General features: G+C 48.8%; 9 protein-coding genes, 1 long non-coding RNA gene and 2 pseudogenes across 16 annotated transcripts; 3 read left to right on the top strand and 9 right to left on the bottom strand.

Annotated features, from left to right (window-relative positions):
* Nucleotides 1-1871: 1871 nt before the first annotated feature.
* NLRP4 (NLR family pyrin domain containing 4) lies at nt 1872-19101 on the bottom strand. Its single transcript, XM_024570500.2, has 9 exons — nt 18822-19101; nt 15025-16591; nt 13901-14062; nt 12364-12531; nt 10499-10663; nt 8945-9115; nt 6120-6290; nt 4844-5014; nt 1872-1962 (listed from the first exon to the last, which is right to left on the bottom strand). Exons 1-9 carry the CDS (start codon nt 19099-19101, stop codon nt 1872-1874), a joined length of 2946 nt encoding a protein of 981 aa, XP_024426268.1.
* A 15062-nt stretch (nt 19102-34163) lies between these two features.
* LOC112314061 (patr class I histocompatibility antigen, A-126 alpha chain) lies at nt 34164-39005 on the bottom strand. Its single transcript, XM_024570671.3, has 8 exons — nt 38854-39005; nt 38336-38620; nt 37851-38123; nt 36807-37082; nt 36600-36707; nt 36141-36173; nt 35983-36030; nt 34164-35820 (listed from the first exon to the last, which is right to left on the bottom strand). Exons 1-8 carry the CDS (start codon nt 38933-38935, stop codon nt 35816-35818), a joined length of 1110 nt encoding a protein of 369 aa, XP_024426439.2. The 5' UTR covers nt 38936-39005; the 3' UTR covers nt 34164-35815.
* Nucleotides 39006-44169: 5164 nt separating this feature from the next.
* Nucleotides 44170-47449, bottom strand: LOC112313882 (ret finger protein-like 4A). Its single transcript, XM_024570499.2, has 2 exons — nt 47164-47449; nt 44170-44891 (listed from the first exon to the last, which is right to left on the bottom strand). Exons 1-2 carry the CDS (start codon nt 47447-47449, stop codon nt 44170-44172), a joined length of 1008 nt encoding a protein of 335 aa, XP_024426267.2.
* A 1465-nt stretch (nt 47450-48914) lies between these two features.
* On the top strand, nt 48915-50915 carry LOC139440441 (uncharacterized). The gene is made up of 2 exons (XR_011650677.1): nt 48915-49030; nt 50365-50915. It is a non-coding gene; the product is annotated as an uncharacterized lncRNA (long non-coding RNA).
* A 7671-nt stretch (nt 50916-58586) lies between these two features.
* On the bottom strand, nt 58587-61834 carry LOC112314063 (patr class I histocompatibility antigen, A-126 alpha chain). Its single transcript, XM_053914770.1, has 8 exons — nt 61678-61834; nt 61146-61424; nt 60614-60892; nt 59777-60052; nt 59570-59677; nt 59116-59148; nt 58958-59005; nt 58587-58797 (listed from the first exon to the last, which is right to left on the bottom strand). Exons 1-8 carry the CDS (start codon nt 61739-61741, stop codon nt 58793-58795), a joined length of 1092 nt encoding a protein of 363 aa, XP_053770745.1. The 5' UTR covers nt 61742-61834; the 3' UTR covers nt 58587-58792.
* Nucleotides 61835-72280: 10446 nt separating this feature from the next.
* On the bottom strand, nt 72281-75386 carry LOC112314059 (saoe class I histocompatibility antigen, A alpha chain-like). 4 transcript variants are annotated; one of them, XM_053914851.2, is made up of 8 exons: nt 75279-75386; nt 74763-75107; nt 74228-74503; nt 73379-73654; nt 73174-73281; nt 72738-72770; nt 72581-72628; nt 72283-72420 (listed from the first exon to the last, which is right to left on the bottom strand). In XM_053914851.2, the coding sequence occupies exons 1-8, from the start codon at nt 75346-75348 to the stop codon at nt 72416-72418; spliced, it is 1161 nt and encodes a 386-aa protein (XP_053770826.1). In that variant the 5' UTR covers nt 75349-75386; the 3' UTR covers nt 72283-72415. The 4 variants fall into 4 exon arrangements, 2 of the variants coding, with proteins under 2 accessions (XP_053770826.1, XP_053770827.1); XM_053914852.2 differs by lacking the exon at nt 72738-72770; XR_011650621.1 differs by having other exon boundaries at nt 72281-72420; nt 72581-73281; nt 74763-75022; nt 75279-75344.
* Nucleotides 75387-82501: 7115 nt separating this feature from the next.
* Nucleotides 82502-83503, top strand: LOC128779753 (COP9 signalosome complex subunit 4 pseudogene; annotated as a pseudogene).
* Nucleotides 83504-89398: 5895 nt separating this feature from the next.
* Nucleotides 89399-92430, bottom strand: LOC112314064 (patr class I histocompatibility antigen, A-126 alpha chain). Of its 2 annotated transcripts, none has more exons than XM_053916076.2 (8): nt 92356-92430; nt 91839-92117; nt 91320-91598; nt 90508-90783; nt 90306-90410; nt 89844-89876; nt 89687-89734; nt 89399-89526 (listed from the first exon to the last, which is right to left on the bottom strand). In XM_053916076.2, the coding sequence occupies exons 1-8, from the start codon at nt 92417-92419 to the stop codon at nt 89522-89524; spliced, it is 1089 nt and encodes a 362-aa protein (XP_053772051.1). In that variant the 5' UTR covers nt 92420-92430; the 3' UTR covers nt 89399-89521. The 2 variants fall into 2 exon arrangements, with proteins under 2 accessions (XP_053772051.1, XP_053772050.1); XM_053916075.1 differs by having other exon boundaries at nt 91320-91553.
* A 7252-nt stretch (nt 92431-99682) lies between these two features.
* Nucleotides 99683-100684, top strand: LOC112313881 (COP9 signalosome complex subunit 4 pseudogene; annotated as a pseudogene).
* Nucleotides 100685-106592: 5908 nt separating this feature from the next.
* Nucleotides 106593-109807, bottom strand: LOC112298238 (patr class I histocompatibility antigen, A-126 alpha chain). 2 transcript variants are annotated; one of them, XM_053916073.1, is made up of 8 exons: nt 109663-109807; nt 109132-109410; nt 108584-108862; nt 107754-108029; nt 107549-107656; nt 107098-107130; nt 106940-106987; nt 106593-106780 (listed from the first exon to the last, which is right to left on the bottom strand). In XM_053916073.1, the coding sequence occupies exons 1-8, from the start codon at nt 109805-109807 to the stop codon at nt 106776-106778; spliced, it is 1173 nt and encodes a 390-aa protein (XP_053772048.1). In that variant the 3' UTR covers nt 106593-106775. The 2 variants fall into 2 exon arrangements, with proteins under 2 accessions (XP_053772048.1, XP_053772049.1); XM_053916074.1 differs by lacking the exon at nt 106940-106987.
* Nucleotides 109808-120215: 10408 nt separating this feature from the next.
* LOC112314062 (patr class I histocompatibility antigen, A-126 alpha chain) lies at nt 120216-123837 on the bottom strand. Of its 2 annotated transcripts, XM_045203406.3 has the most exons (8): nt 123691-123837; nt 123170-123454; nt 122632-122907; nt 121797-122072; nt 121592-121699; nt 121130-121162; nt 120972-121019; nt 120216-120817 (listed from the first exon to the last, which is right to left on the bottom strand). In XM_045203406.3, exons 1-8 carry the CDS (start codon nt 123752-123754, stop codon nt 120813-120815), a joined length of 1095 nt encoding a protein of 364 aa, XP_045059341.2. In that variant the 5' UTR covers nt 123755-123837; the 3' UTR covers nt 120216-120812. The 2 variants fall into 2 exon arrangements, with proteins under 2 accessions (XP_045059341.2, XP_045059342.2); XM_045203407.2 differs by lacking the exon at nt 121130-121162.
* Nucleotides 123838-129022: 5185 nt separating this feature from the next.
* Nucleotides 129023-137975, bottom strand: LOC112313880 (class I histocompatibility antigen, Gogo-B*0102 alpha chain). The gene is made up of 8 exons (XM_053915486.1): nt 137852-137975; nt 135315-135599; nt 134537-134812; nt 133718-133993; nt 133513-133620; nt 133053-133085; nt 132897-132944; nt 129023-132736 (listed from the first exon to the last, which is right to left on the bottom strand). The coding sequence occupies exons 1-8, from the start codon at nt 137910-137912 to the stop codon at nt 132732-132734; spliced, it is 1092 nt and encodes a 363-aa protein (XP_053771461.1). The 5' UTR covers nt 137913-137975; the 3' UTR covers nt 129023-132731.
* Between the last annotated feature and the right edge of the window lie 344 nt (nt 137976-138319).

The following is a 138319-nucleotide window of genomic DNA, read 5'->3' as shown; positions in this document are numbered from 1 at the left end:
CCCAGATTGTGGGCCAGGCCCCCAGTAGAGGGCACACAAGAGGCAACCACACCTTGATGTTTCTCTCCCTTTTTTTCTCCCTCCCTTCCTCTCTAAAAAAAATAAATAAAAGCTTTAAAACAAAAAGAAAATTGCATCAAGGTAGAGACTTTAAGAAAAATACAAGGTTTAGATCTGCCTTAATTGTTATGTCACTTTAGGTTACTAGTTATTAAAATGGGGTTGTTATTTCAGATAATCTAACAAACCCTGCTTTTGTGAAACCCAAATCCAAGACTGTCCCCAAATTTCTTCATTTCTTTAAAAAATGGCACAGTATTCTTTTCCTTTTTTAAATTTTTACTGAATTTATTGGGGGTGACACTGGTTAATAAAATCATACAAGTTTCAAGTGTACGATTCTATATTACATCATCCATATATTGTATTGTGTGTTCACCTGCCGATCCACAAATTCTCAATAGCTATTTTCCCACTTTCGGAATTTTTTATTCTAAAATTTTTGAATGTGTCATGGAGCACTTCAATGACATTAAAGTATTTCAAAACATTTTGAGGATAATTGAAGATGATTTCGAAGCCACTTCTTTGTCACACCAAAGTGGCTTGGTAGAATGGGGATCAACACCAGGTGCACCCCACCTGGAACAGGAATGCCCGGCATGGATGTGTGCACCTGGCTCTCTTGGGATCCACACACCTTCCCATCAACAGGGAAACTCATCTGAAGGTTTACTGTGAAGACAAATCCATCTTTAGTCCGGCTGGTGGTTTAGCCCTTTCTCCACCACTGCATGCCCAACACCTGCAGCTCTGCTTGCTGGTGTGTTGTGTGGACTTTACACATCATACACTGATGTCTCACCATGTCAGAGTTTAGCTCTGTTATCTGCATTCCTCAGGCCACTCACCTCAGAGTTTTTTTGTGAAGTTTATTGATTTTAGAGAGAAAGAGGGAGAGAAACATCGATTTGTTGTTCCATTTATTTTTATGTACTCATTGGTTGTTTCTTGTATGTGCCCTGACTGGGAATCGAATCGGCGACCCTTTGGTTCATAGGCTGGCACTCAATCCACTGACCCACACCAGCCAGAGCCATTTCTGATTTTTTTAAAATGCACTTTTAAAATACCATCATGCAAACAGCATAGAGAACAGAGTCAATGATGTAATAACTCAGTAGGATGCCAGGTGGACACTAGACCTTAAGGGGGGGGGTCCCTTCATAAATTATAGAAATGTCTCACCACTATGCTGTACACCCGAACTAATGTAATATTGCATGCCAACTGTCATTGAAAAAATAAAAATTACTTGAAAAAATAAGACTGTCATGAGGCAAAAAAAAGAGAGAGAGAGAGAGAGAGAGAGAGAGAGAGAGAGAGAGAGAGCCAGTGCTGACCCACTGATAGGATGCACAGAAAAAACAGTGACCAGGTCAGGCCTGCGTTTCCAGAGCTCTGAGCTGATGGGGAGAAGGGACCTCCATTCCTGAATCCACAGGTAAGCTCTGGGCATCATCCACCAGTAACAAGTCCTGCTTCAAGATTTTACAACATGTTTTAAGACATGAAACTTTATTGAGGGTTTAAAGTGTTCTTGGGAGACAGGAGGGGGACCTTTATCTGGAAGGTCTCTCTGTGGCTTGCCCAAACCTACCAACTAATAAAAACCACATAAACGCACCATCAATAAAACACGTCTAAATGGGGTCCTAGAAAAATCAGGGTCAGTAATGCGTCGTTCCTGGGCACAGAGTAGGTACAAGTCGGGGCTCCAACGCATGTCCCTCAAAGCTGCTCTTGTATCGGAAAGTCCAGCTTGCTTGCAGCCGATCTCCGCCCGTCTGTCCAGTGCTGGGTCTGTCCTGTCACTCATCTGTGATTTGCAAGGAGGGATTTCTCTGTTCCTCATCTGTCAGAAGTTTCTGAGTCTCCTCATCAAATTCAGCTTTCCTCAGCCTGGAAAATATAAAAGGGGCTCCATTTAATTCATAGCTGTTTTCTTTCTCTTCTCTGTACTTACTTCATCTCTCTTCCTCCTTTCTTCCCTGGGCATGCCTGGGAGGACCCGGTGTGGCCTCCAAGAGAGAAGACAGATGTTGGTGTGTGGACCCTTGGAGGTGTGTGTGTGTGTGTGTGTGTGTGTGTCTGTGTGTGTGTGTGTGACACACACACACGAGCTCTGGTTGGTAGTGCATTGGCATCTCTGGGGTATAAATGTTCCAACCAAGGCCAACATCAAGCTGCCACCTGGTGTCATCAAACATTGGGAGGAGCCATTCACACTGGGTCCTCCTGGCTGGGAGGGGACATCTGAAACGTGTTTCGGGACTGAACCAACGTCCTGTGTGATGATAAGCCCCTTCTCCATCTCAACGTGAGGTTTGGGACAGGAAGTCAGGGGAAGCTTAGGAGCAAGACTGAGCTACTTTTTTTTTTTGAACATAAAATAGTAATTGTATTTAAAAAAAAATTTTAGAGGAAGGAGCATAGAGAGAGACAGAAATATCAATTGGCTGCCTCCCTTCACTGCCCTGACTGGGAACCGAACCCCAAACCTAAATATGTGCCCTGAGCAGGGATCACACCCACGACTTTCTCATGTGCGGAACGATGTTCCAACCAACTGAGCCACCCAGGCAGGGCTAGTAGTAATTTTGTTTTTAGAAAGATAAAATAGTTTCCACTCTCTGAGTGCCTGGTCCCGGCCCTCTGCTGAGGGTTTGGCAGCTGTATCTCATTAAAATCTCCCAACAGCTTTATGAGCTGCTGTTTTGACTGTATTTGTGATGAAGACACAGAGGCCCCAAGGTCACACAGCCACTCTAATATCGTGCTGTAGACGCTGCCTCACGCGTGGTGTTCTGTTGTTGCTTTGAACTGAGCAGGAAGGCTAAGGATCATCGTGTCCTGGCTGTTCTGTGGGTACCAGTGCCCCTTGTCTCTGTTTATTGGCAGCCATCCCCAAGTCCGTTCATCTCACTGTTAAAGCAAAGCACCTGCCTGCATTCAGTTGTTTGTGTTAACCTAGTTTGCAAGAGGGTCCACGGATGGGGAGGGCACAGAGGCTATGCGAGCTCACTGATTGGTGGTGTCATTTTATCGTATTAACTAACTTACATTTTCATCATTACCATGTCAAATAACTCTCCCTGTTTGCAGGTAGGAGACAGGTCCTCAGATGGGACAAATGCCCTGCCTGAGGCCCCAGGACGAAACACAGGAAAGGTGGCGTTCCTCCTCTGACCTCCACGGTGCAGAAACTAACAGACCCCCCATGTATTCCCGTGACCTCCTGCACCAGCTGCGTCAGCCCTGGAGCCCTGTGTTCTGAAGCTTGGCGTGGGAGCGTGCCAAGCAGCTGAGGTTTCCAGATGTCGCTTTACAAGGGTGGGCTTCAAAGACATGGACCCGTATCTTCACAAGACGGAAAAGAAGGTAACTGTTTTCAGCACTGGAGTTAGACCAGTTTTAGCCCAATATTTTATAGTTCCCTTTTCCTGAAATGAGTGGTCTGTTAACCACCTGTGACTCCACTGATTTCATTCAAGGTTTAGAAATGTAGGAAAAAATGAGCCCTGGCTGGTGTGACTCAGTGAACTGAGCACCAGCCTGCAAATCAAAGGGTTGCTGGTTCTATTCTCAGTCAGGGCACATGCCTGGGTTGCAGGCCAGGTCCCCAGTAGGGGGCATGTGAGAGGCAACCACACATTAATGTTTCTCTCCCTCTGTTTCTCCCTCCCTTCCCCTCCCTCTAAAAATAAGTAAAATCTCAAAAAAAAAAAAAAAAAAGAGATGTAGGAAAAAATGAGAAAAATAATGCTGTGGATTCATGACATCGTCATCTAGTGAAATCATGCTCATCGGAGAGAAGTAGAGGAATAATCTCTGTTACTATTATACGCGTAATTATAGACTTAATTATAAAGTTCTACCATAGTTTTTGGACTGTAATGCGCACCTTTTCTCCCAAATTTGGGAGGAAAATGGAGGTGCATCTTATAGTGCGAATGTAGCTTACCTGGCTCGCCACCTGTAGGATTTCTGCTTTAAAGTGTGTTATTAAATATTTTACCACATTTTTTGCTTCAAAATTATTTTTCCTGTTTTGATCCTCTAAAACCCAGGTACTTCTTATGGTCCGAAAAATATGGTACTTACAAATATATTTGATGATATCAAATATTTATAACTATAGACTTAAATATATAAGCCTATAATTATAATACACATTTGGTGTATTATATATTACTTTTAGATAATTATTAGATTTTATTATATTTATAATTACATGTAACTATAATTATAATTATGTAACTATAATCATGTAATTATAAATATAATTCATTAAACTAAAATTTTATTTTAATATGTAATATTTTAATGTACATAAATGTATTTAATATAATTATACTTTATGTTTATAATCACACATATTTAAATATATTAAACATGATTATAATTTATGTAAATGTGTGATTGTAATTATAACACACACTATGATGATAATATGTCCTATAATTACTATAATTATAATTTATACTATATTGTATTATAGTTTGCACTATAATTATAATTTGTATTATCACAGTGCCAGTGCCAAATTATATTAGAATTTGTATTATCATAGTCCCACTGCCACCATTTATTGGGCACTCCCTGGTCACCGGTCACTGTGCCCCATAAGCGGTTTAAGTCTCACTCCTGCAACAACCCGGAGACTGGGAGCATCCTCTGCACCTGACGTGCAGTGAGCCCAGGCTGTGGAGGCTCCTCAGTGGGCCCTCCCTCCCTCCTCAGCCCCAGGACCATCCCCCACAGCAGCCCAGCTACCACTCACCCCAGCCACTGCAGCCTGCACTTGGGGTGTCTCAGGGCCTGACACAGCACTAGCACCCCTTTGTGGTCCAAGGCGTTTTCAGTCAGGGTGAGGCTTCTCAGAGTCTCGCAGTTGATGAGCACATAGGCGAGGTCCTCACAGCAGGCACTGGTCAGGCCGCACGCTCCCAGACTGCAACGGAGAGATGCCGGGTGAGAAGCGGCCCCTCCTGGGAGCAGGAGGAGGCCCGTGGTGGCATGAGAGTGGGCGCTTGGCCCAGGCCCACCCCCTCACCTCAGCGAAGAGCCTCTAACAGTCCGGGTGACATCCGCATACTGCTCTGGGGCTGATTGTACAAGTGGCCACCCTCGTCTGTTCCTCTCTGAACCCAGGCCTGTGGCAATGGGACTCTGCAGCTCACCCCACTTAGGGCCAAGGTCTGTTTGCCACCCCGTGTCTGGGCTGGCCTCACCTTCTTTTGGCGAATACGTCTCAGTGGAGGCAAAGTTTCTTATTCTCTTGAATCCCTGAGACACGGATTGCGTGCTTGTAAAAATCACAGGTTGAAGCCCTAAACCCCAGAACTCCAAAATACGGCTGCATTTTCAGATAGAGTCTCCACAGAGGCAATTAAAATGAGGTCACTAGGCTGGGCTCTAGTCCAATAGGACTGGTGTCCTTATAAGAACAGGGGAAGGGGACATAGACACCCACAGAGGGACGACCATGTGAGGACATGGGGTGGGGGGGCAGATGGCCATCTCCATACCAAGGACAGAGGCCTCAGGAGGAACCAGCCCTGCTCAGACCTGGAACTCGGGCTTTCAGCCTCCAGAACCATGGAGGATACATTTCTACTGTTTAAGCCACCCAGACGGGGCTACTTTGTCACGGCAGCTGGACTGATCTGAATGGCATGTCTGTCAACAGGGCCAGGCTAATGAGGCCAATAGGAGCCACACAGCCCAGTCCTCCCTGCCGTTCTCGATTCACAGCCAGCCAGCCAACCTCCAGACTCGGCAGTGAGGCCCACCTAGGTCAACCAACTAGTCACCGGGCCACCCCCAGATTGCTGATTGTGCCCATTGAAGGGCAGCTATGCCTGCCCCAGACCAGCAGAGCCAGCCAGCCATCCTCAGTGCTCACGAGCTGCGGACTCTCTGTTTTGCAGTAATTACATCACGTGCTGCTATGTGCCCCGATGGGGTTTTCGCTTTTCTTTCTCTTACCGCCCATCAGAGTTCTCCATCTCTGGTCACCCACACAGACATAGCCATGGCGTTGAAGAGGTACCCACCCAAGAATCTGTAAGTGACAGGTGGAATGAACCAGAGCTTTGCACAGCAGCCTCACACCATCATCTCCTATGTCGTTCCGACCAATTTGCAGATTTCTCAGGGTTGGGTTTCTGGTGAAGACCAAAGCAAGGTCCTGACAGCCCTCGGGGGTTATGAAACAGTTTACCAAACTGCAAGAGAACGACAGCGATGCCACTCTGTAGTGTTACTATCGGGTTTTTGTTGTTGTTGTTTTCGAGAGAGAGGAAGGGAGAGAAAAACATCAACCAGTTGTCTCCCATACACGCCTGGCTGGGGATCGAACCTGCAGTCTAGGCGTGTGCCCTGACCAGGGTTTGAACCCACAATCTTTTTGGTGTACAGATGATGCTCCAACCAGCTGAGCTGTCTGGCCAGGGCTTTTCTGGTTTTCTTTTGATTAGATAGTTTATCATCCTTTCGTCTCTCTGTTGATTGAGAGTTAGCAATAATTTGTTTTTTTCTAATTTTATAACAGAAGTGTTCATATCTGTATTTAACCTGCCCATATCCCAGATTAATCAACCCCTTTGCCTTCTTTCTGGATATTATGACATCAGTGTACATGTATATTACTGCTGTTGTGCTTTTAAATTTCTTTCCTTTAAGTCCTAAAAACACTGTCACAGGGTGGAGGAAAAAGTAGGTTTCCAGCTGTTCCTATGGAAAGTAATACAAGGATTAATAAGTAACAATACAGCATAAACTGTGTTTCATGTACTCACAACGGTAAACCTCCTTTTGCCCCACCCCGTATTTTTATAAGCAGCCCCTATTTTGTTTAGATTTTTTTATGGGCTTCCCACTTTCTTTGCTCTATAATCCTTTCCATCTGGAATTGCTGAACTTCTGTCTGAGGGAAGCTTTGTTAGAGTTGCCCCGAGGGATGATCTATCTGATGTTGGGAAGCTTAGTTATTTTTAAAAATTGTTCTGTCCTCATTTCTGATTATTTCTGTGGGTTGTAAACTTCCAGGTCGACCACTTCTGATGGTCCCCAGTACACTGATGATCTCGCTGAACCACCTTCTATTCCCATTGGCACCGATGGCTGATCTCTTTCTGTCCCTCCGCTACACGTTAGGCTGCTCCCTGCCCTCACCCTGTCACAGACACAAAGTCATCATCTTTGTGTTTGGTGTTCTCCATTACTTATCCTACTAGGGACAATAAGGAAGCTGGAACTGGTAGACTGGAGTCTTTCATCAGTTATACTAAACTTTTAGCCATCACTTCTTCAAACGTTTTTTCTCCCTAGAATTCCCACTAAGTGTGCCATCTTTCCTTGTGTTTTAGGTTATTTTTAAGTACGTGTGGTATGTGACCGTGAATGATTGTTTTAGGAATCAGCTGACGGCAAAGATTATGTTATCCTATTATCTACCTCCAAGGGGGACATGTACTTGTTTTTCCCCCAGTTGTCTAGTTTAATATTTTTAAATATAAATATATTTTTATATTGCCCTGGCTGGTGTGGCTCAGTGGATTGAGTGCAGGCCTGTGAACAAAAGGGTTTCCGGTTTGATTCCCAGTCAGGGCACACGCCTGGGTTGTGGGCCAGGTCCTCAGTAGGGGGCGCACGAGAGGCACCCACACATTGAAATTTCTCTCCCTCTCTTTCTCCCTCCCTTCCCCTGTGTCTAAAAATAAATAGCTAAAATCTTTAAAAAACATATTTTAATATATAAATTATATGTTACAAAAGTATATATAATACATACTTTAAATAAACATATAACTCCAGGATTTTTGGACAACCCCAAGTCGTCTGCATTTAGTGCACACAGACTGCATCTGCATCAGCTTCAGGATGTTTCTAATGTTTAAAAAATATTATCAGACACTTTTAGCATCTTGCAGTTCAAGGATTGAGCCAGATAGCCTAACCCGCCATTGTGAAATCAGAAATGCACCTGACTCTTTTCTCACCTTGTTCAGCACACTCTCCAAGCAAGGAATGCAACAGTCTAAACTCTCAGATTTCCGGAGAGATTAAGAAAAATCATTCTGCCCGATCCCACAAGTCTGTTGATTTCTCAGGGAGAGGCATTTGATGATGAGATGCTATGCCAATGGGTGACTCCAGAACACCAACACCTGCCGCAGCTTACCCAAATGTTTCTCGGTTTTATAATGTGAAATGAAGTCTTTTCGTTCTCTGCTTCCCCATTTCTCTCTTAACTGCCCTTACTCCTTCCTCAAGTATTCCTGTTTTCATCCGTGTTCATTCTCACATATATTATTAGGTCTCCTGTCCCCATGTTTAACCCTTCTACATGAAATTTCAGCTCTCCTTCTCCACCCGATGAAACTTACACACATTATAGAACACACAGCAAATATTTAATCATAAAACCATCCCTTAGCTCTGGCCATGTGGCTCAGTTGGTTGGAGCATCATCCTATGCACCAAAAAGTTGAGGGTTCAATCCCCAGTTAGTGTGTATGGGAGCCAACTGATTGATGTTTCTGTCTCACCTCTCCCCCCGCCCCCTCGTATCAATGGACATATACTTGGGTAAGGATTTTAAAAAAAACCTCCCTCATCCCCAGTAAACATTTCACTTTCTCTTTCAGCCCTTTTGTAGAGCGCAATGAAGGACCCCTTACCACATGTTAAATCTGTGACCAGAATCAAGAGACAGGTGTGTTCGCCTGAACATCTCGGCGAGAATCTGAATGAAGTCATTTAACTACTACCTTCTCAGTCAGACACTACAGCCTGCCTCGATTCCAGGTGCCTCCTCAGCAACCCCAGCCCCAGAGAAGGAGGCTTGGTCTTCTAAGTAAACCTCAAAGACACTTACCACAGAGACTTCAGGTGGCAGCCGGGCTGTGTCAAGGACTCGCACAAAAGGTTCAAGTTTTCGTGTTTCAGGATGTTTGTGCTGAAGTCTAGATGCGTCAGGGTCTTGTTACACAGAAGAACCTCAGGCAGGCTTCCCCAGCTATCTTCATTGAGGTAGCAGCAAGATAACCTGTGGGGACAAGCGTACGGGAGAAAAGGAGGGGAATGACGTGTCAGGGGGCTTTGTTTCACTCCATGTTATGGAGAATATTCCTATAGTTGTTTTTTTTTTTAATCCTCACCCAAGGCCATGTTAGGGAGAGGGGAAGGGAGGGAGAGAAATATTGATGTAAGAGAGAAACAGCAATCTGCCTCTCGTGCACAGCCTGACCCGAGATCAAGCCCACAACTCAGGCACATACCCTGACTGGGAATTGAACCCGTGATCCTTCGGTGTATGGGACAATGCTCCAACCAACTGAGCCTCACCAGCCAGGGCTTCCTATAATCTTATATACATGAAATCCTCAAGGAAGGCCATGAATTTATGCCGTATCTGAAAATACTTCCCCCCTTTTCCTTCTTATTTACATGATAGAGAGATTAGAACACAAAGCCACAAAGCTGACCAAGTAATGGAGAAGGAAGAACAGGGCACAACTAATTTACAAGGAGAAGTTAGAAAGTGTTGGTTCTAGTTTTACATCTGAGTCTGTCCTGGGCCAAGACCACTGCTTCACCATGAACTAGTTTTACATGTAACTACCTTATATGCAAAATCCATAACTTCTTCAGTTCTGTTCTTCCGTAATTTCTTTATTTTTCTTCTACAGTTGACATGCAATATTATATTAGCAGCAGGTGTACAACACAGGGATTCGACTTATATATAACTTAGGAAGAGATCCCCCCGTAAGTCTAGTCCCCTGATGCCAGATGTAGTTATTACAATATTACTGACCATATTCCCTATGCGAGACTTTACATCCCTGTGACTGTTTTGTAACTACCGATTTGTACTTCTTCTTCTTCTTCTTTTTTTAAAATCACCACCTGAGGATATTGATTTGAGAGAGAGAGGAAGGGAAGGGGGAGAGAGAGAAAGAAAGAGACCTGTGCCCTGACCAGGAATTGAACCCACGATCTTTTGGTGCATGGAACGACACTAACCAACTGAGTCACCTGGCCAGGGCACCTTGTGTTTCTTAATCCCTTCATCCCAGGCTACCAATCCCCCTCTCATCTGGTAACCACCCATTTGTTCTCTGTATCTACGAGTCTGTTTCTGTTCTGCTTATTTGTTTATTTTGTTCTTTAGATTCCACATATCAGTGAAATCATCTGGCATTTGTCTTTCTCTAACTCATTTCACTTAGCACAGTATCATGCTAGTCTGTGGTTTTCGAAAGGATGCACAGTTACTTTGGGAAACTTGTGAGCTCTAGCTAAGTATAGAGCAGAAGTTGCAAGCTAGTGAGACCGTCATCAATGGATAGATTTTGGTCAATGGGTCCAAGTTCAAACTTGCGGCCTCCATGGCTCTCCACATTGGACCTTCCCAACAGTTACTTACACCAAGGCATCCAGAGCACAGCTTGGGTGGCACAGGGCCTCACACAACAGCGACATCCCTGTGTCCAGGTAGTTGCAGGATAGGTTAAGAAGCCTCAGCTTCGAGTTCTGTAGGACACCTCTGAAGCCTTCACAGTCCTCGGGTAAGAGGCCACAATTGGCCAGCCTGTGGGAAAGAGAAAACATCCCATTCATCAGATTCTATGCCCCTGATTCACACCTCTTGCTAATCCTGTAAGAGTCAGGAAGCTCACGTTTGCTCTGCTTGAGACTCTCCCTGATCCCCATCCATCCTTCTCTAGACTTCAGGCACCTACACTCTAAGTTATTGTCTGTACACGACTTAAACTTCCCCAGTGGAAAGCCCGACATACGCTGCATGATCCACAAGGCTCCCAACTCTTCCTAAACCCACGTGTTTTGCCCACACTCACTGTGGTGATTTGCTTGACCTGTATCAGGTGTGATTCTTCAAGGTGTTCACTCATGTTTGCTGTTCCCCAAATTCCTTCTGCCCCACCTGCTCTGCCCCACTTGGGGTGTTTGTACTTCACCCTGACCAGCCAGGAAATGGACACACCTGTGTTACCAGGACTCAGGTCCAAGAACAGATCCTGTCTGTCACATCCTCTCCCGGTCCTCACCTCTAACACCATAGCCCTGCCTGACTTTGAACTTCATGTAAATGAAATCCTATGAATATATTTACTCTTAAGTTTGGCTCATTTCCACCAATGGGGGGTCTGTGAGGTTCATCCAAATTGTTGCTAGACATGGATGGACCTGGAGAGCATTTTGCTCAATGAAATAAGCCAGTCAGGGAAAGACAAGTACCATATGATCTCACTTATATGTGGAATTTAATGACCAAAATGAATTAACAAGCAAAAATAGAGACAGACTCAGAGAGAGCAGGCTGACAGCTGTGGAGAGGGGAGCTGGTGAGAGGATGGAGGAAATGAGCAAAAAACAAAAAAAAAGAAAAAACTCATGGACAAGGACACAGTGTGGTGATTGTGGCGGGGAGGGGAGTGAGGGCAGATGGAGGAGGGTGTGGGGGGGATAAATGATGATGAATGGCAACTTGACTTAGGGTGGCAAACACAAAATACCGTGTGTAGATGATATATTGTAGAACTGTGCACCTGACACCTGTATAATTTTGTTAACCAGTGTCACTCCAATACATTCAATTAAAAGAAAAAAAAAAAACCAAAACTGTTGTGCCCTGGCTGGTGTAGCTCAGGGGACTGAGTGCTGGCTTGAGAACCAAAGGGCCGCTGGTTCAATTCCCAGTCAGGGCACATGCCTGGGTTGTGGGCCAGGTCCGCAGTGGGGGGCATGCGAGAGGCAACCACACATTGATGTTTCTCTCCCTCTCTTTCCTCTTCCCGTCCCGTCTCTCTAAAAATAAATAAATAAAATCTTAAAAAAACAAATTGTTGCTATAATTGTAGATCATTTGTTCTCAGGAAGCGATTCTATAACCACAGGTCTTGCCTCTAACTTACTGCTAGCAGGTATTTCCATTTTTCAGGAAATATGACTACTCATCATGAATGTTTTAGGACCTATCCTTCAGCAAAGTTATTCATGCAACTCTGTTGGGTATACACCTCAAAGTGGCAAGATTTCAAGTTTATACAGAACGCCAGAACCTACAAAAGCTGGATAGAAGCACATTGTTTTCCAAAGTGGTTGTACTGATTTAGAAACTTTAATTCCCGTCTTCAATTCTCAGGTTCACAGGAGGTTAAGGTTGCATGTGAAGCATAGAAAAGAGGATGAAAGTAGACCATTAAAAAAAAAAAATGCACGGTCCCTTCTGAAATCAAATTAGTGAGGCGGGAGAGCTGCGAGACTTACAGTAACTTCTCTATGTTGCATGCTGAGTTGGTCAAGGCTTGACAGAGCAGCGCCACGTCATCGCGGGAGAGACTTGTGCCGCTGAGGTCCAGGTATGTCAAATCTGGGCTATGAGTGAGCACCTCGAAGAAAAGCCAGCTATCACCAGAGAAGGAAACATCATTTATCCTGCAGAAAAGAAGAAAATTTCGGGTAGGTTTCATTCAACAAAATCTGAATAGATGCATCTGTTTTTGATTTGCCCCCTGTGACCTGTAATACTATCCAGGGTGACAAACTCCCAAGTTTAAGTGAATTAACACAAAGTTTATTTTTCTCATGTAATGGTTCAGTAAAGGTGTTACTGACTTTTTTTTTTTGCGGGGGAGAGGAATGCTCCTTTAAATCATAGTTCTCTACCTTGACTGACATTGAAGTCAAGTGGGGATATTTTGATAAATTTATTTAGGGGCTTCACCTAGGCATGAAGATTAAAAAAAAATTTTTTTTTTAGAGAGAAGGGAAAGGAGGGAGAAAAAAAGGGAGAGAAACATCGATGTGGGAGAGAAATGCCCATCGGTTACATTCACCCCTAACCTGGGACCCAGCCTGCAACCCAGGCATGTGCCCTAACCAGGAACCAAACCAGTGACCTTTTGGCTCACAGGCTGACTATCCCAGGCAGACTTTTTAAAAAGGTCTTTGTGGTCCTGGCCAGGAAGCTCAGTTGGTTAGAGCATCATCCTAATAGGCCAAGGGTGTAGGTTCAATCCCCAGTCAGGGCACATAAAGAACCAACCAATGAATGTATCAATAAGTGGAACAACAAATCACTGTTTCTCTCACTCTCTCTCTATAAAAAAAAAAAAAAAAAAAAAAAAAAAAAAAAAAATCAACAAATAAAAAAATTAAAAAATAAAAATAAATAGAAGGTCCTTGCATGATTTTAACATGCAGTCAATATCAAGAAGTCCTGCCCTGGCTGGGTGGCTCAGTTGGTTGGAGCATCATCCCATGCACCAAAAGGGTGTGGGTTCAATTCCTAGTCAGGGCACATACCTAGGTTGCAGGTTTGATTCCCAGTCAGGCCACGTGCAGGAGGCAACCAACCGATGTTTCTCTCTCACATCAATGTCTCTCTCTCTCTCTCTCCAACCCTCTAAAATCAATAAAAAACATATTCTTGGGTGAGAATTAAAAAAAAAAAAAAACTACCCAAGCTACACTTGGCCACATGTTCCTTGAGGTCAGGATCATAACTCTAAGCCCCATTTATTTCTTGGGATTTAGTACAAAGCCAGACACCCAACTGGTCCTCAAATATTGGTTGACGTGATGCTCCTGAAGCATTTTAGGAAGGAGCAGGTACAGTGGCCACCAGGCAGAAGCTCTGTGATTGATCAGCTCTAAGTCCAGAACCCAGCTTTGCCCTCTGTGAGCTTTGTGGCCTTGAGCATCTCACTTTATCTTGGTGAGTATGGAAAAGGTAGGTCGCAATTCTCTACATTGCTCCTTTATCCCCACCACCAACTTGGGTCCAGAGGGACCTCCAACTTACTGAAGTTTTTGAAGGCGACACCAGGGATGTCTCAGCTGACTGCTCAGAGTTACAAAGGTCGACTCCTGGAGGTTACTGTGACACACTTGAAGCTCCCTGAGGTTTTCATTTGTAGTGAGCACAGAGCAGATGTCATACCAATACGTTAAGTGGTTACTTGATCTGTAAGGAAGGAGAACGAGAATGCTTGCCATGGGTGGACAGTCAACCCAAGTCATTCCTTACCTATAAGCATCAAGCCTGATCTTCCTGGACACAGGACATTTGACTCAGATCAGACCCATCCTTAGTCATCTTGTATTCATGGTTCTCAACAGAGGCAACATTGTCCCTTCACCCAGGGGACATTGGGCAATGTCTGGGGACACTTTTGGTTGCTACCACTTGGGGAGGGGTACTCCTGGCATCTAGTGGGTAAAAACCAGGGATGCTTCTAAACATACTAGAGTGCACAGAAGCTTTCCCCCCACCTTGCCAACAATTATCCCCCCCAAGTGTCAAAAGTGTCAGGTCAGGAGCTTTGCCTTCTCTTTGGGGAGTTTTATAGGGAAAGCCGAGGTGTCTTGAGCAGAACACCTTTGCCCAGACTGAGCCTCCACCATTTCCTCACTCGGGCAGCTTCCAAGACCTCTGCCTCAGTTTCCTCACTTGAAACATGGTATAGTAAGAGAATCTCTCTCATATGACTTTTATGAGTATTAAAGTGAGTTAAAAACATGTTAGATTTTTCAGAATGCGTTTGAAAAGGTTTAGCTGGGAGGTCAAGAAAGTCTGAGTGTGGCCCTATGGAAGTGATACAGATATCAATTTAAGTATGTATCAGCAAATATTAGAAAATAAGAAGCACATTTCATACGGATCCTCATATTCATCTTCACAGCACCTCACAAGGTGGTGGTTCACATTATTGCAATGAGGCAAGTTCAACGTAAAAAGAAGACCCCACAAACAAGGTCACATATGTCACAGGGAGTCCAACCAGGGTGGGAGCTGAGGCCTGTTGGACAGAAAAGGTGAGGTCCCAACCCCAATCCTCTATTGCAAAACTTGATTAGGGAAACCCACCTGGGAGTAGGGACACATGTCGAAAAGGCAATAGAAAAGAAATCATTGAATGGACTCACATGGAAGGTTCTGTGCCCTCTTGTACAAAGACATTTTGGGTGGAAAAACAAAGTTTCTTCAAGGCACTACAGTGTTTTAAGCAGTAGGCAACAGGCTCCAAGTCAAACTTGTCGTGCATAAAAACACACATGACTTGGCAGAGGTTCATTGCCCACTTTGCAAAACGTTCATTGTCCATCTCGAACAGGCAGTAACATAACCTCAGGAAATCTACCTGTCCCTGGACGTGTTCACTCTCACTTATGCTCTGGACGTGCTGCTGAACCTCCTGCTGTGTCTCCTGCTGGTGCAGGTGGGAGCCAAAAAATGCCTCCAGCTTCTGTTGTTCTTTTTCATTCAAAAGGCCAAACAAGAAACACCCCAGAAAAACCCAATGGGTCTTGACTTTCCTTAAATAAGTAAATACCAGTGTCTCCATACTTGCCACAGCCGGGTTAGGATGGTTGGTGTGACTCCTCACAAAATAGAACAGGGCAGCACAGAACTCCTGGATGCACAGGTGGATGAAGGTGTATGAGTTCTCAGCGTCCCCGTGCCTGTGAAGAGCCTTGGTGTCCAGCAATGCAGGGATGTCAGAATCAACTAACCCATTTCTCCTGAGATCCTCTTTACTGAATACAAATGTGTCAGTCCACATGCCCTCAACAGCCAGGGAGCATAAGCCCATCAGTCGGCCTTGGCTTTGCCTGTCTGGATGACTAGCCCCCTTGGGTGTGAACAGGTTCAAGACAAAAGAGGAATAAAGGGAGGTGGTCCGTCGGCATGTCACAGCCAGATCTTGCCCTTTTTCCATCTCCTGCTTCAGACAAGTACACACAGTCCAGCAAAGAATGGGGATTTCACACATGGAAAAGAGTTGCTCGTTGTCTTTTACAAAACTGAAGGCTTTGGAGCCTCTATTCTTGTCTTGGAATAAGCAGCAGAAATACAGCCTTCTCTCCCTCTCATGGAACCCCCCAAGTATTTTGATCTCAGGGCACTCCAACCTGTCTTCGATGCTCTGTGGGTACCCGGTTGCAGCAGCAATAAGCAGTGAGGACTCGGGAAGCATTTTCTTTCTCAGCAAGCTGCTCAGGATCACTCTGACGGGCCGCTGCTCCATCCAGTCGCTGCACAGATCCGTGTCTGGCTCGTTCAGGTCGTATCCCAGTTCTTCGATGCCATCGATGATGAACAAGAGTTTCTCTGGGTCCGATGTGATCTCCGCTACTGGGGAGAGGGAGTCGGACCAGTCTCTGCAAATCAGCTCAGCCAAGCTGGTCACTGTCATCTGCTTCACTTCCCGGCAGCAGAAGTAGAAGATGTAGGAGAACTTCTGGTAGATAGAGCCCTCTGCCCAGGACAACATCACCTTCATTAGGACCGTTGTCTTCCCGATCCCCCGGATTCCTGTAAGGACTACTGTCCTTTTCCCACTTTCCTTGGGGGCCAAAAAACACTCCAGATGTTCGCATTCCTTCTGGGTGAGTTTCTTCTCGAAATGATCATAAATCCTAGTGACAGAGTCCCTGAACCACATTTTGGTGAATTTCTCCTTGACGTGAGCACGGTATATCTTTGTGTGTCCTGAGTTGGCAAGCACAAGAAAACAAAACACAACACCCCATGTTTGAGTTAAAACACTCATGCAAACATTGGCTTTGTCCCTGCCTGCCGTGGCCCACAGGCCAAAGCTGGTTAACAGTCTGTTTTATAAATAAAATTTCATTGGGACCCATTCATGCTCTTTGCTTACACATTGTCTGCAGCTGCTTTGCCTCTACAATGGCAAAGATGAGCAGCTGTGATGGAGACATGGCTCATGAAGTCTAAACTATGAACTCCATGGCCCCCTACCGTCCGACAAACCCTGCTCTAGAGATACGCATACGGCTGTTCCTTGTTACTATACAACAAAAACTAGAGAATCACTTCTAACCATGGATAGAAGACTAGCTCAGTTATTTATGAAATATTACACAGGTAGTAAAAGTATGTAATGATTTCTATATTTAAAAAAAAAAAAAAAAAGCCCTAGCTGGTGTGGCTCAGTGGATTGAGTGCCAGCCTGTGAATCAAAGCGTTGCTGGTTCGATTCCCAGTCAGGGCATATGCCTGGGTTGCAGGCCAGGTCCCCAGTAGAGGGCACTCGGGAGGCAACCACACACTGATGTTTCTCTCCCTCTCTTTCTCCCTCCCTTCCCCTCTCTCGAAAAATAAATAAATAAAATCAAAAAAGAAAAAACCAAGACAGTTTCTCTACTGTGTACCCATTTATGTCCGTAGGAATCTAGGTAGAGATAGCGGTTTTCTGGGTATGGAGTTTATCTGAAGGACATGACACAGGGAAATTAGGTGTCATAGATATGATAGAGGGCTCCTCAACAGACGATTGGCTAAAGAAGATATGGTACCTATATACAAGGGAATACTACTCAGCCATAAAAAAGAATGAAATCTTATCATTTGTGGTACCATGGATGGACACAGGGTACTAAGCTCCATGAAGTAAGTCAGAAAAAGACAAATACCCTATAGCTTCACTTATATGTGGACTCCCTCCTCCCCCGCAAAAAAAAAAAAATCCACAAATGAACAAACAAAACAAAAACAGACTCATACAAACAAAGAACAGATGGATGGTTCCAGACAGGTGGGGGTAGAAAGGAAGAGTACAAAAGCTGAAGCAGAATCCAGTCAATAAGAGAGTGGCCACTTTGCATGGTGGAAGGTAGTTCCTGTGAGGTATATAAATGTCGAGTCACTGTATTGTACACCTGAAACAACTGTCATATTGCATGTGGCTATACTTGACTTAAAAAGTCAACATAATGTCCTAACTGTCATAGTAAAATGGTATATATTCCAATATTTTAATGCTCCCCTGGGTCTACTGTGAGAATATAATGAAGCAGCTGAGAACCTGCGTTATTTGTGAACACGATATGTGCCGATGCGGGTGGTCATCATGGTGACTCAGACATCACAGCAACTGTTGCTATTGGGGATATTATGTTGTAAAATGGCCAACAACTCTTCATAAAGTTCTGAACCAAAGACAATCTTCCCTCAAAAAAAATGGCCCTTAAGACTATATTGCTATAGGTCATTGCTTCTTTGACATGAATGTTTGTTTGTTAAATATTAAGCTATATACACATATGACAATGATTTAGAAATCTTACTAAACATCGGCATTCTCTTTGAATACATACAGTTAACACCAGTTAATCTCGCTTTAGGGAGTCATCTACAAAAGATGTTAATTGTTATCTTTGCCGAACCACCAAGTCCATAGTTCCTGTGATACAACTTCACCTTACAGCCTTGGCCAGGTGGCTCAGATGGTTGAAGTATTGTTCTGTGTGCCAAAAAGTTGTGGGTTTGATCCCCGGTTGGGGCGTGTATGAGAGGCAAGCAATTGATCTTCCTTTTCCCCCTTCCTTCCTTCCTTCCTTTCTTCCCCCCTCTCTCTCTCTCACTTCCTTCATCTCTCTCTAAAATCAGTAAAAACATATCCTCAGGTGAGGATTAAAGTAATAATAGTAATATTAATAATAAAACCTTCACCTTAGAGTTTCTGACTTGGATGCAAGGATGAATGATTGGCAGCCCAGCCATGCAATCCAGGCTAAGACGTGGTCCCCGCCCACATGGAACTACCATCTTCCACCTACAAAGATAACTCTGTCCTGCAGGGCATTCTCATCCTTCTGTGAGGATGGAGGTGGTAGATGGAGACCAGTTATCAAAACTGGGACATAATCCTCAGGATAAGAAGCCCTGTCTCCATCCCCCGATCCCAGACCTCCCTCACCAGTAATCTCCTTCTTGGCCTTTTCGCAGAGATCCTTTCTATTGATCTTCTGAAAGATGAGGAAGGTCAGGTCCCAGGCTTGTTCTTCCCCATAATGTTTGGCCAGTAGGTTTGCCAGGTCTTCCCGTGTCCCTTTCTTCACATCGGCCCAGGGCATTTGCTGGAGTCCAAGTTGCACAGGCGTTACCTTGAGGAGCTCCTTAAATTTCTTGAACTCGTCCTTTCTGAGCTCCCCCAGGTACCACATGAGGCCAAACTCAGAAAAGAAAGATGAGGCCATCGTGACCAGGATAGAGCTGATGGTCTTCAGAGAGAGAGAATGGCCAGGAACGAAGAATAAGTGAAACCTGGGTAAAATTCAGAGACAAACCACATTATTTGAAAATCAGTTGATTGAGGAAACTCAATACCTTGCTAGTTTTGAGGGGACAGCGATGAGGGCAGGAAGTTTTTTAGACCAGACTCATCTGTTCTCACCTCCTCATTGAATAAGGACATCTGAAATAAAGTTCCAGATGAATAAGAAATAATCCCCCCCAAAATTACTGCTCACCCCAACTCTGCTGATGGCTGGTGGAGCCACATAATGAAAAGTATCCCAGTGGATATAGTGTAGAATCATACTCCTGAAACCTATATAATTTTATTAACTAATATCACCCCAATAAATTCAATAGAAATAAATTTTAGCCCTGGCTGGCACGGCTTAGTGGATTGAGCACCAGACTGTGAAGCAAAGTCTCGCCAGTTCCATTCCCAGTCAGGGCAGGTGCCTGGGTCACCAACCAGGTCTGCCCCAGTAGGGGGTGCATGAGGGGTAACCACACATTCATGTTTCTCTCCCTCTCTTTCTCCCCCCCTTCCCCTCTCTCTAGAAATAAATAAAATTTTTTAAAAATTTAAAAAATTTTAATGGGGCTGACTAGTTTAGTCATTTCTTTGGGCTTGATCAAAACCGAGTGGCTTGAAACAACAGAAATGTACTGTCTTGTGGTACTAGAGGCTAGAAGGCCACAGGCAAAGGCGTCCCTGAACTCTTGAGTTCTTGCTTGCTGCTTTCCAGTTGCTGGTGGTTTGCTGGCATTTCTCGGATTGGAGCTGAATAACTCCCATCATTCCCCCGTCCCCACACAACATTTTCCTATGTCTCTGCTTTCAGGTGGCTTTCTCCTTGTAAGGACACCAGTCATCCTGAATCAGGGCAACCACCTACTCCAGCAGCACCTCATCTGACCTAATTACATCGACAACAACCTTATTTCCAAACAAGGTCACATTCTGAGGTACCGAGAGTTATAGGCCTTTCCTGTGTGTGTGCGGTTTTTAATGGGGACACATTTCAACCCATAATGAACTATAAAGACCAACTCACTGATGAGAAGAGAGATATTCTCTCTGTATACATTTATGTCATAGTCTAAATAAGTGTTAAGAAACTAAGCAAAGTTTTCGTCGATCACCCCCGAGAATTATAGTTATCAAAGAGCTTTCTGTCTGAAGTCTGACATCAAGTTTAAGGCAGACAAAGGGGTTAAACTTAATGTTCTTGGGGTGATGTCTCTGGACCTCGTCTCTGTTCTCCTGTTGGTCTCCACAGGTAGGAATCTAATTAAAAAAAAAAAATACTCATCCCTAAGCTCCGAGTTCTCCCATCCTCCTGATTCCTTTTGTGCATTAATTTCTTCCTGTGTATTCGCGACACGTCACCCTTTGAGCCAAACAGGAATTTACAAGCATGCGCGGTTCATCTGGTCTAGCAGTTTACAGTAGAAAAAAGCCAGCTAAGTGGGGTCGGAGCAGCCTGGCTGGGCCAGCATTGGAAGCAGGAGAGAGGGAAAGAGTGGAAGAGAAACATTGATTTTTTGTTCCACTTATATATGCATTCATAATTTATTATTTATGCATTCATTAATTAATTCTTGTATGTGCCTTGACCAGAACTAAACTCGCAACCTTGGCCCATCAGGAGGACAGTCTAAGCAACCGAGCTACCTGGCCAGGTAGCTCATAGTATCCAGTTCATCATCCTGCACTCGAGCGTCTTGAGGCCCAGATGGGGAACACCATCACAGCAGGAGTCTTTTAACTGAAATGTAACCTGTTAAAAAGTCAGATTTCAGGGCCATAGTGAAGGCCCTGGGCAGTCAAGAAAGGAGGCAGGACAAAGGGGAGAAAATGAAGACAGAGTGACAAAGGAAATATTAACGGAGAAAAGAGAGACCAGGGGGCAAGACCTGCTGACTCACCGCTCCAAGTCTTCCTGGTGGGTCCTTAATGAGTGGCGACTGGAACTGGGAAGAAATAGCCTGCAGGGCCACCTGATTGGCCAATGAATTGCTCCCCTCCCATTGGCTCAAGGGGGCTCTTGAAGACTAGGCCCAATAATACGTGAAACAAATTCCTCTCTCTCTCTCTCTCTCTCTCTCTCTCTCTCTCTCTCTCTCTCTCTCTCTCTCTCTCTCTCTCTCTTTTTTTAATGTTCCCACTTTGGGTGTGGTCTAGCTCTTTGGCCCTGGAGTCCTACCAGGGTAGATATTTCAGACTGAGATTCCGATTTTGGATTTTCCCAGGGCTTCTGGCTGCAAGAAAGTTCCTCTCGGCTCACCAAACTGGCTGATTTAGGAAGTGGTGCTGACTCTCCTCTTTGTCTAAGTGATTATCGAAAAGATAAAGTCAGCCCCATTTGCCTAGCAGGCATGTGACCTTGTCAAAAGTGACTGCCATTTTACTCTTCTGAGCTTGTATCCCCAGAACTGGAAATTACTGGAAAGCAAGCACAGAACTAACCTCTCCCTACAGCCACAGGCGGAAGATAACATCAGAACAAACTACAGCCTCCTGTTAAAACACAGCCAACAACCCTGGGGCCACACAACAACACCACCTCTACTCTTTTTTAATCCAATAATAGTCCAATAAAAACCCGAAGCCCCCACTCCTCACGGCTGGTGTATCTCTCCCCACCATGCCCCTCCCCTTTCTTGGAAAGTGAATAAAAACTTTCTGTCTGAAGTCTGACATCAAGTTTAAGGCAGACAAAGGGGTTAAACCTAATGTTCTTGGGGTGATGTCTCTGGACCTCGTCTCTCATTCTCTTTGATTCTCTGCACTTTCTTCTCTTTGTGAATTCTTTCACAGCCCACATCACGGCCACCCTAACAATTATGAAATTCGTCTAAATGATGGACTCCCTCTTACATCCGAAATGATTTTGTGCCATGAACATTCTTCTGTCACTCAGGAGAGGAACCCAGGGACTGTCGGCCGATGTCACTGGGAGTATGTATAGCATTAGGACTCACGTGTCTCGGGGTCATTTTCACTCTGCCCTGGGGTTCCCCACTCACCGCACTCATCTCTGAACTTCTGTGACAACTTCATCGTGCCAGAAACGATCCTTGTCTTATTATACATTTGCTCTCTCTTTATAGGAATTCTGTGAATTAAGGCCCAGAATTTACTATTATTTTTCTTGATTGCCTGAACTGGATGTTCTTGGGATGTCCTTTTTGCCATTTAAGTTGGTTCTCTGGATGTAACTGGGTTTTGATTGTTGTCGGGTCTTTCTCTGGTGGGTCTTCCTGCAGCTGGTTGACTGAGGGTCACTCCGCCCACTACGTCTTGTGTGCTGCTGTGCAGGGGCAGATAGGCTGTGCCAAGGCTGATTATTCCGTGTGTCCCGGGTTAGACGGCTTCTTCCTGTTGCTCAGTTGTTTGTTCCAGGTGGTTTCTCCACAATTGAGTTGTAATTCCTGGGAGGAGGTTAAGTGTGACTTCCATTCACTCCTCCACCATCTTCCTTCTACCAAGAGTCTTCTCAAAATGTAGACAACACAGTGGAAAACCTAAGGAATAACCACACTCAGAACATGCTATCTCTGGTGCAGAACCCAGATTAAGAAATAGTTGTTGGCTCTGGCTGGATGGTTCAATTGGTTGGAGCATCGGTCTGTACACCAAAAGGTTGCAGGTTCGATTCCCTACTGGGGCTCATATGGGACGCAGCTGATCAATGTTTCCCTCTCCATTGATCTCTCTCTCTCCCTCTCAGATTAATAAACATGTCCTCGGGTGAGGATTAAAGAAATAGTCATTGTAGAGCAGAGTCAAATATATGGTGATGGAAGGAGACTAGACTTTGGGTGGTAGACACACAATACAATAGGCAGAGGATGTATCATAGAACTGTACCCCTGAAACCTATATAATCTTATTAACCAATGTCACCTCAATACGTTTAATTTTAAAAAGAAATAGACATTATCAGGTTTTTTGTAAGCGCTGCCTCCCAGTCCCAGCTGCAGGCCCTCTCCACCCTCCATATCTGCCAAATGAAGTGAATTTTGTGTTAATTATTCCCCACGACTTCCTCCCCCCACCCCCACAACTGATAGATGTTCTCCTGAGAAATGTGTTTAGTTTTCCCTGATTTTGAATTTGAGTGAAGAGATCCTCCTAAGACTTGTTTCTTTTGCTTACTGACAAGCTCTTCAGAATGTACCCGTGTTAAGTGTGTTTATGTGAACCATTCATTAATTTTTTTTCCTGCTTTACAGGATGGAAATGTATGAATATATCACAGTTTATCCATTTCACCAGCGACTGGTTTTGTTTCTCAATTTCTCAACAACACTGTTTAGAACATCCTTGTCTCCTTATTTCCATGTGCCCGAATGTTGAATTTCTAAAAAAGTGAAATTTCTGGGTCATAGAGGGTTCACAGGTTACTTACAGCTATAATTATAGAAATACAAATACTTTTTATATTCATCAAAACTGCCATTTTAAACTTGAGAACATTTATTATTCTTTTCCAGTTTTACTGAGATATAATTGACATACAGGGGTGGGCAAAACTAGATTTACAGTTGTGAGTACATGAAACACATAGCTTATTCTTGTATTAGTAATTATTTATTTATTAATGATTTGTATTACAACTGTAAACCTATTTTACCCATCCCTATACAACGATATATGTTTAGATTTGATACATTTACATATGGCAGTATGATTACCACCGTAGCATTAATGGATACCTCCATCACGTCACACAAGTACCACTGAAGATCCAAAAGAGCCCTGACCAGTGTGGCTCAGTTTGTTCGGTGTCATTCTGCAAATCGAAAAGTCAATGGGTTTGCTTCCCTGTCAGGGCACAGGCCTGTGTTGCAGGTTCAGTCCCCTGTCAGGGCACAAACGAGAGGCAACTGATTGATGTTTCTTTCCCACGTTGATGTTTCTCTCCCTCCCGCCTGCTCCCGCTCCCTTTCCCTCTCACCAAAAATAAATTAATTAAATCTTTTTTTAATCTGAAAAAGTTATTTAATTATTTTTAATTTTTAAAAGATTTTATTTATTTATTTTTAGAGAGAGGGAAAGGGAGGGAGATAGGGAGAGAAACATCAATGTATTGTTGCCTCTTGAGCACCCCCTACTGAGGACCTGGCCTGCAACACAGGCATGTGCCCCAACCAGGAATTGAACCTGCAACCCAGTTATGTGCCCTGAACGGGGATCGAACCCATAACCTTTTGGTGTACAGAGCTATGCTCCAACAAACTGAGCCAGTCAGTCAAGGCTGTGTTTGCTTTAATTGAAGGTAAGATTTTCCACTAGCAAAAACATTTTGACTCACTAAAGGCTCAGATGATAGTTAGCATTTTTATTAACAGTAAAATATATTCTAGTAAAGGCATGTACATTACTTTTTAAAGATAACCCTATTGGCCCTGGCTGGTGTAGCTCAGTGGATTGAGTGCTGGATCAAACCAAAGGGTCGCCGGTTTGATTCCCAATCAGGGCACATACCTGGGTTGCAGGCCAGGTCCCCAGTGGGGGTCATGTGAGAGGCAACCACACATTGATGTTTCTCTCCTACTCTTTCTCCCTCCCTTCCCCTCTCTCTAAAAATAAATAAGTAAAATCTTAAAAAAAAGATAACACTGTTGAACACTTAATAGACTACAGTATAGTAAGTATATATACATATATATAAGTTGCATATATATATATGTATATATATATATATATATAATTGCAGATATAAGCCTAACTTTCATATGAATGGGGAGACCAGAAACTTCGTGTGACTCATTTTATTGTGATATTTGGTGGATTGGAACTGAACCTGAAATATCTCCAAGGTATGTCTGTATTCCAAATGTAAAACTGGTGTGTTATTTACCCAGTACTCAAAAAATACTACTCGAGTGACTCATCACTGTAGAACACCACCCTATTCCAGTGACAGTGTCTTTTTTTAAATGATATTTTATCACTAATTCTATTACGATTGTCCCAATTTTTCATGTTTGCCCCCCTCCCCCTAGCAATCCCACTCCTTCCCATTGTTCATGTCCATGGGTCTTGTGTCCAGGTTCTTTGGCTACTCCATTTCCTATGTTGTACTTTACATCCCCATGGCTATTCTGTAACTACCTATTTGAACTTCTTAATTCCCTCACCTCTTAACCCATTCCCCCACACCCCCTCCCATCTGGTAGCAATCAAAACACTCTTGATATCCTTGATTCTGTCTCTGGTCTTCTTGTTTGCTTAGTTTGGTTTTTAGATTCAATTGTTCATAGATATGTATTTTTGCCATTTTATTGTTCATAGTTCTGATCTTCTTTTTCTTAAAATAAGTCCCTTTAACATTTCATATAATAATGGCTTGGTGATGATGAACTCTCTTAGTTTTTCCTTGTCTGGGAAGCTCTTTATCTGCCCTTTGGTTCTAAATGACAGCTTTGCTGAGTAGAGCAATCTTAGCTATAGGTCCCTGCTTTTCATGGCTTTGAATACTTCTTGCCAATCCCTTCTAGCCTGCAAAGTTTCTTTTGAGAAATCAGCTGATAGTCTTATGGGAACTCCCCTGTAGGTATCTAACTGCTTTTCTCTTGCAGCTTTTGAGATTCTCTTTTATCTTTAACCTTTGGCATTTTAATTATAATGTGTCTTGGAGTGGGCCTCTTTGCATCCATCTTGTTCAGTACTCTCTGTGCTTCCTGGACTTGCATGTCTATTTCTTCCATCAAACTAAGGAAGTGTTATTATTTTTTCAAATAGATTTCCAGTTTTGGCTTTTTCTCTTCTCCTGGCACCCCTATGTTGCTGATGTTGGAATGCTTGATATTGTCCCCTATGCTGCTTACACTATCTATGAATTAGGTAGAGCTGCTTTGACTCTGTGTCTTGGTAGTGTGGCCTAATGTAGTAGGTGTCCTGTAGGGTCCCGTGGCACAGCCTCCCCTATCTCCCAACTTGGGTTTTTGAGATGTGCCCTTTGTGGGGGCTGAGTACACCCTCCTTTTGTAGTTGAGACTTGGTTGCTGTTTGCAGGTCAATAGGAGGGATTTACCCAGGCCAGTCAGCTGCAAGGACTGGCTGTGACCACTGACCACCAACCTCCACCCTCTGTGGAGGATCAGCTGTAAGTGAGCAGGGCAGTGTACTCTGACTAGGTCTGTAGCTGTCCACTGGGTGCAGGGACTCTGGAGTTGCCTGGGTCATGCAGGACAAGGTCAGCCCCCTGCCTGTGTTTTGCTGGGGCCACCCTGCCTGAGCTGTACAGCAGTCTGAGATGGCTGCTACTTGTGCTGGGCTTGGAGATTCCCAGGAAAAGCGAAGCTGTGAATCTGTACTTACTGCTGCTAATGCCCGGCCTAGGGCAAGTTAGCAAGAGGTACCTGGGCTGGGGGCTCACTGAGGGCAGCTATTGCTTGTTTGAGAGGATTTAGGAAGTTGTGAAGCCAGAGCCAAGACCAGCCATTCATGTGGGAAAGCAGGTTGGGTGGGCCCCTAAGTTGGGTGGGGTGGAGTCTCTGGGGATTTCCTGGGTGGGGCAAACACTGTTAGCATGGTTGATGGAGTCTCAGATATGGCACCAGCCTGCCACCTCTGTGACTCTGTGTGGGGTGGGTTCAGAAAAGGTACAATGGCCTCTGTTTGCCTTGATGCCAGACACTTCAGTTCCTCCTCCCTATGCCACTGCTGCCTTTCCAGCTACCCTGGTCCTGTAGCAGAATTCCAGCATGAATGTATCTGAGATGAAACATTACGGGGCCCCTGCTCCCTGCTGATTCCAGAACCCGGTTCCTTTGAGGAGGTTGGGAAGAGGTGGGGAGAACAATCAAGTCCAGGGAGGTAAGAGAGGATGAGTCTGAAACTTCACCTCTCGATACCACAGATTCCTGCGTTCAGGAGCCACCCTGGGCCTTATGGGGACAATGACAGTCAAAATGTTGCTATTGCTGTCAGATGGGGACACCCAGAGGAGGATGAGAAGAAAACTCATACACAAAACACTACTCAGCCATAGGAAAACACCAAATACTGCCCTTTGTGACAACATGGCTGGACCGTGAGAATATCATGCCAAGTGAAGTAAGTCAGTCAGAATAAGCTGAGAACTATATGATTTCACTCACATGTGGGATATAAAACAAAAACTCATGGACAAAGACAGCAATGTGGTGGTTGCCAGAGGGAAGGGGATTGGGGGAGGAGGGGCCTAATATATAGTAATGGAAGGTGGCTTGTCTTTGGGTGGTGGGCACAGTGAAATGTACAGATCCTGTATCGTAGAAATGCGCACCATTGAAAACTTCAAGAGGCAGCCAATACGGGCCTGGAGACTGGAAGATGTTGAAGCAATGTTTTCCAGTTTCTGGAGAAAAAAATATTTCCAAACACAGTTCTTTATAAGTCAAGGTGTGAATAAGGGCTAAGAAAGCCGAAAGTTTCTTCGCGTGCTTAGAGTTTTAACAGTTAAGTTTGCACGTTCTCTTTTGGAAAATACTACCAGTAAAAGTGGGAAAAATCAGGAAGTAAACCAAACAAGGGGTACATGTGGGATCCAGGTGACAGGGGAGCCAGAACAAGAGAGGCCAGGGCTGCCCAAGATGAGGTGAAGGACACCCAGGGTGTCTGCCTGGCTCTAGGAATGCAGGGACCCAGCCCAGCTGTGGCAGAACCAAGGGCTGTAGACAGGTGTCTGCAGAGAGGAAAGTGGTTGAATACCTGATGTGTTGAAAAACTACTCATGAAGATTTAGACGCTGGGGAGAGCAGAGGAAGGAGCTGTGAAACCAGACACAAGGACCCCATGACTGACATACAACAGAAGCAATGATCAACCTCCCCCTCCCCTAGTGCTGACTAATCAATGGAGACCTTGACCCTAAGTCCCACAGTCCTCTATGCAACCCATTCCCTAGAAGCCATCAGGGAGCCAGGTCTTAGAGCAACAACTCACCTGTGACTCCCGGTTTGGTGCCACTTCCTTAAATAAATGATTAATTTCTTTTTTTTTTTAATGCTTACTTGAGGATTTTTTTTTCATTGCTTTGAGAGAGAGAGAAAAGGAGAGAGAGAGAAACACTGATGTGAGAGAGAAAGATGATTTATTTCCTCCCATGGGCACGTGGACCAGGGATCATGTGCACAACCGAGGCATGAGTTCTGACCAGGAAGCAGCTTGCAACCTTTCAGTTATGGGATGATGCTCCAACCAACAGAGCCACACCTGCCAGGGCTGAACCTTTACTTTCTTTGCTGCCAACTTCTGTTTGCATTTGATTGGGGTTTAATATGCACAGGTGAATGAGCTCCTTTAGTTTACTAAGAATTTATCACTTACAAGTTAACATTTTATAATTTTTATAGTGAAGATACATTCATCATATAAATTGCATATTATCTATCTACACATAATTGATTTAAAAAGCTTTGTTGACATGGATAGAAGGGAAGGCAGATGGGGAGGAAAGTCAAGAGCTCAGCCCAGGGCTGACGGTGTGGGGCTCCGTGTCTGGGCTCTGGGCAATGACCTTGCACGCCTCCCCCCACTGCTCACTCAGGGTGAGGCCCTCTGTGGAGGCCAAGCTGGGTCTTTCCCTTCTTTTGAGGTGTGGTCATTCGTATCTCATCAACTCTCTGCTGCTTTGAAGAAGTTGATTTTTGTATCACACACGGCATATTTAGCTCATTTCAGTGGGAGGATTTGTCCATAGAGTCCAGCCAAGCCTTTCAGGAATGGGGTTTCTAAGGGAAACAGTTGGTCCTAGAGCAGAGGACCCCAGTGTGAATCTGAAATCACACCCTCGCACGCACAATGTGAGGATGGTCTGTCACGAGGTTTATAAGTGTAGGGATTTTGCTGTAACTTGTTCTTAGAAAAAAATACTCACGCACTTACAAAAAAATTCAAAAGACACTCAAGAATGCACAAAATTAGACAAGTCACATAGTCCCCCTGCTCCCTCAGCCACCTAAGTCCTGTGCTAGAACATCACCGCAGTGAGTCACTTCTGATTTGTCTTCCCAGGAAAACATATCTGTGCATTAATATTGCTGTTATATCTGTAAAAAGAGCTCAGGCTACAGACTAGGAGAATTATTTGCAATTCAATTCTTTTAGAATGTACATAGGAAGCCTCAAACTCAAAATAAGATAACAATAACTCAATAAAAATTAATTACAATTGTAAACAGACACTTCACCAAAGAATTTGTGCCAGTCCTGGCCGGGTGGTTCAGTTGGTTAGAATGTCATCAGGAGTACCAAAATGTTGAGGGTTCAATCCCCGGTCAGGGTGCCTAGGGGAGGCAACGTGACTTGATCTCTCTCTCCCACACACAGTCTCTGTCTCTCAGATAAATTAACATAGCCTTGGGTGACAGGTTCTTTTAAAGGCTTGCAGTAGAACACTATGCTTTGTTATGGCTGCAGCAGCCTCCTATGCGTGTTTACTGGGTCTCTTGAGGGCGTCAGTGTCATCTGTGTGGATTAAATCTCGCGTTGTTTTGTGCAGGAACGTGAGCGCAGGCTCGCAGCCCAGAGGCAATGGGCTGAGCCCTGCAGTCTGGGGGAGCAGTGGGGAGACCATCCAGGCGCGATGCCTCTGTGTTGTTCGCACAAGCACAGCGTCGCACAGCCACACGTTTCTCAGGGTGGGTCCCCGCCGTTAGGCGGTATGTGAATGAGTGGAAGTGCATCAAATAAACACACCGGGCACCTTACACTTACACGGGGTGGTGTGTCAATTCTATTTTAATTTAAAAATAAAGTTCTAGTGGATTTTATGCGCAACATTGGCATTCAGTGAAGGATCAATAAAGAGTGTAATTAAAAATATTATAAACACTGACATCCACAGGCTAGATTATCAAGAGTCACTTCCAACAGTTCATGATCCCGGGAGCTCTAGGATCCCTGTACCTCCGCAGTAAGGGACGAAGAACAGGAAAACATGGAGCCAACTAGGACAGGTCTGCACCCACCAAAGATGACGGCCATCTCACACAATGACGTAAAAAGATAAAGTGGAAATCAGCATGTGGGAGGTGACACAGGTGACCACCAGCATCAGGACGATGTGGGTGGCTCTGGTCTCTGGAGGGCATTGGTGGCGGCTGCGGGGGTGTGACTGTGCTGCAGCCTCTGGTGGTGTCTGTGCAGGTGAAGCACCGTGGAGACGCTGGGCCAGACCCCGAGGACAATGAATGTGACACAGGACATGACCACTAGATGGCACCATTATCATGTCTTGAGACTGGGAACAGTCAATAATGGTTCTATGATCAGTGGGCAGGAAGCAGAGAAAGTGTCCCTTGTGCCCTGGAGAGGAGCTCAGCTTAGTGTCACACCATCATTGGGGTGCAGGGACACTGCTGCAGGAGCCCCAGTCCCAGCGTTTCCGCTGGGCCCCTGTCAGAACTCTGTCCCTAGTTCCTCGCTATGGTCAACCTGTGTGATCTGGGGGCTGATTTCTGCCCGTGAGTCCCTCCCACAGGTCATCCTGTGTGATCCACGGGTGAACTCTGCCCCCAAGTCCCTCCCACTGGTTATTCCTTGTGACCAGGGCTGGTCCTCCTATGCCTTCAAGTCCCACAGCACTTGCTGCTCACTGCCTCAGGTGTGTTCAGTCTGGAAAATGCCCCCCAGGTGAAACCACTGTGTCCGTTGGAGGTCCTGGGATGTCCCTCTGTCCATGTGACCCTAAAGGACATTGTAATTGCCTCTTCACCCCCCATCGAGCCCTGTGCTGGAGTCTCTCACGGGACCAGCCTGTCCCCGTGCTCTGGATGATGACTCTGGAGGGAAGCCTTCCTGGTCATACACACTGGGGTCAGGACAAACCAAAGATGTGGAAATACAGAGGATAACATTAAAATTGATCACTGCGATATTCAATGGACAGTAAGAAAGGTCAGTTGATAATTAGATCTTAGAAACCAGGTCTGCCAGCCAGCACACTGAAGTCGTCCTTCTGAGAGACCATGGGGAGCAAGGGGCACAGACGACCGTGCCCGCCGCTCCTTCTGCCGCGAGTCAGCACACTGGACACACGGACGAGTCACTTTATGTTCAGGGGTCGTTCAAGCCGGGACAGGCAGGTGGGACACCTAGGGCTTCTATGCAGTATCCAGCTGTGGCCCCTTGCTGGGAAAAAAATGCTCCCCACCCACAATCTAGTCTCCTTCTGTCACCACATATGCGACGCCCTTTCCTCTCTTGTCCCACCACCCCTCCCCTTCTGGTGCCACCGTTCTGTTTTCTGTGTCTGTGAGTTTCTTTCTATTTGCTTTGTTTGTTTGCTTTGTTAACGGGCAGGGCACTCGGGCTGCCTCCAAGCCTGGCTATTGTACATAATGCTGCAATGGACATGGGGATGCATATTCTTTCAAATTAGTGTTTTGGACTTCTCCAGATAAATACCCCAAAGTGGGATTGCTTGGTCAAAAGGCGGTTCATTTTTAATATTTTGAGCAAACTCCACACTGTTTTCCACGGGGGCTGCACCAGTCTGCGTTCCCACCCACAGGGCACGAGGGTTCCTTCTCTCCACGTCCTGGCCAGCACTAGTGTGCTGCTTTCTTGAAGGTCGCCTTCCCCACAAGCATGAAGTGATACCTCATCGTGGTTTTAATTTGCATGTCTCTGGTGATTAGTGACATTGAGCGTTGTGTCATGGCTATTGGCCTTCTGTAAGTCCTCTTTGGAGAAGTGTCTGTTTCCGTTTTCTGCCCATTGTTTTTCAATCCTCACCTGAGGATATGTTTGTGGATTTCAGAGAGAGAAGAAGGGGGAGGTGAGAGAGAGAGAGAGAAACACTGATGTGAGAGGGAAACACCAATCCCTTGCCTCTGGTCCAAGCCCCCAGGAGGAATCGAACCCTCAGCCTTGTGGTGTGCTGGAAGATGCTGCAACCCACTGAGCCTCTGGGCCAGGGCTGCCCACTTTAACATTGGGTGTTTCATCTCCCCCTTCACTGTGAGCGTCTCTGTGTCCTTGGATCTGAGACGGGGCTCCTACAGGCAGCATATAGTTGGGCCTTGTTTTTAACCCACTCAGCTTCTCTGTGCGCCAGCTTTTGGCTGGTGAGTTGGGTCCATGTCCATTCAGGTGATTATTGACCTACGAGGGCTCTCTCCAATGATTTCACCTTTGCTTTCTCGTCGCTTTGTGTCATCAGTGTTTACTTTCCCCGGGTTCCCGCCTGTTAGCTCAGTTGGGCGGCTCTCTGTGCCGCCTGTACCCGCTGTGCTACCTGGGCGTCCTCGAGTCTGTCCCTGCTTTTAGCCACAACATTAGGACAGCAGCTACCCCGGCCTGAAGGTCGCTTCTGCCCTTGCCAGGAGCACTGTGGGGGGACTGGGGCGGCATCCTCTCCCTAGGGCCCCTCCCCCGCCTGAGCTGATGTGTGTGTCTGACAGACCAGCTTGTGCAGGGAACATCACAGTGTCTCACTTGACACTTTAAGGGGTGGTCTCACTCTGCCAGGGTGCCGATCCCACCCTCTGTTCACTACCAGGCACATTAGCCAGCCCTGGGCCCCTGCAGCCCCATCCTAGCCCCGCCCCCTTCAAGAATCTGTGAGTCTTGCTCCCAGGAGGACTAGGGCCCACTCGTGTGAGCTAAGCGAGCAGCTGTGGTGCTGGTGCCGGGAAACCCTGCTGTGAGGAGGGGCAAGGAAGCGCCGGTAGAAGCGGGGGTGGGGGTGACTGTGCCCGATTCACCCCTGTGGCACCTGAGCAACGTTCTCCGTGACCATTTCAGTTCTCATCACTCCCAAGCCGAAAGCTGATGAAGCCTCACTAAGCGTGAACACTGTAAATGAACATGACGATTGCTTGGGCCCAGGGACTTCCTGTATCCAGCTGCTCCTGAAGTCCCCCTGCCTTCCTCCAGGGTCTCTGGGACATTCGATGAGCGCTGGAAAGAAATGCTTTTTTTTTCTGTTGCTGAGTTAAAGGCACACTCACACCTCTGAGGCGGGGAGGGGTCCTTCGGTTTGAGTGCTAGTTTTAAATCCTCACCCAAGGGTGTGTCTATTGATTTGAGAGAGAGACATTGATCAGTTGCCTGTGGTACATTGCAGGGATCAGAAACCCACAACATTTTAGTGCAGGGACCAACATTCCAATCACCTGAGCCACCGGCCAGGGCACATCTGTTTGAACTGTTTATATAGGTCCACTGAGGACATCGGCTCCTTGGCCATGACCTTCCAGGACTCAGCATCTACAGAATGAGAACAGGGTCTGCAGTGCATTAAGGACACTGGACGTTGGAACAGCTCCTGCTTTAAGCAGGTGTCCTCACCTTCAGATTGGTCAGCTCTGTGAATCCCATGCGGACACCCCTAAGGTCTACAAGGGGGGTGGGCAGGAAGCTTGGGTGACTCCTAGGCAACAATTAGGGGACTCAACCAGCCACAGCCAGAGGCTCCAAAAGGTCACCTTCAGGTGTATGGGAAAACCCCTGAATTGTGCATGGAACACAGGGGGTCACAGGGAACATCACTGGGGAGTCGTGAGGTCCCCTTCTCCGGTGGCACCCAGTCTGTTCTTCCCGGGTTTGTCCACACCTCATGGTAAGTGTATGAATGTAAAGTGACTTGAAATGGCTTAAGAAATGGGTGACGGTGTAGCTAGCAATGCAACGTTTCTTCTGTAAGGTCGGCAATTCGGACTATGCTGAGCTCACTGATGTACACGGGTGCAGCATGCTACTGCACTTCACAAATACGGCATTTTTAAATTTTAACACTCACCTGAGGGTTGTTGTTACTGATTTTACAGAAAGGGGAAGGCAGAGAGAGAGAGAGAGAGAGAGAAACATCGATGTGAGAGAAACATTGATCAGTTGCCTCCTGTACCCACTCAACAGAAATTGAGCCTGCAAGCCAGGTACGTGCCCTTAATGGAGATCGAACCCATTACCTTTTGGTATTTGGAGCGACGCTCCATCTGAGCCCCCTGGCCAGGCTGTGTGGGTTTTAAAATTGAAGGTAAGATTTTCCACCAGCAAAAAAGATTACAACTCACTAAAGGGTCAGATGATAGGTAGCATTTTTATTAACAAAGTATATTTTAATAAAGGCATCTACACTACACTTTAGACATAATACTACTGAACACTTAATATGACAGTACAGCATGAGCTTAACATTTATATTCACGAGGAAACCAAAAACTTCTGTGACTCACTTTAATGGGATATTTGCTTTAGTGCGGTGGTTTGGATTGAATCCAAAATATTTCCAAGAAATGTCTGTATTCCAGATGTAAAAATACTGTGTCATCCACCCCGTACTCAAAAACTACTAGTTGAATGACTCATCATTGTAGGACGCCTCCCTATTCTAGTGACAGTGTCTTTATGGATGTGGCCCCAGCCCCCAGCTGTGCCGTGGCAGCGAAAGCACCACATGCACTCACGCTGCCATCAATGCCCCCGCATTTCCCCTCGGTGCTGCTCCCCTAAATCGGCAGGGGCCTCTGCTCTGTGAATCCCCAAGTTTGCACTGGAGCCCACACTAGAGCGAAGGGCCGGGGGTGATGGCGGCCGAGCAGAGCAGAATTCCAGCAGGAACATATCTGAGATGAGACCTTACCGGACCCCTGCTCCCTGCTGATTCCAGAACCCGGGTCCTTTGAGGAGGTTGGGAAAAGGTGAGGAGAACAATCAGGCCCAGAGGGGTAACAGAGGATGAGTGTGAAACTTCACCTCTGGATACCAGATTCCTGAGTGCAGGGGCCACCCTGGGCCTTGTGGGAACAATGACAGGCAAAATGCTGCTGCCACTGTCAGATGGGGACACCCAAGGAGGATGAGATGAGAAGAAAGAACTACTCAGCCATAGGGAAACATGGAACACTGCCCTTTGTGACAACATGGATGGGCCTAGAATATCACACTTAGTAACTCGGTCAGAAAAAGCTAAGAACCTTGTGATTTATGTGGGACATAAAACTGAAACTCATGGACACAGACAGCAGCATTTCCCAGAGGGAAGGGGGTTGGGGAGGAGGGGCCTAATACATGGTGAGGGAAGGTGGTTTGACTTCGGGTGGTGGGTGCAGGGAAATGTACAGACCCCGTATCACAGAAATGCGCACCTGAAACCTACACGTTCCTCTTAACCAATGAACCGCAATCCATTCAATAAAAAGGCACACCCCTATCATTTAATATAAATACTCCAATAACTTCATTTTTAAATAGTCAGAAAAGGTACAATATCTACAAAAACAAAGAAACCACAAGTACTTAAAAAGATAGGAGCTGAGGCCAGACCCAGGCCCGAGCCCAGGCTGACGCGGCCACAGGAAGCCCTCACTGAGCACAGTGCTGGAGCCACCACAAGGCCCGGGTGACGCTCAAGTCCCTGGGACCCCAGGTCCTGGTGGGACAAGTTCTCCTGAAGTGGCAAGGACAAAGGAGCAAGAAAGATGACCCAGATGAGGAATGTCCAGGGTGGGGATGGACTTACCCCAACACTGCTAGGACAGGACAGTCCTCAGGGGAGAGGACACAGGTCCCTGTGGGGAGGGTGGCCAGGTGACCAGCTCCTGGCAGGACGCTGATGAGGATGCAGACATGTTCCGATGCCGGCTGCAGAAACTGCACTCAGGGATCCTTATAGTCCCAAGGGGAGGCTGCAATGACTATTTCAGCACTAAGACCCCCACAAGTCAGCTCTGTCACACTGGGAAAGAAAGTTGTCATGAACAAATTCAGGTCAGTCTCAGAAGTGTCACATTCTGCCACAGCCCACTGCATGCTCAGAATGTCCCACTCTGAGAATCCCCCAAACCCAGATGTGCTCCTCAGTTCCCATGCCCCCCACTTCTTGACCTCAGAGTCTCACCCTTAGGAGCTGTGAGAGACACATCAGAACCCTGGGCACTGTCGCTGCCTGGGGAAGACACAACAGCAGAGTTACGGGGGTGGGGGAGCCCCCCTCACAGACTCCAGCCCACACTCTCCCAAGGGTCCCAGACATCACCTCCCAACACCCAGACTTACAGGCAGCCTGAGAGTAGCTCTTCTTGTCCCTGTCTGTGGGAAGAAAATGTTCTGTGAGAAGTCAGGGGGAAGGCTGGGTCCCTTGACCCTTAAGGAATCCCATATTCCTGAAGCACAGGGAAGGTCCCAGAACTGTGAACACCAAGGTATTATGAGGAAATATGGGGACAGTACATGTGCAGGGACTGGACCAACTGCCCATCTGGATGTGTGTCTTCAGCAGGGACCTTCCCCTCTGACCTGTGACAGATGGGAATCAGTCCCCATCACTAGAATCATCACATGGTAAATGTGTCCTTCACTTTCCCACAGGCCTCACTAAAGGGTCCATGGTAGGAAATAGGCCCCAGATGGACAAGCACCCATGAGGGGATACGATGCCCATTAAGGAGGCAGAGCACACTTCCACCTGGGCTTGACCCCCAGGGGACAGGAAACTCAGCCCCACCCCTTGCCCACCTGAGCGCCTCCTCCTCCACAGCACAGCTGCAGCGGCTGCAGCTACAAGGAGACACAGGGCAGCAGCAGCAATGCCCACGGTGGTCATGGTGGTCTGAGGAGGGGGGTCTGCAAGAGGGGAAGGTGAGAGGCCAACCTCAGGCCTGAGTCCTGACCCTGCTCAGGGACACCCTGAGGAGAGGCTCTGTGCCCACGCCCCCTCCTCACCCCATCTCAGAATCAGGGGCTTGGGCAGCGCCTGGTGCTGCACACGGCATGTGTATCTCTGCTCCTCCCCGGGGGGCACGTCCATGGCCGCCCACTTCTGGAAGGTCCCGTCCCCTGCAGGCCTGGTCTCCACAAGCTCTGTGTCCTGGGTCAGGTCCTCCCCGTCACGTTGCCAGGTCAGGGTGATGTCCGAAGGGTAGAAGCCCAGGGCCCAGCACCTCAGGGTGACCTCATGGTCAGAGATGGGGTGGTGGGTCACGTGTGTCTTTGGAGGGTCTGAGGGGAGGGTGAGAAAATTTGGGAACTTTGCATGGTCATGGGAAACTCCAGCAGTGCTCATGTGACCACCCTGAGAGGGGACAGGACAGTGGGGTGGAGGAAGGGACAGCACCACCCAGACACTAGCCTGGACAGACGCACCTGGGATAATCTCCTATATCATGGAAAGTTCCAGAATCAGGGTGAGAACCTAGGGTAGGAGTGTCCTGGTCTCTAAGGGGAGACACAGACTCAGGTGGAGGCTGATGACTCAGGAAACCTAGAGTCAGGCCTCCAGAGAGGGTCTAAGCTGGAGAATGAGTCAGGGCATCCTGGTGGACCAGGTGGCTTCGGGGGGGGGGTTTAAGGGAATCGTTGTGGGTTATTTCAGGAAGAGGCTGGGTCTCTTACTGCTCTTTAGAGCAGGGACCCTAACCGGATGACTGCAGAGTTGATCTGTTAGGAAGTGGGCCGCACAGTAGGAGCTGAGCGAAGGGCTAGCTTGTTAAGTTACCGCCTGAGCTCTGTCCTGTCTGCCAGCTGACCCCTCACCGCGTCTTTGGAGAAACTGTCTTCCCCGAAACCTGTCCCTGGTTTCACAAGTTTGGGACTGCTGCTTTAGAGAAAGCTGGGCCCGCGGGTGAGTCACAGAATAAGGAAACCTGGGGGCCTCTTCCCTCTCCCGAACAGGAGGGGAATTCTGACAGGACCCCATTTTCCTCCTCTCCTGGTAGGAAGCCGCCCCAGCCCACAGATCCCCTCCTCGGGGAGGCCCGGCCCTGGTACCTGCTCGGAGTAGCGTCTCCTTCCCCTTCTCCAGGTACTTGAGGAGCCAGCGCACGCACGTTCTCTTCAGGTAGGCCTTCTTGCTCTCCGCATCAGGGATCTGCACCAAGTTGCGCTCGGTGATCGTGTCCGTGTCCGCGGCAGTCCAGGAGCTCATGTCCTCGTTCAAAGCCAGGTAGTCGGTGCCGTCGTAGGCTAATTGACTGTACCCGCGGATGAAGCGTCCGTCCGGGTCCACCACGCAGCCACTCATTTCCTGGAAGGTGTGGGACACTGACCCCGCCCCATGTCAGCCCCGCGTACATAGCGACTCCCCGAAACCACTAGTCCGGACCAAACCCGAGGTGATTAAACATATAAACTGAAAATCAAAGCGGATCAAGATCCCCCGGTGCCCCTCTCAGGGGAACGCGACCCTGGGACCCAGAGACTTGGGCCGAGAACCACCCAAGGGGGTCGTGCCCGAACCGGCCGCGCGTTCTCACCGTCCTCGCTCTGGTTGTAGTGGGCGCGCAGCTTGTTCACGTTCTGTTGGTTAATCTGTGCGTCGCGCTGGCAAACCCCGGTCCGATCTTTCCAATAGCCCGGTGTCTCCTGCTCCACCCACGGCTGCTCCATCCACTGCACCCGCGGCTCCAGCCTCGGGTTCGGGGCGTCGCTGTCGAACCGCAGGATCTCCGTGTCGTCCGCGTAGACGATGCCGATGTACCGGGACTTCCCGCGGTCCGGTCCGGACACGAAGGTGGTGAAAATTCTCATGGTGTGGGAACCTGGGGGAGGGGAGGGCGCGAATTTTGGGTCCGCGGTCGGGCGGGTAGGGGCAGTAGGCCCGGAGGGGGTGGTGATTGAGAGGAGGGGGAGGGCCCGAGGCGGGAGTCGGGGGTCGGGGGGTCTGGGGTCTGGGCTGGGGGCGCTGCTGACGCGCAGTCCCCGGTCCTGCGTCCCCGCCAGATCCCCTCGCTCCTGCCCCGCGGAGCCCGTTCCCTCTGGACCACGCACTCACCGGCCCAGGTCTCCGTCAGGGCCAGGGCCCCCGAGAGCAGCAGGACCAGGGGTCGGTAACCCATGATCCAGACCCTGAGCATCTGCGCAGAATGAGTTCCGCTACTCGGTGGGAACTTCTGAACCCTGATAACGCTAGGTTCAGACACCCAATGGGAGCGAGAACTGGGGAATCGTCATGAGTAACCAGGAAGTAGGACTTGACCTGGGTTAGGAGAGAGAAGGGGATTTCCCAACACTGAGCGCCCACACAGGGCCCTGGGCTGCGACCCTGAGAGCCAGGCCTGGGGACCTGGGACTCTGCCCCGAGCCCTCCTCCTGCACTGAAGAGATTCTAAAAAGTTAATAATGACAGTTTAAAAATAATATGGAAAAACAAAAATAAAACCTGATGAGTAGGAAACAATTTTAGAATTTTCCAAAAATATTTCTTGAAGTTTATGGATAAAAATTTACATTGTGAGTGGCCGAACTATATTCTCACTACAGCAGATAAAAACAGACCCACACCGTGACACGCCATGAAAGAATTTCAGAAAGGGGATGGAAGAGACCTTGAAAACTTCAAGACACTGCAAATATGAGCCTGGACACTAGAAGACATGGAAGCAATGTTTTCCAGTTTCTGGAGAAAAAAATATTTCCAAAACACAGTTCTTTATAAATCAAGGTGTGAATAAGGGCTAAGAAAGCCTAAAGTTTCTTCATGTGTTTAGCGTTTTAATAGTTAAGTTTGCACATTCTCTTTTGGAAAATACTACCAGGAAAAGTGGGAAAAATCAGGAAGTAAACCAAACAAGGGGTACATGTGGGATCCAGGTGACAGGGGAGCCAGAACAAGAGAGGCCTGGGCTGCCCAAGATGAGGTGAAGGACACCTGGCTCCAGGTCTGCAGAGACCCAGTCCACCTGCGGCCAGAGCCAGGCCTGTGGACAGGTGTCTGCAGGGTGAAAGTGGTTGAATATCTGATGGGTTCCAATACAAACTCATGAAGATTTAGACTGTGGGGAGAGCAGTGGAATGAACGTGTGAAACCAGACAGAACAGCCCCATGGCTGACATAGGACCAGATGCAATGACCAACCACCCTCTACCCTAGTGCTGACCAATCAGTGGAGACCTTGACCCTAAGTCCCCCAGTCCCTTATGCAACCCTTCCCCTAGAAGCCATCAGGGAACCAGGTCTTAGAGCAAAAACACACCTGTGACTCCAGGATTGGTGTCACTTCCTTAAATAAACCTTCACTTTCTTCTTTTTTTTTTTTTATACTTATCTGAGGATATTTAGTTTTCTATTGCTTTCGGAGAGAGAGGAAGGGAGAGAAAGAAACACTGATGTGAGAGAGAAAGATGATTTATTTCCTCCCATAGGCACGTGGACCAGGGATCATGCGCACAACCGAGGCATGAGTTCTGACCAGGAAGCAGCTTGCGACCTTTCGGTTATGGGACGATGCTCCAACCAACTGGGCCACGCCTGCCAGGGCTGAACCTTTACTTTCTTTGCTGCCAACTGCTGTTTGCATTTGATCGGGCTTTAATGTGCACAGGTGAATGAGCTCCTTTAGTTTACTAAGAATTTATCACTTATAAGTTAATATTTTATAATTTTATAGTGAATATGCATTCATCATATAAATTGCATATTATCTATCTACACATAATTAATTTAAAGGCTTTGTTGACATGGATAGAAGGGAAGGCAGACGGGGAGGAAAGTGAAGAGCTCAGCCCAGGGCTGACAGTGCAGGGCTCCGTGTCTGGGCTCTGGGCAATGACCTTGCACACCTCCCCCCAATGCTCACTCAGGGCGTGGCCCTCTGTGGAGGCTGAGGAGGGTCTTTCCTTTCTTCTGGGGTGTGGTCATTAGTATGTAGTCAACTCCTTGTTGCTTTTAAGAAGTCTGTTTTTGTATTACACATGGCATTTTTAGCTATTTTCAGTGGGAGGATTTGTCCATACAGTCCAGCCTAGTTTTTCAGGAATGGGATTTCTAAGGGAAACGGTTGGTCCTAGAGCAGAGGATGAGGGTGTGAATGCTGGGCCAGACCAGGAGGACAAGGCACTTGACATCAGGATATGACCACAAGGTGTCACTCTCAGGCAGGTCTAGAGACTAGGGACAGTGGTGGCCATTACTGAGATGTCCCTCTTGAGCAGCAAGTAGAAGGCAGAAAAAGTGTCCCATGTTCCTTGGGGAGAATCTGAGCTGAGAGTCACGTTGTTATTGGGGTGCAGGGACACTCTGTACCAGGAGCTCCAGTCACAGCATTTCCCACTGGGCCCATTCCTTCAGGTTCTTCTTCTGTCCCTGAGTCCCTCACACTGGTCATCTCATGTGACCCGAGGCTGGTCTTCCTATGCGTTCAAGTCCCACAGCACTTGCTGCTCACAGTCTCAGGTGTGTTCAGTCTCGAAAATACCCCCAACTGGAGCCATGTCTCCCTGCTCAGGGCCTGGGGTCTCCCTCTGTCCATGTGACCCTAAGGGACACTGTCATTGCCTCTCCATCACCCATCGAGCCCTGTGCTGGAGTCTCTCACGGGACCAGCCTGTCCCCGTGCTCTGGATGATGACTCTGGAGGGAAGCCTTCCTGGTTGTACACACTGGGGTTAGGACAAACCAAAGATGTGGAAATACAGAGGATAACATTAAAATTGATCACTGAGATATTCAATGGACAGAAAGAAAGGTCAGTTGATAATTAGATCTTAGAAACCAGGTCCGCCAGCCAGCGCACTGGAGTCATCCTTCTAAGAGACCATGGGGAGCAAGGGGCACAGTCCACTGTGCCCGCCACTCCTTCTGGCGCGAGTCAGCACACTGGACACACGGACGAGTCACTTTATGTTCAGGGGTCGTTCAAGCCGGGACAGGCAGGTGGGACATCTAGGGCTTCTATGCAGTATCCAGCCATGGCCCCTCGCTGGGAAATAAAAATACTCCCACCCAAAGTCTAGTCTCCTTCTGTCACCACATATGCGACGCCCTTTCCTCTCTTGTCCCACCACCCCTCCCCTTCGGGTGACCACAACAGAGTTGTGTGACTGGGAGTTCCTCTTTGTTTGCTTTGTCAATTTGTTTGTTGCTTTTTGTTTTATGCTCCACACAGGAGTGAAATCATACGATTTTTATCTTTTTCCATCTGACTTATTTCCCTTAGCATAATCCCCTTTAGGTCCACCAGTGCCGTCGCAAATGGCAAGATTTCATTCTCGTTTACTGCCAGGAAGTATTCCATTGTGTGAATGCACCAGAGCTCTTTCACCCACTCACCTACTGATGGCACCTGGGCTGCTCCCAGAGCTTGGCTATTGGATACAATGCTGCAGTGGACACCGGGTACATATATTCTTTCAAACTAGTGTTTTGGATTTGTTCAGATTAATACCCAGGAGTAGGATCACTGGGTCAACAGGCGCTTGCACACTTAATATTTTGAGCAAACTCCACACTGTTTTCCACGGGGGCTGCACCAGTCTGCGTTCCCACCCACAGGGCACGAGGGTTCCTTCTCTCCACGTCCTGGCCAGCACTAGTGTGCTGCTTTCTTGAAGGTCGCCTTCCCCACAAGCATGAAGTGATACCTCATCGTGGTTTTAATTTGCATGTCTCTGGTGATTAGTGACATTGAGCGTTGTGTCATGGCTATTGGCCTTCTGTAAGTCCTCTTTGGAGAAGTGTCTGTTTCCGTTTTCTGCCCATTGTTTTTCAATCCTCACCTGAGGATATGTTTGTGGATTTCAGAGAGAGAAGAAGGGGGAGGTGAGAGAGAGAGAGAGAAACACTGATGTGAGAGGGAAACACCAATCCCTTGCCTCTGGTCCAAGCCCCCAGGAGGAATCGAACCCTCAGCCTTGTGGTGTGCTGGAAGATGCTGCAACCCACTGAGCCTCTGGGCCAGGGCTGCCCACTTTAACATTGGGTGTTTCATCTCCCCCTTCACTGTGAGCGTCTCTGTGTCCTTGGATCTGAGACGGGGCTCCTACAGGCAGCATATAGTTGGGCCTTGTTTTTAACCCACTCAGTTTCTCTGTGCGCCAGCTTTTGGCTGGTGAGTTGGGTCCATGTCCATTCAGGTGACTATTGACCTACAAGGACTCTTTCCAATGATTTTTACCTTTGGTTTCTCGTCGCTTTGTGTCATCAGTGTTTACTTTCCCCGGGTTCCCGTCTGTTAGTTCAGTTGGGCGGCTCTCTGTGCCTCCTGTACCCATGGCTCCCAGCCCTGCTGTGCTACTGGGGCATCCTGGAGTCTGTCCAAGGTTTTATAGCCACTCTGTGGCCTGAAAGTCACTTCTACCCTCGCGCTCTCTGCTGGGTGCTGGGGGTGTTACAGCCAGATTGGGCTGGGGACCATTGCGTCTTCCCCTGGGCGCCCTCCCCTGTCTGTTCTGATACGTGGGTCTCACAGACACGCTCCTTCGGGGAGCGGCACAGTGTCTGACTTGTCTCTTTAAGAGGTGTCCTCACTACACCACGATGCTGATGTCCCATCCTCAGTCCACCACGGGCACATCAGCCTGTCCACTGCACCTGCAGTCCCACGCATCCCTCCCCCTCAAGAATCTGCAACTTTCACTCCAAGGAGAACCTGTGTGGCGTGAGCTAAGAGACACAGCTGTGTGTTTGTGTGAGGGAACCCTGCTGTGAGGAAGGGGAAGGAACCACGGGGGCAAAGGCCCCGGGGAGGACTGTGGCCGAGTCGCCCCTTTGGCACCCGAGGAAGTTCTCCGGGACCGTTTCAGTTCTCACTCGAAGCCAAAAGCTAATGAAGCCTCGCTAACCGTGAACATTATAAATGAATGTAATGATTATTTTTGAGTGCATGAACCTCCTTATCCAGCTACTCCTGAAGTCCTCCTGCCTTCCTCCAGGGTCTCGGAACATTCTATGTGCACTGGAAACAAATGCATTTTTCGGTTGCTGAGAAAAATGGCACACACATCTTCTGTTGTTGTTGAGAGAGAGAGAGAAACGTCAGTAGGTTCCCCCCATATGTGTCCTAGGCAGGTGCTCTGACCGGGAATCAAACCTGCAACACTGTGGTGCATGGGCAGACATTCCAACCAACTGAGCCACCGGCCAGGGCACATTTGTTTGAACTGTTTATATAGGTCTGGTTTCCGATCACAGAGAAAATCAATCAGTCCGCTGGCTCACACCCACATTTTTATTTTGTCTACAGCCTCCCTGATACATGCAGTTAATCTAGAAAATAAAACGGAAAACATTTGGTAATTAATGTGAACACTCAGAACATATTTATTGGACAATTATACAAGCAAGCCCCAAAGAAAACAACCATAACAATACTTAATATGGGAAGTGTAACTTCCCCGAAATGTTTGTTTGGGATTCAGGAACTGTCCCGTGCTTTTCAGGGTTCTGGGGAACTAGCATAGGAACTGGTTGCGGTGGCTGTGCACACGCCGGGCGCATCTGTTCGTGCTCTGTGCTCAGAGCCCCGGGGCCTTGCCCAGCTGCACTGGCCACGCTGGGCATCAATCCGGGACAGAGCATCAGGAAGCTCCCGCCGTCCATCACCGGACTTCCAGGAGCGAAAAACGGACGCAGGGGCTCTGCCGCAGAAATAGGAGGGAACGTAAATATGTGGGAGCCATCGCCCACGTGATAAAAGGAAATGGTCCCCATTTCCACATCCAGGAAAACGCCCACGCGGTGTAAGCGGGGACTGACCATGAGCTCTGTCACCTGCTCGGTGCTGGCCAGGAAGGTGTCCTTCTGCCTGCAGCTCAGGGTCCAGAAGCCAAGTTCTGAAGAGAGGACGACCTTCTCCTGCCGGGAAACAGACTCCTTGCAGACGCCCAGGTTCCATTCTGCGCTGGTGCCCACGTCCACCTCCCAGTAATGCCGGCCAGACGTGAGCCGCGGGGTGCCCAGCACGCAGAGGGAGCAGCTGAACCTCTCAGGACAGACTCTGCGCTTCTGTTCCAGATACGCACAGCGGACTCGCCTCAGGTCCTTGGAGATGAACAGGTGGTTGTGGGCCGTGTCCACATCCAAGGTCACGTCCACTGTGGAAAGAGAAATAGTCCGTCAGCTCTGTCCCCACCCGTCACGTCCACCGCAGGGGCCCACGCGTCTCCTTCACCTTCACGTGTTCAAATCCACACGTGGGGTTTTCCTGGGGGAACTTCCCGGGTCCCCGATTAGATCAGATTTCACAGACAGGATGAACGGTTGTCATTGGAAGTAGCTCTTGGTCACAGCAGGCGTTCTCTCTACATTAAGCTATTTGGCCATTTGATTAAGGACTTTTCTTCCCTTTAGTATGGGCTCCGTGTGAAAAAAGAGACCCCGACTGCTGCTTGTTCTCAAAATTATCGTACAAATGATCACATTCTGTCCGTACATAGACCTGAACTAGGTATTTCAAAGGATGCAAAATATTTTATTTATTGCAGAATAAAATTGACACCAAAGCTTTGTTTCCCCCTCTCTATAATTATATAAAAAATTATGTATACACATACATATAATATACTTATATGTATGAATATATATGTAAATACATATAGATCTATAAATATATATTTGTAAATATATGCATATATATGTATTTTTTTCTAAGAGTCCTGACGTTAGGATGTGTTGACACCTTAGCAGGAACCTGGGCCGAAGCTCAGTGGGGCAGCACCTGGAGGGGCCGGAAGGTGAAGAGGACCCTGCTCAGTGGCGCAGTCTCCCTGGGACTCTGATTCGCGAGCAGAGCTGCGCATCTAACGTGACCTCCAGGATGGGGCCGATGCAGCCTTAGAAAGAAACCTTCCAGAATAAAGACTCCTCGCTCCCTGTGTTGTTGCTTTATCTCTTTTTTCTTTTTCAATTTAATTTTTATTTTTTTAATCCTCCCCTGAGGATATGTTTTTAATGATTTTACACAGGGAAGAAAGGAGGTGTTGGGAAGGAGAGACACATCCATCGGTTTGCCTCCCGTGTTTCCCCTGGTGGGAATCGAACCTGCAACCTTGTGGTGTATAGGAACTGCTCCAAACAACTGAGTCACCTCACCAGGGCTCTTTAATTTTTAAAACATTTTTAAAATTTTTCAGTTACAGTTGATGTACAATATAAAATAATATTGAATGTAACCAGAGTTGAAAACACTAAAAAAAAAAAAACAAAACCCACCCTGATGTTTGCCAGATGGGAAGGGGTTTAGGGAATGAGGTAGAACAGGGAAGGGATTGAGAAGCGCAGATTGGCAGTTACAGAACAGTCCCTGGGCTGTGATGAGCAGCACAGGGAATGCAGTCAATAACCCTGCGATAATGCGGATGGTGCCAGGCGGGGACTAGGCTTATCGAGGGGCATCACTTCTTGAGGTATGTGAATATCTAATCACTATGCTGTAATTTCAAACTACTGAAATATTGTGTGGCCACTGTAATTCAAAAATCATTTTCAAACATATTTAAAAATGGCCATTGTTTACAAACACATTAAAAACAATTAAGAATCAGGAAGAATGGATTTTTAGGGATACAGGCTATGTAACACTCAGCACACCCCAAGTCAGATTTCTACTCCTGTCGATCTCCACTTTCCAGTGACCACCAGCTGCCTGTGTGGCTACTGGAAATACTGGATAGTACAGGTCAAGGGCATGACTATGTACTTTCTTTTCTTTACTTTTCCTTCTTTTCCTTTCTTTTTTTTAAGATTTGTTTGTTTGTTTGTTTGTTTTTAGAGAGAGGAGAAGGGATGGAGAAAGAGAGGGAGAGAAACATCAATGTGTGGTTGATGTTTCATGGGCCCCCTACTGGGGACCTGGCCCACAACCCAGGGATGTGCCCTGACTGGGAATAGAACTGGTGACCTTTTGGTCCCTAAGGCTGGCACTGAGTCCACTGAGTCACACCAGCCAGGGCTAACTATTTCATTTTCTTGAATACCTAAAGATGGCTCTGACCTGGGTGGCTTGATTGAGAGACATTTTGCCAAGCAAAAGGATGCTGGTTTTACTCCTGGTCAGGACACAGGGGGATTGTGAGTTGGGTTCCTGGTCGGGACCCCTACCAGAGGCGATCCATCGATGTTTCTCTCTTGCATCAGTGTTTCTGTCCATCTCTCACTTCCTTCCCCTCTCTCTAAAAATAAATAAAATCTTAAAAAAAAAAAAAAAGAGAGAAAACCTATAGACAGTTTTAATGCAGACTTGCAGGTTGGAAAATTGGGAAAGAATGAACATTTCAAGTGCCAGAACTCAGGTAAAGCACCTTGACTGGAGGGCTTTGACCAGTGGTTCTTTCCTGGGGAGTGGGCTCTGGTCACCCCAGACCTCACCTTGGAACCTCTGCATCCTCGGGTTCATCTGCAGGATGACTCTCAGCTGGGGCTCCAGCGCCCTGACCTCTGACGTCAGCCTGCCCAGCTGGCTTTTGGGCCTGATGTCGCTCTTCTGAGAAACCACAGAGCAGTTGAAGCACACAACCCCATGTCCCCCGGGGTCCCTCAGCAGTGACCTGACACACTGGAGGCAGCAGATGAACCCACATTTCAGGCTCACAGGGTCTTGCAGGTAGGTCTGGCAGATGAGGCATCTGCTCGTGTCTTTAAATTGCTCGGCCATGGCTGCTGTGTGGGGGGAAGGGGCACACCGTTAGAACACCGTGAGTGATGTGGACTCATGGGTCCTGGGACTCCGTCCTCTTTCTGTGAATAGCAATCTGCACTCACTGCTCCCAGGTAATGAAGATGCAACCCAAGTATAAGTGTCAACGGCTCATGGACTTCCGATATTTAAAATGCTAGTTAGAATGAAGACACGATTCATCCCAGGGCTGTAAGTTAGGGGGTGAGACGGTCTCTACTCTCCTTGTGATTTTTTTTTTCAATCCTCACCCAAGGTTGTTTTTTTTTTAAAAAAATATATTTATTGATTATGCTATTACAGTTGTCCCATTTCCCCCCCCACTCCACTCCATCCTGCCCACCCCCCTCCCTCCCACATTCCCCCCCTATAGTTCATGTCCATGGGTCATACTTATAAGTTCTTTGGCTTCTACATTTCCTACACTATTTTTACCCTCCCCCTGTCTATTTTCCACCTATCATCTATGCTACTTATTCTCTGTACCTTTCCCCCCCTCTCCCCCTCCCACTCCCCTATTGACAACCCTCCATGTGATCTCCATCTCTATGGTTCTGTTCCTGTTCTAGTTGTTTGCCTAGTTTGCTTTTGTTTTTATTTGAGGTGTGGTCGTTAATAACTGTGAGTTTGCTGTCATTTTTACTGTTCCTATTTTTGATCTTCTTTTTCTTAGGTAACTCCCTTTAACATTTCATATAATAAGGGCTTGGTGATGATGAACTTCTTTAACTTGACCTTATCTGAGAAGCACTTTATCTTCCCTTCCATTCTAAATGATAGCTTTGCTGGATACAGTAATCTTGGATGTAGGCCCTTGAGTTTAATCTTGGGTAATGTAATTATGATGTGCCTTGGTGTGTTCCTCCTTGGGTCCAGCTTCTTTGGGACTCTCTGAGCTTCCCGGACTTCCCAGAAGTCTATTTCCTTTGCCAGATTAGGGAAGTTCTCCTTCATTATTTGTTCAAATAAGTTTTCTATTTTTTGTTCTTCCTCTTCTCCTTCTGGCACCCCTATAATTCAGATGTTGGAACGTTTCAAGGTGTCCTGGGGGTTTCTAAGCCTCTCCTCATTTTTCCAAGTTCTTGTTTCTTCATTCTTTTGTGGTTGGATGTTTGTTTCTTCCTTCTGATCCACACCATTGATTTGAGTCCCAGTTTCCTTCGCATCACTATGTTTCTCTTAGCATAGGCTTCATTTTTTCATCTGGTTTTTGAACAGATTCAACCAAGTCTGTGAGCATATTGATAACCAGTGCTTTGAACTGTGCATCCGATAGGTTGGCTATCTCTTCGTCGCTTAGTTGTATTTTTTCTGGAGCTTTGAAGTGTTCTGTCATTTGGGCCATTTTTGTTTGTTTGTCTGTCTTTGCGCGTGTTACTTTAAGGGGCGGAGCCTTAGGTGTTCACCAGGGCGGGGTAATGCTGGTCGCTACGGCTGTGATGCTGTACGTGGGGGCGGGGCCGAGAGGGAGCAATGGCGCCTGCCTCACACTCCTCCGGATTTCAATCTTCCACTCCGCTACCCACAATCAAACTGGGCCACTCTGGTGCTGGTTCCCGAGTAAGTGGGTCTGTGCACACTCTAGGCCCCTGTGGGTCTCTCCAACAACCTCTCCTGTGAGGCTGGGAGTCTCTCCTGCTGCCGCCCCAACCCCCACGGGCGCTTTCAATCAGAGGTTTGAGGCTTTATTTCCCCAAGCTGGAGCCCTGGGTTGCGCAGCGGTCTGCTTCGCTGCCCGCCGTTCGTCCGATTTATCTGTGGGCGAATGTGGTGCTGCAAGGTGCTACCTGCCACTCTGCCTGCCCCACTCTCCGCCACTCTGAGTCCAGCCCTCTGGGTTTATCTGTGCAAATGTGGGGCCGCAGGGTCTGCTAGTGCTCGGACTGCCTGCGCCATTTGTCCCACACTCCGCCAGTCTCAGTCCCGCCACAGCCACGCGAGTCCTCTCCACCCCGGTGCCCGTCTCCGCCCCTCCTACCAGTCTGGATGAATGATTATTTTCTGTTTCCTTGGTGTCAGTCCCCCTTGCTGTTCAATTCTCTGTCAGTTCTGGTTGTGCGAGGAGGCGCAGTGTGTCTACCTACGCCGCCATCTTGGTTCCCCCTCACCCAAGGTTTTTATTGGTTTTAGAGACAGAGAGGAAGTGGAGGAAAGGGTCAGGGCAGAGAGAGAGAGAGAGAGAGAGAGAGAGAGAGGGAGAGAGAGATCGGTTGCTTCTTGTACACATGTGCCCTGAATGGAGCTCAGCCCTCAACCTTCAGTGATACGGGATGACGATCAAACCAGCTGAGCCACCTGGCCAGGGCTACCTGAGTGTCTCATCTGGCAGCCTCAAGCCTGGAGTGGCTACTATTGAGCCACTGGGATGGGGCTTAACCACATTGAACTGTGTTGAGCATAAGATATACCCCTCGAATTTGAAGACATCACAGGAAAGTAGAATATAGGCCACCTCCCAAAGAACTTTCGAAACTGATGAAATGTTGAAATGACTGCCTTTTGCCAGTTATAATGCATTAGGTTTTTGGGTTTTTTTACACTTTGTATATGTGGCTTCTAGAAAATGAGGTTAGCCCTGGCTGGGGAGCCCACTTGGTTAGACCATTGTCCTGATACCCCAAGGTTGCAGGTTCAATCCCTGGCCAGGGCTCCGACAAGAAGCAACCAGTGAATTCATAAATGAGTTCACAACAAATCCGCGCTTCTCTCTCTCTCTCTCTCTCTCACATCAGTAAGCTAAAAAAAACTTTTTTAAAGAAAACTAGTTTACGATGACGTCTCTGTGTCACTTTATATATCGGGTAGACAGTGCTGGTTGAGACCCAGAAATCCTCCAACTTGAACCTGAGAGGCAGACTAAGTCAGTGGCTAACACTCCACTTACCACCTTGCAGGGTCCGCCCATCTCGGATCTGACTCAGGAAAATGATGACCGTGTTGTTCTACAAGCTGATGTTGGACATCTGAGTTCTGCCCACTGCCCCCATCAAAGGCACTTCGTCCCTACGTGCCTGTGCCATGCCTCGCATTGAGCAGGCCTCAGACAACACTTCTGAACCTTTCGTAGAAACTGGAAAGTAAAAACCATGGACTCACCTCTCATGCACTAGGTCCTCTTTTGCTTCCCCTGTTGGCTCAGCTCTGGAGCGAGGCCTATCAGCAAGCCCCTTTTATCAGGCAGGTTCCTTCCCCCACCTCACTCACTTCCTGTCTGTCCCACTCAATCCCATCAGATTTTCCTGGAGGTAATGAGATTTTCCCACCCCAGAGAGAGGTTACCAGGAACAAAGGAAATAGTTGTGTATGAAAGTTATTTTTAAATGAATGTGAACAAAACATTGCCATGTAATCATTATAGATTAGATCCTGAATATTATTTCTGGTCCTCTCTTGGGAGAGGAATATCAAAAATGACAAGATTTTCTCTCTCAATAGTAAAATCTGATCCTTTGGAATGTTGGTGACTGATTTGCCTAAAAATGCGTGGAATCACCGGAATGCTGATGGTAGTAGCAGCACCTGAGAATCACCAGGCGTCACACGACCTTGTTTTTAAAATTTTTTTACTTTTTAACTATTTTTATTGTTGACATTATTACCAATGTCCCATTTTCTCCCTCTTGCCCACTTCGCCCCTGCCCTCAACCCCCTTCCCTCTGGGCATCACTCCACTGTCCTCCGTTCTTTGGCTGATCCCTTCACTTTCTTTTATCCCGTCCCCCACTCCCCACCCCCTCTAACAGCTGTCAGTCTGCTCCCTGTGTCCGTGCCTGTGTCTATTTCAGGGGTGTCAAACTCATTTTTACCGGGGGGGCCACATTAGTCTCACGGTTTGCCTTCAAAGGGCCGAATGTAATTTTAGGACTGTATACATGTAACTACTCCTTAACTAGGGGCACGGAGCTCGGCGCTGCCATGGTAGAAACAAGGTGCCAGGCCGGATAAAACAAGGTGGAGGGCCGGATTGGGCCCGCGGGCCTTGTGTTTGCCACCTGTGGTCTATTTTGTTCATTAGATTCCACATACCAGTGAGATTGCGTGGTGTTTGTAGCCCTCAACTGGCCCTTTAAACCTCTTTTGTGCCCTGACTGGTGTGGCTCAGTTGGTTTGGTGTCATCCTGCAAAGCAAAAGGGTGCCGGTCGGATTCCTAGTCACAGAGAGAGGCAACTGATTGAGGTTTCTCTCTCACATCGATGTTTTTCTCTCACATAGATGTTTCTCTCCCTTTCTCCCTCCTTCCCCTCTCTCTGAAAAATAAAAACAAAAACATAAACGACCCCTCTTTTGTTATGTACATATTGTTTTAAGAATGCTATGTTTATTTTATTTTATTAATCTTTTAAAATATATTTTATTGATCATGCTACTAGAGTTGTCCCATTTTTTCTCCCCTTTATTCCCCTCCTCCCTGTACCCACCCCACCGTCATTCCCCCCCCTTAGTTCACGTCCATGGGTCATACATATAAGTTCTTTGGCTTCTCCATTTCCTATACTATTCTTAACCTCCCCCTGTCTATTTTGCACCTACCATTTATGCTTCTTATTCCCTGTACATTTTCCCCCATTTTCCCTCCTCCCACTCCCCTGCTGATAACCCTCCCTGTGATCTCCATTTCTGTGGTTCTGTTCCTGTTCTAGTTGTTTGCCTAGTTCATTTTTGTTTTTGTTTTTAGGTTCAGTTGTTGATAGTTCTGAGTTTGTTGTCATTTAAATGTTCATATTTTTTATCTTCTTTTTCTTAGAAAGTCTCTTTAACATTTCATATAATAAGAGCTTGGTGATGATGAACTCCTTTAACTTGACCTTATCTGGGAAGCACTTTATCTGCCCTTCCATTCTAAATGAAAGCTTTGCTGGATAGAGTAATCTTGGATGTAATTTCTTGCCTTTCATGATTCGAATACCTCTTTCCAGCCCTTTCTTGCCTATAAGGTTTGTCTTGAGAAATCAGCTGACAGTCATATGGGAAATCCTTTGTAGGTAACTGTCTCCTTTTCTCTTGCTGCTTCTAAGATTCTCTCCTTATCTTTAATCTTGGGTGATGTAATTATGATGTGCCTTGCTGTGTGCTTCTTTGGGTCCAGCTTCTTTGGGACTCCCTGAGCTTCCTGGACTTCCTGAAAATCTATTTCCTTTGCCAGATTGGGGAAGTTCTCCTTCATTATTTGTTCAAGTAAGTTTTCAATTTCTTGCTCTTTCTTCCCCTTTTGATACTCCTATTAGTAGGATGTTGAGACAGTTAAAGTTGTCCTGGAGGTTCCTAAGCCTCTCCTCATTTTTTTGAATTCTTGTTTCTTCATTCTGCTTCATGGTTGAATGTTTATTTCTTCCTTCTGCTCCAAATTATTGATTTCATTCCCAATTTTCTTCCCTTCACTATTGGTTCCCTGTATGCTTTCCTTTATTTCACTCTTCATAACCTTCACTTCTTCCTCTATTTTGCTACTATACTCAACCATTTCTGTGGGCAACCTGATTACCAGTGTTTTGAACTGTGCATCTGATACGTTGGCTGTCTCTTCATTGCTTAGTTCTGTTTTTGGAGCTTTGATCTTTTCCTTCCTTTGAGCTATATATTTTCATCTGGGCATGACCATTACATAATAAGGGGTGGAGCCTTGGGTATTCGCTAGGGTGGGGCAACCCACGTCACTGCGTTGTGGCACTGTATGTGGGGGAGGGGTCTGAGAGGGAACAATGCCGCTTGCTCAGCTCTGGCCCCACGTTCAGTCACTTCCCCTGCTGCCCACAAGCAAATTGGGCCCTGCTGGTGCTGATTCCCAGGTGGGTAGGTTTGTGTACATTCTGGGACCCTGTGGGTCTCTCCAACGAACTCTCTTGTGAGGCTGGGAATTTCTCCCACCAGTGCCACAACCTCCACAGGTTTTGAGGCTTTATTTCCCTGCGCTGGAACCCTGGGTTGTGTGGTCTGTCTCACTCCCCAGTTGTTCTTCCTGGTTTATCCTCAAACAAATGTGGGGCCCCTGCTCTGCCAATCACTGCCTCTCCAGGTCTGCCTGCCACTGCCTCTCCTGCTCAAGTCCTCCAGCCGCCACCTTGAAGAGACTCCTTTCCGCCTGTCTCCGCCCCTCATACCAGTCTGGATGAATGTTTCTTCTTTAACTCTTTGGTTGTTGTTGGACTTCCATACAGTTCCATTTTCTGGCAGTTCTGATTATTTTTTGTTTTTAAATTTGTTGTGTCCTTCTTTTGGTTGTGCAAGGAGGCAAATGGTATCTACCTACACCTCCGTGTTGGCCAGAAGACTCTTTTCTCCATTAGCTGGTTCTTATTTTAGAGGTTTGTTTTGTTTTGTTTTTGTTTTTTAATTTCAGAGAAAGGGAGAGGGAGGGAGAGAGGGAGAGGGAAAAAGAGATTTGTTGTTCTACTTATTTATATTCATTGGTTGAGTCTTGTATGCGCCCTGACTGGGGATCAAATCCACAACCCTGGCGAATGGGGATGACACTCTAACCAACTGAACTCCCCCACAAGGGCCTGAGGCATTTTTTTAAAAAAGGGATCTTAGTGTTTCTTTTCTTTTTTTGCAGTGGTCACACAGTATTACATGAGTGTTAGGTGCATAGCAATGATTAGATATTTGTATAATTTACAAAGCGATCCCCCCATTAAGTCTATTCCCACCTGGCACCATGCATAGCTGTTACAATGTTACCGACTATATTCCCCAGGTTGTCCTTCCCATCCCTGGGACTATTCTGTAACCACCAATCTGTACTTTTTAATCCCTTCAGCTCTTCCGCCCAGCCCTGCAAACCTCCTCCCATCCAGCGATCAGCAATTTGTGTGATACCTGACGTAATCTTGTCTTTTTTTTTCTTAAACTGGTGGGGGAGAAGAAAAAACAACTCTGTAATTCTAATTTGTGGCCAACAGGTTTATTTGGAAGATGGTGATTCGTCCTTATAGATGGGGGGGGGGAAACCCCAAGATTCTCTATTTCAAAAATGGTTTTCTCATATTTCGTATTGCTTCCTTTCATTGTTTTTACATATAATCCTCACCTGAGGACAGGTTTTGTTGATTTTAGAGAGAGGGAAAAGGAGAGAGAGTGAGACGTGGAGAAAACATTGACGTGAGAGAGGAACATTGATCATTTGCCTCCCATACGTGCCTGACTGGGGATCAAACCAGCCATGTATGTGACCTGACCAGGGATCCAACACCCCAACTTTTGCTTTGAGGGACAATGGTCCAACCAACTGAGACACCCTGCCAGGGCTGCAAGTATTCTTTATACTTATTTTCATTACCTCTGGGCAGGGGAGATGATAACATTTACAGCCAGGAACCTAGCGGTGTTCCCCTCTTTGGGAGAATGAAAAAGCCCGGCTACAGAGTCTGTCCTGTGCCCAGGGCTACAGACGCAGGAGGTGGGACTGGGAAGAGGGGCCACGTCAGAGTGGGCAGAGGCTCTGAAGGACTTTTCTTTAGTGTGGACCTGCCCAGCCCTTCCCCCCGCAACCCCCACAGCGACCTCAGAGGGAGCCCTGGACGTGGCCCTCAAGTCCCTTTCAGTATCAGCCTGTCTTGCTCCCTTGGGGTCGCTGTAACAAAATACCACCAAACAGGTGACTTGGAGGCAAAGCTGTGTGTGGCTCACCGTTCTGCAGGCTGTGAGTCCCGGATCAGGGCTCCTGCATGGCCATGTACAGGTGGGGGCCCTCCTGTGTCATGGGCTATGCCCTTTTACTGTCACTTCACCAAGCGGAAGGAACAAGACTTCTCTCTGGAGCCTGTTTGGTAAGAAACGCATCCCACTCACAAACGCTCCGCCCTCGAGATCTGAGCAATTGCCAGGGCCCCACCTCTTATAATATGTGTGGGGGTTATATTTATACTTTAAAAAGCAATTTATTAATTGATTTAACAGAGAGAGAGGGAAGGAAGGAGACAGAGATGGGAACAGAGAGAGACAGACAGACAGAGAGACATCGATTGGTTGTTGAACTTATTATGCATCTGGGATCCAACCTGCATCCAGCGGAGCTACTGCCAGAGCTGGGGGTTAGAATTTTAGCACATGGGTTTATCAATGCAAACATGCAGACCTCAGCATGGCCCAAGGGGCACTCAGTCCATGGTATTTCCAAACATGAAGCACAGTGTTGAGTTACTGCAGAAGGTATTGTCTGATTCATGAGGGTATTTTTTAAAAAGTCATATTTTAGTTATTTTCACAACATGCACTCATTCTGGCGGGCTTGGAAAATAATGGGACTTCATCTCACTCCAAATTCTTTTTCCTTCCCTGCTGCCTCGGGTTAAGAGAGGTCAGAGGGGCTTCCCCATTCAATGAGAGACAGAAATGTGAGCGACAGTCTCACACAGTAACCACACGGGAGGGTGACGATGTCCCAGCACAAATTACTGAGAGGCCGGCACCTCCTGCAGGGGGATTTGAAACAGGAAAAGTGTGTGGGGTCACTGAAGGGCCCACACTTCTCTGTGTCCTTCTGTCCATTCTGCGTGTGTGTCTGTCATTGGGTCTCATTTCACGGTCCTGGATTTTGACATCATAACCGAATACTGCCTGTCAGTTCACACAGCTGTCCTCACACCCAACCCTAAACCCGCGAGATCTCAGAAAATAGGAATTTTGTACAGGGTGGAAGAGGCCCGTGGCTCCTGCCATACAGGCTGCACCCAGGTGGCAAGGGAACTACCCCTCACTCTCTCAGACGGAAACTCCAGGGCACAGGGACCTGCAGGGAACCTCCGGAGTCTGGCTCCACCTGAACCACCCCCATCACTTGCTCTCCTCCCACCTGCCCAGCCCAGGCATGAGGGGCAGCTCAGGACCAGGCAGGCTCAGCAGGGTCCGGCCCAGGCACTGCCCACCCTCAGCTCCAAGTCCTTCCTGGGCTGACCCCTCCTGGTTCTGCCCTGAGAGTGGACTCGAGGGAGCCCCCACCTGGCTGGTCTGTGCTCCACAGCTCTGTGCAGGCACAGGTCAGGCAGGGCCACACCTGACCCCAGTTACAGGGACAGAGTGGGTGGTCCTGACCTCCCCACAGACAGGCCACTATCATGTCACCTCTCCTGTCAGGGACACCGTCTGTGTGGGGAGCCTGGGGCGTCTCTAATGTAGAGAAAACTAGTCCCATGCAGATCACACTCAGGAACATCTGGTGACGGGGGACAGCAATGGCCATTACCGAGATACTCGCAGGAGCAGCGGGGAGGAGAGAGAGAAAGTGTCCCCAGTTCCTGGAGAGCAGCTGAGCTTAGAGGCACATGTCATTGGGGTGCAGGGACATCTGGGCCAGGAGCTCCCGTCACTGTGCTTCTCACTGGGCACATTCCTTCAGCTCCTTCTGTTCTCGAAACTCTGTCCCCAGGTCTTTCACACTGGTCAACATAGCACTTTTTTTTTTTTAACTTAAAACAATTATTTATTTATTTTTGCTTGTTTTTCTCCTTCACCATTTATTCCCCCCATACACTCTCCCACCTCCACCCATCCCCTCCCCCACACAAAATCCACACTGTTGTCTGTGTCCATGAGTTCATTCTTTTAATTTTTCAGTTACACTTAACATACTATATTAGTTTCAGATGTAAAAAGGAGTGATTAAACATTATATATATAGCTTATTAAATAATCTCCCCATTATATCTAGGACCCATCTGACACCATATGTATTTAAGAAAACATTATTGACTATATTCCCTGTGCTGTTCTCTACCCCCTACTAATCAGTGTCCAGGGCTGATACGGGACGACATCACATTTTCGCTGACTTGGGAGGAAGTCATAGGAGGGGCTAAGGAGGGTGAGTGTAGAAGTGGTGAAGAGCACAGCAGGACAACCTCAGAATCTCTCCCCAGAAATGACTAATGAATGACAAACACCAAATGGTGACTGTGTGACGGGGAGACCTGGCTGTCACCAACCTGGGTGAGTGACCAGGATGAATGTCCCCACTGTGGGGACAGGTGGGTGTAGTGTCCAGTCCTTGTTCCTTCCTCTTCCACAGCCCTGGCTCCCCTGGTGGCCTCATCCACACGCACAGACTCAAATGTCATTTTCGTAGCGTCACCCCCACATCTGTGTCTCCAGCCCAGACGTTTCTCCTCAGGGTCCCCACGCTCACCTGTCCACCCTGACAGCTCACTGGTGTGTCTAAAAGACACACCTCACCTTGACCTTCTCTTCTGCTGAATGCTTCAATGCCCACCCCTCCCCCACACAGGCTCTTGCCAGGGTCTTCCCCATCTCTACTCATAAAACCCCATTGTTCTGCGGGCACAGTACTAATGTGGGGTGCCCTACTTAACTCCTTTCCCACACCCCAGTTTGAATCCTTAGGAAATGCTGTGAAATCCATCTTCCAAATGCATTCAGTGTCCAATCCCTTCCCACTGTTTCTACTGCTCACAGCCCCCTCAGAACACCCAGCACCTGCAGCCTGGAACCCTGGGAGCTTTCCCACCCCTTTCCCTCCTGCCTCGCTGATCCCTTGTCTCCTGATTCTGTTCTCAGCCCAGCAGACAGACTGCCCTGTAGCCCCAGGACTCTCTCTTGAGGAGTAACTCTCAGAGGAAGCCACTAAGGACATTGGCTCCTTGGCCATGACCTTCCAGGACTCAGCATCTACAGAATGAGAACAGGGTCTGCAGTGGACTAAGGACAGTGGACGCTGGAACGGCTCTTGCTTTAAGCAGATGTTCCTCAGTTTCAGATTGGTCAGCCCTCTGACCCCACATGGACACCCCTGAGTCTAAAAGAGGGGGGCCTAGAAGCTTCGGACGACTCCTAGCCAACGAAGTGGTACTCAGTTAGAATCAGGGGACTCCAGAGACTCCAAAAGGTTCATTCGGATGTGCTGGAAGAAACCCTTAGTTGCACTGACACAGGTGGTCCACAGGAACATCACTGGGGAGCCGTGCTGTGTCCCGTCATATGGCACCCAGTCTGTCCCACCCAGGTTGTCTCCGCACCTCATGGTAAGTTTATGAACATAAAGTGACTTAAAACAGCTGAACAACTGGGGTGAAGGTGTAGATAGAATAACACCTACCAGAAACAATACGCATTGGAACTTTTAATCTAAACCACTTCTGATTTATTTATATGTGTGTGTGTGTGTATGTATATATATATCTATATCTATATATCTATATATATATAGATATATATATATATCTCACTAATATTAAAATACTGCAGGGATGTTGAGATGACTAAATAACGTTCCGATGCCGGGTGCAGAAACAGCAGTCGGGGATTCTTAAAGTCCCAAGGGGCGGCTGCAAGGACTTTTTCAGCACAAACTCCTGTAGAAAGCAGCTCTGTCACCCTGGAAAGAAAGTTGTCATGAACAAATTAGGGTCAGTCTCAGAAGTGTCACATTCTGCCACAGCCACCACATGCTCAGAATGTCCCGCTCAGAGAATCCTCAAATCACAGCTGTGCTCCTCGGTCCCAATGCCCCCCACTCTTTACCCTCAGGGTCTCACCCTTAGGAGCCGTGAGAGACACATCAGAACCCTGGGAACTGTCGCTGCCTGGGGAAGAGACAACAGCAGAGTTATGGGGTGGGGGAGCCCCCCTCACAGACTCCAGCCCACACTCTTCCAAGGGTCCCAGACCTCACCTCCCCAACACCCAGACTTACAGGCAGCCTGAGAGTATCTCTCCCTGCCTTTGCCTGTGGGAAGGAAAGGTTCTGTGAGAAGTCAGGGGGAAGGCTGGGTCCCTTGACCCTAAAGGAGCCCCATACTCTGAAGCACAGGGAAGGTTCCAGAACTGCAACTAAACACCCAGGGCAGGATCAGGAAGGATGGGGAAAGTACATGTGTGGGGAACAACCTACCACCACTCTGAACATCTGTCCTCAGCAGGGACCTTCCCCTCTGTCCTGTGACAAATGGGAATCAGTCCCCATCGCTAGAGTCATCAGGTGATAAATGTGTCCCTCACTTTTCCACGGGCCTCACTAAAGGGTCCGTGGTAGGAAATAGGCCCCAGAAGGACAAGCACCCATGAGGAGACACGATGACCATTAAGGAGGCAGAGCACACTTCCACCTGGGCATGATCCCCAGGGGATCATCCCAACCCCTTGCCCACCTGAGTGCCTCCTCCTCCACAGCACAGCTCCAGCGGCAGCAGCTACAAGGAGACTCAGGGCGGCAGCAGCGATGCCCACGGTGGTCATGGTGGTCTGAGGAGGGGGGTCTGCAAGAGGGGAAGGTGAGAGGCCAACCTCAGGCCTGAGTCCTGACCCTGCTCAGGGACACCCTGAGGAGAGGCTCTGAGCCCACGCCCCCTCCTCACCCCATCTCAGAATCAGGGGCTCAGGCAGAGCCTGGTGCTGCACACGGCATGTGTATCTCTGCTCCTCCCCGGGGGGCACGTCCATGGCCGCCCACTTCTGGAAGGTCCCGTCCCCTGCAGGCCTGGTCTCCACAAGCTCTGTGTCCTGGGTCAGGTCCTCCCCGTCACGCTGCCAGGTCAGGGTGATGTCCGAAGGGTAGAAGCCCAGGGCCCAGCACCTCAGGGTGACCTCGTGGTCAGAGATGGGGTGGTGGGTCACGTGTGTCTTTGGCGGGTCTGAGGGGAGGGGGAGAAAAATCAGGAACTTTGCATGGTCATGGGACAGTCCAGCAGCGCTCATGTGACTACCCTGAGAGGGGACAGGACAGCGGGGTGGGGGGAGGGAGAGCACCACCCAGACACCAGCCTGGACAGAGGCACTTGGGATAATCTCCTATTTCCTCGAAAGTTCCCGAATCAGGGTGAGAACCTAGGGTAGGAGTGTCCAGGTCTCTAAGGGGAGACACAGACTCAAGGGGAGGCTGATGACTCAGCAAACCAGGAGTCAGGCCTCCAGAGACTGGTCTCAGCCTGAGAACCAGGGAGAGCGTCCTGTGCACCAGGTGCTGCAGGGTATGAGGGAGCTGCTGTGGGGTGTTTCAGGGAGAGGCTGGGTCCCTTTATTGTCCTTTAGAGAAGGCTGGGCCCATGGCGGAGTCACAGAATAAGGAACCCTGGAGGAGTCTTCCCTCTCATAAGCAGGAGGGGGATCTGACGCGGCCCCATTTTCCTCCTCTCCTGGTAGGAAGCCGCCCCAACCCACAGATCCCCTCCTCGGGGAGGCCCGCACCCTGGTACCTGTTCGGAGCAGCGTCTCCTTCCTCTTCTCCAGGAACAGGCGAAGCCGGTGCACGCAGGTGTTCTCCACGTAGGCGCTCCAACCCTCCACATCGTCCTGATGGAACAAATCGCGCTGCACGGTGATCTGGGTGGTCTTGTTGGCTTCGGTGGTGGGACTCAGCTCCAATTTCAGGGTGAAGGTTTCGGTTCCGTCGTACGCGGTGTGACCGAACCCGCGGAGGAAGCGCCCGTCTGACCCCACAACGCAGCCAGAAATGACCTGGAAGGTGTGAAACCCTGACCGCGCCCTAAAGTCAGCCCCGCCCACTTAGTCCCCCTGGAGAACAGATGTGCCCCCCACCCGACTAGTCAAGACCCGGCCAGCGGAGATTAAACGTAATGGAGTGAAAAAAAAAGACTGGGTTAGGGTCCCCGCGGGCTCCTCCCGGGATGCATCTCCCAGAGGGACGTTCCGACCCACAGATTTGGGGAGACTCCTGCCCGTCCGTGTGCACGTGGGCTGTGCCGGGACCGAGCCAGCGTCGCTCACCATCCTTGCTCTGGTTGTAGTAGTCGCGCAGGTTGTTCAGCTTTGCTCGGGAAATCTGTTCACACTGCTTCCAGAGCCACGTCTGCTCCGCCCAAAACTCTGGGTCTTCTTGCTCCAGCCACGGCTGCTCCCTCCTCGGCATCCGCGGCTGCACCCTCGGGTTCGGGGTGTTGCTGTCGAACAGCAAGACCTCCGTGTCGTCCACGTAGCCGACCCCGATATACTGGGACTCCCCGAGTCCGGACAGTAAGGTGCCGAAATGTCTCAGGGTGTGTGGGCCTGGGGACGGGGAGGACGGGCGTCTTGGTTACGCAGGGTGGCTGGTAGCAGCAGATGGTCCGGGAAACAGAAAAGGGGGCGGTGGTTGAGAGAAGGGGGTGGGGGCGGGAGGAGGGGAGGACCGAGGCGGGAGTTCGGGCTCTCGGGCCTGGGGTCTGGAGACGCGCCACCCTTGTCCCCGGGTCCTGCGCCCCCGCCGGGTCCCCTCGCTCAGGCCCCCCCAGAGGCGGTTCCCTCCCGACCACCCACTCACCCGCCCAGGTCTGGGTCAGGGCCAGGGCCCCCGAGAGCAGCAGGAGCAGTGGTCGGGACTCCATGACCCACACCCTGAGTGTGTGCGGAGAACGAACTTGGGTGCTAGGGGAGGACTTTATACTCGAAACCACGTTGCCCCCGATTGGCTCCTGCAGAGTTGCTACATACAAACCAGAATCGCAGCAGAACGTCAGGAGTCTCCAGGCAGAAGGACCCAGCAGAAGGAGAAGGAAAGCCCGCGGGAGAAGGGCACGCCCCAACCCTGAGAGTTCCCGCCCCAGACTCGTCCTCAGGCTGACACCTTGAGAACCTGGCTTCCGGACCGGGACTCTTCCCCGACTCCTCCTCCTGCACCAAGAACTCTCTATGCAGAGGACTCCCTGAGTCCCGGCCCAGGTGCTGTTTATTCAGCGACTCTCAAACATTTTGGTGTCAGAACACGTACACAGTCTTACAAAATATGGCAGATCCCCAAAATAATTTTATGTGAGTTATAGCTATCAATAGCTTATCAATATACGGAATAAAACAGTTTGAAAAAATTAATTCATTTGGAATAATATTAATAACCAATGATATGTTATGACAAATAATATTTTTATGAAAAAAACTATTCCCGAAATAAATGAGGTAGTGAGAAGAGTGGATCTGCTCAAGTTTTACTTTTTTGCAAATCTCAGTGCTCGTCTGTATGATTACAAATCTGCTGGGTTTTCATATTTGCTTCTGTGTTTAATCTGTTGTTTTGGTGGCAGTACATGAATACACAGCCTCACACCAATATGCAGGGGGAGCATTTTAATAACCTTTTCAGGTAAGTGTGGATATTCATCTTTGATCACACACTAAAGCCACACAAGTGGTAGTTCCTGAAAAGCTCTTTGCAAAGTGGAGCCTGAAGCAAATCCATTGAGTATTTCCTATTCTGTAACGTTGCTCGAGTGGCTCTTGTACTGATGCAGGATTATTTGAAAGTGATGCATTGTTTCACTAAGTGATAGACATCTCCCAGGGTTGGTGCATTTAATGACACATCATCAAAAATCACAATTGTTAAGGGTACTGCAGACCCCACTGGAAATGGTTGTCAGCTCTGGGAAGCTGTCTGGCTGCCGTGGTGAGACACACGTTTACCAGAATCCTGCTTTTCCTCTGAGAGCTTCCATTCCACCCAGACAACAAGTGCTGTCCCGTGTCAACTGCCTGCTGACTTTCCTTGAGGGAGGAGCTCACGTTCATTTGAGAGAGTGTTTGCCAGTTCCCCAAACCTCAGTCATCACAGCTCTGTGCCACTCATTCTCTTAAGTGAACTTTCTGTTCTGTAATAAAGAGGCTGCTCAGCCCTCACAGGTCACTTTCCTGGGCTCACGATACTTGGGGATGCCGCACAAGGGTGTTTGTGCAGTTTCCCGGTCATCAAAGGGGATATTTCTTTGTTCTCCATTTTCATTAAGGACAGTTAAGAATTTAATCAATTTATATCATGAATTCAGGACATACTTATCTTCTTTTTAAATGTTCTCTTTTAATTTTTCAGTTATAGTTGATGACCAATATTATATTCGTTTCTATACAGTTCTGCTGACTTTATTTGTCTGTGAGAGTCTTAGATAAATCCTCAAAATACAGCAGACCCAAGAAAGGTTAGTTAGTGTCCACTTACAAGTAGAGTGTTCAGACACCAACAGAGATGTGACGGAACGCCGTAAGGTTCTAAATGATCAAAAACACTGGTCACTGAAGTTAGTCCTTGTGCACTTCTCTTTGGGACCCTTGATGTTCGCTTGTTACCTGGAGAACACAAGCAGGCACACAAGGCTTTATTAACTCAAGAAATAAATATGTATTGAGCACAGTATGTACCAAATACCTGTAGGCCCCATACGTAATTGAAAAGTTGTAAAGAGGAAGATGTAAACTTTGGAGTTCCAACTTAGATTCCTTACCAATTTGTCTTCCTCTTATTTCCTCCCGGAATTCAAGTGATTGTTTCCCTGCACCCTTGGATGCCTCTGCCTTAGATGAAAACCTATAGGAAGTTTTTACAATTGAGGAATGAAAAATTCTCTAAAACTGAAAGATGAAAAACCATGAAGGAAAACACAAAACTCTTCTAGGTCAATCACGTGCTCCGGAGACACAAACTCACGCCCATAATCATGCAAAGACGCATAAAAGTGTGGACAGAGGAAGGTACGACGTTTCAGTGTTCTTCGCCAAAGACCAGGAGGAGCGCCTGGGGGCAGACAGCCAGCTGTATGCATCACTGCTGGGAGGGGAGCACACCCTCGGGACCGGGTGAGACAGGACCTGCCCAGGACCTGGGCTATGGACGGGGATCTCGGAAGGATCTGTGGGCGCAGGGACCCCTCTAGATTGGTGTCCTCAGGACATGGGGGCAAGTCTGTGATTGGCATCTCAGGAAATACTCGGGGACGCAGCACACTGGAGCCAGGGGCAGGGGTGATGAGAAAGACCCCGCCTTCCCTTCTGTTCGCCGACCGCGCAGCTGCGTGGTGGTGTGTGTGCCGCACAGGTCTCCCTTCTGTCTGTGCTGAGACCCCACGCAGTGTGGTGTTGTTCTGTCTCACGTCGCCGTTGTTGCAGGATGTCCGTGTCTGATGCTGACGTCCTGTGACAGCACGAATGTCCAACCATCTGTTTGGCAAAGACGAAATTCAATGGTGAGCGTTTCAGCCAGAGCGGAGGCAGCACCTTCTGTTGTAAAGGTTAAAGGGGCTGAAAACCAGGACAAAACTCCTGAAGGAGCTTTTGCAAGAGGTCCCAGCAAAAAATGTGCTTATATTTTGGCACAGAAATTCCTCCATTAGGAATTTGTCCTGTGAAGTTAATCACATATACTTCAAAAATATATTCAAGGATGTTTCTTATAATGTGTTTTTGTAAAAGTGAAAGGATGGAATATCTCTAAATGCTCCATTCAATGGAACGATGGTAACTATGAGCAGAGGATCTCTTAACGTGTCTCAGGCAGTGACGCCATGGAATCTACATAGAAGGTCAAGTGTAAACCCATTGGGCACTGCATATGGGATCCTCGTGGGGGACAGGGGGAAGGAGACTCAGAGAGGTTTTGGGTGGTGGAGCTGCAATGAACACAGGGCGTTTTCTCTGGGAGCCTCCATGACTCACTTTCCTGGGTCCCTTTGCAACTGTTGTCACCAGACAGGCCTGGGCCTGAGAAGTTCCGCCTCAGGCCAGCCTGTGGTGTGTGGTGTGTGGTGTGTGGAAGCTTCACTTCCTCTGATGAGATTTCACAACCTGAGTCCAGGGGATTTTGAACATACTTTTATAAGAGCTGGGGACAGTGACAGTAAGGAAGGACTTAGGGTAGAAGAAGTAAGAGGATACAGTCTAGGTGGGGCTGCTCTGGTTCCTGGAAGAGTTACAGGAAAGGAGTGAGCCAAGGTCAGGCTGCAGTCAGCTCACTGGAGAGTCAGGGACAAATGGGACCTTAAAGCCAGCATGGGGGATAAGCCTGAGACAACCTACCACTGCCCACTGCTCCCCTGGCTGGTAATCTCAAGGGACCTTAGAGCTCAGAAGGACAGGAAGAAGTTCATGTCTCACACGGGTGGGTGGGTGCACTCTAGAGCGAGCTGCCCCAGGTCTCTGTCTGGAGGGTTTTTATCTCTCTTCTCAGGGCGAGAAATTTAGGGGACGGTTCCAGCAGAATTTTCATCAGCTTTCCAGGGGTGTTTTTAATATGTTGCTGCATCAAAATAAGTACATGGAGGGGACTGGGATATTCGCTGGGCGATTCACTGTTTCACTTGACTTTTATCTTTGGTCTGTCTAGCTGCAACGCTTTTTGGTTTTTGTTTTGTTATTTGTTCCCCTGACTTCATCTGTCCTTGGGCTCATCTGGCACAAATGTCATTAATTTGGTCTTTGTTGTTTAGATTCTCCCAATGAGGGTGATTTAATCTATTGAGTCTCTGGTCAGGGAGGAAGACAGGTAAAACCATTTGTTCTCACGTGTCCTTGCTGAGGAGAGATAAGGTCTTTCGATTCACCAGCAGGCTGTAAGTTGTTCAGACTCTTTGGCCAACTTTAATGTTCTTTTTATAAAAACACTTTTATTGATTGTGCTATTACAGTCATCCCATTTCCCTCCCGTTTATTCCCCTCTTCCTTGCACCCATCCCCATCCCACTCGGATTTCCCCCGCCCTTAGTTCCTGCTCATGGGTCATACATATAAGTTCTTTGGCTTCTCCATTTCCCATACTATTCTTACCCTCCCACAGTCTATTTTGTACCTACCATTTATGCTTCTTATTCCCTGTACCTTTCCCCCCATTCTCTTCCCTCTACCTCCTGCTGATAACCCCCTCCATGGGATCTCCATTTTTGTGATTCTGTTCCTGTTCCAGTTGTTTGCTTAGTTTGTCTTTGTTTTTGTTTTAGGTTTTGTTGTTGGTAGTTGTGAGTTTGTTGTCATTCTACTTGTTTTCTTTTTCTTAGATTAGTCCCCCTAAAATTTCCTATAATAAGGGCTTGGTGATGATGAACTCCTTTAACTTGACCTTATCTGGGAAGCACTGTATCTGCCCTCCCATTCTAAATAATAGCTTTGCTGGATAGACTCATCTTGGATGTTTCATGACTCTGAATACTCCTTTCCAGCGCCTTCTTGCCTGCAAGACTTCTTTTGAGAAATCAGCTGACAGTCTTATGGGAACTCCTTTGTAGGTAACTGTCTCCTTTTCTCTTGCTGCTTCTAAGGTTCTCTCCCTCTAATGTAATTATGATGTGCCTTGCTGTGTGCTTCCTTGGGTCCCACTTTTTTGGGACTTTCTGTGGTTCTTGGACTTCCTGGAAGTCTATTTCCTTTGCCAGATTGGGGAAGTTCTCCATTATGTTTTCAAATAAGTTTTCAACTTTTTTGTCCTTCCTCTTCTCCTTCTGGCACCCCTAAGAGTCAGATGTTGGAATGTTTAAAGTTGTCCTGGAGGTTCCTAAGCCTCTCCTCATTTTTTTGGATTCTTGTTTCTTCATTCTCTTCTGGTTGACTGTTTATTTCTTTCTTCTGGTGAAAACTGTTGATTTGAGTCCTACTTTCCTTCCAGTCACTGTTGGCTCCCTGTGCATTTTCCGTTATTTCTCTTTTCATAGCCTTCGCTTCTTCCTGTATTTTGTGACCATACTCAACCAATTCTGTGAGCATCCTGATTACCAGTGTTTTGAACTGTGCACCTGATAGGTTGCGTATCTCTTCATTGCTTAGTAGTATTTTTTCTGGAGTTTTGATCTGTTCTTTCATTTTGGCCATTTTTTTTTTTTTGTCTCAGCATAACTGTTACGTAGTAAGGGGTGGAGCCTTATTTATTCACCAGGGTGGGGCAACGAGGGTCACTGCCTTGTGGTGTTGCATGTGGGGAAGGGTTCTGAAAGGGAATGATGTCACTTGCTCAGCTCTCTGCTGGCTTTCAGTCACTTCCTGTGCCACTCACGAGTAAATTGGGCCCTTCTGCTGCTGATTCCCAGGTTGGTGGGTTTGTGTACGTTCTAGGACCCTGTGGATCTCTCCAACGAACTCTCCTTTGAGGCTGGGATTTTCTCTAGCTGCTGCCTCAACCCCCACAGGTATTTTGAGTCAGGGGTTTGAGGCTTCATTTCCCTTCCTACACTGATACCGTGGGTTGCTCAGTCTGTCTTGCTCCCCCGTTGTTCATCCCTGTTTATCTGCCCACAAATGGGGCACTGCACAATCTGCCAGCTGCCTCTTGCCCTAGTCCTCCAGCCACGCCCTTGCCATGAGTCCTCTCCACGCCGGCTGCTCATCTCCATCCCTCCTACCGGTCTGAATGAATGTTTCTTCTTTAACTCCTTGGTTGTCAGACTTCCATACAGTTCGATTTACTGGCAGTTCTGGGGTTTTTTGTTTTTAAATTTGTTGTGCTTTTTTTAGTTGTGTGAGGAGGCACAGTGTATCTACCTATGTCTCCATCTTGGCCAGAAGTCCGACTTTAATGTTCTGGTCTCCATTCCCCCATTCCACTTGCCCAGGAAATTTCCTAGATTCTTACTATCCTACCTATGACTCTGCACTTCATGCAAGTGAAATTTTGCAATGTTCCAGAATGTTCTATGATAGGAGGCTGCTAGGCTCAGCTCAGGAGGACATCCAGGGGCTGTGTAACTTAGCTGTGGACACCTCAATCAAGTGTGTCATCCAGCATGGGTTTCAAGGCCTCCCCTGTGTCATGATTAGTTAGAGTCTGGAGACAGAGTGGAGACCCAGAGTAGGACCCTGGCTCTGTGACTCTGGTGCTGTCGTGGGGGAGATGGGCCATTAACAGAAACCACACAGAGAAATCATGACCTAGTGCTGTGAGGAACAGTTTCTGATATCAGAGAAGCAGATGGCCAGGAGACTTACGGGTCCCCTTCCACTGCTCTCCAACTAATCTGAAAGATGTAAAAGATAATGGCATCTGAAACAGAACAATTATACACTATTATAGGACACGAAAGATCTCTTGGAAGTTAAATATCATTATAGAAATGAATAACTGAGCAGGTGACCTCAAAGATTCATGTTGTTCTTCTACTAAGTCATAGAAATAGAAAAATGTGGGGAAGCAGGAGAAAAGACCTATTGGTCTGTCAGTCAAGAGATCCCAACAAGTTTATAATCTGTCTAAAATAATGATGACTAGGAAGTGATTTTTAACATTTCCAGGAATATTTCTCAAAGTTTATAGACAACAAATTACATTTTCAATGGCCTAATCAAATTCTTACTACATCAGACAAATCAGACCCACATGGGGCCATGTCACAGTGGAATTCAAGAAAGAGGGTGGGAGAAGCTTGAAAACTTGAGGAGGCCCCAAATATGGGCCTGGGGACTAGAGAACATTGTTGCATTGCCTCCCACTTTCTGCAGAAAAAAATTATTTCCAACACAGAGTTGTGTATCCAGTCAAGATGTGAATAAGGACTAGGATAGCCTACAGTTTCTTAAGGTGTTTAGTTTTAATAGTTAACTTATCACATTCTCTTTGGGAAATACTACCAAAGTGAAAAAAATGATGAAGTAAACAAAAAAAGAGGAACATGTGGGATCCAGGTGACAGGGGAGCCAGAACAGGAGAGGCCATGGCTCCCTGAGATGAGGTGAAGGACTCCATGGTGTCTGCCTCACTCCAGGTTTGCAGGGACCCAGTCCACCTGGCAGGAGCGAGGGCTGTGGCAAGGTGTCTGCAGAGATGAAAGTGGTTCAATATGTGATGTGCTCAAATAGGTACTCATGAAGATTTAGACTCTGGGGCGAGTCATGGAATGAACTTGGAAAGCAGACAGAACAGCCTCATTGCTGACATAGGACCAGAGGCAGTGACCAACTTGAATCCTAGCACCTGAATCCTAGCGCTGACCAATCAGTGGAGACCTCAAGCCTAAGTCACTTAGTGCCCTGTGCACCCAGTGTGCTAGAGGCACTGGGCAATCAACTCACCTGTTACTCGGCGTTTGGTGCCACTTTTTTAAATAAACTTTTCTTTTCCTTTTTGTCTTTTTATAATCGTCACTGTCGGACATGTTTTTTCATTGCTTTCAGAGAAGAGGAAGGAGAGAAAACATTGTGTGAGAGATAAACATCGGTATCTCCAAATGTGAAGCAAACTGTTGAATTACTGCAGAAGGTATTGTCTTATTCATAGTTTTATTTTTTAAAATGTCATATATAATTATTTTCATGACATGCAGCCATTCTGGCAGGCTTAAAAAATAATGAGACTTCATCTAACTCTAAATTTTTTTCCTTCCCTGCTGCCTCAGGTTAAGAGAGTCAAAGGGGCATCCCCATTCAAGGAAAGAAACAGAAATGTGAGCGACAGTCTCACACAGTAACCACACGGGAGGGTGACGATGTCCCAGCAGAAATTCCTGAGAGACCAGCACCTCCTGCAGGGGGATTTGAAACAGGACAAGTGTGTGGGGGTCACTGAAGGGCAGACACTTCTCTGTGTCCTTCTGTCTGTGCTGCGTGTGTGTCTCTCATTGGCTCTTATTTCAGGATCCGGGATATTTACATCATAACTGAATACTGCTTGTCAATTCACACAGCTGTCCTCACACCCAACCCTAAACTCATGGCCATACAAGGCTGAGTCAGGTTCCCAAGGGACAGGAACACTTTCTCTCACTGTCGGGGACTCCAGGGCACAGGGACCTGCAGGGACCCTCCTGAGTCTGGCTCCACTGGAACCACCCCCATCACTTCCTCTCATCCCACCTGCCCAGCCCAGGCAGGAGGGGCAGCTCAGGACCAGGCAGGCTCAGCAGGGTCCGGCCCAGGCACTGCCCACCTGCAGGTCCCAGTCCCTCCAGGGCTGACCCCTCCTGATTGTGCCCTGAGAGTGGACTCAAGGGAGCCCCCACCTGGCTGGTCTGTGCTCCACAGCTCTGTGCAGGGACACTTCAGGCAAGGCAGCTCCTGACCCCAGTTACAGGGACAGAGTGGGTGGTCCTGACCTCCCCACAGAGATGCCACTATCATGTCACCTCTTCTGTCAGGGACACCCTATGCATGGGGAGCCTGGGGCATCTCTAAGGTAGAGCAAACTTGTCCCATGCAGATCACACTCAGGCACATCTGGTGACGGGACAGTGATGGCCATTACCGAGATGCCCTCAGGAGCAGTGAGCATGAGGCAGAGAAGGTGTCCCCTGTTCCTGGGGAGGAGCTGAGCTCAGAGACACATGTCATTGGGTTGCAGGGACATCTGAGCCAGGAACTTCCGTCACTGTGCTTCTCGCTGGGCTCTTTCCTTCAGCTTTTTCTGTTCTCGAAACTCTGTCCCCAGGTCTTTCACACTGGTCAACTTAACAATATTTTTAACTTAAAACAATTACTTTATTTTTTCTCTTTTTCTACCACCATTTATCCCCCTATACCTTCTCCCACCTGCACCCCTCCCCTCCCCCTCGCAATTACCACACTGTTGTCTGTGTCTATGAGTTCATTCTTTTAATTTTTCAGTTACACTTAACATACTATATTAGTTTCAGCTGTAAAACGGAGTCATTAAACATATATATGTATATAGCTTATTAAATAATCTCCCCAATATATCGAGTACTCCTCTGACACCATATGAAGTCACAACAATATGTTTGCTGACTTTCCCTGTGCTGTACTGTACCCCCTACTAATCAGTGTCCAGGGCTGATACTGGATGACATCACATTTTCGCTGACTTGGGTGGAAGTTGTAGGAGGGGCTGAGGAGGGTGAGTGTAGAAGTGGTGAAGAGCACAGCAGGACAACCTCAGAATCTCTCCCCAGAAATGGCTAATGAATGACAAACACCAAATGGTGACTGTGTGACGGGGAGACCTGGCCGTCACCAACCTGACTGAGTGACCAGGACGAATGTCACCACTGTGGGGACAGGTGGGTGTGGTGTCCAGTCCTTGTTCCTTCCTCTTCCACAGCCCTGGCTCCCCTGGTGGCCTCATCCACACGCACAGACTCAAATGTCATTTTTGTAGCGTCACCCCCACATCTGTGTCTCCAGCCCAGACGTTTCTCCTCAGGGTCCCCACGCTCACCTGTCCACCCTGACAGCTCACTGGTGTGTCAAACACACACCTCACCTTGACCTTCTCCTCAGCTGAACGCCTCTATGCCCACCCCTCCCCCACACAGGCTCTTGCCAGGGTCTTCCCCATCTCTGCTGATATAACTCCACCTTTCTGCGGGCACACTACAAATGTGGGGGGCCCTCCTTCACTCCTTCCCCACACCCCAGATTTAATCCTTAGGAAATGCTGTGAAATCCATCTTCCAAATGCACTCAGTATCCAGTGCCTTCCCACTGTTTCCACCATTCACAGCCCCCTCAGAACACCCATCACCTGCAGCCTGGAACCCTGGGAGCTTTCCCACCCCTTTCCCTCCTGCCTCGCTGATCCCTTGTGTCCTGATTCAGGTGCCAGCCCAGCAGACAGACTGGTCCTGTGGCCTGACGGTTCACTCTGGGGAGGAACTCTCAGAGGAAGCCACTAAGGACATCAGCTCCTTGGCCATGACCTTCCAGGACTCAGCATGCACAGAATGAGAACAGGGTCTGAGTGGATTAGGGGCAGTGGACGCTGGAATAGCTCCTGCTTTAAGCATGTGTTTGTCACCTTCAGATTGGTCAGCTCTCTGTACCCCACACAGACACCCCTAAGGTGTACCGGGGGGTGGGGAGGGACTGGAAGTCTGGGGCAACTCCTAGGCAACAAAGAGGCACTTGGTTAGAATCAGAGGACTCAACCAGCCATGGCCAGAGGCTCCAAAATGTCACACTCAGATGTGCGGGAAGAAACCCTTAATTGCACAAGGAGCACAGGTGGTCCACAGGGAGCATCACTGGGGAGCCATCAGTCCCCTTGTCCCTTGGCACACAGTCGTTCCCTCCTGCGTTGTCTCCACACTTCATGGTAAGTGTATGAATGTAAAGTGACTTAGAACAGCTTAACAACTGGGGTGAAGGTGTCCATAGAATAACACGTACCAGAAACAATACACCTTGGAGCTTTTGATCTAAACCACTTCTGATTTATATATATATAACTAATATTAAAATAATGCAGGGATGTTGAGATGACTAAATAATGTTCCGATGCCGTTGCAGAAATAGCAGTTGTGGATCCTTAAAGTCTCAAGTGGAGGCTGCAAGGACTATTTTAGCACCAACTCCTGTAGAAAGCACCTCAGTCACTCTGGAAACAAAGTTATTGTGAACAAATTCAGGTCAGTCTCAGAAGTGTCACATTCTCCCACAGCCACCACATGCTCAGAATGTCCCACTCTGAGAATCCCCAAAACACAGCTGTGTCCCTCAGTCCCAATGCCCCCCATTCCTTGCTCTCAGAGTCTCACCCTTAGGAGCCGTGAGAGACACATCAGAGCCCTGGGCACTGTCGCTGTCTGGGGAAGACACAACAGCAGAGTTACGGGGTGGGGGAGCCCCCCTCACAGACTCCAGCCCAACTCTCCCAAGGGTCCCAGATGCCACCTCACCAACACCCAGACATACAGACAGCAGGAGCGCAGCTCTCCCTGCATCTGCCTGTGGGAAGGAAATGTTCTGTGAAAAGTCAGGGGGAAGGCTGGGTCCCATGACCCTAAAGGAGCCCCAAACTCTGAAGCACCAAACACATTAGGATCAGGAAATACAAGGAAACTACATGTGTGGTGACTGTACCTACTGCCACTCTGGACGTCTGTCCTCAGCAAGGATCTTCCCCTCTGACCTGTGACAGCTGGGAATCAGTCCCCATCACTAGAATCATCAGGTGATAAATGTGTCCCTCACTTTCCCATGGGCCTCACTAAAGGGTCCGTGGTAGGAAATAGTCCCCAGATAGACAAGCACCCATGAGGGGATGCGATGCCCATTAAGGAGGCAGAGCACACTTCCACCTGGGCTTGGCCCCCAGGGGACAGGAACCTCAGTCCCACCCCTTGCCCACCTGAGCGCCTCCTCCTCCACAGCACAGCTCCAGCGGCCACAGCTCCAAGGAGGCCCAGGGCGGCAGCAGTGATGCCCACAGTGGTCATGGTGGTCTGAGGAGGGGGGTCTGCGAGGGGAAGGTGAGAGGCCAACCTCAGGCTTGAGACCTGACCCTGCTCAGGGACGCCCTGAGGACAGACTCTGAGCCCACGCCCCATCCTCACCCCATCTCAGGGTCAGGGGCTCAGGCAGCGCCTGGTGCTGCACACGGCACGTGTATCTCTGCTCCTCCCCAGGAGGCACATCCATGGCTGCCCACTTCTGGAAGGTCCCGTCCCCCGCAGGCCTGGTCTCCACAAGTTCCATGTCCTGGGTCAGGTCCTCCCCGTCACGCTGCCAGGTCAGGGTGATGTCCGCAGGGTAGAAGCCCAGGGCCCAGCACTTCAGGGTGACCTCGTGGTCAGAGATGGGGTGGTGGGTCACGTGTGTCTTTGGAGGGTCTGAGCAGAGAGTGAGGAAATTCAGGAGCTTTGCTTGGCCATGGGACACTCCAGCAGTGCTCATGTGACCACCCTGAGAGGGGACAGGACAGCGGGATGGGGGAAGGGAGAGCACCACCCAGACACCAGCCTGGACAGAGGCACCTGGGATAATCTCCTATTTCTTGGAAATTTCTAGAATCAGAGCGAGAACCTAGGGTAGGAGTGTCCATATCCCTGGGGTGGGAGGGTGGGGGGTCACACAGACTCAGGTGGAGGATGAATGACTCAGAAGATCCCAAATCAGGGGTCTATAGATGTCCTCAGCCTGAGAACCAGGGAGAGCGTCCTGTGCACCAGGTGCTGCAGGGTGTGAGGGAGCCACTGTGGGGTGTTTCAGGGAGAGGCTGGGTCCCTTATTGTCCTTTAGAGAAGGCTGGGCTCGCGGGGGAGTCACAGAATAAGGAAACCTGAGGGGCTGTTTTCTCTTCCGTGCAGGAGGGTGATTCTGCCACTGCCCCATTTTCCTCCTCTCCTTGTAGGAAGGCGCCCCAACCCACAGATCCCCTCCTCGGGGAGGCCCGGCCCTGGTACCTGCTCGGAGCAGCGTCTCCTTCCCCTTCTTCGGGAAGATATGGAACCAGCGCCAGCACAGGTCCTCCAGGCTGATCCTCCAAGAGTTCACATCAAGGTTTGGTAACAAATTACGCCAAGTGATCTCAGTCGCGGTATCAGTCACAGTCAAGTTGCGCAGGTCCAGGTTCAGGGCGACGTACTCAGTGCCGTCGTAGGCGAGCTGACTGTACCCGCGGAGGAAGCTCCAGTCCGACCCCACAACGCAGCCACTCCTTTCCTGGTGGGTGTGCGACACTGACCGCAGATGGGAGGTCAGCCTTTCCCTTGTTACTCCCTCCCACTTAGCCCTGCTCAGAGCACAGCCCCAGAGAGACCCCGTGTTATTAAACCTAGAGGGAATATAAATGATACCGGGTCAATATCCCCGCTGGCTCTTCTGGTTTGGGGGCGGATTGGGCCCATAGCCTCGTGGCAATGCTCCGATGACTCAGGTGAACCCAGGACCATCCACCGGAGTGGGGGCTGTGCCAGGACCCGGGCACACGTGGCTCACCGTCTTCGCTCTGATTGTAGTAGGCGCGCAGGTTGTTCAGGGCCGCTCGAAAACAGTGTTGGTTCTCCTTCCAGATACGCGTCTGCTCCTCCCACAAATGTGGATCCTCCTGCTCCACCAGCTGCTGCCCCAGCCACGGTACTCGCGGCTCCAGCCTCGGGTTTAGCATGCCACTGTCGAGCCGCAGGATCTCCGTGTGGTCCACGTAGCTGAGGCCGATGTACCGGTTCTTCCTGCGGCCCGGTCTGGACACAAAGGTGCTGAAAATTCGCAGAGTGTGGGTGTCTAGGGGCGGGAAGGACGCGCCTCCCGAGTCAGCTGTCGGGCCAGGAAGAACAGCAGGTGCTGGAGACAGAAGGGGGCGGGGATTGAAGGGAGGTGGCTGGGCCGAGGCCAGAGTCGGGTCGGGGTCTGGGCCTGGGGTGGTGCAGACTCTCAGTCCCCGGGTCCTGCACCCCCACAGGGCCCCCAGCCTCCTGTTCCGTACATACCATTCCCTCCTGACCCCATACTCACCTGCCCAGCTCTCGCTCAGGATCACGGCCAGGGCCCCCGAGAGCAGCAGGACAAGGATTCGGGACTCCATGTCCTGCGCACAGCGTCTGCGGGTACTGAGTTCGGTTACTCCAGGGAGGATTTTGTGCCCAGAACCACAGTTACGCTGATTGGCTCGTCTGGAGTTGGGACACCCAATGGGAGTGAGAACTGGAAAAGCGTCATGAGTATCCAGGCGGGAGGACCCGGGAGATGCAGAAGGGAAACCCAGGGGAGAACGGCACACCCCAACACTGGGAGTCATTGCCCCAGACTCGGTCCTTGGGCTGAGACCCCTAGAGCCAGGCCCGGGGACCCGGGACTCTGCCCCAAGCCCTCCGCCTGCACCGGGAACTCTCTGTCCCGTTTTCTCCCTGAGTCCCCGCCCACGTGCTGTTTATTCGGTGACTCTCAAACATTTTGTATTCAGAACATCTACACAGTCTTACAAAATTCGGCGGAACCCCAAAATAATTTTGTTTCTGTGAGTTATAGCTATCGATATTTACCATACAAGGAATAAAACAGTTTAAAAATTAATTCGTTTGGGATAATATCAATAACCTATAACGCTAACAGAAATAATGTGTCTATGAAATAAAAAACTATGACCGAAATACACAAAGTAGTGAGAAGAGTGGATCTGCTTACATTTGACGTTTTTGCAAATCTCAGTGTTTGTCTGTATCACGAGAAATCTGCTGGATTTTCATATTTGCCTCTGCGTTTAATCTGCTACTTTGGTGGCAGTGTGTAAAGAAATATACAGCTTCACACAGATATGTAGGGGGACCATTTTTAACAGCCTTTTCAGATAAGTGTGGATGTTCATCTTTCATCGTTCACTAAAGCCACACAAGTGGTAGTTTCTGAAAAGCTCTTTGCAAAGTGGAACCTGAAACAATACCATTGAGTATTTCCTATTCTGTAACATTACTTGAGTGGCTCTTGGTCTGGTGCAGGATTATTTAAAAGTAATGGGTTGTTTTACTAGTGACAGAGATCTCCCAGTGCTGACGCATTTAATGACACATCATCACAAATCACAATTGTTAACGTTACCACAGACCCCACTGGAAACGGTTGTCAGGTCTGGGAAGCTCTCTGGCTGCCGTGGTGGGACACACGTTTGCCAGAATCCTGCTTTTCCTCTGAGAGCTTCCCTTCCGTCCAGACAACAAGTGCTGTCAGGTGTCAACTGCCCGCTGACTTTCCTTGAGGGAGGAGCTCACGGTCGTTTGAGAGAGTGTTCGCCAGTTCCCCAAACCTCAGTCATCACAGCTCTGTGCCACTCATTCTCTTAAGTGCACTTTCTGTTCTGTAATAAAGAGGCTGCTCAGCCCTCACAGGTCACTTTCCTGGGCTCACGATACTTGGGAAGGCAGCAGAAGTGTGTTTGTGCAGTTTCCCGGTCATCAGAGGAGATATTTCTTTGTTCTCCATTTTCATTAAGGACAGTTAAGAATTTAATCAATTTATATCATGAATTCAGGACATACTTATCTTCTTTTTAAATGTTCTTTTTTATTTTTCAGTTATAGTTGATGACCAATATTATATTCGTTTCTATATAGCTCTGCTGACTTCATTTATCTGTAAGGGTCTTAGATAAACCTTCAAAATACAGCAGACCCAAGAAAGGTTAGTTAGTGTCCACTTACAAGTAGAGTGTTCAGACATCAACAGAGATGTGACGGAACGCCTGAAGGTTGTAAATGATCAAGAACACTCGCCACTGAAGTTAGTCCTTGTGCACTTCTCTTTGGGACCCTTGGTGTTGCTTTTGTTACCTGGAGAACACAAGCAGGCACACAAGGCTTTATTAACTCAAGAAATAAATATGTATTGAGCACAGTATGTACCAAATACCTGTAGGCCCGGTACGTAATTGAAAAGTTGTAAAGAGGAAGATGTAAACTTTGGAATTCTGACTTAGATTCCTTACCAATTTGTTTTCCCCTTATTTCCCCCAGAATTCAAGCAATTCTGTTTCCCTGCACCTTTGGATGCCTCTCCCATAGAAGAAAATATATATGAAGATTTTACAATTGAGGAATGAAAAATTTTCGAAACCGAAAGATGAAAAACCATGAAGGAAAACATAAAACCTTCCTATGTCAAACACACGCTCCAGAGACACAAACTCTCGCCCATAACCAAACTCAAAGACACATAAAACTGTTGACAGAGGAAGGTACCGCGTGTCAGTGTTCTTCCTCCAAAGACTCAAAGTAGCGCCTGGGGGCAGACAGCTGGCTGTGTGCATCTCTGCTGGGAGCGGAGCTCACCCTCAGGACCCGGCACCCTCAGGACCGGGTGAGACAGGACGTGCGCAGGACCTGGGCTCTGGACTGGGATCTCGGAAGGATCTGTGGGCGCAGGGGCCCCTCTAGATTGGTGTCTTCAGTACGTGGGGGCAAGTCTGTGATTGGAATCTCACAAAATACCCGGGGATGCGGCAGACTGGAGCAAGGGGCGGGGGGTGGTGATGGGAAAGACGCTGCCTTCCTTTCTGTTCGCTGGCTCGGGAGCTGCGTGGTGGTGTGTGCGCGCATCGCGTGTCCCTTCTGTCTGTGCTGACACCACACGCAGCGTAGTGGTGTTCTGTCCCACGTCGCCTTGGTCGCGGGATTTCCTTGTCTGATGCTGATGTTCTGTGAGACCGCGTGTGTCCAACCGTCTTTCTGTTTGGTAAAGACGAAATTCAATAGTGAGCGTTTCAGCCAGAGTGTAGGGGACACACTGTGTTGTAAAGGTCAAAAGGGCTGAAAACAGGGACAAAATTCCTGAAGGATGCTTTTGCAAAAATTCTCAGCAATTTAAATGTGCTTACATTTTTGACAGAGAAATTCCTCTTTTAGGAATTTATCCTAAGAAGATAATCACCCATGTCTTCAAAAGTATTTATTCAAGGAGGTTTCTTGTATTGTGGTTTTATAAAGGCAAAAGGATGGAATGTATTTAAATACTTGAATCAACAGAAAGATGGTAACTAAGAACAGAGGATCGCTTAACATGTCTCAGGCAGTGATACCAAGGGATCTCCCTAGAGGTCAAGTGTAATCTTCAGAGCAAACCCAAGAGGCACTTGGTATGGGATCCTTGTGGGGCACAGGGAGAAGGAAACTCAGCAAGGTTCCAAGCGGTGGAGCTGCAGTTGAGTGGGGGAATTTTCTCCCAGAGTCTTGATGACTCACTTTCACTGGGTCCCTTATCAGATGTTGTCACCAGACAGGCCTGGGCCTGAGCAGTTCTGCCTCAGGACAGCCTGTGGTGTGTGGGGTGTGGGGTGTGGTGTGTGGTGTGTAGGTGCTTGGCTTTCTCTGGAAAATATTCCAGAACCCAAGTCCAGGGGATTTTGAAAGTACGTCTATTAGGTCTGGGGACAGTGACACTAAGGAAGGACTTAGGGCAGAAGAAGTAACAGGAGAAACTCTGGGTGGGGCTGCTGTCAGCTAGGTGGGAAGTCTGAGAAAGGGGGCTTTGGAGACAGGATGGGGGTAAGCCTAGCCCTGGCTGCACGGCTGAGAATCTCCAGGCCACCTTAGAGCTCAGAAGGAGAGAAAGAAGTTCATGCCTGAAGTTCATGAGCTGCCACAGGTCTCTGCCTGCAGGGTTTTTATCTCTCTACTCTGTGTGAGAATTTTAGGGGAGGGTTTCAGGAGAATATGCACCGGCTTTCCAGGGGTGTTTTTAATATGCTGCTGCATCCAAATGAGCACACTGGGGCCTGGGGATTATCCTCTGGTCAGCTCCACTCTTTCACTTTTTTCTTAGTTCTGTGTGGCTCTAATGGCTTTGATGTTGTTGCTGTTTGTTCCCCTGACTTCTTCTGTGCTTGGGCTCGTCTGGCACAGATGGCAGTGACTGGGTGTCTGTTGTTTATTGTCACTCCGGACAGGGAGATTTCAGCCGTGTGTTCTCTGGTTTGGGCGGAGAGGTCCATTTCACCTCGCGTATCCTTGGTTAGGGGAATATAAGGTCTTGGGATTCACAGGCTGGCTGCAAGTTGTTCAGGCTCTTTGGTCTTGTTTAATTTTCTTGCCTCAGTTTCCCCATTCCTCTTGCCTAGGAATTTTCCTAGCTTCTTACTGTTATATGCGAGATTGAGGGTTCTCGCTCTAGGAACCGAAAGACTCTGACTCTTAAGAGATTTATAGATGGTTTATTGGCCAAGCAAAGCTTTTACCTGCGCAGGGGCGGACTCCCCCAAAGTGACCGGAGTCACGGTGCTCCATAGAGCTGCAAATGAGAGCCGCGCCGAACGCTCACAGGCTAGCTCTTTTATACAGTGAGAAGCAAGCAAGCAAGTTACAAAAGCGGGAGTTGCTGCTATCTCTGCATAGCTCTTGGCTTTGGAGGAACATTAACCAGATGTTAAAATTTTCTTTTGGACCCCTGTCTCCTGTGATAAGAACCACCTGTCCCACTTAATTTGTACTCTCAGTTTAAAGGGTCCAAACCTGAGATGAGTCTGGCGCCTAAAGTTTTATGGCCCTCTAACTAATTGGCTGTAACTCAGGGCCCTCTGCAAATCACGTATTGTTTACCTTACTTTGGCCGACAATGTTGTTTCTTTCCCCTATCTATTCCGGTGACCTTCAAGAGGTTTTCTGCTTAGCAATGCCTATAATTGCCTAGCTCTCTTGCCTAGCCCTCAACACTTACTATCCTGCCTCACTGTGACTCTGCACACCATGGAAGTAAACGTTTGCAATGTTCCAGAATGTTCTGTGATAGGGCTCAGCTCGGGAGAACATCCAGGGGCAGTGTACCTTAGCTATCCAGACCACAGTCAAGTTCATCACCCAGCATGGGTTTCAAGGCCTCCACTGTGTCCGTATTAGTTAGAGTCTGGAGACAGAGTGCAGAGCCAGAGTAGGACCCTGGCTCTGTGACTATGGTACTGTCACTGGGGAGATGGGCCATTAGCAGAAATGACAAAGGGTCATGTAGACCATGAGCACGCGCTGTGAGGGAACGTTCCTGATGTCGCAGAAGTGGATGAGCAGGAGACCTACGGGTCCCCTTCCTCTGGTCTCAATATTATCTAGAAGATGCAAAAGATAATGGCATCTGAACAGAACAATTATACAGAATCATAGAACAGGAAAGATCTCTTGGGAATTAAAAATATCAACATAAAAATGAATATTTCAATAGGTGAACTGGAAGATTCTTATTGTTCTCCTACTGAGTCGTACAAATGGGAAAGCGTGGGCAAGCCAGAGAAAAGACCTATTAGTCTGTCAGTCACAGGATCCCAACCAGTTTATAAAGTCTGACTAGAAATCATGATGAGGAGGAATGATTTAAAATTTTTCAACAATATTTCTCAAAGTTTACAGATAAAAATTTGCATTTTGAATGGCCTAATCAAAGTCTCACTACAGCAGATAAAAACAGACCCGCACCGTGACACATCCTGATGGAGTTTCAGGGACAGGGCGGGAGAGACTTTGAAAACTGCAACGGCAGCAAATATGGGCCTGGGGACTGAAAGATGTCGTTGCAATGCCTCCCACTGTCTGCAGAAAAAAAATTTCAAACACAGAGTTCAAGTCAAGATGTGAATAAGGGCTAGGATAGCCTACTGTTTCTTCACGTGTTTAGAATTTTAGTAGTTAACTTTCCATGTTCTTTTTTGTAAAATGCTACCAGGGAAAGGGGGAAAATGAGGAAGTAAACCAAAACAGAACCTGTGGGTACCAGGTGACGGGAGCCAGAACAAGAGAGGTGAGGTCTGCCTGAGATGAGGTGACATGCATCCACGGTGTCCACCTGGCACCAGGTATGCAGGGACCCTGTCCACCTGTGGCAGGACTGAGGGCTGTGGACAGGTGTCTGCAGAGATGACAGAGGGTGAAAATCTGATGTGTTCCAATACGGACTCATGACGATTTAGACTCTGGGGAGAGCAGTGGAGTGAACGTGTGTATCCTGACAGAACGATGCTGTGGCTGACAGAGGACCAGATGCAATGACCAACCACCCCCCGCCCTCCCACCAACCAATCAGTGAAGTCCTCGACCCTAAGTCCCTCAGTCCCCTATGCAACCCGTCCCCTAGAAGCCATCGGGGAGCCAGGTCTCAGAGCAACAACACACCTGTGATGCCGGGTTTGGTGCCACCTCCTTAAATAAACCTGTTTTTCTTTTCTTTTTTATCCTGACCCAAGGGCTTTTTTTTCATTGCATTGAGAGAGAGAGAAGGAAGAGGGGGAAGTGTTGATGTGAGAGAGAAGCGACGACTGTGTGCGTCACATGGGCGCCCGGACCAGGGATTGTACGCTTCACCTATGTAGGTGCCCTGACCGGGGTCAAACCCACAGCCTTCTGCTGCATGCATGGGACAGCACTCCAACCCCTGAGCCACCCACCCAGGGCTGACATAAATTCTTTGGAGAAGTATCTGCCTAGAATATTGATCGCTTTTTACTGAGTTGCTGTTTTCTTAGTGCTGAGTTTGAGGATTCTATGTAAATCTAAAACAAGTGATTTGCAAACATTTTCTCCCAGTCTGTGGCCTGAGCTCTTTTTACAGCCATAACAGCAACATTAATGCCCCGGTAGATTTTCCTGGGAGGAGAATTCAGAGGTGACTCACTTTGGTGGTTTCCTTGTGGAAGACTTTGGTGACTGAGGGAGCAGGGGGGCAATGTGACTCATTTATTGTGTGTGTTCTTGAGAGTGCTTTGAGTTCTCTTGTGTGTGCATGAATAATGTTTTTAAAGAGCAAGTTACATGAAATCCCTTCACTTACAAAACTCCAGACAGATCATCCTCAGATCACGATTTAAGATCCACATTCTGACCCTGTCCTGTACGAGTAACCATTTGCCTTAGAAATTCAATTCTTGAAAAACTTGGCTGCACTCTATGGACAAATTTTCCCACAGAAAATAACTAAAAATGCCGTGTGTAATACAAAAAGCTATTTCTTAAAAGCAACAAAGAGCTAACAAGACACTAAAGACCACACCCCAGAGGAAGCAAAAGGCCCTGCTTGTCCTCCACAGTGGGCCACGCCCTGAGTGGGCAGTGGGGGGAGGTGTGCAAGGTCATTGCCCAGAGCCCAGACATGGAGCCCCGCACTGCGAGCCTTGTGCTGAGCTCTTGACTTTCCTCCCCGTCTGCCTTCCCTTCTATCCATGTCAACAAAGCATTTTGAGTTGCCTTCCATGAGAGAGCGTCTGGCATCCCCATATGAGGGGAGGAGGCTGGAGAAATTCAGCCCGAGTGCTGGCGATTATTCCTTTGCAAACGGGACAAAGACAGTACAGTGTGGATTGTGACCTGGAGCTGTCCCTGAAGACAGCTCGGCTCGGTCTGCAGGGCGATGATCCTGTCCAGGCAGAGGCTTCCGTAAGTCCAGCCCCATTGCTTCAGAACGAATCAACCACCAAACAGTTACAGAGGCACGATAGGTGTGCCAGGCACGTGTTCTTGATTGTAGAAGGAGATTCACTGAAGCTGCGCAAAGGTACAGTGAGCTCTCTTACAAGGCTACAGGGCACAAAAGCGGAAGACCAGAGGCTTTAAAACCTGCTTGGCTTGACACATCTTACCATCAGCAGGACAACAGCATTCTCGAACGCTAGCTTCTCTTTTTCAGGGTGAGGGAGCCGGCAACTTGCTGCTTATGGGATCCCAGGGAAAATGTACCTGCGTAGGATCGTCGGAGGAAATCAGCTTCAAGCACTTCCTGCCATGCTGATGCCTCACCAAAAGCAACCGCAGCTGGTGGTGCTGGCATCTTGGACAGAGCTGTTATTGAACACAATTTGTTGTCTGCAAGCAAATTATATAATAATATTATCTTTGAAGACCTTGGGGCTCTTTTACAGGCTCCTGCAACTGAGGCATAAAAGAGCATCGCAAATGATAACAGAAGGGCACATGAATGGATTTGTTGATCAGATTGGTGGAATAGTTCATTCTGAAACACGAGATGCACTCACAACGTGGGACAAACAGATCCAATTGCTTCATCCCCAGATAAATAACCTTTTGAAGCCAATTAGACAGACAGCGCCAGAATGGGCAGCACAGCCATGGAAGCCCAGGGGGACCAGGGACTCCTGGCAGGACTTCTGTGCACACCACAGCTCGTCCCTGTTGTGCAGACCGTGTCACTATCTCCACAGCATTTGCACAGATATTTCAATCCCTCTCACGCTGGATTGCACTGGAAGGAGACACTCTTAGCACAGGACATACAAGCATTTAAAAATACACAGTTCCCATATATTCAGGGTCGCTGTGCTTCAGGCTATCCCAGATGTTTGAAAAGCTCTTTCTTTAAACCGAGTAAGTGAAATATCTGTGGCTGAAATTGTTTGGGATTTGTGATAACTTTGTAATCACGTGAAACTTAAGTGCTTTGTGCTTCTCCAAATGTGGTTTTTCTCATAAATGCAGAAGTGAGCAAAACCAAAGTAGTGTTTTGTTTTTTAAAAAAATTAATCAAGAAAACCCGCGTGTGAGCAGAACCCCATGTCCATATTTCAGTGATAAAGCAAAATCTCAAGTGGCAAATGTACACATGGCCACTTGATCCCTCTTTAGTAGGATTTTATCCATCAGTGAACAAATTCCAGATGGTCCACTGTGGAAAAACCACCTGCACGCGTAAGAGGAAGCAATTCAAAGGAACTACTGGGTTTTCTCTGTAACATGACAGCACATTGCAGGCATGTCAGGGGGAGAAAGATACAAAACAATGGTTCAAACAGTTTTTCATCCCAAAGTTTTTCTCTTCATCTAGGAAATAAAATCTTCACCCACAAAAGAGTAGTATTGATCTAGACCCATATTGGATTCCGTGCCAATGCAAGTCAAGGGTCACCCACATTCACACTGAGGTAAGTTTATAGAAAGTGTTCAATATTCCTGAAAAGAAGGCGATTCCTGTCAACAGCTGCCCTGCTCAGTGGGAACGTAAGTTCTCTAGAATTTCATGGATCTTTATCAAGCTCATCGTGTTATGGATTGACTGAAGAGCGTCCAGTGAAGCTACAATCTCAAACTGAGCTTCTCAGGTCACTACAGGTTTTATGTAATAAATGGCCCTGAAGACGTAACTCCTGAATCGAGTAGTTAGGGTTACTATGGCAGCTGCCTTCTATATGCTTACCATCTCAACTGTGGTTCGACACTTCAAGAGCAGACCCAGGAGTTCTAGGTCCCTGAGGACCAGCAGGGAGGGGCTGACGCTGGGGAAACAGGAAACCAAACCCTGAGCCGTCTGCATCAACCACAGACTAGAATCTGCAAAGGGAGTGATGTGAGAAGTAAAAATGGAATCGAGCACGTAGAAGGTGACACAGGTGACCACCAGCTTCAGGACAGTGTGGGTGGCTCTGGTCAGTGGAGGGCGTTTGTGCGGCTGTGAATGTGCCGCAGCCTCTGGCGGTGTCTGTGCAGGTGAAGCACCGTGGAGACGCTGGGCCAGACCCCGAGGACAGTGAACGTGACACAGGACACGACCACAGGATGGCAATGCCTGCACTGGATTTCGAGGGTCAAACTAAACACTTCCCTTTGCTGTTGGTCTCGTTTTGCCTGTTCTGTGAAGCGGTGACGTTCACAGGTGCAGAGATATTCATTAAGAAACTGGCCCTGGCTGGTGTAGCTCAGTGGATTGAGCTGGGACCTACGAACCAAAGGGTCACCAGTTCAGTTCCCGGTGGGGACCCAGGACTGGGTTTCTGACCAAATCAGGTTGCTGGTGGGGGGCGTGCGGGAGTCAACCACACATTAATGTTTCATTCTCTCCCTCTCTTTCTCCTTCCCTTCCCCTCCCTCTACAAATAAACAAATAAAATCTTGAAAGAAAGAAAGACGGAAACTGAACATCCAGCTGAACATTCAGCAGATGCAACAGGAAGGATGGAGGAGCTTGGGGCTCCTCCTCTGAGCATCCTCCTCTCCCCCTCCCCCAGGGGTTGTGTGAAATACTGATCGGTGCTCAGGTCTCAAGTGGTCACAAGGTGGCGCTCTCTGTACATAACAGACACATGCCCAGGAGTATACCAGGGTGGGGGGAGATCCTCTACCCCATAGCCGTCATCACGTGGGGAATTCCAGAGGAGAGAAGAATCACTATATTGGCCCCTGCTGTGTGGGTGAGGAACACGTGTGGGTGAGGAACACCTGCGGGTGAGGAACACGTGTGTAGGCCTCTGTGTGCGTCCAAGCGAGAGTGAGGAAAGAAGTATTTGAAGTCATGAAAGGCAAGGACCTACATCCAAGATGAGTCTATCCAACAAAGCTATCAAGTTAAAGGAGTTCTTCATCATTAAGCCCTTATTATATGAAATGTTAAAGGGACTTACCTAGGAAATTGAAAAAGATGAAAAACTATGAACAGTAAAATGACAACAAACTCACAACTATCAACAAATGAACCTAAAAAAAAGAAAAACAAAACAAAAACTAAGCAAACAACTGGAACAGGAACAGAATCAGAGAAATGGACATCACATGGAGGGATTTCAGTGGGGAGGGGGAGGGGAGGAATGGGGGGAAGGTACAGGGAAGAAGAAGCACAATTGGCAGGCATAAAATAGACGAGGAGAGGTCAAAAATGGTATAGGGAACAGAGGACTCAAAGAACTTATATGTAGAACCCATGGACATGTACTAAGTGGGGGATGATGGGGAGTTGGGGGTGCAGAGCAGAGGAGGGATAAAGGGAGAAAAATTGAGAAAACTGTAATAGCATAATCAATAAAATATACTTAATAAATCAACCCAATATACTGGGAAATTGAACTTAATCCTCCCATGAGGTCATTTCTATGGAAACTAACTGGCCAGAACAAAAATTAGAGCTTCTGGATAATGAAAAACTAGAACGTCGGAATTCATCTGGCCTGACAGAACATACAAGCTGGAAAGGACAGCGGACAAAGGAGGAGGACACGTTATTAGGTTAATAAAACTCGTGATAACACATGTGAAGGGTTTTTGGTTGTCTGGGATGCCTGTTTTCCTCAGACCTTCCCTGTCTAGTATTAGATGCTTTCTGCTCCTAATCGGTGTTGCGGGATTCGTACAGTTACTCCTGTCCCTGATGTGTAAATGTTTCACTAGAGGCAGAAAAACACAACAAACCACAAGCGTTTAAAAGACTGAGGTCACGGCAGCTGAAAAACTGGAAATTATAGGAGACCGTCCTGCGTGGTGTAGGCACAGCTCCCACTCAGAAAGGCCGGTGGGGAGCAAGGTCCGGCACACAGGACCCAGGCTCACGGACAGGTTCTCCCATGGGGAATCAGGCCTGTACTTACCTAGGCAGCTTTGAGACTTGCTTCTGTTAAAACTCCCTCATCCTGAATTGAGGCAGCAAATGTTTACTGCATATCTTTAAAGTAACTTCCTAAAATCTATGTTAAACCTTCCAAGGGGAGTGTAACCACTTCAACCGCTTTCCCCTTTACATTTGCAAATATCCTTCCTTTTTGATGTAATTAGCAACACCCTCTCCTTTGTTTTCTGTAACCGCCTAAAGTGAACCTGGGCACAGCAAATAAGGACCATCCTCAATGTAATGTGCCGGGAAAAGCAATGAAAGCCTGTCAAGGCAAGGGTCGAGTGGCCGTGCAGTCCCTTTTCCTCCACAGGACTCGGTATTCCGTGTGAATTTGTCCATTGCAGCCACAGCACACGGATCCTGGGACCCGTAGGCTCAGACTTCCTCCTCTGGTTCACCTGGGTTTTCTGAGTAATAACAATTCGACCTTCGACGCCATCTGGGGCTAGCAGACAGATGCTGACTCTGAGAAGGCCTAGGAGTGGGCCTTCCTAGCACCATGCGGCCTCCTATCCACCCAAAGGGTTGGTCAGCAATGCATGCTTTGATTGATTTATGACCAAAAGGGGGACGTGTGGAAGGAAAGGGGCCACATATTAACCTGACAATCTCAGGAGAGACCTGTGTGGCAGCTTTACACACTCGGGGACGTAAAGTAACCACACTGGTCATCCCGGGTGACCTGAGGCTGGTCTTCCTGTGGTTTCTAGTCCCACAGCTCTCGCTGCTCACAGCCTTAGGTCTGTTCTGTGGCTTCTCCTGGAAAAAAAAAATGAACCTCCATACCTCACATATAAATTCTTTCTGTTTAAATTAGAAAACTCTGGGTTCCATTACTTGTTCCAGAAATCACTCAGGGGCATCGCTGCAGAGAGCACATTCGGAGATGTTCATCGCGTTGAACTGAGCCACTGTCTCAATCTTCCTCTGACTTCCCCCCACGGTGGAGAGAACAGCACGTACCTTCCCCCGCATGTGACAACCTATGAACTACCTTTGCATCCCAGTGGTGGGGAAAAGCATTTACCTGTGGATGTAAGTCCTTTCTCCACTGGGCCCCACTCATCACTGAATTGTGTGGTTCAAAATCGCTCTGAAACCAGGATGGCTTGTTACAAAATACTCAAATTTCACCCCCAAAATGCTGTCAGGATGTTGGGCGTGATGTCCAAGTTAGCACCTTTTTAAACTTTAAATATTTTTTTATTTTTTACAACAGCTGACATATAGTATTTATTAGTTTCATCTGTAAAGCACAGTGATTAAACATTTATACAGCTTATTAAGTTATCGCCCCGATAAATCTAGGACCCATCTGACACCATATGTAATTACAACAATATTACTGACTATATTCCCTGTGCTGTTCTCTACCCCCTACTAATCAGTGTCCAGGCTGATGCGGGACGGCATCACATTTTCGCTGACTTGGGTGGAAGTCATAGGAGGGGCTAAGGAGGGTGAGTGTAGAAGTGGTGAAGAGCACAGCAGGACGACCTCAGAATCTCTCCCCAGAAATGACTATGAATGACAAACACCAAATGGTGACTGTGTGACGGGGAGACCTGGCCGTCACCAACCAGGTTGAGTGACCAGGATGAATGTCCCCACTGTGGGGATAGGTGGGTGTGGTGTCCAGTCCTTGTTCCTTCCTATTCCACAGCCCTGGCTCCCTGGTGGCCTCATCCACATGCACAGACTTAAATGTCATTGTCGTAGTGTCACCCCCACATCTGTGTCTCCAGCCCAGACGTTTCTCCTCAGGGTCCCCAGGCTCACCTGTCCACCCTGACAGCTCACTGGTGTGTCTAACAGACATCTCACCTTGACCTTCTCTTCACCCCTCTCCAACACAGGCTCCTGACAGCATGTTCTCCATCTCTGCTGTTACAACCCCATCTTTCTGTGGTCACAGTACAAATGTGGGATGTCCTCCTTCACTCCTTCCCACACCCCAGACTGAATCACTAGGAAATGCTGTGAAATCCATCTTCCAAATGCATTCAGTGTCCAGTCCCTTCCCACTGTTTCCCCCGCTCACAGCCCCCTCAGAACACCCAGCACCTACAGCCTGGAACCCTGGGAGCTTTCCCACCCTTTTCCCTCCTGCCTCGCTGATCCCTTCTCTCCTGATTGTGTTCTCAGCCCAGAAGCCAGACTGGCCCTGTGGCCCGAGGGTTCTCTCTTGGGGAGGAACTCTCAGAGGAAGCTGTTAAGGACATCAGTTCCTTCGCCGTGACCTTCCAGGACTCAGCATCTACAGAATGAGAACAGGGTCTGCAGTGCATTAAGGACAGTGGATGCTGGAACAGCTCCTGCTTTAAGCAGGTGTCCTCACCTTCAGATTGATCAGCTCTCTGAACCCCACACAGACACCCCTGAAGTCTACAAGAGGGGGTCCTGGAAGTGTGGGGCGAGTCCTAGGCATCAAAGTAGCACTCGGGTAGAATCAGGGGACACAACCAGCCACAGACAGAGCTCCAGAAGGACATTCGGATGTGTGGGAAGAAACCCTGAGTAGTGCACGGAGCACAGGTGGTCCGCAGGGCGCATCACTGGGGAGCCGTGAGGTCCCCTTGTCCCATGGCACACAGTCTGTCCCTCCTGCGTTGTCTCCACACCTCATGGTAAGTGTATGAATGTAACGTGACTCAGAACAGCTTAACAACTGGGGTGAAGGTGTACACAGATAACACCTACCAGAAACAATACACCTTGGGCTTTTAATCTAAACCACTTCTGATTTATTTATACGTATATATCACTAATATTAAAATAATGCAGGGATGTTGAGGTAACTAAATAACGTTCCGATGCCGGGTTCAGAAACAGCATTCGGGGATCCTTAAAGTCCCAAGGGGAGGCTGCAATGACTGTTTCAGCACTAACTCCCGTAGAAAGCAGCCCTGTCACCCTGGAAAGAAAGTTATTGTGAACAACTTCAGGCCAGTCTCAGAAGTGTCACATTCTCCCACAGCCAACACATGCTCAGAATGTCCCACTCTGAAAATCCCCAAAACCCAGCTGTGCTCCCCGGTCCCAATACCCCCCACTCATTACCCTCAGGGTCTCACCCTTAGGAGCCATGAAAGACACATCAGAGCCCTGGGCAATGTCACTGTCTGGGAAGACACAACAGCAGAGTTACGGGGTGGGGGAGCCCCCCTTACAGACTCCAGCCCACACTCTCCCAAGGGTCCCACATGTCACCTCCCCAACACCCAGACTTACAGGTAGCCTGAGAGTAGCTCTTCTTGTCCCTGCCTGTGGGAAGGAAACGTTCTGTGAGAAGTCAGGGGGAAGGCTGGGTCCCTTGACCCTAAAGGAACCCCATACTCCTGAAGCACAGGGAAGTTTCCAGAAATGTAAATGAGCACCCAGGGTAGGATCAGGAAATACAGGGAAACTACATGTGTGGAGACTGGACCTACCACCACTTGGATGTCTGTTCTCAGCAGGGGCCTTCCCCTCTGACCTCTGACAACTAGGAAATCAGTCCCCATCAATACAATCATCAGGTGATAAATGTGTCCTTCACTTTCTCGTGGGCCTCAATAAATGGTTAGTGTTAACAAATAGTCCCTAGATCAGAAAGCACCTGAGTAGGATAGGGCACCCATTAATGAGGCAGAGAGCTTTTCACCTGGGCTTGACCCCCAGGGGACAGGAAACTCAGCCCAACCCCTTGCCCACCAGAGCTCTTTCTCCTCCACAGAACAGCTCCAGCGGTTGCAGCTACAAGGAGACTCAGGGTGGCAGCAATGCCCACAGTGGTGACGGTGGTCTGAGGAGGGGGGTCTGTGAGGGGAAGGTGAGAGGCCAACCTCAGGCCTGAGTCCTGACCCTGCTCAGGGACACCCTGAGGAGAGGCTCTGAGCTCACGCCCCCTCCTCACCCCATCTCAGGGTCAGGGGCTCAGGCAGCGCCTGGTGCTGCACTTGGCATGTGTATCTCTGCTCTTCCCCAGGGGGCACGTCCATGGCCGCCCACTTCTGGAAGGTCCCGTCCCCCGCAGGCCTGGTCTCCACAAGCTCCATGTCCTGGGTCAGGTCCTCCCCGTCACGCTGCCAGGTCAGGGTGATGTCCGCAGGGTAGAAGCCCAGGGCCCAGCACCTCAGGGTGACCTCATGGTCAGAGATGGGGTGGTGGGTCACGTGTGTCTTTGGAGGGTCTGAGGGGAGGGTGAGGAAATTCAGGAGCTTTGCATGGTCATGGGACAGTCCAGCAGCACTCATGTGACCACCCTGAGAGGGGATAGGACAGCGGGGTGGGGGAGGGGAGCGGACCACCCAGACACCAGCCTGGACAGAGGCACCTGGGATAATCTCCTATTTCCTGGAATGTTCCAGAATCAGGGTGAAAACCTAGGGTAGGAGTGTCCAGGTCTCTAAGGGGAGACCCAGACTCAGGTGGAGGTCGTCCTCCAGAGAGGGTTTCAGCAGGAGAACCAGGGGGAGTGTCCTGTGCACCAGGTACTGCAGGGTGTGAGGGAGTCGCTATGGGGTGTTTCAGGGAGTGGCTGGGTCCCTTATTGTCCTTTAGAGAATGCTGGACCTGCAGGGGAGTCACAGAACAAGGAAACCTGGGGGACTCTTCCATCTTCCAAGGAGGAGAGACACTCTGACAGGGCCCCATTTTCCTCCTCTCCTTGTAGGAAGCTACCCCAGACCACAGATCCCCTCCTCCCAGATGTCCGAGCCTTGGTACCTCCTCGGAGTAGCTTCTCCTTCCCCTTCTGCAGGAACAGGTGGAGCCAGCGCACGCACGTGTCCTCCAGGAAGGCCCTCCAACACTCCACATCATCTTGATGCAACAAATCTCGCCCGATGGTGATCTGGGTGGTCTTGTTGCCTTCGGTTGTGGAACTCAAGTCCAAGTTCAGGGTGAAGGTTTCGGTGCCGTCGTAGGCGTTCTGACTGTACCCGCTGAGGAAGCGCCGATCTGACCCCACAACGCAGCCAATAGTAACCTGGAAGGTGTGAAAACCTGACCGAGCCCTAAAGTCAGCTCCGCCCACTTAGTCCCCCTGGAGAACAGATGTGCCCCCCACCCGACCAGTCGAGACCCGTCCAGAGGGGATTAACGTAAACTGAGTGAAAATAAGACTGGGTTAGGATCCCGCGACCCCGGGGGACGTTCCGACCCACAGATTCGGGAGACTGCTGCCCGTCTGTGTGCACGTGGGCCGTGCCCCCCCACCCCCGGACCTGGGCGCGCGTGGCTCACCGTCCTCGCTCTGGTTGTGGTAGTCGCGCAGGTTGTTCAGATTCGCTCGGGAAGCCTGTTCGTAGTGCTTGATGAGCTGGGTCTGTTCCTCCCAAAACTCGGGGTCGTCCTGCTCCACCCAGGGCCGCTCTGTCCGCAGCACCCGCGGCTGCACCCTCGGGTTCGGGGTGTTGGTGTCGAACTGCAAGACCTCCGTGTCGTCCACGTAGCCGACCCCGATGTACTGGGACTCCCCGAGTCCGGACAGTAAGGTGCCGAAAAGTCTCAGGGTGTGTGGGCCTGGGGAGGGCGAGGACAGGCGTCTTGGTTACGCGGTAGGGCCGGGAGCGGCAGATGGCCCGGGAAACAGAAAAGGGGGCGGTGGTTGAGAGGAGGGGGTGGGGGCGGGAGGAGGGGTGGACCGAGGCGGGAGTCTGGGGTCTGGAGATGCGCCACCCTCGTACCCGGGTTCTGCGCCCCCGCCGAGTCCCCTCACTCCTGCCCCGCAGAGACCATTCCCTCCCGACCACCCACTCACCCGCCCAGGTCTGGGTCAGGGCCAGGGCCCCCGAGAGCAGCAGGAGCAGCGGTCGGGGCTCCATGACCCAGACCCTGAGTGTGCGCGGAGAAGCAACTCGGGTGCTAGGGGAGGACTTTATACTCGAAACCACGGTGACGCCCATTGGCTCGTGCAGAGTTCGGATACAAACAAGAATGCAGCAGAACGTCAGGAGTCTCCAGGCAGAAGGACCCAGGAGAAGGAGAAGGGAAGCCCGCGAGAGAAGGGCCCGCCCCAACCCTGAGAGTTCCCTCCTCAGGCTCGGTCTGGGTGTCAGAACATCTGTGCAGTCTTACAATATATGGCAGATCCCAAAATATTTTGTTTATGTGGATTATAGCTATTAATATTTACCATGCAAGGAATAAAACAGACTGAAAAATTAAATCATTTGCAATAATATTAATAACCAGTGATATGTTAAGAGACATAATGTTTTTTTAACAATAACTATTCCCGAAATAAATGAGGTAGTGAGAAGAGTGGATCTGCTTAAAGTTTTACTTTTTTGTAAATTTCAGTGCTCGTCTGTATGATTACAAATCTGCAGGATTTTCATATTTGCTTCTGTGTTTAATCTGTTATTTTCTTGACAGTATATTAAGAAATACACAGCCTCACACAAATATGTAGGAGGAGGATTAATAATTACCTTTTCAAATAAGTGTGGATAGTCATTTTGGATCGTACACTAAAGCCACACAAGTGGTAGTTTCTGAAAGCTCTTTACAAAGTGGAACCTGAAGCAAATCCATTGAGTATTTCCTATTCTGTAACGTTGCTTGAGTGGCTCTTGTACTGATACAGGATTATTTGAAAGTAATGCACTGTTTCACTAAGCGATAGAGATCTACCAGTGTTGGTGCATTTAATGACACATCATCAAAAATCACGTTTATTAACGTGACCTTAGACCCACTGGAAACAGTTGTCAGCTCTGGGAAGCTGTGTGGCTGCCGTGGTGAGACACACGTTTGCCAGAATCCTGCTTTTCCTCTGAGAGCTTCCATTCCACCCAGACAACAAGTGCTGTCAGGTGTCAACTGCCCGCTGACTTTCCTTGAGGGAGGAGCTCACGGTCGTTTGAGAGAGTGTTCGCCAGTTCCCCAAACCTCAGTCATCACAGCTCTGTGTCACTCATTCTCTTAAGTGCACTTTCTGTTCTGTAATAAAGAGGCTGCTCAGCCCTCACAGGTCACTTTCCTGGGCTCACGATACTTGGGAAGGCCGCACAAGGGTGTTGGTGCAGTTTCCCGGTCATCACAGGGGATATGTTATTGTTTTATTCTCCATTTTCATTAAGGACAGTTAAGAATTTAATCAATTTATATCATGAATTCAGGACATACTTATCTTCTTTCAAATGTTCTTTTTTATTTTCCAGTTATAGTTGATGACCAATATTATATTCGTTTCTATACAGTTCTGCTGACTTCATTTGTCTGTGAGGGTCTTAGATAAATCCTCAAAATACAGCAGACCCCAGAAAGATAAGTTAATGTCCACTTACAAGTAGAGTGTTCAGACATCAACAGAGATGTGACGGAACGCCGTAAGGTTCTAAATGATCAAAAACACTGGTCACTGAAGTTAGTCCTTGTGCACTTCTCTTTGGGACCCTTGGTGTTGCTTTTGTTACCTGGAGAACACAAGCAGGCTCACAAGGCTTTATTAACTCTAGAAATAAATATGTATTGAGCACAGTATGTACCAAATACCTGTAGGCCTGGTACGTAATTGAAAAGATGTAAAGAGGAAGATGTGAACTTTGGAGTTCCAACTTAGATTCCTTACCAATTTGTCTTTCCCCTATTTCCTCCCAGAATTCAAACAATTCTGTTTCCCTGCACCCTTGGATGCCTCTGCCTTAGATGAAACCATATACGAAGTTTTTACAATTGTGGAATGACAAATTTTCGAAACCGAAAGATGAAAAACGATGAAGGAAAGCATAAAACTTTTCTATGTCAAATACATGCTCCAGAGACACAAACTCGCGCCCACAACTAAACGCAAAGACTCATAAAAGTGTTGACAGAGGAAGGTACCGCGTGTCAGTGTTCTTCCTCCAAAGACTCAAAGTAGCGCCTGGGGGCAGACAGCCAGCTGTGTGCATTGCTGCTGGGAGCGGAGCGCACCCTCAGGACCGGGCACCCTCCAGACCAGGTGAGACAGGACGTGCGCAGGACCTGAGCTATGAACAGAGATCTCGGAAGGATGTGTGGGAGCAGGGGCCCCTCTAGATTGGTGTCCTCAGTACGTGGGGGCAAGTCTGTGATTGGCATCTCAGGAAATGCCTGAGGACGCAGTGGACTGGAGCGAGGGGGAGGGGTGATGGGAAAGACCCCGCCTTCCCTTCTGTTCGCCCGCGGGGGGGGGGGGGGGGGGGGGGAACTGCGTGGTGGTGTGTGCGCTGCACGTGTGTCCCTTCTGTCTGTGCTGAGACCCCACGCAGTGTGGTGTTGTTCTGTCCCACGTCGCCGTGGTCGCGGGATGTCCTTGTCTGATGCTGATGTTCTGTGAGACCGCGTGTGTCCAACTGTCTATCTGTTTGGCAAAGACGGAATCAATGGTGAGCGTTTCAGCCAGAGTGTAGGGGACACACTGTGTTGTAAAGGTTGAAGGGGCTGAAAACCGGGACAAAATTCCTGAAGGATGCTTTTGCAAAAATTCTCAGCAATTTAAATGTTGTTACATTTTGCCCTGGCTGGTGTGGCTCAGTGGATTGAGCACCGGACTGTGAACCAAAGGGTCGCTGGTTCTGTTCTCTGTCAGGGCACATGCCTGGGTTGCTGGCCAGGTCAGTCCCCCAGTAGGGGGTGTGCGAGAGGCAACCACACATTGATGTTTCTCTCCCTGTCTTTCTCCTTCCCTTCGCCTCTCTCTAAAAAATAACTAAATAAAATATTTTTAAAAAATAAGTGTCTTTACATTTTCACACAGAAATTCCTCTTTTAGGAATTTATCCTAAGAAGATAATCACCCATGTCCTCAAAAGTATTTGTTCAAGGAGGTTTCTTGTATTGAGGTTTTATAAAGGCAAAAGGATGGGATGTTTTTAAATACTTAAATCAACAGAAGGATGGTAACTATGAACAGAGGATCACTTAACATGTCTCAGGTAGTGATACCAAGGGATCTACCTAGAGGTCAAGTGTAATCTTCAGAGCAAACCCAAGAGGCACTTGGTATGGGATCCTTGTGGGGCACAGGGGGAAGGAAACTCAGTGAGGTTCCAAGCGGTGGAGCTGCAGTTGAGTGGGGGAATTTTCTCCCAGAGTCTTGATGACTCACTTTCACTGGGTCCCTTATCAGATGTTGTCACCAGACAGGCCTGGGCCTGAGCAGTTCTGCCTCAGGACAGCCTGTGGTGTGTGGGGTGTGGGGTGTGGTAAGAGGGTGCTTGGCTTTCTCTGGAAAATATTCCAGAACCCAAGTCCAGGGGGTTTTGAAAGTATGTCTATTAAGGCTGGGGACAGTGACACTAAGGAAGGACTTAGGGTAGAAGAAGTAACAGGAGAAAATCTGGGTGGGGCTGCTGTCAGCTAGGTGGGAAGTCTGAGAAAGGGGGCTTGGGAGACAGGATGGGGGTAAGCCTAGCCCTGGCTGCACGCTGCTCCCCTGGCTGAGAATCTCCAGGCCACCTTAGAGCTCAGAAGGAGAGAAAGAAGTTCATGCCTGAAGTTCATGAGCTGCCTCAGGTCACTGCCTGCAAGGTTTTTATCTCTCTACTCTGTGTGAGAATTTTAGGAGAGGGTTTCAGGAGAATATGCACCGGCTTTCCAGGGGTGTTTTTAATATGCTGCTGCATCCAAATGAGCACACGGGGGCCTGGGGATTATCCTCTGGTCAGCTCCACTCTTTCACTTTTTTCTTAGTTCTGTGTGGCTCTAATGGCTTTGATGTTGTTGCTGTTTGTTCCCCTGACTTCTTCTGTGCTTGGGCTCGTCTGGCACAGATGGCAGTGACTGGGTGTCTGTTGTTTATTGTCACTCCGGACAGGGAGATTTCAGCCGTGTGTTCTCTGGTTTGGGCGGAGAGGTCCATTTCACCTCGCGTGTCCTTGGTTAGGGGAATATAAGGTCTTGGGATTCACAGGCTGGCTGCAAGTTGTTCAGGCTCTTTGGTCTTGTTTAATTTTCTTGCCTCAGTTTCCCCATTCCTCTTGCCTAGGAATTTTCCTAGCTTCTTACTGTTATATGCGAGATTGAGGGTTCTCGCTCTAGGAACCGAAAGACTCTGACTCTTAAGAGATTTATAGATGGTTTATTGGCCAAGCAAAGCTTTTACCTGCGCAGGGGCGGACTCCCCCAAAGTGACCGGAGTCACGGTGCTCCATAGAGCTGCAAATGAGAGCCGCGCCGAACGCTCACAGGCTAGCTCTTTTATACAGTGAGAAGCAAGCAAGCAAGTTACAAAAGCGGGAGTTGCTGCTATCTCTGCATAGCTCTTGGCTTTGGAGGAACATTAACCAGATGTTAAAATTTTCTTTTGGACCCCTGTCTCCTGTGATAAGAACCACCTGTCCCACTTAATTTGTACTCTCAGTTTAAAGGGTCCAAACCTGAGATGAGTCTGGCGCCTAAAGTTTTATGGCCCTCTAACTAATTGGCTGTAACTCAGGGCCCTCTGCAAATCACGTATTGTTTACCTTACTTTGGCCGACAATGTTGTTTCTTTCCCCTATCTATTCCGGTGACCTTCAAGAGGTTTTCTGCTTAGCAATGCCTATAATTGCCTAGCTCTCTTGCCTAGCCCTCAACACTTACTATCCTGCCTCACTGTGACTCTGCACACCATGGAAGTAAACGTTTGCAATGTTCCAGAATGTTCTGTGATAGGGCTCAGCTCGGGAGAACATCCAGGGGCAGTGTACCTTAGCTATCCAGACCACAGTCAAGTTCATCACCCAGCATGGGTTTCAAGGCCTCCACTGTGTCCGTATTAGTTAGAGTCTGGAGACAGAGTGCAGAGCCAGAGTAGGACCCTGGCTCTGTGACTATGGTACTGTCACTGGGGAGATGGGCCATTAGCAGAAATGACAAAGGGTCATGTAGACCATGAGCACGCGCTGTGAGGGAACGTTCCTGATGTCGCAGAAGTGGATGAGCAGGAGACCTACGGGTCCCCTTCCTCTGGTCTCAATATTATCTAGAAGATGCAAAAGATAATGGCATCTGAACAGAACAATTATACAGAATCATAGAACAGGAAAGATCTCTTGGGAATTAAAAATATCAACATAAAAATGAATATTTCAATAGGTGAACTGGAAGATTCTTATTGTTCTCCTACTGAGTCGTACAAATGGGAAAGCGTGGGCAAGCCAGAGAAAAGACCTATTAATCTGTCAGTCACAGGATCCCAACCAGTTTATAAAGTCTGACTAGAAATCATGATGAGGAGGAATGATTTAAAATTTTTCAACAATATTTCTCAAAGTTTACAGATAAAAATTTGCATTTTGAATGGCCTAATCAAAGTCTCACTACAGCAGATAAAAACAGACCCGCACCGTGACACATCCTGATGGAGTTTCAGGGACAGGGCGGGAGAGACTTTGAAAACTGCAACGGCAGCAAATATGGGCCTGGGGACTGAAAGATGTCGTTGCAATGCCTCCCACTGTCTGCAGAAAAAAAATTTCAAACACAGAGTTCAAGTCAAGATGTGAATAAGGGCTAGGATAGCCTACTGTTTCTTCACGTGTTTAGAATTTTAGTAGTTAACTTTCCATGTTCTTTTTTGTAAAATGCTACCAGGGAAAGGGGGAAAATGAGGAAGTAAACCAAAACAGAACCTGTGGGTACCAGGTGACGGGAGCCAGAACAAGAGAGGTGAGGTCTGCCTGAGATGAGGTGACATGCATCCACGGTGTCCACCTGGCACCAGGTATGCAGGGACCCTGTCCACCTGTGGCAGGACTGAGGGCTGTGGACAGGTGTCTGCAGAGATGACAGAGGGTGAAAATCTGATGTGTTCCAATACGGACTCATGACGATTTAGACTCTGGGGAGAGCAGTGGAGTGAACGTGTGTATCCTGACAGAACGATGCTGTGGCTGACAGAGGACCAGATGCAATGACCAACCACCCCCCGCCCTCCCACCAACCAATCAGTGAAGTCCTCGACCCTAAGTCCCTCAGTCCCCTATGCAACCCGTCCCCTAGAAGCCATCGGGGAGCCAGGTCTCAGAGCAACAACACACCTGTGATGCCGGGTTTGGTGCCACCTCCTTAAATAAACCTGTTTTTCTTTTCTTTTTTATCCTGACCCAAGGGCTTTTTTTTCATTGCATTGAGAGAGAGAGAAGGAAGAGGGGGAAGTGTTGATGTGAGAGAGAAGCGACGACTGTGTGCGTCACATGGGCGCCCGGACCAGGGATTGTACGCTTCACCTATGTAGGTGCCCTGACCGGGGTCAAACCCACAGCCTTCTGCTGCATGCATGGGACAGCACTCCAACCCCTGAGCCACCCACCCAGGGCTGACATAAATTCTTTGGAGAAGTATCTGCCTAGAATATTGATCGCTTTTTACTGAGTTGCTGTTTTCTTAGTGCTGAGTTTGAGGATTCTATGTAAATCTAAAACAAGTGATTTGCAAACATTTTCTCCCAGTCTGTGGCCTGAGCTCTTTTTACAGCCATAACAGCAACATTAATGCCCCGGTAGATTTTCCTGGGAGGAGAATTCAGAGGTGACTCACTTTGGTGGTTTCCTTGTGGAAGACTTTGGTGACTGAGGGAGCAGGGGGGCAATGTGACTCATTTATTGTGTGTGTTCTTGAGAGTGCTTTGAGTTCTCTTGTGTGTGCATGAATAATGTTTTTAAAGAGCAAGTTACATGAAATCCCTTCACTTACAAAACTCCAGACAGATCATCCTCAGATCACGATTTAAGATCCACATTCTGACCCTGTCCTGTACGAGTAACCATTTGCCTTAGAAATTCAATTCTTGAAAAACTTGGCTGCACTCTATGGACAAATTTTCCCACAGAAAATAACTAAAAATGCCGTGTGTAATACAAAAAGCTATTTCTTAAAAGCAACAAAGAGCTAACAAGACACTAAAGACCACACCCCAGAGGAAGCAAAAGGCCCTGCTTGTCCTCCACAGTGGGCCACGCCCTGAGTGGGCAGTGGGGGGAGGTGTGCAAGGTCATTGCCCAGAGCCCAGACATGGAGCCCCGCACTGCGAGCCTTGTGCTGAGCTCTTGACTTTCCTCCCCGTCTGCCTTCCCTTCTATCCATGTCAACAAAGCATTTTGAGTTGCCTTCCATGAGAGAGCGTCTGGCATCCCCATATGAGGGGAGGAGGCTGGAGAAATTCAGCCCGAGTGCTGGCGATTATTCCTTTGCAAACGGGACAAAGACAGTACAGTGTGGATTGTGACCTGGAGCTGTCCCTGAAGACAGCTCGGCTCGGTCTGCAGGGCGATGATCCTGTCCAGGCAGAGGCTTCCGTAAGTCCAGCCCCATTGCTTCAGAACGAATCAACCACCAAACAGTTACAGAGGCACGATAGGTGTGCCAGGCACGTGTTCTTGATTGTAGAAGGAGATTCACTGAAGCTGCGCAAAGGTACAGTGAGCTCTCTTACAAGGCTACAGGGCACAAAAGCGGAAGACCAGAGGCTTTAAAACCTGCTTGGCTTGACACATCTTACCATCAGCAGGACAACAGCATTCTCGAACGCTAGCTTCTCTTTTTCAGGGTGAGGGAGCCGGCAACTTGCTGCTTATGGGATCCCAGGGAAAATGTACCTGCGTAGGATCGTCGGAGGAAATCAGCTTCAAGCACTTCCTGCCATGCTGATGCCTCACCAAAAGCAACCGCAGCTGGTGGTGCTGGCATCTTGGACAGAGCTGTTATTGAACACAATTTGTTGTCTGCAAGCAAATTATATAATAATATTATCTTTGAAGACCTTGGGGCTCTTTTACAGGCTCCTGCAACTGAGGCATAAAAGAGCATCGCAAATGATAACAGAAGGGCACATGAATGGATTTGTTGATCAGATTGGTGGAATAGTTCATTCTGAAACACGAGATGCACTCACAACGTGGGACAAACAGATCCAATTGCTTCATCCCCAGATAAATAACCTTTTGAAGCCAATTAGACAGACAGCGCCAGAATGGGCAGCACAGCCATGGAAGCCCAGGGGGACCAGGGACTCCTGGCAGGACTTCTGTGCACACCACAGCTCGTCCCTGTTGTGCAGACCGTGTCACTATCTCCACAGCATTTGCACAGATATTTCAATCCCTCTCACGCTGGATTGCACTGGAAGGAGACACTCTTAGCACAGGACATACAAGCATTTAAAAATACGCAGTTCCCATATATTCAGGGTCGCTGTGCTTCAGGCTATCCCAGATGTTTGAAAAGCTCTTTCTTTAAACCGAGTAAGTGAAATATCTGTGGCTGAAATTGTTTGGGATTTGTGATAACTTTGTAATCACGTGAAACTTAAGTGCTTTGTGCTTCTCCAAATGTGGTTTTTCTCATAAATGCAGAAGTGAGCAAAACCAAAGTAGTGTTTTGTTTTTTAAAAAAATTAATCAAGAAAACCCGCGTGTGAGCAGAACCCCATGTCCATATTTCAGTGATAAAGCAAAATCTCAAGTGGCAAATGTACACATGGCCACTTGATCCCTCTTTAGTAGGATTTTATCCATCAGTGAACAAATTCCAGATGGTCCACTGTGGAAAAACCACCTGCACGCGTAAGAGGAAGCAATTCAAAGGAACTACTGGGTTTTCTCTGTAACATGACAGCACATTGCAGGCATGTCAGGGGGAGAAAGATACAAAACAATGGTTCAAACAGTTTTTCATCCCAAAGTTTTTCTCTTCATCTAGGAAATAAAATCTTCACCCACAAAAGAGTAGTATTGATCTAGACCCATATTGGATTCCGTGCCAATGCAAGTCAAGGGTCACCCACATTCACACTGAGGTAAGTTTATAGAAAGTGTTCAATATTCCTGAAAAGAAGGCGATTCCTGTCAACAGCTGCCCTGCTCAGTGGGAACGTAAGTTCTCTAGAATTTCATGGATCTTTATCAAGCTCATCGTGTTATGGATTGACTGAAGAGCGTCCAGTGAAGCTACAATCTCAAACTGAGCTTCTCAGGTCACTACAGGTTTTATGTAATAAATGGCCCTGAAGACGTAACTCCTGAATCGAGTAGTTAGGGTTACTATGGCAGCTGCCTTCTATATGCTTACCATCTCAACTGTGGTTCGACACTTCAAGAGCAGACCCAGGAGTTCTAGGTCCCTGAGGACCAGCAGGGAGGGGCTGACGCTGGGGAAACAGGAAACCAAACCCTGAGCCGTCTGCATCAACCACAGACTAGAATCTGCAAAGGGAGTGATGTGAGAAGTAAAAATGGAATCGAGCACGTAGAAGGTGACACAGGTGACCACCAGCTTCAGGACAGTGTGGGTGGCTCTGGTCAGTGGAGGGCGTTTGTGCGGCTGTGAATGTGCCGCAGCCTCTGGCGGTGTCTGTGCAGGTGAAGCACCGTGGAGACGCTGGGCCAGACCCCGAGGACAGTGAACGTGACACAGGACACGACCACAGGATGGCAATGCCTGCACTGGATTTCGAGGGTCAAACTAAACACTTCCCTTTGCTGTTGGTCTCGTTTTGCCTGTTCTGTGAAGCGGTGACGTTCACAGGTGCAGAGATATTCATTAAGAAACTGGCCCTGGCTGGTGTAGCTCAGTGGATTGAGCTGGGACCTACGAACCAAAGGGTCACCAGTTCAGTTCCCGGTGGGGACCCAGGACTGGGTTTCTGACCAAATCAGGTTGCTGGTGGGGGGCGTGCGGGAGTCAACCACACATTAATGTTTCATTCTCTCCCTCTCTTTCTCCTTCCCTTCCCCTCCCTCTACAAATAAACAAATAAAATCTTGAAAGAAAGAAAGAAGGAAACTGAACATCCAGCTGAACATTCAGCAGATGCAACAGGAAGGATGGAGGCGCTTGGGGCTCCTCCTCTGAGCCTCCACCTCTCCCCACTCCAGGGTTGTATGAGGAACTCATCGGTGCTCAGGTCTCACCTGGTCACAAGGAGACGCTCTCTGTACATAACAGACACATGCCCAGGAGTATACCAGGGTGGGGGGAGATCCTCTACCCCATAGCCGTCATCACGTGGGGAATTCCAGAGGAGAGAAGAATCACTATATTGGCCCCTGCTGTGTGGGTGAGGAACACGTGTGGGTGAGGAACACCTGCGGGTGAGGAACACGTGTGTAGGCCTCTGTGTGCGTCCAAGCGAGAGTGAGGAAAGAAGTATTTGAAGTCATGAAAAGCAAGGACCTAAATCCATGATTGCTCTATCCATCAAAGCTATCATTTAGAATGGGAGGGCAGATAATGTGCTCCCCAGACACGGTCAAGTTAAAGGAGTTCTTCATCATTAAGCCCTTATTATAATGAAAGTTAAAGGGACTTAACTAAGAAATTGAAAAAGATGAAAAACTATGAACAGTAAAATGACAACAAACTCACAACTATCAACAAATGAACCTAAAAAAAAAGAAAAACAACGAAAACAAAAACTAAGCAAACAATTGGAACAGGAACAGAATCAGAGAAATGGACATCACATGGAGGGATTTCAGTGGGGAGGGGGAGGGGAGGAATGGGGGGAGGTACAGGGAAGAAGAAGCATAATTGGCAGGCATAAAATAGACGAGGAGAGATCAAAAATGGTATAGGAAACAGAGGACTCAAAGAACTTATATGTAGAACCCATGGACATGTACTAAGGGGGCGATGATGGGGAGTTGGGGGGTGAAGGGCAGAGGAGGGATAAAAGGAGAAAATTGAGAAAACTGTAATAGCATAATCAATAAAATATATGTAATAAATAAATCCAATATACTGGGAAATTGAACTTAATCCCCCCATGAGGTCATTTCTATGGAAACTAAGTGGCCAGAACAAAAATTAGAGCTTCTGGATAATGAAAAACTAGAACGTCGGCATTCGTCTGGCCTGACAGAACATACAAGCTGGAAAGGACAGTGGACAGAGGAGGAAGACACGTTATTAGGTTAATAAAACTCGTGATAACACATGTGAAGGGTTTCTGGGTGTCTGGGACGCCTGTCTTCGTCAGACCTTCCCTGTCTGGAATTAGATGTTTTCTGCTCCTAATCGGCGTTGTAAGTTTCGTACAGTTACTCCTGTCCCTGATGTGTAAATGTTACACGAGAGGCAGAAAAACACAACGTACCACAAGCACCTAAAAGACCGAGGTCACGGCAGCTGAAAACTGGAAATTATAGGAGACTGTTCTGCATGGTGTGGGCCCAGCTCCCACTCAGAAAGGCCGGTGGGGAGCAAGGTCCGGCACACAGGACCCACGCCCACGAACAGGTTCTCCCGAGGGGAATCAGGTCTGCACTGTACGTAGGCTGCTTTGAGACTTGCTTTTGCTAAAACTCCCCCACCCTGAATTGAGGCAGCAAATGTTTACTGCATATCTTTAAAGTAACTTCCTAAAATCTATGTTAAACCTTCCAAGGGGAGTGTAACCACTTCAACCGCTTTCCCCTTTACATTTGCAAATATCCTTCCTTTTTGATGTAATTAGCAACACCCTCTCCTTTGTTTTCTGTAACCGCCTAAAGTGAACCTGGGCACAGCAAATAAGGACCATCCTCAATGTAATGTGCCGGGAAAAGCAATGAAAGCCTGTCAAGGCAAGGGTCGAGTGGCCGTGCAGTCCCTTTTCCTCCACAGGACTCGGTATTCCGTGTGAATTTGTCCATTGCAGCCACAGCACACGGATCCTGGGACCCGTAGGCTCAGACTTCCTCCTCTGGTTCACCTGGGTTTTCTGAGTAATAACAATTCGACCTTCGACGCCATCTGGGGCTAGCAGACAGATGCTGACTCTGAGAAGGCCTAGGAGTGGGCCTTCCTAGCACCATGCGGCCTCCTATCCACCCAAAGGGTTGGTCAGCAATGCATGCTTTGATTGATTTATGACCAAAAGGGGGACGTGTGGAAGGAAAGGGGCCATGTATTAACATGACAATCTCAGGGGAGGCCTGTGTGGCAGCCTTACACACTCAGGGACGTAAACTACCACACTGGTCATCCCGGGTGACCTGGGGCTGGTCTTCCTGTGGGTTCTAGTCCCACAGCTCTCGCTGCTCACGGCCTCAGGTCTGTTCTGTGGCTTCTCCTGGAAAAAAAAATGAACCTCCATACATCACATATAAATTCTTTCTGTTTAAATTAGAAAACTTTGGGTTCCGTTACTTGTTCCAGAAATCATACAGGGGCATCATTGCAGAGAGCACATTCGGAGATGTTCATCGCCTTGAACTGAGAGCCACTGTCTCAATCTTCCTCTTGACTTTCCCCCACGGTGGAGAGAACAGCACGTACCTTCCCCCGCATGTGACAACCTATGAACTACCTTTGCATCCCAGTGGTGGGGAAAAGCATTTACCTGTGGATGTAAGTCCTTTCTCCACTGGGCCCCACTCATCACTGACTTGTGTAGTTCAAAATTGCTCTGAAACCAGGATGGCTTGTTACAAAACACTAAAATTTCACCCCCAAAATGCTGTCAGGATGTAGGGCGTGATGTCCAAGTTGGCACTTTTTTAAGATTTAGGTATTTTTTTTATTTTTCACAATAGTTGACATATAGTATTTATTAGTTTCATCTGTCAAGTGCAGTGATTAAACATTTATACAGCTTATTAAGTTATCGCCCCGATAAATCTAGGACCCATCTGACACCATATGTAATTAAGACAACACTATTGACTATATTCTCTAAGGTGTACTTCACATCCTACTAATCAGTGTCCGGGGCTGATACGGGACGACATCACATTTTCGCTGACTTGGGTGGAAGTTGTAGGAGGGACTAAGGAGGGTGAGTGTAGAAGTGGTGAAGAGCACAGCAGGACAACCTCAGAATCTCTCCCCAGAAATGACTAATGAATGACAAACACCAAATGGTGACTGTGTGACGGGGAGATCTGGCTGTCACCAACCTGGGTGAGTGACCAGGATGAATGTCCCCACTGTGGGGACAGGTGGGTGTGGTGTCCAGTCCTTGTTCCTTCCTCTTCCACAGCCCTGGCTCCCCTGGTGCCCTCATCCACACACAGAGATTTAAATGTCATTTTCGTAGCGTCACCCCCACATCTGTGTCTCCAGCCCAGACGTTTCTCCTCAGGGTCCCCACACTCATCTGTCCACCCTGACAGCTCACTGGTGTGTCTAACACAAACCTCACCTTGACCTTCTCTTCAGCTGTATGCTTCAATGCCCACCCCTCCCCACCACAGGCTGCTGCCAGGGTCTTCCCCATCTCTGCTGATACAACCCCATCTTTCTGCGGGCACAGTACAAATGTCGGGGGCCCTACTTCACTCCTTCCCCACACCCCAGATTGAATCCTTAGGAAATGCTGTGAAATCCATCTTCCAAATGCACTCAGTGTCCAGTCCCTTCCCACTGTTTCCCCCGCTCACAGCCCCCTCAGAACACCCAGCACCTGCAGCCTGGAACCCTGGGAGCTTTCCCACCCCTTTCCCTCCTGCCTCGCTGGTCCCTTCTCTCCTGATTCTGTTCTCAGCCCAGCAGACAGACTCGCCCTGTGGCCCGAGAGCTTTCTCCTGGGGAGGAACTCTCACAGGAAGCTACTAAGGACATCAGCTCCTTGGCCATGACCTTCCAGGACTCAGCATGCACAGAATGAGAGAACAGGGTCTGAGTGGATTAGGGGCAGTGGACGCTGGAATAGCTCCTGCTTTAAGCATGTGTTTGTCACCTTCTGATTGGTCAGCTCTCTGACCCCACACAGACACCCCTAAGTGTACAAGGTGGGAGGTCTGTAAGTGTGGGGTGACTCCTAGGCAACAAAACAGCACTTGGTTAGAATCAGGGGACTCAACCAGCCATGGCCAGAGGCTCCAGAAGGTACATTCGGATGTGTCGGAAGAAACACTTAATTGCACTCAGACACCGGTGGTCCACAGGGAACACCACTGGGAAGCCTTTAGTCCCCTTGTCCCATGGCACACAGTCCGTCCCTCCCGGGTTGTCTCCACACCTCATGGTAAGTGTATGAATGTAACGTGACTCAGAACAGCTTAACAACGGGGGTGAAGTTGTACACAGAATAACACCTACCAGAAAAATACACCTTGGAGCTTTGAATCTGAATCACTTCTGATTTATTTATACGTATATATCACTAATATTAAAATAATGCAGGGATGTTGAGATGACTAAATAACGTTCCAATGCCGGGTGCAGAAACAGCAGTCGGGGATCCTTAAAGTCCCAAGGGGAGGCTGCAAGGACTCTTTCAGGCACAAACTCCTGTAGAAAGCAGCTCTGTCACCCTGGAAAGAAAGTTATTGTGAACAAATTCAGGTCACTCTCAGAAGTGTCACATTCTGCCACAGCCACCACATGCTCAGAATGTCCCGCTCAGAGAATCCCCAAAACACAGTTGTGCCCCTCGGTCCCAATACCCCCAATTCCTGCCTTCAGGGTCTCACCCTTAGGACCTGTGAGAGACACATCAGAGCCCTGGGCACTGTCGCTGCCTGGGGAAGACACAACAGCAGAGTTATGGGGTGGGGGAGCCCCCCTCACAGACTCCAGCCCACACTTTCCCAAGGGTCCCACACCTCACCTCCCCAGCACCCAGACTTACAGGCAGCCTGAGAGTATCTCTCCCTGCCTTTGCCTGTGGGAAGGAAAGGTTCTGTGAGAAGTCAGGGGGAAGGCTGGGTCCCATGACCCTAAAGGAGCCCCATACTCTGAAGAAGAGGGAAGTTTCCAGAACTGTGACTAAACACTCACATTAAGATCAGGAAAGATGGGGAAAGTACTCATGTGGGGACTGGACCAACCACCTGTGTGTCCTCAGCAGACACCTTCCCCTCTGACCTCTGACAGCTGGGAATCAGTCCCTATCACTAGAATCATCAGGTGGTAAATGTGTCCTTCACTTTCCCACGGGCCTCACTCAAGTGTCAGTGTTAGCAAATAGGCTCCAGATCAGCGAGCACCTGAGTGGAATAGGACGCCCAGTAACACAGAGCACACTTCCACCTGGGCTTGGCGTCCAGGGGACAGGAACCTCAGACCCACCCCTTGCCCACCTGAGCGCCTCCTCCTCCACAGCACAGCTCCAGCGGCCACAGCTCCAAGGAGACCCAGGGCGGCAGCAGTGATGGCCACGGTGGTCATGGTGGTCTGAGGAGGGGGGTCTGCGAGGGGAAGATGAGAGGCCAACCTCAGGCCTGAGACCTGACCCTGCTCAGGGACGCCCTGAGGACAGGCTCTGAGCCCACGCCCCCTCCTCACCCCATCTCAGGGTCAGGGGCTCAGGCAGTGCCTGGTGCTGCACACGGCATGTGTATCTCTGCTCCTCCCCAGGGGGCATGGCCACGGCTGCCCACTTCTGGAAGGTTCCATCCCCCGCAGGCCTAGTCTCCACAAACTCCATGTCCTGGGTCAGGTCCTCCCTGTCACGCTGCCAGGTCAGGGTGATGTCCGAAGGGTAGAAGCCCAGGGCCCAGCACTTCAGGGTGACCTCATGGTCAGAGATGGGGTGGTGGGTCACGTGTGTCTTTGGAGGGTCTGAGGGGAGGGTGAGAAAATTCAGGAGTTTGCATGGTCATGGGACAGTCCAGCAGCACTCATGTGACCACCCTGAGAGGGGACAGGACAGCGGGGTGGGGGAGGGGAGAGCACCACCCAGACACCAGCCTGGACAGAGGCACCTGGGATAATCTCCTATTTCCTAGAAAGTTCCAGATCAGGTGAGAACCTAGGGTAGGAGTGTCCAGGTCTCTAAGGGGAGACACAGACTCAGGTGGAGGCTGATGACTCAGCAAACCCGGAGTCAGGCTCCAGAGACTGGTGTCAGCCTGAGAACCAGGGAGAGCGTCCTGTGCACCAGGTGCTGCAGGGTGTGAGGGAGCCGCTGTGCGGTGTTTCAGGGAGAGGCTGGGTCCCTTATTGTCCTTTAGAGACTGCTGGACACGCGGGGAGTCACAGAATAAGGGCCCCTGAGGTACTCTTCCCTCTCCCCAGCAGGAGGGGGATCTGACCCGGCCCCATTTTCTTCCTCTCCTTGTAGGAAGCCGCCCCAACCCACAGATTCCTCCTCCAGGAGGCCCGTGTCCTGCTACCTGCTCGGAGCAACGTCTCCTTCCCCTTCTCCAGGAACAGGCGGAGCCAGTGCACGCAGGTGTTCTCCACGTAGGCCCTCCAACCCTCCACATCGTCCTGATGGAACAAATCGCGCTGTACGGTGATCTGGGTGGTCTTCTTGGCTTCGGTCGTGGAACTTAGGTCCAAGTTCAGGGTGAAGGTTTCTGTGCCGTCGTACGCGGTGTGACTGTACCCTCTTAGGAAGCTCCGGTCCGACCCCACAACGCAGGCAGAAGTAACCTGGAAGTTGTGAAACCCTGACCGCGCCCTAAAGTCAGCCCCGCCCACTTAGTCCCCCTGGAGAACAGATGTGCCCCCCACCCGACCAGTCGAGACCCCTCCCGCGGGGATTAAACGTAAACTGAGTGAAAATAAGACTGGGTTAGGATCCCCGCGGGCTCCTCCCGGGATGGGCCCAGGGCGGATCCCGCAGCCCCGGGGGATGTTCGGACCCGCAGATTCGGGGAGACTCCTGCCGGTCCGTGTGCATGGGGGCTGTGCCTGCACCCGGGCGCACGTGGCTCACCGTCCTCGCTCTGGTTGTAGTAATGGCGCAGGTTGTTCAGCTTTGCTCGGCAAATCTGTTCACACTGCTTGCAGATCCGCTTCTGCTCCTCCCACATATCTGGATACTCCTGCTCCACCCACGGGCTCTCCAACCATGGCACTCGCGGCTGCACCCTCGCGTTCGGGGTGTTGGTGTCGTACCGCACGATCTCCGTGTCGTCCACGTAGGCGACCCCAATGTACTGGGACTCCCCGAGTCCGGACAGTAAGGTGCCGGAAAGTGTCAGGGTGTGTGGGCCTGGGGACAGGGAGGACGGGCGTCTTGGTTGTGCGGTGGGGCCGATAGCGGCAGATGGCCGAGGAAACAGAAAAGGAGGCGGTGGTTGAGAGGAGGGGGTGGGGGCGGGAGGAGGGGAGGACCGAGGCGGGAGTTCGGGGTTCCGGGCCTGGGGTCTGGGGACGCGCCACCCACGCCGCCGGGTCCTGCACCCCCGCCGGTTCCCCTCGCGCCAGCCCCCCAAAGGCCGTTCCCTCCCGACCACCCACTCACCCGCCCAGGTCTGGGTCAGGGCCAGGGCCCCCGAGAGCATCAGGAGCAGCGGTCGGGGCTCCATGACCCAGACCCTGAGTGTGTGTGGAGAAGCAACTCGGGTGCTAGGGGAGGGCTTTATACTCGAAACCACGGTGACGCCCATTGGCTCGTGCAGAGTTGTTACATACAAACCAGAATCCCAGCAGAACTTCTTGAGTCTCCAGGCAGAAGGACCCAGCAGAAGGAGAAGGAAAGCCCGCGGGAGAAGGGCACGCCCCAACCCTGAGAGTTCCCGCCCCAGACTCGTCCTCAGGCTGACACCTTGAGAACCTGGCTTCCGGACCCGGACTCTTCCCCGACTCCTCCTCCTGCACCAAGAACTCTCTATGCAGAGGGCTCCCTGAGTCCCGGCCCAGGTGCTGTTTATTCAGCGACTCTCAAACATTTTGGTGTCAGAACACGTACACAGTCTTACAAAATATGGCAGATCCCCAAAATAATTTTATGTGAGTTATAGCTATCAATAGCTTATCAATATATGGAATAAAACAGTTTGAAAAAATTAATTCATTTGGAATAATATTAATAACCAATGATATGTTATGACAAATAATATTTTTATGAAAAAAACTATTCCCGAAATAAATGAGGTAGTGAGAAGAGTGGATCTGCTCAAGTTTTACTTTTTTGCAAATCTCAGTGCTCGTCTGTATGATTACAAATCTGCTGGGTTTTCATATTTGCTTCTGTGTTTAATCTGTTGTTTTGGTGGCAGTACATGAATACACAGCCTCACACCAATATGCAGGGGGAGCATTTTAATAACCTTTTCAGATAAGTGTGGATATTCATCTTTGATCACACACTAAAGCCACACAAGTGGTAGTTCCTGAAAAGCTCTTTGCAAAGTGGAACCTGAAGCAAATCCATTGAGTATTTCCTATTCTGTAACGTTGCTCGAGTGGCTCTTGTACTGATGCAGGATTATTTGAAAGTGATGCATTGTTTCACTAAGTGATAGAGATCTCCCAGGGTTGGTGCATTTAATGACACATCATCAAAAATCACATTTGTTAAGGGTACTGCAGACCCCACTGGAAACGGTTGTCAGCTCTGGGAAGCTGTCTGGCTGCCATGGTGAGACACACATTTGCCAGAATCCTGCTTTTCCTCTGAGAGCTTCCCTTCCGTCCAGACAACAAGTGCTGTCAGGTGTCAACTGCCCGCTGACTTTCCTTGAGGGAGAAGCTCACGTTCATGTGAGAGAGTGTTCGCCAGTTCCCCAAACCTCAGTCATCACAGCTCTGTGCCACTCATTCTCTTAAGTGAACTTTCTGTTCTGTAATAAAGAGGCTGCTCAGCCCTCACAGGTCACTTTCCTGGGCTCACGATACTTGGGGATGCAGCACAAGGGTGTTTGTGCAGTTTCCCGGTCATCAGAGGAGATATTTCTTTGTTCTCCATTTTCATTAAGGACAGTTAAGAATTTAATCAATTTATATCATGAATTCAGGACATACTTATCTTCTTTTTAAATGTTCTTTTTTATTTTTCAGTTATAGTTGATGACCAATATTATATTCGTTTCTATATAGCTCTGCTGACTTCATTTATCTGTAAGGGTCTTAGATAAACCTTCAAAATACAGCAGACCCAAGAAAGGTTAGTTAGTGTCCACTTACAAGTAGAGTGTTCAGACATCAACAGAGATGTGACGGAACGCCTGAAGGTTGTAAATGATCAAGAACACTCGCCACTGAAGTTAGTCCTTGTGCACTTCTCTTTGGGACCCTTGATGTTCGCTTGTTACCTGGAGAACACAAGCAGGCACACAAGGCTTTATTAACTCAAGAAATAAATATGTATTGAGCACAGTATGTACCAAATACCTGTAGGCCCCATACGTAATTGAAAAGTTGTAAAGAGGAAGATGTAAACTTTGGAGTTCCAACTTAGATTCCTTACCAATTTGTCTTCCCCCTATTTCCTCCCAGAATTCAAGCAATTCTGTTTCCCTGCACCCTTGGATGCCTCTCCCCTAGATGAAAGTATATATGAAGTTTTTACAATTGTGGAATGAATAATTTTCTAAGACCGAAAGATGAAAAGCCATGAAGGAAAACATAAAACCTTCCTATGTCAAACACACGCTCCAGAGACACAAACTCTCGCCCATAACAAAACTCAAAGACGCAAAAAAGTGTTGACAGAGGAAGGCACCGCGTGTCAGTGTTCTTCCGCCAAGGACGCCGGGAGCGCCTGGGGGCAGACAGCCGGCTGTGCGCTTCGCTGCTGGGAGGGGAGCGCACCTTCAGGACGGGGTGAGACAGGACGTGCGCACGACCTGGGCTCTGGACGGGGATCTCGGAAGGATTTGTGGGCGCAGGGGCCCCTCTAGATTGGTGTCCTCAGGACGTGGGGGCAAGTCCGTCCGTGGTTGGCATCTCAGGAAATACCAGGGGACGCGGCAGACTGGAGCGAGGGGGAGGGGTGATGGGAAAGATGCCGCCCTCCCCTGTGTTCGCCGGCCCGGGAGCTGCGTGGTGGTGTGTGCGCTGCACCGCGTCTCCCTTCTGTCTGTGCTGAGACCACACGCAGTGTGGTAGTGGTCTACTCACGTCGCCGTGGTCGCGGGATGTCCGTGTCTGATGCTGATGTTCTGTGAGACCGCGTGTGTCCAACCGTCTGTTTGGCAAAGACGAAATTCAATGGTGAGCGTTTCAGCCAGAGCGTAGGGGACACACTGTGTCGTAAAGGTTGAAGAGGCTGAAAACCGGGACAAAATTCCTGAAGGATGTTTTTGCAAAAATTCTCAGCAATTTAAATGTGCTTACATTTTGACACAGAAATTCCTCTTTTAGGAATTTATCCTAAGAAGATAATCACACATGTCCTCAAAAGTACTTATTCAAGGAGGTTTCTTGTATTGTGTTTTTGTAAAAGCAAAAGGATGGAAAGTCTCTAAATGCGCCATTCAACAGAACGATGGTAACTATGAACAAAGGATCGCTTAACATGTCTCACTCAGTGATGCCGAGGGATCTCCCTAGAGGTCAAGTGTAATCTTCAGAGCAAACCCAAAGGCTCTCAGTGTAGGATCCTTGTGGGGGACAGGGGGAAGGAGACTCAGTGAGGTTCCACGCGGTGGAGCTGGGGTGAACACAGGGTGTTTTCTCTGGGAGCCTTGATGACTCACTTTCCCTGGGTCCCTTATCAGATGTTGTCTCCAGACAGGCCTGGGCCTGAGCAGTTCTGCCTCAGGACAGCCTGTGGTGTGTGGTGTGTGGTGTGTGGTGTGTGGTGTGTGGTGTGTGGGTGCTTGACTTCCTCTGGAAAACATTCCAGAACCTGAGTCCAGGGGATTTTGAAAGTACTTTTATAAAAACTGGGGTCAGTGACACTGAGGAAGGACGTAGACTAGAAGAAGTAGCTGGAGACAGTCTAGGCAGGGCTGCTCTGGTTCCTGGAAAAGTTACAGGAAAGGAGAGAGCCAAGGTGGGGCTGCTGTCAGCTCAGCAGAGAGTCAGGGAGAAATGGGAGCTTAAAGCCAGGATGGGGGATGAGCCTGAGATCAGCTGCCGCTGCCCACCACTCCCCTGGCTGGGAATCTCAAGGGCACCTCAGAGCTCAGAAGGACAGAAAGAAGTTGGTGGCTCACACGGGTGTGTGGGTGCTCTCTAGAGCAACCTGCCCCAGGTCTCTGGAGGGTTTTTTTCTCTCTTCTCTGGGCAAGAAATTTAGGGAAGGTTTTAGCGAATATTCATCAGTTTTCAGGGGTGTTTTTGATATGTTGCTGCATCCAAGGAAGTTCATAGAGAGGATTGGGATTCTTCGCTAGTCAGTTCACTATTGTACCTTTGTCTTAGGTCTGTCTAGCTGCAACTCTTTTTGTTTTTTGTTTTATTTGTTCCCCTGACTTCATCTGTCCTTGGGTTCATCTGGCACAAATGTCATTAATTTGGTCTCTGTTGTTTAGATTCCCCAACCAGGGTGATTCAACCTATTTATTCTTTGTTTAGGGAGGAAGACAGGTAAAACCATTTGTTCTCACGTGCCCTTGGTTAGGGGAGATAAGGTCTTTCGATTCACCAGCATGCTGTAAACTGTTCAGACTCTTTTACCGACTTTAATGTTCTTTTTATAAAAATATTTTTATTGATTATGCTATTACAGTTGTCCCATCCCCCCCCCCCCTTATCCTCTCTGCCCTGCACTCTCCCCCCTCTCTCCCACATTCCCCGACACCCCCAGTTCCTGTCCTGGATCATATATATAAGTTCTTTGGCTTCTCCATTTTCCATACAATCTTAACCTCCCCCTGTCTATTTTGTACCTACTATTTATGCTACTTATTTCCTGTACCTTTTCCTCCATTCTCTTCCCTCCACCTCCCATTGATAACCCTCCATGGGATCTCCATTTCTGTGATTCTGTTCCTGTTCTAGTTGTTTGCTTAGTTTGTTTTTGTTTTTGGTGTTTTGTTAGGTTTTCTTCTTGACAGTTGTGAGTTCGTTGTCATTTTACTGTTTGTAAATTTGATTGTTTTCTTTTTCTTAGATTAGTCCCTTTAACATTTCATATAATAAGGGCTTGGTGATGATGAACCCCTTTAACTTGACCTTATGTGAAAGCACTGTATCTGCCCTTCCATTCGAAACGATAGCTTTGCTGGATAGAGTAATCTTGGATGTAGGTCTTTGCCTTTTATGACTTGGAATACTTCTTTCCAGCCCCGTCTTGCCTGCAAGATCTCTTTTGAGTAATCAGCTGACAGCCTTATGGGAACTCCTTTGTAGGTAGCTGTCTCCTTTTCTCTTGCTGCTTTTAAGTTTCTCTCCTTATCTTTAATATTGGGTGATGGAATTATGATGTGCCTTAGTGTGTGCTCCTTGGGTCTGACGTTTTTGGGACTTTCTGTGCTCCCTGGACTTCCTAGAAGTCTATTTCCTTTGCCAGATTGGGGAAGTTCTCCTTCATTATGTTTTCAAATAAGTTTTCAATTTTTTGCTCTTCCTATACTTCTTCTGGCACCCCTGTGAATCAGATGTTGGAATATTTAATGTTGTCCCGGTGGTTCTTAAGGCTCTCCTCATTTCTTTGATTTCTTGTTTCTTCATTCTGCTCTGGTTGACTATTTATTTCTTCCTTCTGGTCCAAACCATTGATCTGAGTCCTGGTTTCCTTCCTGTCACTGTTGGTTCTCTGTGCATTTCCCGTTATTTCTCTTTTCATAGCCTTCGCTTTTTACTCTATTTTGTGACCATACTCAACCAATTCTGTGACCTTCCTGATTACCAGTGTTTTGAACTGTGCATCTGATAGGTTGGCTATCTCTTCATTCTTAGTTGTATTTTTTCTGGAGTTTTGATCTGTTGTTTTATTTGGGCCTTTTTTTTTTTTTTTTGGCTCAGCCCTACTGTTAGGTAGTAAGGGGTGGAGCGTTAGGTATTCGCCAGCCAGCGTGGGGCTACTGCAGGTCTCTGTGTTGTGGTGTTGTATGTGGGGGAGGGGTCTGAGAGGGAATGATGTCACTTGCTCAGTTCTCTGCTGGCTTTCAGTCACTTCCTGTGCCACTCACAAGTAAATTGGGCCCTTCTGGTGTTGATTCCATGTGGGTGGGTTTGTGCACATTCTAGGACCCTGTGGGTCTCTCCAGCAGCTTTCCTGTATGGCTGCGATTTTCTCCAGCTGCTGCCTCAACCCCCACAGGTGTTTCCAGTCAGAGATTTGAGGCTTTATTTCCCTGCACTGGAACCCTGGGTTGGGCGGTCTGTCTTGCTCTCCAGGTGTTCCTCCCTGTTTATCCACATGCAAATGTGGGACTGCCCACTCTGCCAGCATCTGCCCACCCCAGTCCTGCAGCAGCCGCCTTGGCACCAGTCCTCTCCACCAGAGCTGCTCATCTCCACCCCTCCTACTGGACTAAATGAATGCTTCTTCTTTAACTCCTTGGTTGTCAGACTTCCATACAGTTCGATTTTCTGGCAGTTCTGCTTTTTTTTATTTTTAATTTTGTTGTTGTACTTTTTTTAGTTGTGTGAGGAGGCACAGTGTATCTACCTATGTCTCCATCTTGGCCAGAAGTACGACTTTAATGTTCTGGTCTCCATTCCCCCATTCCACTTGCCCAGGAATTTTCCTAGATTCTTACTATCCTGCCTATGACTCTGAACTCCATGCAAGTGAAGTTTTGCAATGTTCCAGAATGTTCTATGATAGGAGGCTGCTAGGCTCAGCTCAGGAGGACATCCAGGGGCAGTGTAACTTAGCTGTGGACACCTCAATCAAGTGTGTCATCCAGCGTGGGTTTCAAGGCCTTCCCTGTGTCAGGATTAGTTAGAGTCTGGAGACAGAGTGGAGACCCAGAGTAGGACCCTGGCTCTGTGACCCTGGCACTGTCATGGGGGAGATGGGCCATTAGCAGGTACCACACAGAGAAATGTAGTCATGATCCAGTGCAGTGAGAGACAGTTCCTGATATTGGAAGCAGATGGCCAGGAGACCTACGGGTCCCCTTCCACTGCTCTCCAACTAATCTGAAAGATGTAAAAGATAATGGCATCTGAAACAGAACAATTATACACTATTATAGGACATGAAGATCTCTTGGAAGTTAAATATCATTATAGAAATGAATAACTGAGCAGGTGACCTCAAAGATTCATGTTGTTCTTCTAAGTCATAGAAATAGAAAAATGTGGGGAAGCAGGAGAAAAGACCTATTAGTCTGTCAGTCAAGAGATCCCAACAAGTTTATAATATCTGTCTAAAATAATGATGAGTAGGAAATGATCTTTTAACATTTCCAGGAATATTTCTCAAAGTTTATAGACAACAAATTACATTTTCAATGGCCTAATCAAATTCTTACTACATCAGACAAATCAGACCCACATGGGGCCATGTCACAGTGGAATTTGAGAGAGGGTGGGAGGAGCTTGAAAACTTGAGGAGGCAGCAAATATGGGCCTGGGGACTAGAGAACATTGTTGCAATGCCTCCCACTTTCTGCAGAAAAAATTATTTCCAACACAGTTCTATATCCAGTCAAGATGTGAATAAGGGCTAGGATAGCCTACAGTTTCTTAATGTGTTTAGTTTTAATAGTTAACTGATTACATTCTCTTTGGGAAATACTACCAAATTGGAAAAAATGAGGGAGTAAACAAAAAAGAGGAACATGTGGGATCCAGGTGACAGGGGAGCCAGGACAGGAGAGGCCATGGCTCCCTGAGGCAGGGTGAAGGACATCCAGGGTGTCCACCCGACTCCAGGTTTGCAGGGACACAGTCCACCTGTGGCAGGAGCCGGGGCTGTGGACAGGTGTCTGTAGAGATGAAAGTGGTTGAATATCTGATGTGCTCAAATACGTACTCATGAAGATTTAGACTCTGGGGCAAGTCATGGAATGAACTTGGAAGCAGACAGAACAGCCTCATTGCTGACATAGGACCAGATGCAATGACCAACCACCCTGAATCCTAGCACCTGAATCCTAGCGCTGACCAATCAGTTGGGACCTTGAGCCTAAGTCCCTTAGTGCCCTGTACAACCCATGCCCTAGAGATATTGGGGACCAACTCATCAGCTCCTCAGCATTTGGTGCCACCTCCTTAAGTAAAGTTTCCCTTTCCTTTTTATTTTTTTTTAACTCTCACTGTAGGAGAGTTAAAAACTCTCATTTTTTTTCATTTTTTCAGAGAGAGAGGAAGCGAGAGAGAACATTGATGTGAGAGAGAAACATCGCTATTTCCAAATATGAAGCACACTGTTGCACTACTGTAGAAGGTATTGTCTTATAATTGTATTTTTTAAAACATCATATTTAATGATTTTCACCACACGCAGCCATTCTGGCGGGCTTGGAAAATAATGGGACTTCATCTCACTCCAAATTCTCTTTCCTTCCCTGCTGCCTCGGGTTAAGAGAGGTCAGAGGGGCGTCCCCATTCAATGAGAGATAGAAATGTGAGCGACACACACACAGTGACCACACGGGAGGGTGACGATGTTCTGGCAGAAACTCCTGAGAGGCCAGCACCTCCTGCAGGGGGATTTGAAACAGGAAAAGTGGGGGGGGGGGGGGGCGGTCACTAAAGGGCAGACACTTCTCTGTGCCCTTCTGTCTGTGCTGCGTGTCTGATATTGGGTCTCATTTCACGATCCAGGATTTTTATGTCATAACCAAAACTGCCTGTCAGTTCACACACCTGTCCTCACATCCAACCCTAAACCCATGGCCATACAAGACTGAGTCAGGTTCCCAAGGGACAGGAACACTTTCTCTCACTAGTTGTGCCCTGACAGTGGACTCGAGGGAGCCCCCACCTGGCTGGTCTGTGCCTCACAGCTGTGTGCAGGGATTCCTCAGGCAGGGAGGCTCCTGACCCCAGTTACAGGGACAGAGTGTGTGGTCCTGAACTCCCCACAGAGATGCCACTATCATGTCACCTCTGGTGTCAGTGGCACCATCTGCGTGGGGAGCCTGGGGCGTCTCTAATGTAGAGCAAACTTGTCCCATGCAGATCACCCTCAGGCACATGGTGATGGGGGGACAGCGATGGCCATTACCGAGATGCCCTCAGGAGCAGCGGGCAGGAAGCAGAGAAGGTGTCTCCTGTTTGCTGGGGAGCAGCTGAGCTTAGAGTCACATGTCATAGGGGTGCAGGGACATCTGGGCCAAGAGCTCCTGTCACTGTGCTTCTCACTGGGCACGTTCCTTCCTTCAGCTCCTTCTCTCGTCCAGACTCTGTCCCCAGGTAACTCACACTGGTCAATGTAGCACTCATTTATTAACTTGAAACAATTATTTTATTTTTTTGCTTTTTTTCTCTATCACCCTTTATTCTCTCCCCACATCCCACATCTTACCTCCTCTCCCATGCAATTAACACATCATTGTCTTGTCCATGAGTTAATTTCTAAAAATTTTTTCAATTACACTTCACATACAATATTGTATTAGTTTCAGCTATAAAACACAGTGATTAAACATTTATACAGCTTATTAAGTTATCTCCCTGATAAATCTAGGACCCGTCTGACACCATAGGCAATTACAACAACATTATTGACTATATTCCTTGTGCTGTTCTCTACCCCCTACTAATCAGTGTCCGGGGCTGATACGGGACGACATCACATTTTCGCTGACTTGGGTGGAAGTCATAGGAGGGGCTAAGGAGGGTGAGTGTAGAAGTGGTGAAGAGCACAGCAAGACGACCTCAGAATCTCTCCCCAGAAATGACTAATGAATGACAAATACCAAATGGTGACTGTGTGACGGGGAGACCTGGCTGTCACCAACCTGACTGAGTGACCAGGACGAATGTCACCACTGTGGGGACAGGTGGATGTGGTGTCCAGTCCTTGTTCCTTCCTCTTCCACAGCCCTGGCTCCCTGATGGCCTCATCCACATGCACAGACTCAAATGTCATTTTCGTAGCGTCACCCCCACATCTGTGTCTCCAGCCCAGACGTTTCTCCTCAGGGTCCCCACGCTCACCTGTCCACCCTGACAGCTCACTGGTGTGTCTAACACACACCTCACCTTGACCTTCTCTTCTGCTGAACTTTTGAAAACCCACCCCTCTCCCCCAATATGCTCCTGCCAGTCTTCCCTCTCCGTTTATAGTAACCCTGTTTTTCTGCGGGCACTGTACAAATGTAGGGTGTCCTCCTTAACTCCTTTCCCACACCCCAGATTGAATCCTTAGGAAATGCTGTGAAATCCATCTTCCAAATGCACTCAGTGTCCAGTCCCTTCCCACTGTTTTCCCCGCTCACAGCCCCCTCAGAACACCCAGCACCTGTAGCCTGGAACCCTGGGAGCTTTCCCACCCCTTTCCCTCCTGCCTCGCTGGTCCCTTGTTTCCTGATTCTGTTCTCAGCCCAGCAGACAGACTGGCCCTGTGGCCCTCCCAGAGGAAGCCACTAAGGATATTAGCTCCTCGGCCATGACCTTCCAGGACTCAGCATCTACAGAATGAGAACAGGGTCTGCAGTGCATTAAGGACAGTGGATGCTGGAACAGCTCCTGCTTTAAGCAGGTGTCCTCACCTTCAGATTGATCAGCTCTCTGACCCACATGGACACCCCTGAGGTCAACAAGAGGGGGGCCTGGAAGTTTGGGGCGACTCCTAGGCAACAATGAGGCACTGGGTTAGAATCAGGGGACTCAACCAGTCACGGCCAGAGGCTCCAAAAGGTCACATTGGGATGTGTGGGAAAAAACCCTTAATTGTGCTTGGAACACAGGGGATCACAGGGAACATCACTGGGGAGTCCTGCATCCCTGGAAATGGGGCACTCATTCTGTCCCACCTGGGTTGTCTCCATGTCTCACTGTAAGTTTATGAACTTGAAGTTACTTACCGTATTTTGCTGTGTATAATGTGCACTTTGGCCCAAATATTTGAGGGGAAAATAAGGATGCGCATTGTAGAGGGGTAGTGGTAATTCTCTATCATTGACATTGACAAAGAGTTCTGGGCCTTCTATTATGCGTACATACGGTAAATTTGTTATCAGTATATAAAATTTGTTGTAGTGCAGTATATGACAAAACAAATGCTAAAATTCCTTTATAGTACAAATCACAAGTTTCTAAATATAAATAATATAAATAAATTGTTTAAAAAATAAAATGAGCCCTGACTGATGGGGCTCAGTGGTTGAGTGCCGGCCTGTGAACCAAAGGGTCACCAGTTCGATTCCCAGTCAGGGCACATGCCTGGGTTGCAGGCCAGGTCCCTGGTCAGGGAGCGCATGGGAGGCAACCACACATTGATGTTTTCCTCTCCTTTTCCTACCCTTTGACTATGTTTAAAAATAAATAAATAAAATCTTTAAAAAAATAATAAAATGATAGATATTTCCTTCCTGAAAGTTTGGGCCAAAACCATATTTTGCTGCTCATACACAGCAAAATGTGGTGGAACACCTTAATAAGTAAGGTGAAGGTATAGATAGAAAAACACCTACTGGAAACCATATAGCTTTTAATCTAAGTCATTTCTGTTTATATATATACATATATATAGCTAATTTTAATATAGTGCAGATAGGTTCCAATGCCAGTTGCAGAAACAGCACTCAGGGATCCTTAAACTCCCAAGAAGAGGCTGCAGTGACTGTTTCATACCAAGTCCCCTCCAAGGCAGCACTGTCACACTGGAAAGTAAGTTGCCGTGAACAAATTCAGGTCAGTCTCAGAAGTGCCACAATCTCCCACATCCCGCTCAGAATGTCCTGCTCAGAGCATCCCCAAAACACAACTGTGTCCCTCAGTCCCAATGTCCCCCATTTCCTGCCTTCAGGGTCTCACCCTTAGGAGCCGTGAGAGACACATCAGAGCCCTGGGCACGGTCGCTGCCTGGGGAAGACACAACAGCAGAGTTACAGGGTGGAGGAGCCCCCCTCACAGACTCCAGCCCACACTCTCCCAAGGGTCCCACACCTCACCTCCCCAACACCCAGACTTACAGGCAGCCTGAGAGTACCTCTCCCTGCCTCTGCCTGTGGGAAGGAAACGTTCTGTGAGAAGTCAGGGGGAAGGCTGGGTCCTGTGACCCTAAAGGAGTCCCGTACTCTGAAGCACAGGGAAGTTTCCAGAACTTTGACTGAACACCCAGAGTAGGATCAGGAAAGATGGGGAAAGAACATTTGTGGGGACTGGACCAGCCTCCCATCTGGACATCTATCCACAGCAGGGCCCTTCCCCTCTGACCTGTGACAGCTGAGATCAGTCCCCATCGCTAGAATCATCAGGTGATAAATGTGTCCCTCACTTTCCCACGGGCCTCACTAAAGGGTCCGTGGTAGGAAATAGGCCCCAGATGGACAAGCACCCATGAGGGGACACAATTCCCATTAAGGAGGCAGAGCACACTTCCACCTGGGCTTGGCCCCCAGGGGACAGGAACCTCAGCCCCACCCCTTGCCCACCTGAGTGCCTCCTCCTCCACAGCATAGCTCCAGCGCCCACAGCTACAAGGAGACCCAGGGCAGCAGCAGCAATGCCCACGATGGTCATGGTGGTCTGAGGAGGGGGGTCTGCGAGGGGAAGGTGAGAGGCCAACCTCAGGCCTGTGTCCTGACCCTGCTCAGGGACGCCCTGAGGACAGGCTCTGAGCCCACGCCCCCTCCTCACCCCATCTCAGGGTCAGGAGCTCAGGCAGCGCCTCATGCTGGACACGGCATGTGTATCTCTGCTCCTCCCCAGGGGGCACAGCCACGGCTGCCCACTTCTGGAAGGTTCCATCCCCCACAGGCCTGGTCTCCACAAGCTCTGTGTCCTGGGTCAGGTCCTCCCCGTCACGCTGCCAGGTCAGGGTGATGTCCGCAGGGTAGAAGCCCAGGGCCCAGCACCTCAGGGTGACCTCGTGGTCAGAGATGGGGTGGTGGGTCACGTGTGTCTTTGGAGGGTCTGAGGGGAGGGTGAGAAAATTCAGGAGCTTTGCATGGTCATAGGACACTCCAGCAGGGCTCATGTGACCACCCTGAGAGTGGACAGGACAGTGGGGTGGGGGAAGGGAGAGCACCACCAGACACCAGCCTGGACAGAGACACCTGGGATAATCTCCTGTTTCTTGGAAAGTTCCCGAATCAGGGTGAGAACCTAGGGTAGGAGTGTCCAGGTTTCTAAGGGGAGACACAGACTCAGGTGGAGGCTGATGACTCAGAAAAGCCGGAGACAGGCGTCCAGAGACGGTCTCATACTGAGAACGAGCGAGAGCGTCCTGGTACGCCGGGGGCTGGAGAGTGTGAGGGAACCGCTGTGGGGTGTTTGAGGGAGAGGCTGGGTCCCTTATTTTCCTTTAGAAAAAGGTGGGTCCGCGGATAAATCACAAATAAAGAGACCTGGGGGACTCTTCCCTCTCCCGTGCAGGAGGGGAATTCTGACACTGCCCCATTTTCCTCCTCTCCTTATAGGAAGCCGCCCCCAACCTACAAATCCTTCTTAGGGGAGGCCTGCGCCCTGGTACCTGCTCGGAGCAGCATCTCCTTCCCGTTCTCTAGGAACAGGCGGAGCCAGCGCTCGCAGGAGTCTCCAATGGCGAGCCTCCGTCGCTCCACATCAGGCACTTGCACCAAGTTGCGCCAGGTGATCCGAGCCGCCGTGTCCGCAGCGGTCCAGGAGCGCAGGTCCTCGTTCAGCGTAATGTAGTCAGTTCCATCATAGGCGAACTGACTGAACCCACGCAGGAATCTGGAGTCGGACTCCAAGACGCAGCCACTCATTTCCTGGTAGGTGTGAGACCCTGACCCCGCCGCAAAGTCAGCTCTGCTCTCTTAGTCCCGCTCGGAGGGGAGGCTGCCTAGGACCCTACGGTGCCCGACTGGACTCGCGGTGATTAAACCTAAACTGAAAATGAAACTGGCTCAAAGTCCCCGCGCGCGCTACTGCCAAGGTGAGGGCTGGCAGGTCCAGCAGCCTCAGGGTACACTCTGAGACTCAGGGCGACCCGGGCCGGTCCGTGGGGATGGGGGTCGTTCCCAGGTCCCCAGGCCCACGTGGCTCACCATCCTCGCTCTGGTTGTAGTAGTGGCGCAGGCTGTTTAGGTTTGCTCGGAAAGTCTGTTGGTTGTACTTGCAGACCCGCGTCTTCTCATCCCAAAAATGTGGGTGCTCCTGCTCCACCCACGGCTGCTCCATCCACGGTACCCGCGGCTCCAGCCTCGGCCTGGCGGTGTCGCTGTCGAACCGCAAGATCTCGGTGTCGTCCACGTAGCCCACCACCACGTACCGGTTCTTCCCGCGGCCCGGTCCAGACACGGAGGTGCTAAAAATTCTCACGTTGTGGAGGCCTGGGAAGGGGAACACGCGCGTCCTGGGTCGGTGGTCGGGCAGATCAGAACAAGCGTCCCAGGGAATGGAAAAGAGGGCGGTGGTTGAGCGGAGGGGGCGGGGCCGAGGTGGGAGTCTGAGGGTCTGGGGGCAGGGCCAGGGGTGCTGCAGATGCGCCATCCCCGGGTCCTGAGCCCACGAGGCGTCCCCTGGATCCTGCCCCGCAGAGGCTGTTCCCTCCCAACCCCGCACTCACCGGCCCAGGTCTGGGTCAGGGCCAGGACCTCCGAGAGCAGCAGGAGCAGAGTTCTGGGGCCCATGACCCAAACCCTGACAGTCCGGGGAGAATGAGTTCCGGCAACCCGGGACCACGGTGGGTAACGCTGATTGGCTTGTCTAGAGTTCGTATACCCAATGGTAACGAGACTTAAGGTTGCGTCATGAGTATCCAGGCGAAGAACCCCACGCAGGTTGTGAAGGAGGAAAAGTGAAACTGGGTGGAAAAGGGAAAGCCTGGGAGTGAAGGGGTCTCCCCAACGCTGAGCCTTCCCACCTCAAACTCAGGCCTCAGGCTGAGACCTTGGAGCCAGTCCTGGGGACTTGGGACTTGTCCCCCACACCCCAACCTTTCCTCCTGCACGGAGAAGTCTCAGTCCCGCTGTCTCCTTGAGTCCCGCCCACGGGCTGTTTTATTCAAAACATTTTGGTTTCAGAACATCTATAAGTCTTACAAAATAGGGACGATTCCCCAAATGATTTTGTTTATGTGGGTTATATCTATCAACATTTACTACACAAGGAATAAACAGTTTAAAAAATTAGTTTATTTAGAATACTATTAGTAACCTATCACATGTTAACAGATATAATGCTTTTTATGAAAAACAATTATTCCAGAAATAAGTGAGATAGTGAGAAGAGTGGATCTGCTTACATGTTACATTTTTGCAAGTCTCACTTCTTGTCTGTATCACTAGAAGTCTGCTGGATTTTCATATTTGCTTCTGTGTTTAATCTGTTATTTTGGTTGCAGTATATGAAGAAATATACAGCCTCATACCAATATGTAGGAGGAGTATTTTTAATAACCTTTTCAGATAAGTGTGGAGAGTCATCTCTGATCGTTCACTACAGCTACACAAGTGGTAGTTCCTGAAAAGCTCTTTGCAAAGTAGAGCCTGGAACAAATCCATTGAGATTTCCTACTCTGGTACGTTGCTTGAGTGGCTCTTGTACTGATGCAGGATTATTTGAAAGTGATGCATTGTTTCACTAAGAGATAGACATCTCCCAGGGTTGACACATCATCACAAATCACAATTGTTAACATTACCGCAGACCCCACTGGAAACGGTTGTCAGCTCTGGGAAGCTGTCTGGCTGCCGTGGTGAGACACACGTTTGCCAGAATCCTGGTTTTCCTCTGAGAGCTTCCCTTCCGTCCAGACAACAAGTGCTGTCAGGTGTCAACTGCCCGCTGACTTTCCTTGAGGGAGGAGCTCATGTTCATGTGAGAGAGTGTTCGCCAGTTCCCCAAGCCTCAGTCATCACAGCTCTGTGCCACTCATTCTCTTAAGTGCACTTGCTGTTCCCTGAAAATGAGGCTGCTCAGCCCTCACAGGTCACTTTCCTGGGCTCATGATACTTGGGAAGGCCGCACAAGGGTGTTTGTGCAGTTTCCCGGTCATCATGGGAAATATTTTATTTCTTAGTCTCCATTTTCATTAAGGACAGTTAAGAAATCAATGCATTTATATAGTGAATTCAAGATGTATTTATCTTCTTTTTTCAAACATTTAAAAATCAATTACAGTAGATTTATGATATTAGTTTCAGGTGTACAACTCTGTAATTAGACATTTATAAAACTTACAAACTTACATCCCTGATAAATCCAGTACCCGCCTGACGCCATATGTAGCTATTACAATGTTATTGACTATACTCCCTATGCTGCACTTTACTTATCATGACCATTCTGTAACGACCAATTGGTAGTTCTTAATTCTTTCACCTTTTTCACCAGTCCCCGAATCACCCCTCCCCTGTGGCAACCATCAGTCTGTTCCCTGTATCTATGAGTCTGTGTCTGTTCTGCTTGGTGACTTGATTTTTTTAGGTTCCACATATAAGTGCAATCATCTGGCATTTGTCTTTGTCTCTCTGACTCATTTCATCAGCCCAGTATCCTCCATCCATGATGTTGTCAATGGCAAGGTTTCATTCATACATATATAATTATGTATTTATTGCAATTTTACTATTCATGATTTCCCCCTACTTCTCCTCCTCCTCCTCTTCCTCCTCCTTCTTCCCCTTCTTCTTCTTCAAGTCCTTGCAACATTTCTTATAATACTGGTTTGGTGGTGATAAACTTTAGCATTTTCTTGTCTAGTAAAGTCTTTATTTATCCTTTGATTAAAAAAATGGAAGATTTTCTTGGTAGAGTAATCTCAGTTGTAGGTCCTAGCTTTTCATCATATTGAATATTTCTTGGCAATCTCTTTTGATCTGAAAAGTTTCTGTTGAGAAATCAGCTGACAGTCTTATGGGAGTTCCCTTGTAGGTAACTAACTGCTTTTATCTTGGAACTTTTAAAATTCTCTCTTTGCCTTTAATCTTTGGCATTTTAATTATGATGTGCCTTGCTGCGGGCCCTTGAAGGTTCATCTCCTTTGGGACTCTGCCCTTTCTGGCCTTGTGCGTCTACTTCTTTTACCAGGTTAGAGAAGTTTTCACTCATTTTTTAAAAATAAAGTTTCAGTTCCTTGCTCTCTCTCTTCTCTTTTGGGCATCCCGATGCTTGGTGTGCTTGCAGTTGTCCCAGAGGCTCCTTATTCCATCCTCGTTTGTTTTGGATTTTAGTTTACTTTTTGCTGCTTTGACTGTGTGTTCTCTGCTTCCATTTCTTCCTGTCTCTGCTTCAGTCCTCTGCTTCATCTACTCCCTTTTTGATTTCCTGGAATGTATCCTTGATTTCAGTAAGTGCATTTTTCATTTCTAATGTTTTCTGTATTTTCTATCTCCATCTTGTATGTTTCCTATGTATCCATTATAGTTCACGCAAAGTTCATCTGCTCTTCCCCTAAGTTCGTCGAGCATCTCAGTAACCGCTGTAGTGAACTCTGCATCTGGTAGATTGCTTGTCTCCGTTTTGTTTAGTTCTCTTCCCGGAGTTTTGTTCTGTTCTTTTTTTTAGGGCATGCTTTTGTCTCCTCATTTAGTCTGCCCTCCTGTGTTTGTTTCTATTATTAGCTAGAGCTGCTACATGTCCTGATCTTAGGAAAGTGTCCTTATGTAGTAGGTGTCAGGTAGCACCCGTTGGTCACCCAAACAGAGCACTCCAGGTGCCCCCCTTAGCAGACAGTGTGCACTGTCCTATCGTAGTTGAGTCCTGACTACTGTTGGCAGGTGCATGGGAGAGATTTGCACCCAGGGTGATTGCCTGGGAGGGCTGGCCGTGACCAACGTGCAGGCTCTGGTGCCTGCCGAGTGCGCCCCTTGATTCTGTTGCTGTGGAGGTGGTTGCGTGGTCCTTGGCTGTGGTCTGAAGCTATCCACCACGTGTGCTGCCTCAGGGAGCACCTGGGCCCCCCCAGGGGCAACCTGGCATGAGCTACAAAGCAGTCTGCAGATGGCTGCTACTTGTGCTGGGCTTGGAGGTGCCTGGATAGGCCAAGCTGTGAACCAAGGCCAGTTGCTGCCAGTGCCCGGACTGGGGCCATGGATCTGGAAATACAGGGCTCCCTGCCACCAGGTGCTGCTTGTTGGAGACATTTTAGAAATGTGTGCAGCATCAGCCAAGACAGGCCATTGGTATAGAAATGTCACTGGCAAGGGCCTGAGTGACCCTGCACGTTGGATGGTGGGAGCCTCAGGAGATCACCAGGCGTGGGCAAACTGTGTGAGCCAGGTCGATGGAGACCCAGCTATGGTGCCCACCTGGGTGCTCTGAGGGGTGGGGGAGGGCTCAGCTGAAACCAATGGCTTCTGCCAGTACTTCTGTCTGGGAGAAAGCTGCCTCATCTCCACTTCTCATCCTGATGCCAGACAATTCAGTTCCTCCCCATTTGTCCCTGCTGCCTTCTGAGCTACTGCTGTCTCAGCGTTGGAGCTCAGAGTGAGTATGTTGATTCATGTGCGGGCCTCCCAGAGGAACTGCCTGCGGTGCCAGAAGCCTCTGTCTCGCTCAGACACAATCACCGCTGGTATTTACAACCATAAGTTGTGGACACCTGTCTTCCTGGCACTGGAACTCTGGGTTGGGGGGCCTAGTGTGGGGCTGGGACACCTCCCTCCTCGTGGGCGGGGGAGCTCTGCAGCTGAGATACTCCTTCCGATTTTTACCCACCACACATTGGAGTGGGGCCAGCCTGTTCTGCGTGGTAGGGTGGGAGACCCCTCCCACCAGTCTCGATGGGGGTCCTTTCATTCCCTAGTTGTAGGACTTCCTTCTGTTCAGCTAGATTTCAGGCAGTCCTGAATGATGGTTGTTTGTAGTGTAGTTGTCATTTTGATGTGGTCGTGGGGCGATGAGACTACTGCATTTTCCTACACAGCCATCTTGACCGGACCCCAAGATTTTTAAAAATGTTGATTTAAGGATGATGATTTTGTAAAGGCAATAATTTTCAACCCCTCAACCATTTTGTTGTAAAGTGACACTGGTTTGGTTTTCCAGCCTGTGAGGGGTGGTGGCGAAGAATGCCTGCTGTGGCAGGTGGGTGTCCCGGCCTCCTTGCTAAGGGTACCTCAGTGCAAACGTGGGCTCGGTGCAAAGGCAAAGGATGTCCTAGGAAAATACTTTTGCCTTATAGATCCCGTGAAAGGCTCTTAGAAACACCAAGGGTTCCACAGAGCACACTTTGAGAATGGTTGTTCTGGATAAACCAGGGGGAGTCTCCCCACTGGCCCCATCTTTTGCACCCTCCTCACTTCCTAGAACGCCTCTCCATGAGGTGGGGTCCCTGCCTCCCCAAACTCCGATGAAAGCACTGCCCCTGGATTCTTCTAGAAGAAAGCTCCCCCCATGGAAATGAGATTTCACAATGTCCTCAGTCTGGGAAGGGAAGTGGGGGGACTGGTATTTCCTGCGTGGAACTGAGTACCAGACCCACAGAAACCTAGCTGTGTTTCTTATACACCAGCTTTATATGTATTCACGTCCAAGAAAGAACAAGTGTGGCCACGGCAGACGGGAGCAAGGGGGAGGGGTGATGGGAACGACCCTGCCTTCCCTTCTGTTCGCCGGCCCGGGAGCTGCGTGGTGTGTGTGCCACACACGTCTCCCTTCTGTCTGTGCTGAGACCCCACGTGGTGTGGTGTTGTTCTGTCTCACGTCGCCGTGGTCACGGGATGTCCTTGTCTGATACTGATGTTCTGAGAGACCACGTGTGTCCAACCGGAGAATAACCCAGCGGAGCAGTGAGCACCAGGCCGTGTCCGGGCTACACGGGCCTCGCTCTAAGAGCCAGACCCTTTTCGATGTTGGGGCTGCTTTTCCTTCCTTTTTAAATTCAATATTTAAACATATCCACAAACCAGTAAAAGATAAACAGTATTAGAAAACAATTTGGAAAGAAGCAATGCAAATGTCAAACAACTATATTTGTAATAAATACATGTAAACAAAAATGAGAATGTGGATTAAGAAAAATAGGAATAAATATTAAAATCTATCAATTTGACAAAGATGAAAGAAAACGATGAGCATATCAGCCAGAGGGTAGGGACCACATTCTGCCATACAGGTTGAAGGGATTGAGAACCGGAACAAAATTCATGAACGATGCTTTTGCACAAGGTCTCAGCAATTTAAATGTGCTTACATTTTGACACAGAAATTGCTCTGTGATTACACACAGTAACCACACAGGACGTGACCATGTCCCATCAGAAATTCCTGACAGGCCGGCACCTCCTGCAGGGGGATTTGAAACAGGAAAAGTGTGTGGGGGTCGCTGAAGGGCAGACACTTCTGTGTCCTTCTGTCCATGCTGCATGTGTGTCTGTCTTTAGGTCTTATTTCAGGATAGTTAAAAAAGTCATAACCAAATACTGCATGTCAGTTCACACAGCTGTCCTCACACCCAAACCTAAGCCCGCGAGATCTCAGAAAATCGGAATTTTGTACAGGGTGGAGGAGCTCCGTGGCTCCTGCCATACAGGCTGCACCCAGGTTAAAAGCGACCTTTCTCTCACTAAAGGGGACTCCAGGGCACAGGAACCTGCAGGGACCCTCCTGAGTCTGGACCCACCTGAACCACCCCCATCACTTCCCCTCCTCCCACCTGCCCAGCCCAGGCAGCAGGGGCAGCTCAAGACCAGGCAGGCTCAGCACAGTCCAGCCAAGGGCATTGCCCACCGTCAGCTCCAAGTCCTTCCTGGGCTGACCCCTCCTACTTCTGCCCTGAGAGTGGACTTGAGGGAGCCCCAACCTGGCTGGTCTGTGCTCCACAGCTCTGTGCAGGAATAGGTCAGGCAGAGTGGCTCCTGACCCCAGTTACAGGGACAGAGTGGGAGTTCCAGACCTCCCCACAGACATGCCACTATCATGTCACTTCTCCTGTCAGTGACACTGTGTGGGGAGTCTGGGGCGACTTTAACGTAGAGCAAACTTGTCCCATGCAAATCACCCTCAGGGACGCCTGGTGACGGGGGGGACAGCGATGGCCATTATCGAGATGCCCTCAGGAGCAGCGGGGAGGAGGCAGAGAAGGTGTCCCCTGTCCTGGGGAGGAGCTGAGCTCAGAGTCACATGTCATTGGGGTGCAGGGACATCTGGGCCAGGAGCTCCCCTCACGGTGCTTCTCGCTGGGCACGTTCCTTCAGCTCCTTCTGTTCTCGAAACTCTGTCCCCAGGTCTTTCACACTCGTCAACTCAGCACTTTTCTTTAACTTAAACTAATTATTTTATATTTTTGCTTTTTTTTTCATCATCATTTATCCCCCCATACATTTACCCACCTCCACCCCTCCCCTCCTCCACGCAATATCCACACTGTTGTCTGTGTCCATTCTTTCCATTTTTCAATTACATTTAACATACCATATTGTATTAGTTTCAGCTGTAAAACTGGTTAAATATATATATATATATATATCACTTATTATCTCCCCAATAAATCTAGGACCCATCTGACACCATATGTATTTAAGAAAACATTATTGACTATATTCCCTGTGCTGTTCTCTACCCCCTACTAATCAGTGTCCGGGGCTGATGCGGGACGACATCACATTTTCGCTGACTTGGGTGGAAGTCATAGGAGGGGCTAAGGAGGGTGAGTGTAGAAGTGGTGAAGAGCACAGCAGGACAACCTCAGAATCTCTCCCCAGAAATGACTAACGAATGACAAACACCAAATGGTGACTGTGTGACGGGGAGACCTGGCTGTCACCAACCTGACTGAGTGACCAGGATGAATGTCACCACTGTGGAGACAGGTGGATATGGTGTCCAGTCCTTTTTCCTTCCTGTTCCACAGCCCTGGCTCCCCTGGTGGCCTCATCCACACGCACAGACTCAAATGTCATTTTCTTAGCGTCACCCCCACATCTATGTCTCCAGCTCAGACGTTTCTCCTCAGGGTCCCCACACTCACCTGTCCACCCTGACAGCTCACTGGTGTGTCTAACAGACACCTCACCTTGACCTTCTCCTCAGCTGAACACTTCAAATGCCCACCCCTCCCAACCACAGGCTGCTGCCAGGGTCTTCCCCATCTCTGCTGATACATCCCCATTGTTCTGCGGGCTAAGTACAAATGTGGGGGACCCTCCTTCACTCCTTTCCCACACCCTAGATTGAATCCTTAGGAAATGCTGTGAAATCCATCTTTGAAATGCATTCAGTGTCCAGTCCCTTCCCACTGTTTCCCCCGCTCACAGCCCCCTCAGAACACCCAGCACCTGCAGCCTGGAACCCTGGGAGCTTTCCCACCCCTTTCCCTCCTGCCTTGCTGGTCCCTTCTCTCCTGATTCTGTTCTCAGCCCAGCAGACAGACTCGCCCTGTGGCCTGAGGACTCTCTCTTGGGGAGGAACTCTCAGAGGAAGCCACTAAGGACATTGGCTCCTTGGTCATGACCTTCCAGGACTCAGCATCTACAGAATGAGAACAGGGTCTGCAGTGCAATAAGGACAGTGGATGCTGGAACAGCTCCTGCTTTAAGCAGGTGTCCTCACCTTCAGATTGGTCAGCTCTCTGACTCCCACATGGACACCCCTGAGGTCAACAAGAGGGGGGCCTGGAAGTTTGGGGCGACTCCTAGGCAACAATGAGGCACTGGGTTAGAATCAGGGGACTCAACCAGTCACGGCCAGAGGCTCCAAAAGGTCACATTGGGATGTGTGGGAAAAAACCCTTAATTGTGCTTGGAACACAGGGGATCACAGGGAACATCACTGGGGAGTCCTGCATCCCTGGAAATGGGGCACTCATTCTGTCCCACCTGGGTTGTCTCCATGCCTCACTGTAAGTTTATGAACTTGAAGTTACTTACCGTATTTTGCTGTGTATAATGTGCACTTTGGCCCAAATATTTGAGGGAAAAATAAGGATGCGCATTGTAGAGGGGTAGTGGTAATTCTCTATCATTGACATTGATGAAGAGTTCGGGCCTTCCATGATGCGCACATATGGTAAATTTGTTATCAGTATATAAAATTTGTTGTACCGCAATATATGGCAGAATAAATGCTAAAATTCCTTTATAATACAAATCACAAGTTTCTAAATATAAATAATATAAATAAATTGTTTAAAAAATAAAATGAGCCCTGACTGATGGGGCTCAGTGGTTGAGTGCCGGCCTGTGAACCAAAGGGTCACCAGTTCGATTCCCAGTCAGGGCACATGCCTGGGTTGCAGGCCAGGTCCCTGGTCAGGGAGCGCATGGGAGGCAACCACACATTGATGTTTTCCTCTCCTTTTCCTACCCTTTGACTATGTTTAAAAATAAATAAATAAAATCTTTTTAAAAAATAATAAAATGATAGATATTTCCTTCCTGAAAGTTTGGGCCAAAACCATATTTTGCTGCTCATACACAGCAAAATGTGGTGGAACACCTTAATAAGTAAGGTGAAGGTATAGATAGAAAAACACCTACCGGAAACATACAGCTTTTAATCTAAATCACTTTTGTTTAATTTATACATATAAATATGTCACTAATTTTAATTTAATGAACATAGGTTCTGGTGCCAGGTGCAGAAACAGCAGTCAGGGATCCTTAAAGTCCCAAGGGGAGGCTGCAAGGACTCTTTTAACCCCGAGTCCTGTAGAAAGCAGCTCTGTCACGCTGGGAAAGAAAGTTGTCATGAACAAATTCAGGTCAGTGTCAGAAGTGTCACATTCCCCCACAGCCACCACATGCTCAGAATGTCCCGCTCAGAGAATCCCCAAAACCCAGCTAGGCCCCTCGGTCCCTATACCCCCAATTTCTGCCTTCAGGGTCTCACCATTAGGAGCTGTGAGAGACACATCAAAGCCATGGGCACTGTCGCTGTCTGGGGAAGACACAACAGCAGTTATGGGGTGGGGGAGCCCCCCTCACAGACTCCAGCCCACACTCTCCCAAGGGCCCCAGAGGTCACCTCCCCAACACCCAGACTTACAGGCAGCCTGAGAGTATCTCTCCCTGCCTCTGCCTGTGGGAAGGAAACGTTCTGTGAGAAGTCAGGGAGAAGGCTGGGTCCCATGATCCTAAAGGAACCCCATACTCATGAAGCACAGGGAAGGTTCCAGAACTGTGACTAAACACCAAGGTAGGATCAGGAAATAGGGAAAGTACATGTGTGGGGACTGAACCAACTGCCCATCTGGACGTCTGTCCTCAGGAAGGACCTTCCCCTCTGACCTGTGACAGCTGAGATCACTCCCCATCGCTAGAATCATCAGGTGATAAATGTGTCCTTCACTTTCCCACAGGCCTCACTAAAGGGTCTGTGGTAGGAAATAGGCCCCAGAGGGACAAACACCCGTGAGGGGACACAATGCCCATTAAGGAGGCAGAGCACACTTCCACCTGGGCTTGACCCCCAGGGGACCCGAACCTCAGCCCCACACCTTGCCCACCTGAGCGCCTCCTCCTCCACCACATAGCTCCAGCGGCCGCAGCTCCAAGGAGACCCAGGGCAGCAGCAGCGATGCCCACGGTGGTCATGGTGGTCTGAGGAGGGGGATCTGCGAGGGGAAGGTGAGAGGCCAACCTCAGGCCTGAGTCCTGACCCTGCTCAGGGACACCCTGAGGACAGGCTCTGTGCCCACGCCCCCTCCTCACCCCATCTCAGGGTCAGGGGCTCAGGCAGAGCCTGGTGCTGCACACGGCACATGTATCTCTGCTCCTCCCCAGGGGGCACGACCACGGCCGCCCACTTCTGGAAGGTCCCGTCTCCCGAAGGCCTGGTTTCCACCAGCTCCATGTCCTGGGTCAGGTCCTCCCCATCACGCTGCCAGGTCAGGGTGATGTCCGCAGGGTAGAAGCCCAGGGCCCAGCACCTCAGGGTGACCTCGTGGTCAGAGATTGGGTGGTGGGTCACGTGTGTCTTTGGAGGGTCTGAGGGGAGGGTGAGAAAATTCAGGAGCTTTGCATGGTCATAGGACACTCCAGCAGGGCTCATGTGACCACCCTGAAGGGGACAGGACAGCAGGGTGGGGGAAGGGAGAGCACCACCCTGACACCAGCCTGGACAGAGGCACCTGGGATAATCTCCTATTTCCTGGAAAGTTCCAGAATTTTAGCGAAAACAGGTCTCTAAGCGAGTGGGACACAGACTCAGGTGGACGCTGATGACTCAGAAAAGCCCGAGTCAAGGCTCCAGAAACGGTCTCAGCCTGAGAACCAGGGAGAGCATCCTGTGCACCAGGTGCTGCAGGGTGTGAGGGAGCCGCTGTGGGGTGTTTCAGGAAGAGGCTGGGTCCCTTATTGTCCTTTAGAGAAAGGTGGGCCTGCAGGTGACTCACAGAATAAGGGTACCTGGGGGTCTCTTGCCTCTCCTGAGCAGGAGGGGGATCTGACACGGCCCCATTTTCCCCCTCTCCTTGTAGGAAGCTGCCCCAGCCCACAGATCTGCTCCTTTAGGGGCCCGCGCCCTGCTACCTGCTCGGAGCAGCATCTCCTTTTCATTCTCCAGGAACAGGTGGATCCAGTGCACCCACGTGCTCTCTAGGATTCTCCTCCAGTGGTCCGCATCTTCAACCTGCACCAAGTTGCGCCAGGTGATCCGGGCCGCTGTGTCGGCAGTGGTCCAGGAGCTCAGGTCCTCGTTCAGGGCGATGTAGTCGGTGCCGTCATAGGCAAACTGAGTGTATCCGCGGAGGAAGTGCCAGTCCAACCCCACGATGCAGCCACTCATTTCCTGGAAGGTGTGCCACACTGACCCGGTCCAGAAGTTAGCCCCACCCCAAGCGAGCCCTTGCCTACTTAGCTTTCTACCGAGGACAAGTCTGCCCCAGACCCTACCTGTCCTGCCCTGACCCATGGTGATTAAACTTAAACTGGCCCTGTGTGGTATAGCTTAGTGGATTGAGCTCAGGCCTGCGAACCAAAGGGTTGCTGGTTCGATTCCCAGTCAGGGCACATGCCTGGGTTGTGGGTCAGGTCCCCTTTGGGAACACAGGAGACACACCACACCTTAATGTTTCTCTCCCTCTCTTTCTCTTTGCCTTCCCTGCTCTCTAAAAAAATAAATAAATAAAATCTTTAAAAATAAACAAACCTAAACCAGGTCATAACCCACTCGGCTGGGTCCAGGTTTGTCCGAACCTGGGGTGTCACCCAGATCTGGAGACTCAGGGCAAACCCAGCAAGTCTGTGGCAATGTGTTTGTGACCAGATGACCCCCCCCGCCCCCCCCCCCCCCCCCGCCATGCCTCACCGTCCTTGCTCTGGTTGTAGTAGGCGCGCAGGTTGTTCAGGTTCCCTCCGTACATCTGTTCGTAGTTCTTGATGTCTGTCGTGTAGTCGTCCCAAAAATGTGGGTGCTCCTGCTCCACCCACGGCTGCTCCAGCCACGGTACCTGAGGCTTCAGCTTTGGACTAGGCGCTTCACTGTCGTACCGGGCAATTTCCGTGTCGTCCAAGTAGGCAATACCTATGTACCAGGGCTTCCTTATGCTGGGTCTGGACACCACCGTGCTGAAATATCTTATGGTGTGGGGGCCTGGGGGTGGAAAGGTGTGGAGAGCAGGACCAGTAAAATGGTGTCAGTCAGGTCAAGATAGAATAAAGTATGTAAAAGTAGATGGTTTCACTCTTGTCTACCAAGATGGCCGCTGCAAGCCGGACACTGTTGTTCAAGAAGGACACTACCTTGGTCACGCCAGGTGCACAGCCAAATGCCTGCCAGGGTGGCACACCCAAGATATCTGCACAGAGATGTGTCTGCAGAGAGGGCACACCGACTGATAGAGCGCCGGGGGCTCCTGGCCCAGAGCCATGTCTCCATCAGAAGCCAAGAGTTGGGGTGTAATTGGGATGGACTTCAGAGCCACCACGGAGACAGCTGAGCCCCACACCCAAGGTGCTGCTGCACACTGTGCCGATCTCCTGAGGGCTGTGCTGCCGGAGGCTCTGCCCAGCTGGACCCAGGACTGTGCTTGCCCGGCAGATGATGTGGTTGGAGATTCTGCCTTGTAGGACACCCAGGGCAGCCACCCCTGCCCACCACTGTACTGTTTCCCGGGGGGCAGACTAAGACTCTGGGACTCGGGTTTGTTATCCCCCAGTGCTCTCGTGTGATGTTATTGCTGACTGCATCTGAGTGGTTAGTATTATTGTTGTTAGTAGTATGCATTTGGAGGGAATCTACATTCATAAAAGCCGACTGAGTAACATTCTCCCCTGTGTTGGCTCCCTGTTATTTCTCTGCGCTAGTGTCACCTGTAACACTGGTGGCTCAGTGCTGGCTCTTTCAATTCCTAAGGCCCAAGTCAGACCACCTGAGCGGACCACCGAAGCGGGATCGAAGTCTGGCTTATAGGAAAGACTAAATCGTGAAATACAGGCTCGCAGACATTTGGCACAATTGCCTGCCTCTATTTACATATATTTTTTTCTATTGGCCCCGACTTTTGCTTTTGGCTTTGGTGGGTGGCTAGCTAGTTGGTGCCCTAATCGTCTTTGGCCCCGACTAATGACCTGCTCACTCCGCAGTTTGCAGCTTTAACCATTTAAGCTCCCACAGCTAGCTGCCTCTGGCGCTCTAATTCCAAGGCAGATTTAATTCAAGTCCATCTTCAAAGTTGAACTCCTAACCTTCTTTAGCTCTGAGACTTTGAAAAAACTGCACGAACGATGTGTAGCCGTGTGACAATTTATTGATATTCGCTATTCAACCTACTACATCCTGTACTATAGGCACTGATACTCTTATATCCACCAAACAGAAATCATTTTCAAGTGATTCCCCCCATGTAAATTTCATTGTAAACATGGAAGGAAGCAAGGGGGGGAATGCGGAGAGCAGGAACGATGGGATCAAGTGTATAAAATAAGATGGCATCACCTAAGTCACATCAGGCACCCTGCCTAATGTCTGCCTGGGTGGCACACCCAAGACATCAGCACACAGATGCGTCTGCAGAGAGGGCACACAGAGCTCGGGGGGCTCTTGGCCCCGAGCCACAGCTCAATCAGGTGCCACAGGTTTGGGTGCAATTGGGGTGGACTTCAGAGCCACTATCGAGATGGCACATCTCCACACACCTAGGTGCTGCTCGGCGCCAGGTGATTTCCTGACCATCCTGCTCAGAGCTGAGGCTCTGCTCTGCGGGGCGGAGGACTTTGCCTACCCCGAAGCCGACCGGGTGCGGAGATTCTGCCGTGGAAGACGCTGATGGCTCCCCTGACCACCGTGCTGTCTAGCGGACCGCAGGCTCGAGACTTTCGGACTCGGATTCATTATCCCCCGGTTATCCTGTGGGACCTTATTACTGATGGCTTCTGGGTGATTAGTACTGTTATTAGATTAGTATGCATTTGGAGTGAATCTACAGTCATAAAAGCCGAATGAATAGCAGCGTCCCCTGTGTTGGCTCCCTGTTACTTCTCCGCGCTGGTGTCACTGTAGAGCTGGTGGTCGTCCAGGCGACTCGGCGCTTTCGGGTTTTAAGGCCCGGATCAGACGAGCCCAGCAGGAATCAAAGTCCGGCTTATAGGAAAGACTAAATCGCAAAACACGTCGACAATAGGAGGATGTTCCTCTAGGGCTTGTAGGTGGGGCTGATGCAGGGGGGCCGCGCCCCGGGTCGGGGGACCGGAGGGGGCGTGAGAAGGAGGAGCAGGGCGGTGGGGAAGTCGGGGATGTGGGGTTTGGTCGGAGGGCGCTGGATACGCCACGTCACCCGGTGCGCCCCCGGCGGGTCCCCTCGCTCCTGCCCCGCAGAGCCCGTTCCCTCCCGACCCCGCACTCACCGGCCCAAGTCTCGGACAGAGCCAGGGTCGCCGAGAGCAGCACGAGGAATCCAGGTTCCATCACCCAGGCACTGAGCGTCTGGGGACATTGATTTCCGGTTATCGGGAACCACAGTGACGCCGATTCGCCTCTCTGGAGTTGGGATACCCAATGGGAGTGAGAACTGGCGTTGCGTCATGAGTATCCAGGCAGGAGGACCTCATAGAGATTGTGCCAAGGTTGAAGGGAAACCCGGTGGGTCTGGAGAGGAATTCTGGTCTTCAGAGAGGATGTGTCACCCGGACCGACAGTGGCGCTGATTGGCTGCTCCAGAGTTCGGACACCCAATGGGAGTGAGAACTGCAGGAGCTTCGTGAGTAACCAGGCCTGCGGACCCGGGGCTTTGCCGTGAGCCCTCCTCCTGCACCGAGAACTCTCTACTCCTTTGTGTGTGCGGTGAGTCTGCAGTAGCCAGGCTCTGTAACCAG

This window comes from Desmodus rotundus, chromosome 12 (genome assembly GCF_022682495.2).
Source record: "Desmodus rotundus isolate HL8 chromosome 12, HLdesRot8A.1, whole genome shotgun sequence".
In the NCBI taxonomy this organism is placed as follows: Eukaryota; Metazoa; Chordata; class Mammalia; order Chiroptera; family Phyllostomidae; genus Desmodus; species Desmodus rotundus.
Note: the sequence above shows the minus strand (reverse complement) of the source record. Positions and strands in the feature narration are given on the sequence as shown.

Coding starts and splice junctions, on each gene's coding strand:
- LOC112313880 (XM_053915486.1), bottom strand. CDS start 137,912: ATGGAACCTGGATTCCTCGTGCTGCTCTCGGCGACCCTGGCTCTGTCC. Junction 133,994..134,536: donor GGAGATGCTGCTCCGAGCAG/GTAGCAGGGCGC, acceptor CCCTCCCCTCAG/ACCCTCCAAAGACACACGTG. Junction 133,621..133,717: donor GCCCCTGACCCTGAGATGGG/GTGAGGAGGGGG, acceptor TTCCCCTCGCAG/ATCCCCCTCCTCAGACCACC.
- LOC112298238 (XM_053916073.1), bottom strand. CDS start 109,807: ATGGGCGTCACCGTGGTTTCGAGTATAAAGCCCTCCCCTAGCACCCGA. Junction 109,411..109,662: donor CCTGACCCAGACCTGGGCGG/GTGAGTGGGTGG, acceptor CCCTGTCCCCAG/GCCCACACACCCTGACACTT. Junction 107,657..107,753: donor GCCCCTGACCCTGAGATGGG/GTGAGGAGGGGG, acceptor TTCCCCTCGCAG/ACCCCCCTCCTCAGACCACC.
- LOC112313882 (XM_024570499.2), bottom strand. CDS start 47,449: ATGGCCGAGCAATTTAAAGACACGAGCAGATGCCTCATCTGCCAGACC. Junction 44,892..47,163: donor GAGGATGCAGAGGTTCCAAG/GTGAGGTCTGGG, acceptor CTCTTTCCACAG/TGGACGTGACCTTGGATGTG.
- LOC112314061 (XM_024570671.3), bottom strand. CDS start 38,935: ATGCTCAGGGTCTGGATCATGGGTTACCGACCCCTGGTCCTGCTGCTC. Junction 38,124..38,335: donor CTACAACCAGAGCGAGGACG/GTGAGAACGCGC, acceptor GGGCGGGGTCAG/TGTCCCACACCTTCCAGGAA. Junction 36,031..36,140: donor GAGCTACTCTCAGGCTGCCT/GTAAGTCTGGGT, acceptor TGTCTTCCCCAG/GCAGCGACAGTGCCCAGGGT.
- LOC112314064 (XM_053916076.2), bottom strand. CDS start 92,419: ATGGAGCCCCGACCGCTGCTCCTGCTGCTCTCGGGGGCCCTGGCCCTG. Junction 91,599..91,838: donor CCACAACCAGAGCGAGGACG/GTGAGCCACGCG, acceptor GGGCTCGGTCAG/GTTTTCACACCTTCCAGGTT. Junction 89,877..90,305: donor GTGGAGGAGAAAGAGCTCTG/GTGGGCAAGGGG, acceptor TCCTTCCCACAG/GCAGGGACAAGAAGAGCTAC.
- NLRP4 (XM_024570500.2), bottom strand. CDS start 19,101: ATGGCCTCATCTTTCTTTTCTGAGTTTGGCCTCATGTGGTACCTGGGG. Junction 12,532..13,900: donor TGTCGCCTTCAAAAACTTCA/GTAAGTTGGAGG, acceptor TCTTTTCTGCAG/GATAAATGATGTTTCCTTCT. Junction 1,963..4,843: donor TGCAGGCTGCAGTGGCTGGG/GTGAGTGGTAGC, acceptor TATATTTTCCAG/GCTGAGGAAAGCTGAATTTG.
- LOC112314059 (XM_053914851.2), bottom strand. CDS start 75,348: ATGGAGTCCCGAATCCTTGTCCTGCTGCTCTCGGGGGCCCTGGCCGTG. Junction 75,108..75,278: donor CCTGAGCGAGAGCTGGGCAG/GTGAGTATGGGG, acceptor TTCTGTCTCCAG/CACCTGCTGTTCTTCCTGGC. Junction 72,629..72,737: donor GAGCTGCGCTCCTGCTGTCT/GTATGTCTGGGT, acceptor TGTCTTCCCCAG/ACAGCGACAGTGCCCAGGGC.
- LOC112314063 (XM_053914770.1), bottom strand. CDS start 61,741: ATGGAGTCCCGACCACTGCTCCTGCTGCTCTCGGGGGCCCTGGCCCTG. Junction 59,678..59,776: donor GCCCCTGATTCTGAGATGGG/GTGAGGAGGGGG, acceptor CCCCTCTTGCAG/ACCCCCCTCCTCAGACCACC. Junction 59,006..59,115: donor GAGATACTCTCAGGCTGCCT/GTAAGTCTGGGT, acceptor TCTCTTCCCCAG/GCAGCGACAGTTCCCAGGGT.
- LOC112314062 (XM_045203406.3), bottom strand. CDS start 123,754: ATGGGCCCCAGAACTCTGCTCCTGCTGCTCTCGGAGGTCCTGGCCCTG. Junction 122,908..123,169: donor CTACAACCAGAGCGAGGATG/GTGAGCCACGTG, acceptor CGGCGGGGTCAG/GGTCTCACACCTACCAGGAA. Junction 121,163..121,591: donor GTGGAGGAGGAGGCACTCAG/GTGGGCAAGGGG, acceptor TCCTTCCCACAG/GCAGAGGCAGGGAGAGGTAC.